Source organism: Oreochromis niloticus, linkage group LG12 (genome assembly GCF_001858045.2).
Source record: "Oreochromis niloticus isolate F11D_XX linkage group LG12, O_niloticus_UMD_NMBU, whole genome shotgun sequence".
Classification (NCBI taxonomy): Eukaryota; Metazoa; Chordata; class Actinopteri; order Cichliformes; family Cichlidae; genus Oreochromis; species Oreochromis niloticus.
Genome location: NC_031977.2, coordinates 32,548,191 through 32,685,278, shown reverse-complemented (window position 1 = coordinate 32,685,278; position 137,088 = coordinate 32,548,191). Strand labels below are relative to the sequence as shown.

At 39.8% G+C, this 137,088-nt stretch overlaps 8 protein-coding genes and 3 long non-coding RNA genes across 15 annotated transcripts in view; 5 read left to right on the top strand and 6 right to left on the bottom strand.

Annotated features, from left to right (window-relative positions):
- Window positions 1–20,898: 20,898 nt before the first annotated feature.
- On the bottom strand, window positions 20,899–29,124 carry LOC102076794 (natterin-3). Its single transcript, XR_003213306.1, has 7 exons — window positions 29,048–29,124; window positions 27,365–28,949; window positions 27,149–27,206; window positions 26,869–27,066; window positions 23,451–23,508; window positions 23,099–23,177; window positions 20,899–22,484 (listed from the first exon to the last, which is right to left on the bottom strand). It is a non-coding gene; the product is annotated as a natterin-3 (long non-coding RNA).
- A 21,072-nt stretch (window positions 29,125–50,196) lies between these two features.
- Window positions 50,197–51,652, bottom strand: LOC112848325 (uncharacterized). Of its 2 annotated transcripts, none has more exons than XR_003222415.1 (2): window positions 50,719–51,652; window positions 50,197–50,662 (listed from the first exon to the last, which is right to left on the bottom strand). It is a non-coding gene; the product is annotated as an uncharacterized LOC112848325 (long non-coding RNA). The 2 variants fall into 2 exon arrangements; XR_003222416.1 differs by having other exon boundaries at window positions 50,197–50,634.
- Window positions 51,653–54,528: 2,876 nt separating this feature from the next.
- Window positions 54,529–58,460, top strand: LOC100699724 (natterin-3-like). Its single transcript, XM_003460177.4, has 4 exons — window positions 54,529–54,554; window positions 54,935–55,075; window positions 55,367–55,457; window positions 57,185–58,460. Exons 3-4 carry the CDS (start codon window positions 55,367–55,369, stop codon window positions 58,258–58,260), a joined length of 1,167 nt encoding a protein of 388 aa, XP_003460225.2. The 5' UTR covers window positions 54,529–54,554; window positions 54,935–55,075; the 3' UTR covers window positions 58,261–58,460.
- Window positions 58,461–66,789: 8,329 nt separating this feature from the next.
- LOC112848328 (natterin-3-like) lies at window positions 66,790–71,968 on the top strand. Its single transcript, XM_025912006.1, has 2 exons — window positions 66,790–67,336; window positions 70,890–71,968. The coding sequence occupies exons 1-2, from the start codon at window positions 67,246–67,248 to the stop codon at window positions 71,966–71,968; spliced, it is 1,170 nt and encodes a 389-aa protein (XP_025767791.1). The 5' UTR covers window positions 66,790–67,245.
- An 8,844-nt stretch (window positions 71,969–80,812) lies between these two features.
- LOC112848301 (uncharacterized) lies at window positions 80,813–91,160 on the bottom strand. 2 transcript variants are annotated; one of them, XR_003222351.1, is made up of 3 exons: window positions 91,105–91,160; window positions 83,270–83,403; window positions 80,813–83,082 (listed from the first exon to the last, which is right to left on the bottom strand). It is a non-coding gene; the product is annotated as an uncharacterized LOC112848301 (long non-coding RNA). The 2 variants fall into 2 exon arrangements; XR_003222350.1 differs by having other exon boundaries at window positions 83,270–83,454; window positions 91,105–91,148.
- Window positions 91,161–99,703: 8,543 nt separating this feature from the next.
- LOC102078153 (uncharacterized) lies at window positions 99,704–101,515 on the top strand. Its single transcript, XM_025896824.1, has 3 exons — window positions 99,704–100,123; window positions 100,363–100,498; window positions 100,581–101,515. The coding sequence occupies exons 1-3, from the start codon at window positions 99,852–99,854 to the stop codon at window positions 101,331–101,333; spliced, it is 1,161 nt and encodes a 386-aa protein (XP_025752609.1). The 5' UTR covers window positions 99,704–99,851; the 3' UTR covers window positions 101,334–101,515.
- Window positions 101,516–101,898: 383 nt separating this feature from the next.
- On the bottom strand, window positions 101,899–103,798 carry LOC109204540 (uncharacterized). Its single transcript, XM_025896825.1, has 3 exons — window positions 103,738–103,798; window positions 103,586–103,665; window positions 101,899–103,043 (listed from the first exon to the last, which is right to left on the bottom strand). The coding sequence occupies exons 1-3, from the start codon at window positions 103,738–103,740 to the stop codon at window positions 102,080–102,082; spliced, it is 1,047 nt and encodes a 348-aa protein (XP_025752610.1). The 5' UTR covers window positions 103,741–103,798; the 3' UTR covers window positions 101,899–102,079.
- Window positions 103,799–110,377: 6,579 nt separating this feature from the next.
- On the top strand, window positions 110,378–111,334 carry LOC100699185 (natterin-4-like). The gene has a single exon (XM_003460175.2). It carries the CDS (start codon window positions 110,378–110,380, stop codon window positions 111,332–111,334), a length of 957 nt encoding a protein of 318 aa, XP_003460223.2.
- A 2,682-nt stretch (window positions 111,335–114,016) lies between these two features.
- LOC100690731 (natterin-3) lies at window positions 114,017–119,616 on the bottom strand. 2 transcript variants are annotated; one of them, XM_019366198.2, is made up of 4 exons: window positions 119,531–119,616; window positions 116,528–116,731; window positions 115,578–115,671; window positions 114,017–115,292 (listed from the first exon to the last, which is right to left on the bottom strand). In XM_019366198.2, the coding sequence occupies exons 3-4, from the start codon at window positions 115,669–115,671 to the stop codon at window positions 114,205–114,207; spliced, it is 1,182 nt and encodes a 393-aa protein (XP_019221743.1). In that variant the 5' UTR covers window positions 116,528–116,731; window positions 119,531–119,616; the 3' UTR covers window positions 114,017–114,204. The 2 variants fall into 2 exon arrangements, with proteins under 2 accessions (XP_019221743.1, XP_013126388.2); XM_013270934.3 differs by lacking the exon at window positions 119,531–119,616 and adding an exon at window positions 117,516–117,612.
- Window positions 117,492–120,017, top strand: LOC109204646 (natterin-3). Of its 2 annotated transcripts, XM_019366196.2 has the most exons (3): window positions 117,529–117,574; window positions 117,816–117,893; window positions 118,569–120,017. In XM_019366196.2, exons 1-3 carry the CDS (start codon window positions 117,565–117,567, stop codon window positions 119,732–119,734), a joined length of 1,254 nt encoding a protein of 417 aa, XP_019221741.1. In that variant the 5' UTR covers window positions 117,529–117,564; the 3' UTR covers window positions 119,735–120,017. The 2 variants fall into 2 exon arrangements, with proteins under 2 accessions (XP_019221742.1, XP_019221741.1); XM_019366197.2 differs by lacking the exon at window positions 117,816–117,893 and having other exon boundaries at window positions 117,492–117,574.
- A 12,090-nt stretch (window positions 120,018–132,107) lies between these two features.
- Window positions 132,108–137,088, bottom strand: part of LOC109204647 (granzyme K-like) — a 9,269-nt gene continuing 4,288 nt past the window's right edge. The window contains exons 3-5 of the mRNA XM_019366200.1: window positions 133,546–133,681; window positions 132,824–133,093; window positions 132,108–132,717 (exon numbers count right to left, since the gene is read on the bottom strand). Of these exons, the coding sequence (XP_019221745.1) occupies window positions 132,565–132,717; window positions 132,824–133,093; window positions 133,546–133,681 (559 nt within the window). The 3' untranslated portion in view covers window positions 132,108–132,564. The remainder of the gene's footprint in view (window positions 132,718–132,823; window positions 133,094–133,545; window positions 133,682–137,088) is intronic.

Sequence of the window (137,088 nt, the reverse complement as noted above, 5' to 3'; positions counted from 1 at the left end):
ATGGGTGGGACATACAGCGGCAGGCTGCTTTCCCATTGGCCAAAGCATACTGGGACCTGTGCATTTCGATTGGTTGGGCAGGCTGTCCATCTCTCCTCATATCTATCACTCCTTAAAGTGGTACCCTCATTTTATGTGGGTTACATTTAGGTGGCCAGGTCTGTCCAGCATCCTCCCCTGCTACCTGATCCAACTCACCACCCGGTTGTGATCAGTTGACAGCTCAACCCCTCTCTTCACCCAAGTGTCCAGAACATATGGCCGCAGGTCTGGCGATACGATTACAAAATTGATCATGGACCTGAGCCCCAAGGTGTTCTGATCCCATGTGCACATATGTGCACTCTTATGTTCAAACATGGAGCTTATTATAAACAAAGAAGTCTAACAACAAAATTTTTCAAGCTTCTCTGAATGACAGGAACATCAGAAAGAAGGAACACGAGAAGCTGGAGAAATACCAAGGCCTCAGAGAAGAGCTCGAGAAGATGTGGAGCGTGAAGGTAACAGTGGTCCCAGTGGTAACTGGAGCACTGAGTTCCTTCCTCAGATGGAGGAGTTTAAGTATCTCTGGGTCTTGTTCACGATTGGTGGGAGAATGGAGCGGGATATCCACAGACGGTGTCTGCATACAGGGAAGGAGTGGAAAAACTTTCATCATGGTGGAGCCAAAACAATCTGGTCCTCAACACCAGAAAAACCAAATAAATGAAAACTGACTTCGGAGGAAACAACTATGACCCTTAGCCCATATAAATTAATGGGGACTGTGTGGAGAGGGTCTCTGGCTTAAAGCTCCTGGGCCTGCACCTGGGTGACAGCTATGATCAAGAAGGCACAGCAGCGACTCCACTTCCTGAGAGTCCTGAAGAACAACACCAAGGAACTGTTAGTGTCCTTCTACAGGCGCTCTATTGAAAGTACCTTGATATACTGTATCCCAGTTTTTGCCAGCAATACTGGTCAGGAAAAAACATCACTCCAGAAGGTCATCAATAAAGTACAGCGCATCATCGGCTGTGCTCTCCCTTCCCTGGAGGAGCTGTACAGGTCTCGCTGCCACAGGAAAGCCTGCAGAATCCTGAAGCACACCCTGCACATCACCTGTTCCAGATGTTACCCTCAGGAAAGCGATATAGGACAATTAAGGCCAAAACAAACAGACTGAGAGACAGCTCATACACCAGGGCTGTTGCACTAGGGGGATAAATCACTGTGAAAATACAAACTTAACTGTGCAATATTTTCTTTTTAAATGTGCAACATTCTTCTTCTTCTTTTAACTCAGTGGTTCCCAAACTTTCTTGCTAGCCCCCTTTGTTTTACAAAAATATCTTTGCGTCCCACCCTCCAAAACATCCTCCAACGACACGCAGTGGAGGAGCGGGGGGTGGGGGTTGGGAGGTGGGGGGGTGGCTTACTGGGCTTAAGCCCGGGTTGTTCTTTCAGAAGGGGTCTTTTGGAGTGTAATTTTTTCATAGTTAGATGCCTGGCTGACAACTGTATAAAACAAAAAACTACAAACAACATTCGAAGCACATAGTGCACACTGTGGGAATTTATGACTGTGCGTAAATCCCCCCCTAATATTTGTATGATCCGAGCTCAGCGACTGAGTGTAAATCTGATGGTTTATCACAAAAGATTAATATCAAACTGATATCAAACTGATCACTTCCATCCCACTTTGGATGGAGCAGCTCTCATTTCTAGAAATATGGACCAATTTATTAAACCCCCCAAAATATGACTATCCAGAGTTGGGATCAGGAAGCAGAGTTGCAGTCTTACACGCCTCTCTGCAGCTTCTCTCCTCCTGCTACCCCCCCAAAATCCCATCTCCACTGAGACTGTGTCAGCTCCCAAACAGACAAAAAACAAACTAAAAACCAGCAACAAACAACTTAAACATAAAATATCACAAAGAAAGAACAATACAGAATCCACATCTGAACCAAAGAGTAAAACAGTGAAATGTGGATTTGTTATGGCTGTGGCCATAAGACTCTTTGCAGGTCCATCCCCTAATGAAGAGTAGTGAGCAGCTGATTGGACCGTGGAACACGTGACCACGTTCAAAAAGATGCTCTGACAGCTCCCGCAAGACAGAAAGAGAGAAGCGAGCGAGCAAGCAGTTTGACAGCCGACGCGGTCCTGGCCCTGGTTTCCAGCCTATACTTTTGCTGTGTGTTTGTGTGAGCGTGTGCTGTAAGAGCCGCTCTTCTTTTCTCTGCGCTGGTGGTGAGCTGGAGTCTGAATCTAAAACCTGTGACCCGCTGATGGGCGACTCTGAGGCGATTCTGTCTACTAGCCCATCAGTGACATCTCAACTGCCTTTGGGAGTTAACAAGAAGGATTTCGTTCTGGCACAGCACAGTGACCCGTGGGTTGCTTTTCAGCTGCCAACTCTAGTGACCAGTATCCCCGTGTTTATAGTGTTGAGGATGATGTGTTAATGCGTACCTGGTATCCGCCTGCAGCTGGTGATCTGGGCTGGAATGTGTCTAAGCAGGTTCTGGTTCTAAATCAGTTGTTAAGGCGTTGGTGAACTTCTTTTCTACTTTCGGGTTACCAAAAGCTGTCCAAACCGACAAAGGCTCTAATTTCATGTCTAGGATTTTTGCTCAAGTTTTGCAATCACTTGGTATTAAACATCAGAAATCCAGTGCCTATCATCCAGAGTCTCAAGGTGCACTTGAGCGGTTTCACCAGACCTTGAAATCTATGATGCGGAAATTTTGCCTTGAGTCTGGGAAGGAATGGGATGAGGGGTTGCCACTGCTTCTTTTAGCGGTGAGGGAAAGCGTGCAGGAATCGCTGGGATTTAGCCCTGCTGAGCTGGTGTTCGGTCACACAGTGCGTGGCCCGTTGCGACTGCTCAAGGAGAATTTCCTGTCCGACACAGATGCTCCTAAGGGAAAGATGAAGAGGAAGTTTGATAAGAAAGCTGTGCAAAGGAAATTTGAGGTTGGTGATAAAGTTTTAACCCTTCTACCGGTCCCTGGTTCTTCTCTCCAGGCAAAGTTCAGTGGTCCGTATACAGTGCAGGTGAAATTGAGTGACATGGATTATGTCATAGACACCCCAGAGCGAAGGAAAAAGTGTTGTGTGTGTCATATTAATATGATGAAGCCCTACTTTGTTAGTGGTGTGTCAACAGTTGCGACTGTGGGGGTGCCAGGTTCCGAAGCCCGGTATGACCCCGTAAATGATGATTTAGTTTTCGGTTGTGCGAAGGGCTGCGCACGTCTTAGAAACTCTGAAATCCTAAGTGATCTAAGGTCACATTTAACTGATTTAGATGATGATGTTTGAGATGACGTGTGTCAGTTGATTGAGAATCATCCTAATCTTTTCTCTGACACTCCTTCCTGTACCACTGTGCTGGAGCATGATATCGATGTGGGGGACCATCCTCCAATCAAACAGCATGCCTACCGGGTGAATCCCACTAAATGTGCTCTTTTCCAGACAGAAGTTTCGTATCTGTTGGACAATTGTCTTGCTGTTCCTAGCTCTAGTGCGTGGAGTTCCCCGTGTCTCCTAGTGCCTAAAGCGGATAAGACCCCACGGTTTTGTACAGATTTTCGGAAGGTGAACAGCGTGACCAAACCTGACTCCTATCCTCTTCCCAGAATGGAAGATTGTGTCGATAGGGTTGGTTCTGCGAAGTTTGTCACTAAGCTGGACTTGTTAAAGGGCTATTGGCAAGTTCCTCTAACATCACGTGTAGCCAAAATCTCTGCTTTTGTCACTCCTGACCATTTTCTGCAGTACACTGTCATGCCTTTCGGGTTGCACAACGCCCCCGCCATATTCCAATGACTCATGAATATTGTGCTGGGAAGCGTTCGCAAGTGTGAAGTGTACCTAGATGATATTGTCGTCTACCCAGACACCTGGTCAGAACATATGGAAACACTCACTGACGTGTTCCATCGCTTGGGGCATCCCTCAACCTCGCCAAGTGTGGTTTTGGTAAAGCCACGGTGACATATTTGGGGAAACAGGTGGGTCAGGGCCAAGTGCGCCCTATCTTGGCCAAAATCCAGGCCATACTGGACTTTCCTGCCCCTCGTACTAGGCGTGAGCTCCGCCGTTTTCTCGGCATGGTGGGCTACTACCGGGGTTTCTGTCGAAATTTCGCGGAAGTGGTTGCACCCCTGACTAGCCTCACTAGTGTGTTGAAACCTTTTGTGTGGTCCTCTGTGTGTCAGAGTGTGTTCCTGGCTGTTAAAACTCTCCTGTGCAGTGTGCCAGTGCTGGCTGCCCCTGATTTTGCACACCCTTTTAAATTAGAGGTAGATGCCAGTGCAAACGGAGCAGGTCCCGTATTGCTACAGGAAGACCAAAATGGTGTGGATTACCCAATCGTCTATTTCTCAAAGAAATTCAATGTCCATCAGCGAAGGTACAGCACGATTGAAAAAGAGGCCCTTCCTCTGCTGTTCGCATTGCAGCATTTTGAGGTGTACGTCGGTTCCAGCCCCTCGTCTGTGATCGTCTATACCAACCACAATCCCCTGGTGTTCCTAATGCGTATGCAGAACTCGAACCAAAGGCTTATGAGATGGTCTCTCCTGGTGCAAGATTTCAATTTGGACATCCGCCATAAAAAGGGGACAGAGAATGTGTTGGCGGATGCACTGTCCCGTACCTTCTTTTAAACGTAAATGTCAAAACATCTACAAAAGAGATGTCTTTAATTTTGGGAAGGGGGGGTGTTACGGCTGTGGCCATATGAACACTGTGTGGGCTGTTTTGTTCTGTCTCTCTACTGTGCTTAAGACTCTTTGCAGGTCCATCCCCTAATGAAGAGTAGTGAGCAGCTGATTGGCCCGTGGAACACGTGACCACGTTCAAAAAGCTGCTCTGATAGCTCCCGCAAGAGAGAGAGAGAGAGAAGCGAGCGAGAAAGCAGTTTGACATAGTGGTGGGCGGATCGATCCAAATATCGATAGTATCGATCCCAAGTCGGGATCGGTATCGGATCGATACTGGCCTGGTTAGATCGATTCTTTACTTTGAGTTCTGCTTGCTTGCTACGCTGTGCTTTCGGCAAAAACGAAACAGTCAGGTCGCTGGATTCGCCGCTCCTGTGACAGCGGACAGCAGCCACACTTTGCTCCCCCCCCCCCCTCTTATGTTTCGGTGTTGCGCTGACACGTCACGTGACTTAGACACTTTGGGGTTGTTAAGTTGTTTACATATTAATAATATATATTGTTTTTGTTGTTGAGAATTTTAATTGTCATTTTTGTATTATAGTTTATCAACAGTATTTGTTTTAATTTGTTTACTGGTTTGCGTGCACTTAAGATTTAGAAAAAAAAAAAAAAAAAAAAAAAAGATCGCCACCACGGCAGACCCGATGGCATTTTCATGCTTCGCGCATCATTTATTCTTACAATAATCCCACGGTTGCTGTAATAGTACATTCAACGGCTGCAGCTCTCCCGCTGGCAGCCGTACACATCACCACCACCAAACCTGCAGCGGCATCGCAGAACACGCCCTGCCACATACCCCTTGCCAGCTTCACCCCACCCCACGAGCAGGCGAAATCGGCCCGGACCGTCGGCGCCCCATTCCCCGGCCCAGCGACGGGGAAGTGTCCACTCTGGCGGTCGCCCGCGCCTCCAGTGGAAGCCCGGGAGCTGGCCTGATGGCCACCCATATGGCAAGCAGAGGCGGCGGAGCAGGAGTGGAAGTGAGCCGGGGCTCAGAGGCAGCTGGGCAGACGGCCGAAGCGGACAGCATGCCGCCCTCAGGCAGGACCCCTGCGCACCTCGACCTCCATCTCCAGCTTGGCAGGTCCCGCTGGCGCGCCAGCCTCCGGCTCACCCCGAGCCGCGCGCTGTCCACAGTGATCACACGGTTGCTGTAACAGTAGCCTACATTAAACGGCTGCAGCCTTCCTGCTGCCAGTTATACACATCAACACCAAAAACAACAACAGCACAAGCAGCGCACAGGTTTTAAGCCGGTGAGGCATGATTGTAGATGCAATGAAGGTGAGTCCATCTCACTTGCAGCAGCATCGCAGACGGCTGCCACAATAATAAAGCATTTTTTATTTAATTATAAATTAATTATTTCTCCTAATTATGTCCCGGATTTTAAGTAATTAATAATACAAAAGGAAAAATCACAAAAAACACTTAAGGTCATGAAAATTAATTGCGATTTAGCAATTCAATGAGGCATCCACCTTGTTTATTGAAAAGTATTGGTATCGGTATTGGTATCGGCGATACTGGCCCGTATTTACTTGGTATTGGATCGATACCAAAATATGCAGTATCGCACACCACTAGTTTGACAGCCGACGCGGTCCTGGCCCTGGTTTCCTGCCTATACTTTTGCTGTGTGTTTGTGTGAGCGTGTTCTGTGAGAGCCGCTCTTAGTGTATTGTCATTTGTTTGTTTTATTTCTTTCTTAGGGTTTAGTTAGTTTTCTCTGGTGGGACTTTGTTGGTTTTGTTTATTATTTTGGCCTGGGTTCACCCTGGAGCTATGCTTCATTACCTTCAATAAAATCACCTTTTTTATTCACAACTCGTTTTGGATGTTTGGCTTGGGAACCAGGGCGGGTATTTGTCTCTCTCTTCTCCCACCTTTATGTGCGTCCCTACACGCCTAGACTAGGGGCGTAACAGGATTATTAAATATTAGGTCTCGCTCCTCCAAGTCTCTGTTAGTACATGACTTAATAATTGATCAACAAATCGATTTACTCTGCCTTACAGAAACCCGGTTGCAGCCGGATGATTATGTTAGTTTAAATGAATCAACACCCCCGAGTCATTCTAACTACCAGAAATCTCGAAGCACAGGCCGAGGGGGCGATGTGGCAGCAATTTTTCACACCAGCCTATTAATTAACGAAAGACCAAGACAGACTTTTAATTCATTTGAAAGCCTGATGCTTAGCCTCGTCCACCCCAGCTGTAAAACTCAGAAACCAGTCTTACTTGTTATCATCTATCGTCCACCTGGGCCTTACACAGAGTTTCTCTCTGATTTCTCAGACTTTTTATCTGATTTAGTGCTCAGCTCAGATAAAATAATTATTGTGGGTGATTTTAACATCCATGTAGATGCTAAAAATGACAGCCTCAACATCGCATTTAATCTGTTATTAGACACAATTGGCTTCTCTCAAAATGTAAAAGAACCCACCCACCACTTTAATCACACTCTAGATCTTGTTTTAACCCTTTAAGACCTACCATAGAACCAAGTCCGCAAGAGCTTATATTATATTTTTACATGCTGTAGTGCCAATTTTGGGAGCATTTCAAGTTGATATACATCAATACAACCATTACAGCCCAAATTTTAATAATATGTATGCATTAAGTGCATAGTAATTACATAAATTGCAAAAAAGTGCAATAAACTACAAAAAAATTTAAAATCGTTTTTGTTTTTTTAACATATATTTCTAGTTAGAGAAATTTAAGAGGCTTATCCCTCAAAACTGTAAATACAAAAAAGTTGCACAAACTAGTTTCCCACCACAGGAAATTTATTTGAAGTGTCTTCATAGTTTTACTTTTGAAATACACCAATTTTTATATACTGCAGGAAAAACGAAAATAAATATTATAGTGCAAATTTGCAAAAAAGCAGCATATGCATCAAAATAAACCATTTCCAGCAGTGCAATTTGAGTTCTAAGCATCCCAGAAACGACACAGAAAGTCATAAAGTCAAAGATAACTTTTAAAAACACCAGTATAGGCTCTGAGGCCCTGACAGTAAAAAAAAACTACATTTCCGCGAAATGACGTCACTTCCGGTTTCGGTCAGGTAATGGCGGACATGCGAAAGTTCGCGCTGACGTCTATTCCAACGTAGGAAGTGTTATGAACAGCTGATCGGATCGGCAAAGCGTGTTTCTGGAGTATTATGTTTTTGTTGCTGCAAGCGCTTTTTATGCAGTTTTTGCAAAGCTATATGTGGAAGAAAACCGTGACCTAGGACAAGCTGATGGCATAAGATGTAAGTACAACTTATCCGGTTTCATATGCAAAAAAAATTATTGCGCTAGCTTACGTGGTTGCAGTGATACAGGGATTTAAAAATAGATACGCAAATTGTAGCGGGGGCGCTACGCTCGGCTCTAAAGGGTTAACATATGGCATAGAAACTGAACATTTAACAGTGTTTCCTGAAAACCCTCTGCTGTCTGATCATTTCCTGATAACATTCACATTTACAATAATTGATTACACAGCAGTGGAGAGTAGACTTTATCACAGTAGATGTCTTTCTGAAAGTGCTGTAACTAAGTTTAAGAATATAATCCACCCACTGTTATCATCTTCAATGCCCTGTACCAACATAGAGCAGAGCAGCTATCTGAACGCTACTCCAACAGAGGTCGATTATCTTGTTAATAATTTTACCTCCTCACTACGTACGACTCTGGATACTGTAGCTCCTGTGAAAACTAAGGTCTCAAATCAGAAGTACCTGACTCCGTGGTATAATTCTCAAACACGTAGCCTAAAGCAGATGACTCGTAAGCTGGAGAGGAAATGGCGTGTCACAAATTTAGAGGATTCATGTATTTCTAAATTCCTTTGGAAAGACAAACCCCCACGTATCAGCTTAAAAACATTACAAAGGACCAAGGATAAAGGAGGATTAGATCTGCCTAACTTTAATCACTATTTTTTAGCCAACAGGCTTCAGTTCATCTCTAGATGGTTTAAACACAGCTTCTTAGATGAGCCATGGCTAGATGTAGAACAGGCACTATGTAATAATCTAGAAATATCAGACCTACTATTTATCAGCTCAAACATCAAAAGGCATGAATGCTTTAAAAGCATCAACATCAGCTCTTCTCTGACAGCATGGTGGGAGTTTCTAAAAATGACAGCGTCCTCATTAATCCCATGCAAACGTACACCTATCTGGAATAACCCTGACATATTACAAAACAATAATATGAATGCACTTTAGAACAACACGCAGCAACACTACACATGAGCGGGAGGAGGGAGGTATGGGGTCTTCACACACCCCCGTTCTCTACTAGCCATCGGGGCGGGGGCTGGGAGGAGGTGTTGGCTGTCCGATTGGCCTCCCTGCTGCTGCGGAGCCTGGGGCGGTCTGCTTGCCTCCACCCCGGGGGAAAGGGTCACATCTCTTGGGTCTGGGTGCCGTTTCCCCCTCTGGGGGCGAGGGTACCTGGACCCGGGGCATAGAGTATGTTTGGGGAGTATGATTGTGTGTACATGTCCATGTATGTCTATCCCTACGTTGAGTGAGTGCTGAGTGTTTGTATATGTGTGCATGAGGGTGGGAAAGCATGTTTATGTCTGTGTGTGCCTGTTTGTCTGTGTCTATATGTCAGGTCGGGTCTTAGACTCCACCTCCCTGGGTACTCCCAGGCCCTCCAAGTGTGGAGGCCTATCTTCCCTCACCACACTCCCTGCCGGTAACTGATGCCCTCAGGGGTTGGTGCATTGGTGGTTCTTGGTGTCCGGGGCTGGGCGCTCAGGTATGCACCAGCTCACTCCCGGTGGCTACTTGGCGGGGCCTGGTGCCTGTCGCTCGGTCAGGCCTCTTCCGGGGCAAAGGGGGCCCTCGGGCCTCCGGCCTCGGGGCCTGCAACTCGGTTCACTCTGGCACAGCTGGCTGCCGGCAGAGCCGGCGGGCACGTCAGTGCAGCCCCCTCTGGCTTCTGCTCCGTGGCTACTGGGTGACCCCCTCGTCTGGGGATCTCCTCAGCCCTTCCCAGGAGGGTGGCACGGATGCCCCTCCGGTGGTACTCCTTGGGCTCTCGCACTCTGGGGCCTCTGGATGTCTGGAGCCTGGATCTCCTCCATGCCTGCTTCATGCCCTGGGGGACGGGGCTATGGGCCTCCACACCCTCTAGCAGACCGTTACATGGGGAAACCTTTTGTATACAAGCGCGTTGATCCACACAGGTGTGCACACGGGTGTTCACTGTTCGTAGACATAAACTACACCTTTCTTAGCTGCTACTTCAAAGCACATTGTGCGCTGTCTGTCCTGCGTGCTGCACAACAACTTTCAATATTTAGTATTCACTGTTCACACTTAGCTAGATTAACGTGATGGTGTTGTGTTTAGTATGTTGCTTTGTTTTTGTTTGGTTTTTTTTGCTTGTCTTCTCTTCTTTTTCTCTCAACAGGTGATCCAGGAGATTTTTTTTTTCTTTCTCTTTGTCTTTGTAAGTGCCCTTTCTCACTGTCCCTTTTCCCTTCTGTTTTTCTTTTCCTTCCTCTCTTTCTTTCTCCCTTTCCTATCCCCCAGTCATGTCTGTCCCATCTGTAACAACTGAAAATAAAATAAATAATAACAACAAAGTTTGATCAAATGAACCAATACGGCAATGCCATGATGATCCATTTGGCAAAATAAATCCATTTGGTATCCTTGTTGGTCTTCAGACAACAATTCTGACGGCTAAAGAACCAAATGGGACAGACAAAAAAAAAACAACCAAAAAAAAAAAACAAATTTAGAGGATCATCATTTAGCCTGGAGAAATAGTTTGCTTCTTCACAAATAAAATTTTTATCATTAGAGAAAAAATTACCAATAATCATCCCACAGATGTAATATTATCTACAGCTACTTTTAGTACCATCAATGTTAAGTTAGACTCTTTTTCTCCAATTGATCTTTCTGAGTTAACTTCAATAATTAATTCCTCCAAACCATCAACGTGTCTTTTAGACCCCATTCCTACAAAACTGCTCAAAGAAGTCCTGCCATTAATTAATTCTTCAATCTTAAATATGATCAACCTATCTCTAATAATCGGCTATGTACCACAGGCCTTCAAGCTGGCTGTAGTTAAACCTTTACTCAAAAAGCCATCTCTAGACCCAGCTGTCTTAGCTAATTATAGGCCAATCTCCAACCTTCCTTTCATATCAAACATCCTTGAAAGAGTAGTTGTCAAACAGCTAACAGATCATCTGCAGAGGAATGGCTTATTTGAAGAGTTTCAGTCAGGTTTCAGAGCTCATCACAGCACAGAAACAGCTTTAGTGAAGGTTACAAATGATCTTCTTATGGCCTCTGACAGTGGACTCATCTCTGTGCTTGTCCTGCTAGACCTTAGTGCTGCGTTTGATACTGTTGACCATAATATCCTATTAGAGCGATTAGAACATGCTGTAGGTATTACAGGTACTGCACTGCAGTGGTTTGTATCATATCTATCTAATAGACTCCAGTTTGTACATGTAAATGGAGAGTCCTCTTCACCCACTAAGGTCAATTATGGAGTTCCACAGGGCTCAGTGCTAGGACCAATTCTATTTACATTATACATGCTTCCCCTAGGCAGCATCATTAGAAGACATAGCATAAATTTTCACTGCTATGCAGATGACACGCAGCTCTATCTATCCATGAAGCCAGGTAACACACACCAATGAGTTAAACTGCAGGAATGTCTTAAAGACATAAAGACGTGGATGGCCGTTAACTTTCTGCTTCTTAATTCAGATAAAACTGAGGTTATTGTACTCGGCCCTGAAAATCTTAGAAATATGGTATCTAACCAGATTCTTACTCTGGATGGCATTACCTTGGCCTCCAGTAATGCTGTGAGGAACCTTGGAGTCATTTTTGACCAGGGCATGTCCTTCAACGCACATATTAAACAAATATGTAAGACTGCTTTCTTCCATTTGCGCAACATCTCTAAAATTAGAAATATCCTGTCTCAGAGTGATGCTGAAAAACTAGTTCATGCCTTCATTACTTCCAGGCTGGACTACTGTAATTCACTATTATCAGGATGTCCTAAAAACTCACTGAAAAGCCTTCAGCTGATCCAAAATGCTGCAGCAAGAGTCCTGACAGGGACTAGAAAGAGAGAGCATATTTCTCCTGTTTTGGCTTCCCTTCATTGGCTTCCTGTTAAATCCAGAATTGAATTCAAAATCCTGCTCCTCACATACAAGGTCTTAAATAATCAGGCCCCATCTTATCTTAATGACCTTGTAGTACCATATCACCCTATTAGAGCACTTCGCTCTCACACTGCAGGCCTACTTGTTGTTCCTAGAGTATTTAAAAGTAGAATGGGAGGCAGAGCCTTCAGTTTTCAGGCCCCTCTTCTGTGGAACCAGCTTCAGTTTGGATTCGGGAGACAGACACTATCTCTACTTTTAAGATTAGGCTTCAAACTTTCCTTTTTGCTAAAGCATATAGTTAGGGCTGGACCAGGTGACCCTGAATCCTCCCTTAGTTATGCTGCAATAGACGTAGACTGCCGGGGATTCCCATGATGCATTGAGTTTTTCCTTTCCAGTCACCTTTCTCACTCACTATGTGTTAATAGACCTCTCTGCATTGAATCATATCTGTTATTAATCTCTGTCTCTCTTCCACAGCATGTCTTTATCCTGTTTTCCTTCTTTCACCCCAACCGGTCGCAACAGATGGCCGCCCCTCCCTGAGCCTGGTTCTGCCGGAGGTTTCTTCCTGTTAAAAGGGAGTTTTTCCTTCCCACTGTCGCCAAAGTGCTTGCTCATAGGGGGTCATATGATTGTTGGGTTTTTCTTTGTATTTATTATTGTGCGATCTACTGTACAATATAAAGCGCCTTGAGGCGACTTTTGTTGTGATTTGGCGCTATATAAATAAAATTGAATTGAATTGAATTTTAGCAACAAGACTAAAAACAGGCATTTCTGAAATAATTAGCCCAACACAATCAGGATTTCTCAAAGGACGTTTGATCCAAAATAATATCCGCTTGGTTTTGGACCTTATCGATTACAATTACCTAATTAAGGATGATGGTTTTATGTTGTTCTTGGACTTCCATAAAGCATTTGATTCTATCGAACACACTTTTATTATTAAGACATTTAAACATTTTGGGTTTGGAGATGCATTTCTGGATATGATCACTATGTTATACACTGATATTAATAGTTGTGTTTCTCTTTCAGAAGGCACATGTCCCAGGTTCAGGGTGGAGAGAGGTATCAGGCAGGGCTGTAGCATCTCACCTCTTTTATTCATTGTAGCCACTAAACTACTTGCTATTACTGTCATAAATTCAAACATCAAAGGATTAGACATAAATAACCACAAATTAATAATAAGTCAGCTTGCCGATGATACAACAATCTTTCTAAAAAATAAAGAACAAATTCCATTGGGCTTAGATACAATAAAGATCTTTTCTGATGCTTCTGGCCTACGCCTGAACCTGGACAAATGTGAACTCATGAGTATCCACAATTGTTCTTACTCTTCTTTGTACAATATACCCGTCAAAAATGAAATCAAATATCTTGGAATTTGGCTAACTAAATGCATTGCTGATAGTGAAGAAAAGAATATTCAGAATACAATTGATAAATGCAAAAAAACTCTAAACCATTGACTACTGAGAGATTTAACGTTGTTCGGCAGGATAATGTTAACCAAGGTTGAATCTTTGTCCAGATTAATCTATCCAGCTTATTCCCTAGCCATCCCACCAAGGATTATAAAAGACATCAATAAGGTGAATTTTAATTTCATATGGAAAAATAAACATCATTATATCAGTAACAGGGACTTGATAAAAGACTATGAAGAGGGGGGTTTAAAAGCAATCGATTTTGAAATAATGAATGGCATGTTAAAGATTAATTGGCTCCGATCTTTCTAAAAAAATGATAATGAGATCTGGTTCTTGATACCATCTCTTATTTTCAACAAAGTTGGGGGGATCCAATTCCTTTTAGTATGTGATTTTGAAATTTCTAAACTGCCCATGAAACTCTCCAAATTTCATCAACAAGTTTTGTTAAATTGGAAATTAATGTTTAAACATAACTTTAGTCCCCACAACGTTCCATTGTGGAATAATAGGGTGATATTGAATCGGGGGAAATCTGTGTTTGTGGAAGAATGGATGACAAAACAAATTTGGTGTGTAACACATACAGGGAGTGCAGAATTATTAGGCAAGTTGTATTTCTGATGAATAATTTTATTATTGAACAACAACCATGTTCTCAATGAACCCAAAAAACTCATTAATATCAAAGCTGAATGTTTTTGGAAGTAGTTTTTAGTTTGTTTTTAGTTTTAGCTATTTTAGGGGGATATCTGTGTGTGCAGGTGACTATTACTGTGCATAATTATTAGGCAACTTAACAAAAAACAAATATATACCCATTTCAATTATTTATTTTTACCAGTGAAACCAATATAACATCTCCACATTCACAAATATACATTTCTGACATTCAAAAACAAAACAAAAACAAATCAGCGACCAATATAGCCACCTTTCTTTGCAAGGACACTCAAAAGCCTGCCGTCCATGGATTCTGTCAGTGTTTTGGTCTGTTCACCATCAACATTGCGTGCAGCAGCAACCACAGCCTCCCAGACACTGTTCAGAGAGGTGTACTGTTTTCCCTCCTTTTAAATCTCACATTTGATGATGGACCACAGGTTCTCAATGGGGTTCAGATCAGGTGAACAAGGAGGCCATGTCATTAGTTTTTCTTCTTTTATACCCTTTCTTGCCAGCCACGCTGTGGAGTACTTGGACGCGTGTGATGGAGCATTGTCCTGCATGAAAATCATGTTTTTCTTGAAGGATGCAGACTTCTTCCTGTACCACTGCTTGAAGAAGGTGTCTTCCAGAAACTGGCAGTAGGACTGGGAGTTGAGCTCGACTCCATCCTCAACCCGAAAAGGCCCCACAAGCTCATCTTTGATGATACCAGCCCAAACCAGTACTCCACCTCCACCTTGCTGGCGTCCGAGTCGGACTGGAGCTCTCTGCCCTTTACCAATCCAGCCACGGGCCCATCCATCTGGCCCATCAAGACTCACTCTCATTTCATCAGTCCATAAAACCTTAGAAAAATCAGTCTTGAGATATTTCTTGGCCCAGTCTTGACGTTTCAGCTTGTGTGTCTTGTTCAGTGGTGGTCGTCTTTCAGCCTTTCTTACCTTGGCCATGTCTCTGAGTATTGCACACCTTGTGCTTTTGGGCACTCCAGTGATGTTGCAGCTCTGAAATATGGCCAAACTGGTGGCAAGTGGCATCTTGGCAGCTGCACGCTTGACTTTTCTCAGTTCATGGGCAGTTATTTTGCGCCTTGGTTTTTCCACACGCTTCTTGCCACCCTGTTGACTATTTTGAATGAAACGCTTGATTGTTCGATGATCACGCTTCAGAAGCTTTGCAATTTTAAGACTGCTGCATCCCTCTGCAAGATATCTCACTATTTTTGACTTTTCTGAGCCTGTCAAGTCCTTCTTTTGACCCATTTTGCCAAAGGAAAGGAAGTTGCCTAATAATTATGCACACCTGATATAGGGTGTTGATGTCATTAGACCACACCCCTTCTCATTACAGAGATGCACATCACCTAATATGCTTAATTGGTAGTAGGCTTTCGAGCCTATACAGCTTGGAGTAAGACAACATGCATGAAGAGGATGATGTGGACAAAATACTCATTTGCCTAATAATTCTGCACTCCCTGTAATTAGGCGCCATTCTTCTTATTTTATGGCGCTGTTGTTCAATCGGGGAACGCTCTCTGTTGTGGAGAAAAGCATGAATTTGTTTGTATACGGATTATCCATTGTTTAAATGTCCCGGTAGTCCAAAAGGAGGCAGAGCTGTTGAGAAATGCTAGGAGCTAACTGGGCGCTAACCGTATCATTCAAACATATTGAATATCTTTTTTTTTTTTAAATGAACTTTATTTAGAACAATAACAATCTCAAAGAGACAAGCGACATATTGAATCATTCAGAACAGAGTCACACCTCCTTTTTCTTTTCTCCCAATCAGAGGAAAACACATCACTCCCACAGTGCAGCTGGTACACCACAATGAAATCGACAATGACTGAAAGTAAACATACATACATACATACATATGCACATACATATGCAAACATACACATTTATACACACACGTCTACATAATAATAATATAAAAAATGAATAACCAGTACAAAAATTAAATAAATAAATAAATAACAATAAAAAAGAATGAAAAATAATGAACAGAAATAAAGGAGACAAGGGGGACCATAAAATCTCTAAAAGTGAGATTCCATAAACAAGACACATAACTTAAATAAGGGGCTAAGAAAAATCAAACTCTTCTAAAAATCTATGCAATTTGATTGCTTGGGGCTTATTTATTAGCTTAAGAGATTTACCGAACAGGGAGAGTTCGTTTTTAAGAGCAGGCCATGAAGGGGGGGATTTAGCATGTCGGCATTTATGAATGTAATACTTTGTTATAATAATGAGATTGTTAACTAAAAACTCACTATTTTTGTCCTTAAGGATTACTCCAATTTGAATATTTTGAAAAGACCAAAAAATCAATCAGAGATTTCCATAAATTCTGGACTGTCTCACACCCATAAAACATGTGCTCTGTTGTTTCCGAAGTTGTTTTACAAATATAACAGTTGTCTAACGCAAATTTAAATCTGTCTCTCATAAATTCATTGGAGGGGTAAATATTTTTTGTAGTTTTAAAATGGACTTCTTTAAATTTGGGAGGAATTGGAAATTTTAAATATTTGGTTCTGATCAACGAGATCTCAGATTTGTAATAATCTTTAAAGATGAGTGAATGTTTTGTCCTCCCTGGATATAAGATGTTAACCAAATGCCTCCTCAAAAACTGGTTATTGCATTTTCCATTAACCAAGTCAAGACCATCTAATTTAATTTTATGTAAATTTGGAGTCGGTATATTTGAAAAATTGTTCTTTATCGTATTGACAAGGACTATTGGAATATTCTGTGAAACCTTTTTATAGAGGTCGAACGAGCAACTCATGTCATATTTCTCATTAAACCTGTTTAATTCAAGTATATCTCCATTTTCATCCATTATACAGGGAGTGCAGAATTATTAGGCAAATGAGTATTTTGTCCACATCATCCTCTTCATGCATGTTGTCTTACTCCAAGCTGTATAGGCTCGAAAGCCTACTACCAATTAAGCATATTAGGTGATGTGCATCTCTGTAATGAGAAGGGGTGTGGTCTAATGACATCAACACCCTATATCAGGTGTGCATAATTATTAGGCAACTTCCTTTCCTTTGGCAAAATGGGTCAAAAGAAGGACTTGACAGGCTCAGAAAAGTCAAAAATAGTGAGATATCTTGCAGAGGGATGCAGCAGTCTTAAAATTGCAAAGCTTCTGAAGCGTGATCATCGAACAATCAAGCGTTTCATTCAAAATAGTCAACAGGGTGGCAAGAAGCGTGTGGAAAAACCAAGGCGCAAAATAACTGCCCATGAACTGAGAAAAGTCAAGCGTGCAGCTGCCAAGATGCCACTTGCCACCAGTTTGGCCATATTTCAGAGCTGCAACATCACTGGAGTGCCCAAAAGCACAAGGTGTGCAATACTCAGAGACATGGCCAAGGTAAGAAAGGCTGAAAGACGACCACCACTGAACAAGACACACAAGCTGAAACGTCAAGACTGGGCCAAGAAATATCTCAAGACTGATTTTTCTAAGGTTTTATGGACTGATGAAATGAGAGTGAGTCTTGATGGGCCAGATGGATGGGCCCGTGGCTGGATTGGTAAAGGGCAGAGAGCTCCAGTCCGACTCGGACGCCAGCAAGGTGGAGGTGGAGTACTGGTTTGGGCTGGTATCATCAAAGATGAGCTTGTGGGGCCTTTTCGGGTTGAGGATGGAGTCGAGCTCAACTCCCAGTCCTACTGCCAGTTTCTGGAAGACACCTTCTTCAAGCAGTGTTACAGGAAGAAGTCTGCATCCTTCAAGAAAATCATGATTTTCATGCAGGACAATGCTCCATCACACGCGTCCAAGTACTCCACAGCGTGGCTGGCAAGAAAGGGTATAAAAGAAGAAAAACTAATGACATGGCCTCCTTGTTCACCTGATCTGAACCCCATTGAGAACCTGTGGTCCATCATCAAATGTGAGATTTACAAGGAGGGAAAACAGTACACCTCTCTGAACAGTGTCTGGGAGGCTGTGGTTGCTGCTGCACGCAATGTTGATGGTGAACAGACCAAAACACTGACAGAATCCATGGATGGCAGGCTTTTGAGTGTCCTTGCAAAGAAAGGTGGCTATATTGGTCGCTGATTTGTTTTTGTTTTGTTTTTGAATGTCAGAAATGTATATTTGTGAATGTGGAGATGTTATATTGGTTTCACTGGTAAAAATAAATAATTGAAATGGGTATATATTTGTTTTTTGCTAAGTTGCCTAATAATTATGCACAGTAATAGTCACCTGCACACACAGATATCCCCCTAAAATAGCTAAAACTAAAAACAAACTAAAAACTACTTCCAAAAACATTCAGCTTTGATATTAATGAGTTTTTTGGGTTCATTGAGAACATGGTTGTTGTTCAATAATAAAATTATTCATCAGAAATACAACTTGCCTAATAATTCTGCACTCCCTGTACAGAGTTAATAATACAGACTTTGTAATATGTAGGGATGGGTATCGTTTAGGTTTTATCCGATACCGGTGCCAAACCGGTACTTTTGAAACGGTGCCGGTGCTTAAACGGTGCTCAAACCGGTGCTTAAAGAATGGGGAACACAAAATTGGTCCAAAAACCTCTCATGTTTAGCTGTTTTTTTGTAAAAAGATAACAATGTTAGCCTTTTCTGCAGCTATAGGGCATATATGGTCTCACTCTTGGCTGGAAGCAGTGCTTAAACAATGGGAAAAACACAAACTTTGTCCAAAAACCTCTCATGTTTAACTGTTTTCCACTTTTTCTTTGGTCATTTTAGCCTTTTTGGCCAGGGTGAAGGGAGTATCTGCCATCAAACAAGAAGACAGCCACATGTAACTACGAAGGTGTTTGCAAGTTCACCTTACATGCATTAATGTAATAATGTGGTTAGCGTACTCAACGTTAATTACACACGAACAACATGAAGCTACTCACGCAGGGAAGAACGGCTGCTGCTGCCATCATCATCCTCATCATTTCTGCTACACTGGCAGGGCTAGGGGCCAGCACTCTCCTCTTCGGGTTTTTGGGGGATGTTGCTAACTCCGGGTCCGATAACAGGCACCACACCCGCAGTAGATGTGCTCAGTGTGAGGTCTCGCAGCAAGCTATCAAACACGGCGCATTTCTCGGCTTTAAAAAAAACGCTATGCGTCGCCTTTTGACCGCTTCACCTTGGGCATTTTTAATCTGTAGCTCTGCTCTAAAAGAACGTACGTACCTGGGCCCGCCTACTATGTAAAATGATAAAATGATTGGCTAGAATTGGCTCAGGAAAAAAAAAAAAGCACCAAAATGTGCGCTGCTTTTCGGTCTGGTTACTACCGTTTATGCCAGAACCGGTGCCTTCATGGCACCGGACACCGGTACCCATCCCTAGTAATATGTCATGTGAACATTCATCAGCCAGATGAAGTGTTTACTGACAATTGACAGTGGTAGCGGACATCATCATCACTATTCCAATCAATCCTCTTCACACAGACAAGTATAAACACACTCGACTATCACTAAATCAAATTTAACACACGTTTGTAATGACGCTAATTCAGTTTACAATAGTGTTCATTTGCTCGGTCAGCAGGTGGCAGTATCCTCGTACACTGGGGAGTAAACTGCCATTAAACGAACAGAAGAAGAAGAAAACCCCTGCACATGCACGGTACGGTCCGACTTTGCACGTGCGGAGTAAGGATCGGGGAATCCTGATCCGTAACTATTTTTATTTTTCGTTTTTGTCTACATTATATTGAAATGTTTCATTATTGGAAACATTTTAAGAGATGCTTATTATTCTTAACATCTTAACAGATACTCTGACCCATAACTATCCTAAAACACTTCGACCGGAAGTAGACACATTTAGCGCATGCGGGGTACCGATCGGGATTCCAGTACGGATTGGGTAGTGACAGAGGGAATGAGACACAGAAGGAGAGCACAGCTGGGAGTAATCAGGCTGGACGAGATAAGGGAAGCAAAACTAGAATCACTGACATGAGACACAGACCTTCAGGGTAAAACAGGAAACACACTTACTGAACTCTAGACATGTAAACTTAACAGCAACTGAGGAGACAGAACATAGGAACCTGAAACAAGGTACAGAAAAGCACAGTAGACACAACATGGACATAACAACACCACAGGGATAGAGTAAAACAAAACACAGGAATACAGGACCTCTTACAAAATAAAATAGGAAACATAATGAAATGCAGACATGACTACATGAACTTGACAACATAAGAAACAGATATGAAACACATGAAGGGCAAGGGAGACTTAACAGGGGTTGAAAACACAAGGGGAAACTAATAAGCAAATGAACTTAGATAACCTAAAGATCTTAAGCGTACCATAAATATCAAAATAAACTCAAAATGCTGGGTCAAAAGACCCAGGATCGTGACAGTCTGACAGCGTTTGTGTAGGTAAAGTGAATGCTTTGACATGAATTGAGCTGCGGTTTGGGGAAGGCCTTGAAGGGGACTGGCGACGGCTCCCGGGCCTGGCAGATCCCCGTGTACTAAATAGAAAGGAAGAAGTTAAAGAATTGAGAACAGGGAGAGAGGGAGGGTGGGGCACGTAAACGAGAACAAGCTTGCAGAACTGGGGGAACCTATATAGATGACAACCGTAAGGAGCATGTTAGGAGGAGTGGTCCTGCTCCTGAAATTCCAATACATAATCTCCAGTTAAAAAGTCAGAAGAGTTGTGGTAAATGCTTTTGGTAGGTAATACTGTTGAAGTTTAAAATGTGATCAACATCTCAATATTATTGAAGCAGTTTAGCTACAAAAACAGAAGCAGCTTCTCTAAACTTTTTTTTATTTATTTATTTAAATTTTGAATAATGAAAGAAGTTGAAGGACAGGAAACACACTTTTCGTGGACATTTATATTTCATTTTGGGTTAAACATGCAATATTAAGTTTTACTTTACAGTTTAATAAATCAATTAAGCATCATTTTTATTTCTATAGCACATTTAAAAGCAACAAAATTGACCAAAGTGGTTCACAATTACTTATGAACAAGAGACAACAGAAAATTAAGACATGAGATGAGTGAATGTCAATATATTTAACATGAAATACATAACATAACGCAAGCCTGAGGGAATTTAAACTGTACTTAAATTAAAAGCCAACATTGAAAAGGGAGTTTTAAGACGCGATTTGAAAGGCTGTATAGACTCTGAAGTACAAACATCGATTGCCAAGTTATTCAGAGACTATGTGCTGCAAAAGCAAAGGCCCAATCACCTCTATGCTTCAATCAAGATCTCAGCTGTACGAAGAACATCTGGCGATACATCTCTCTCTCTCTCTCTCTCTATCTATCTATATCTACGATTACAATTGTGTTATTATGTCTTTTATGGGCAAGGCTGTGCAGAACTTAGGTGAGTACACCTTTCTACCACAGCACGGACCTCTCCAACCTGGAGGCCGTGGTATGTTCCTGAGATGTGTAATTTTTTAACCCTAAACTTCTTGTATATTCGGGAGAGAAGAGCAGTGAAAGGCATGTTTACATTGTACTTGTAAGCCAGCATTTTGACAATGCAGAAGTGGTTTGGTGGGATGGAGACCTGAACTTTAGCAGAGTGGTTTACCGGTTCTGTTTTAGTCGGCACTCCTGTAAAGTCCAATATGCTGTCAGTTGTGCTAACCTCAATCGCTCCATTTACTATGTTAGGGATTCCTGTCTGGAAAGTCTTCCTGGAACTAAACAATGGGGAGAGCGCCAAGATCCCACCGTTTATCATCTAAAACTGTCTGTGAAAGAGTAATTGTCTTTGTCACTGGATTGCATCCATTGTTAGAAATGGGATCAACCCTTATGATCGATGGAGGATACCGGATGATTTTAGCATCATTAGTTTTATACGTGACATGAGAGATGAGCTCATTGTCAATATCCCTATTGATGGTCAGCACCTCATAGTATGGAGTACTGTGTTCTGTACCTCTAAGAAGAAAATAAAACAACCCACGACTAGGATGCACTTTACCTAGACCAAAAAACCAAGTTTTTCCAATATAAAACTCATCACTAGAACATGTTCTAAATACATGTTCGTACACTGAACCATTGGAACCTTCCTTCCAGTCCAGGCTCTCAAAGTTGTTTTCATTCACAAGAATATCAAATGAGCCTGAACGTTGCTCTTTGCCGTCAATCGGATAGTGGCAAAAATCTCCCAAGCTACTGCTGTAGAAACCAGCTTCGCATCCATATTTGCAGACATAAACAGCATGGTCCAAGTAGTTGTAAGCTCCCACTGCTCCTTCAGGGAGAGAACCATTCCAGGTCTGCCATTTCACGAACTTATTTTCAAACGTCTGCCTTTTCTGTTTTGTCCTTCTGGGAAACAGAAGCTGTTGATATACTGATGTGTTAACTGAGATGTCTGTCATTTCAGGAATTTTGTCCTCCTGATCTTGATTCAAAGAGGTCACTGTACGAAAGAAAACAAAAACATTTACAAAAAATCATCATATGCATGTGTGAAAACATGAAGTTTCAGATTTTTGCTCTTTTTTATGTTTACAAGGTCGACACAAGCTTGACTTGAGTATGATATGCTCTCCTAGTATTTCAAATTAATGTTAAAGGTCACCTTTTTTTTTTTTTTTTTTTTTTTAGAATTTCTTCTGACTGACAAACTGTATCTGACATATTTCTAATCATGTTTCCAAAACCTGAAAACTATTTCCTTTTTAAAATGTTTAATATGAAGTGGACCATAGATTTAAAGAATTATTTCCCCCCCGGTTATTTGGTGACATTTTTAAATAAGGTAATTCAGATTTAAGCAGGAGATCAGTGCTGTAAGGTAAATTGATGGTCTAAGGACGAATTTGTAGTGCTCGGTGTGTTGCAGCCTTTAGACTGACATATCCTGGTCTTTAGCTGTTTGATTAGTGCTTATTGCTACTGAGCACATAGTGTACAGTGGGTTTATCTGAGCATTTAATCTCAAAGTAGTTTTAGAGCTAGTATCACAAAAGTGAATCCCACTTCCTTGTTTCATTCATTCACTTCTGTAAATTCATGCCAGTTACATTTTACCATGTCTGCCGTCTGAGGGCTTCTTCACGATGTCCTGAGGACTGGCTGAGGAGAGAGCCAGCAGCAACAGCAATGACAGCTTTAATAAAAAAGAAATGTTGTTTAATTGCAAACAGTTTATATTGCAGTCATTAACCAGCTGGCCACCACTGTTTACCCTAAACACAGAGGCTGCACAAGAAACATGAAACTCAAACTTATAGTAAAACCTGAAAACTAAAATTCCTTAGAAATGAAATATTAAATTATCTGCAGCAATAAGTGAAAAATCTGCTTTGTTTTGCATTGTTATATTTAAGTTAAAGTTTCAAACCCTGGTTCAACATTTACAGTAAAGTAAAAAGTTACTCACCATCATTAGTATAAGTTGCTAAGTCTGTCTAGGTCTGATGTGTGGCTGGTTTATATATCTGAAACTGCAGACCAATATGTTTATTTTGGACTCTGACCAATCAACGGGTGGATGAAAGTACAGATCAATAACATGCTACAGTTTGTGTGTTTATGCTTTTGTCACATTGCATTTATTACCTTTCCCAATGAATGTTCACATTTTTGACATACATGATGATTATTTCCATTTTTACAGTGACGACAATAAATAATATTGTGTCGATGATCGCTAGTGACACAGCTATGTTAGCATAACATAAACACAGTGAAGCTGAAGGATGAATGCTAACTTTTTTCCACTCAATAAAAGTTAACGTGACACATGCTGTAAACAGACCAAACTTCAGTGAATAGAGTAACTGCGAGAGAATCCAGTGCGCCTAATGGACCGAAAAATATGTTACATAAACTTAAGGGCTTAAAGGCAGCCGTGTTTCTGGACGTTAGAGTTCAATGTTGTACTTGTGCATCCAGTTATGAACAATGTTTACTGGTGACGGTTGTCTGAAGCTACCCTTTACACATACAGTCCTGATCACAGGTTTGACTGCTTGAAAAATGGCAAAAAAATCATACTTTGAATGGTTGGATCTCAACAAGGTTCCAAGTTGAGCTTCAACATGTAACAATAAGAAATGACAGTGAGACAAAACCTTACTTGATCATGCAATTTACTGAAAACAAACTGCAACAGGCTGTTTTACAGCTGATCAAAAATTTAGGACCACACCACCAAAAAAACTGTAAACCCCGACAAAGCAGAAATCAACGTTCCAAACATGAACTCAGTAATGAGCAGCTCCACCATTATTGTTGATCACTTCAAAAATTAATTGTGGCATGCTTGATGCAAGAGTTTCCATGAGGGGAGTGGGACATTTCTAACAAGTGGTGAAGACAGCCACAAGAAGGGCATCTACTGTGTGGAACTGTTGTGCATTTTTTAAACTTTCCTTGTCATCCATCCCCAAAGGTTCTCAATCTGATTTAGATCAGGGGAACACGCAGGACCAAAAGAGTGACGTTATTCTCCTGGAAGAAGTCTGTTGTCCTGTGGTCATTGTGTACTGTATCATTGTCCTGTTGAGAAACCCAGTTGTTACCACACAGACGAGGGCCCTCAGTCATGAAGGATGCTCTCTGCAACATTTGAACATAGCCTGAGCCTTTGCCATCAGAACGTTATGATAGTGTGACTATCTAGCAGAACATGACAATGAATCCACATTTTTGCACAGATTTGGCCTTTTTGAGACATGTGGTCTTAAACTTTGTTTTGTTTTCAGTAAATTGCATGCTCAAAAATGTTTTGTCTGACTACCATTTCTTCTTGTTTCATGATGAAGCTCTACGTGGAAACTTGTTAACATCCAACTATGGAAAATATTATTTTTTGTCATTTTTCAAGTGGTCAGAAACTTTTGATCAGGACTAGGGATGGATATCGAAAACCGGTTCTTGTTGAGAACCGGTTCCCACTGTTTCAATTCCTTGGAATTGTTTGCCATTTTTGCAAACGAATCCCTTATCGATTCCAGTCGCCCCGAATAACGTCACCACGTTGCGGAGCGTCATTTACCTGGCAGGAAACATGGTGGCTCAAACGCTCAAAAGTTTGATTATACTTTACGAGAACGGATGACAACAGGGCAACTTGAAGTCCTTGCAAAGTAGATATTTAATTTAAGGGAGGAAACACTACAAATATGCAAAAACATTTGCTCACAAAACACGCGATAACGTGTTTTTAATTCTGCTCCGGACTCGTGAATCTCAACCCAGCAGCAGCGGCAACGTTTGCACGTCCTCTCCCGTTAATGTGGCAGGTAAATAATCAACTAACAGTGAATATTATGTTAGCGCGATCTGCCTTATTACAAAACCTGCCATTACTGTGCGCTGCATTTAGGTGACCATGATGAGAGACAGACAGAGTCTGGCTGGCTCAGATGCTGGCAGTTCTCGCTGCAGTCTACCGGTAGCGTCTCCTTTCAGGCCAGGATAGACGAATGTCACCGAGCAGTGACTAAGTTTGTGGTCAAAGGCTTGCACCCATTTGCCACAGCAGATGCCCCCGATTTTCGGTAAGTGAATGTGTTTAATTGTAGGCAGGGACATTACTGGATATTCTTGTGTAATTGCTACAGAATAATTTATGTTATACTTTGTTATTGCTACAGAAGAATATTTATTTTGTTATTTTACATTTACAATTTTTTTTCCTGGGGACCCTGTGACACCCCATTGAAGAGCCGTAGGCTGTGGATCTCTTAAGATCTCACTGTTGGGTTTGTAAGGCCATGTTACTCCTAAATTTCTATCTTGTTCAAAAAGAAGATATAAAACAAAGTTCTAAGCTAATCGACCTTAGTGTTCTCCTTTTTTAAAAAAGAATCGATAAGAGAATCGATAAAGAATCGAATCGTTAAACAGAATCGAAAATGGAATCAGAATCGTGAAAATCTTATAAATACCCATCCCTAATCAGGACTGTATTAAAAAGCTCAGAAAAACCCCAACAGTAAAAGGGTTTAGCAGTGGAAAAATGAACCTTGTTATCTGCCATTGGCGCACCAATTACAGATTACGATGCGCATATGCAACATTTGTGTGGTAAGAGTGGTAAATGCAGTTCAGTGTTTCTGGTCTGTCTCCTGTCAGATAGTGTGCTTTACAAATTAACATTACACTGGGTTGATAGCTACATTAATTGAGTGCAACATCTTATGCCCACTTGTTGGAGTTTATAACATTTTTTAAACTGCATTGTGCTTGCTCATTTGTATGTGTGGGTGTGCGTGTGTTTGTGAGCGTGTGTGCGCCTGATCTTTGAACTATTGTGTCAGCCTTTTCCCGCTCTCTCTTCTGTTCCCGGCATTTGCCGTTTTGTTTGTTTGCATTGATTTCGTCATTTTGATCTCTTGTTGTTGACCATTTGCCAAGTAGCAAAGGGTTTCAGACTTTTATTTACTTACTTGGGTCCTCATCTTTCATCAGTCACATCATCATCAGTCACAATGTGAAAGTAGTGAAAAACATGAACAAAAAATGAATGTTGCAGCAGATATCAAGACTCAGACAAGCCAACATGTTTCTAGTGACCAATTACTATGCAATGTGAGCCTCAGAGTGGTACCCACTGTGGTCTTCTGCTGCACCCAAGCATCATAAACTGTATCTGTCTTGAGAACCTTAATGGTTTTTCCTCTGATCACATGTTTGTTTCTGGTTCTGTATATGCAATTTTATTGAACATCTAATTGAATTTCATGTGCTTATGGTCAGCCTAGAGACTGATAATACAGTGGCAAAATGAAATGTATTAAGATTACTTTGTGGCTCAAAATGCACAGGTTAAGCAAGTGGCGTCAACTTACATTAGTAGATTGGTTCTGTACAGCTCAGTTTGATCTCTTGTTGGCCGGACCAGCAAAAAAGTTGCATAATAGTCTGCCGTCTAAGGAGCTTGGAAAGAAAAGCGTCTTGACTTCTTTAGGTTGCTTGAAGACGCTTCGCCTCTCATCCAAGAAGCTCCACATGTTATGGGGATCTGAACTTTAAGAATATTTGACCGACTCCACAGTAAAATGTATAAAATGAAAGCATGAGTAACTGCAAAATACAACCATATATACACATAGAATATTGCAGCCTTACCTTTAGGGCATGGAAAAAAGCCTCACCACAGATGCCCAGCTTCTTAGGTGGTACTGTGCTGGAAGGGAAAAGCATTGGAAGGGCTCTGAACACAGCTGCTGCATGTTCCACTGGTTTGGAAAAAATTAAAAAAAGATGGGGCAACACCATTAAGCATTGCAAATAATGTAATCTGCAAAGCATAAACGTAGACAAATCAAGATACTGTAGCATTACCTCCATCCAAAGTTTTTGGCAGCTTCATAACTTTCTTCATAACACCATAAAACTGCATCTTCGAGTAGAAGATTTCCCATCTATCCTTCATCTCAGAATGTATTTCGAGTTGGATGGTTGAATAATTCTCCGCAGCTCATCAAGGACCTGAAAAATACATACAGAAACCCAACTAAGATAGATCTGTCTAGTTCTGTATCTGGTCTTGACAATAAGTGATAACAATTTAAACATGAGGGCCAGTATTTAAGAAATTTGAAAATCATATCAAAATGTCCCCAAAGGAATAACAGGATGGGTAAAAGAAATAAGTGCTGCTTACATGATCCAGTTCTCTGAAACAAGGATATGCCTCTAGTATCTTCATTGCTCTGTCCTGCTCCTTTATAGCATCAGAGTTAATGAATTGTCTTCTAGACTCAAACTGCAGGTTCAGCAGGTGTTTAACAGCAGCTTTGTTTGGTTTTTTGGTCTTGTATATTTCTTGGAGTGTAAATCATTTATTGCCACGGTAAGGCTTTATATATCTGTTATTGGTGCAAAACAATAAAACAAAAATACCAAAATATATCTGTAAATTAGATAAACAAATTAACTAACCACCTATCCTCAAATTGTTCATTCGTCCTGTCAAGTTGTCACTATTAAATGGAACGCAAAGTTTGCAAGATAAACAGTGAAGTAGTTGGATTCCATTGTTAGGTGAATTTTTAAGAAAACAAAAAAGTATCCTCCAAACCACATATACACTCAGGGTGTATTAAGAGGGTGTATTATATTAAACTTACATTCTTCATCACTGCCATCCTGGTGGTGGATTTCAGCAGCTTGGCCAAGCGAGTTTGCAGATGGAGTAGCATTTGATTTGGCTATCTCCTCTGCTACAATAAAACTTGCTTTCACAACACCTTCACTTTGTGATTTTGCTCTGGTGACAAACGTCTGCTGAAATGTCAGATTCTTCTTTAGCTCTTCTACCTTCTGTAGTTTCTGCATTTTGGTTTTTCAGCTTATGTTTTGACTCGTAGTGCTGTCTTAAATGAAATCCCTTAATTACAGCCACATTAGCTCCACAAATAAGATACGGGTTTACCAGCAAAGTTTGTAAACATATATTCAGTCTACCGCCGCCGGTGCTGAGAGGCTCCGTTTTCAGAATCAACTTTTCTCGTCGCCATTGTGAGGGACTAGCTAACCAAAGTCTGACTTGATTGACGCGTGAATGTTCCCAGGTAGTCTAGCGTTCGGAAAGGAGGCTGCAGCGCTGCATTATGGGATCTGTATTTTGTGTGTTATTAGCACCTTATACCGCCGGGCCATGCATAACAATAATAATAAATCTATATAAAATGATCTCGCGGGCCGGATATAAATGTACGCCGGGCCGGATGTGGCCCGCGGGCCTTGACTTTGACACATGTGGTTTAGGCAAAAATGTTAATAATAAATAATGAGAAAAAAACCATAAATAAAATAATTATTCTAATTTTGTATGAGCACAAACCTGTGAAAGACGAGGTTTCTCTCTTGCAGTCAATACAAGAGCTGTTGCTTGTCTGGTAAGAACATCGTGGGAGGAGTCATCCTTCAGAAAAGAGAAATATATACAGGAGTCTAATAAACTGGTAAAATGTTTTATCAAAAGAAGTTATTATTGTTATTGTTCAGTAGTGATTGACTTACCATAGACTGGGATGATGCTACTCCATCTGCAAACTCGCTTGGACAAGCTGCTGAAATCCACCACCAGGATGGCAGTGATGAAGAATGTAAGTATAATATAATACACCCTCTTAATACACCTGTCAGGAGATTTCCTGTATTGCAACTCAGGTCAGAATAAAAACGCTCAGACAGGTTTAACGTGTACACGGGTGAGACTCAGGGAGACTCGCGCCCAGTGCAATAGTTGTCAGCCTTTTATTATTCATAGCATTCTCAGAGACGTACAGGAAGAGATAAAATAGAACTGTGCTGCGTGCAGGCTTCCTGTTGAGTCTGCACTTCCCCATTTAACTAACTGAAGCCATTCATTTGACAAACCAAATAAACAAATTGGTACTCTCTTTGTGGCCAGACACGTGGCAGCACTTCTGATATAAATTTGTTTGTATTTAACAAAATAAAAATGCTGACATTTTTTTGACTGTTAGTGAAAATGGTTTTCTTTACAAATACCTCTCTTACTGAACTAACACAGCCAATCCCACAACATATTTGTGTTCTCTGCTCATATCGCCTTCATATTAAATATTTGTTTGCTTTTTAATAACTAATTTTAACACTACACTCAACAACAAACAAATCCTCCCTAACAAAAAAACTTTAAGGGCCAAATTGCATTATATTTCTTCACGTCAATATAGGGGTGAAAGTAGGGGTGACTTGGGCCGCAAGTGGCCCCCTGGGCAGGGGCGGATCTAGAAGGGTGGCATGGGGTGGCAAGTGCCACCCTAAAATGATCCCTTGCCACCCCAAGTGCCACCCCAGTTTTGCATATGACAGTGTTGTTTATTAAAATAAGGTAGCATTAACAGTTTGAGCGTAGTTACAGTCAACAGTGAAAATAAACGCTAAAACTGAATATACTGCATAGTGTTCCCCCCCTCCACCGTTAACAAATGGTTCAGCCCATAGCAGGACCGGCTTTTTTCTTGTTTTCAGTAGCAAGCGATGCTTATGATTGTGCCAGAGCACATTTTGAACAACACCATGGGAATTTCAGATTTCACACAGGTGGTTGGATGTTACACTCTGGAAATGGAAGAAAGGTGAGTGTTATTAACCCTCTGTGGTCCACCTACACGCTGCACCTCCAAATCACATGACTGATTTAAGCTGACATAGCAACAAGCTGCAGCCACGCTGAGTCTCTATTTCAACCCACATTGAAAGTTCGGACTTCAAAGTTTTTACATTTTAATTACAGGCCAGTAAATCCAGAGTTATGATAATGTATATAAGCTATGCTTTTTTCTAAATACTGTTGTCACGTTTTTTTTTATGTGTGTGTGTTTTTTAATTGTTTTCAGCACGAAAACAGTAAAGAAAGAAAAAAAAAGCCACCTCTTTCCTATGGGTGGAAAAATGTACCATGTCGACCAATTTTTAAAAAAGTCAACACGTGGGATGTGGTTGTTTTGAAGGGGAGGGGAAAGTTTGGGGAATGACGGTAATGGCAGCGAGACAGAGCGAGTGTGTGTGTGTGTGTGTGTGAGAGAGAGAGAGAGAGAGCGCTTTTACATGTGGGAGATTTGTGACATTTAGTGTGGAGTGTATAGTTAGTGTGTTGTGTTGTCCTATGTAGTTGTTCTGTTGTGTAGTCATTGTTTTGTGTGTCAGTGAGGGCACTAATGAATGTCACTAAGGCACATTGCAGTGTAAACACTGTCACTAAGTAGAAAACCAGCGGAGTGATACACCTCCTGCTGTAAGGCCTGCAGGTTTGTCCCTGTGCTGTTCTCCTCTGTCTTTTGGTGGAAAAACTTTTTTTTTTACTGGCACACATCATTTGTGGGGCATCTTATTGCAACACCTGATTGTTCTCTCATTTTAGTTTTAGTAATATTTTTAAATGGTTATATAAAATGAAAAAAAAAACGGCAGGTGTATTGGCTGCATTTTTAGATAAATAGTTGTATATGTTTACAAAATGTACAATTTATATTTTCATTTCAAGGTATAAACATTTACCCAACATGTCTGTTGTTTTTTCTACAGTAAGCAAGTTACTTGTGTGATTTCAGATCAGTAGTACTAATGCAGTATGTCAGTGAAAAAACAACTAAATTCAGTTGAGCTGAAAAGAATGATACCAAACAAGGCAAGGAGAAAAAATCAAATGAAACAATTTGAGGGGGAAATACAAACGTAAAATCAAAAGGGGTCAAAAATTGCTGGTTGTATTTCAGACCTCAGTGGGTTAATCCAACAAATCATGAAAAATTGGTTCTAAATTTTTGTTCATGACAGTGCAGATTTCTGACATTTTGTGTAATTTAAGCTGTAACAATGTGATTGTTTTCTAACAAAAAACAGTGTGAAACTTAAGTTAGACGTGTGTTTGTAAATGAACCGCCCCATGTTGTGTAGCTTTCTGGATTTTATACTTATTGAGATACATGTTTATTTATTTTACAGGCTATAGAGTACATAAGATCAAAACTCGCATGTTTCATGTAACTAAAGTGTGTAATTATGTGGGCTACAGACAGTAATTAAGTTATAGACTATATTTATATGAAAAACATGTATACTTACTGCATTTGAATTATTTTAACCATATATAACCACCTGCATATGTGTTTGAAAGAAAAAAAGGCTATGATTTTGCCACCCCATTTGAGTTCTTTGCCACCCTCATGCCACCCTAAGAAAATTTCTCTAGATCCGCCCCTGCCCCTGGGCCGTGAGTTTGAGACCCCCGGTCCACAGGGTCACACATACAGAGAATTCAAACAGTAGTAGAAAATACCTGGACACTGCAAAAACTTAAAGCGATGTGGGAGGGAACAAAGGGAAGCAACTGAGTACATTCACTGAATTATCATCAATTACAAAGCAGAAAAAATCGTAACGGGAGCATGCAACTTAACAAGAATACAAAAAGAGCAGAGATTATAAAATTAATCAGGAAATGACTTCAAACTTCCTGAGAGCAAAGGCTCTGTTACAAATCTGTCTCATACAATGCGATGCAAAAGTTTGGGGAACCTTGTTAATAGTCATTATTTTCCTGTATAAATTATTGGTTGTTACAATAAAAAAAATGTCAGTTAAATATATCCTATAGGAGACACACACAGTGATATTTGAGACGTGAAATGAAGTTTATTGGATTTACAGAAAGTGTGCAATAATTGTTTAAACAAAATCAGGCAGGTGCATAAATTTGGGCACCACAAAAAGAGAAATGAAATCAATATTTAGTAGATCCGCCTTTTGCAGAAATTACAGCCTCTAAACGCTTCCTGTAGCTTCCAATGAGAGTCTGGATTGTGGTTGAAGGTATTTTGGACCATTCCTCTTTACAAAACATCTCTAGTTTATTCAGGTTTGATGGCTTCCGAGCATGGACAGCTGTCTTTAACTCACACCACAGATTTTCAATAATATTCAGGTCTGGGGACTGAGATGGCCATTCCAGAACGTTGTACTTGTTCCTCTGCATGAATGCCTTAGTGGATTTTGAGCAGTGTTTCGGGTCGTTGTCTTGTTGAAAGAGCCAGCCCCGGCGCAGCTTCAGCTTTGTCACTGATTCCTGGTCTCCAGAATCTGCTGATACTGAGTGGAATCCATGTGTCCCTCAAGCTTGACAAGATTCCCAGTCCCTGCACTGGCCACACAGCCCCACAGCATGATGGAACCACCACCATATTTTACTGTAGGTAGCAGGTGTTTTTCTTGGAATGCTGTGTTCTTTTTCCTCCATGCATAACGCCCTTTATTATGCCCAAATAACTCAATTTTAGTTTCATCAGTCCACAGCACCTTATTCCAGAATGAAGCTGGCTTGTCCAAATGTGCTTTAGCATACCTCAAGCGGCTCTGTTTGTGCTGTGGGCGGAGAAAAGGCTTCCTCTGCATCACTCTCGCATACAGCATCTCCTTGTGTAAAGTGCGCCGAATGGTTGAACGATGCACAGTGACTCCATCTGCTGCAAGATGATGTTGTAGGTCTGTGGTGCTGGTCTGTGGGTTGACTCTGACTGTTCTCACCATTCGTCGCTTCTGTCTCTCCAAGATTTTTCTTGGTCTGCCACTTCGAGCCTTAACTTGAACTGAGCCTGTGGTCTTCCATTTTCTCGATATGTTCCTAACTGTGGAAACAGACGGCTTAAATCTCTGAGACAGCTTTCTGTATCCTTCCCATAAACCATGATGGTGAACAATCTTTGTCTTCAGGTCATTTGAGAGTTGTTTTGAGACCCCATGTTGCTACTTTTCAGAGAAAATTAAAAGAGTTGGGAAACTTACAATTGACCCTCTTAAATACTCTTTCGCATTATTGGATTCACCTGTGTATGTAGGTCAGGGGTCACTGAGCCTACCAAGCCAATTTGAGTTCCAATAATTAGTTGTAAAGGTTTTGGAATCAATAAAATGACAACAGTGCCCAAACTTAAGCACCTGCCTGATTTTGTTTAAACAATTATTGCACACTTTCTGTAAATCCAATAAACTTCATTTCACTTCTCAAATATCACTGTAACTCTTTCTTGATGGCCATCAGGAAGTTTTTTGTGAAGTACAGAAGTAAATATTTTTCTGTTATACTTTTCAGCCATTCCACTGGTGAAGGTATAAACTGCAGATCTATGTAGTCACTGATCCAGATTAAAATGCTGCAGAATCTGTTGTGATGAATCTGAGGCACGCATTCATGCTACCCAGAGCATGATTCAGGTCTTTGGTAATGTCTGATCTTTGCTGTTGTGCCACTAAGAGATTAACAATTGTGCTTTTAAGCAAAATATCTAATGTCGTTGGCCGTTTCTCAATTCTCAAGTACGCGAGTACGTACTCGCGTTCTCGGTGAGTATGTACCCGCCGAGAACGCAAGCACGGACTCGCGATATGTACAATTGGAACACCTGCATACGTGATGATGTCACAGGTCCGGAGTTTTTACTGCCGTCCCCTCTTAATTTAACTGTGAGTAACATGTTATGAAGCTTAACTTTGATCACAGCCAAACCGGTTTACTCAGGAACAAATAAAACACTGAAATAAACCAAACATTAACATTTAGAAGTGATCTAAGTGACTTATATATCATATTTAACCTCAGTAGTGAAACCTCTATTAATAAAAATAGTGTACATGTACATACGTGTACATACCTTAATAAAAACAAGCAGGTGAGATGTTAGAACGCTTTTATTTCTATTCTAGTGGACACTCAATACTATAGACAGCTGCTGGGGTTTCTTTAACCTGAGTAGTGAGAAGACCGCGAGCGGGGGGGGGGGGGGTTGAAAACGATGTGCCGGGAGTCCGCTGTTGAGGTTTGGACGAAATGCATTCTGGGATATTTAGCTGTACCAAGTCCACACCGATGCATGCTCGATAAAACGGGCGGAGCGAGAACACATCCGGGACTTTTTCGCGTTCTCGGCTTGATGCGTACTTCAAATTGGAACAGTACTTGGTCTCCGACTGATGACGTATCACGAGTACACGAGAACGCAAGTACGCACAAGTACGCATATTGAGAAACGCCCAATATGTCAATAGTTGCCATATTTAGTGGCACCATCATGTCAAACTGTCATGATAGGCTGTGTGGCAGGCAGGAATGGTGGACCCAAAATGCAGGACTCTCAAAGATGGGACGCAGCTTTTATTGCTGGAAAAACTCTTGATAAATAAACTCACAAAAAAACAAAACAAAACTCTGAACAAAGGTATGAAGGACTGAATCGGAACTGAGAAACTAAACAGGAACATGAGACAAAACACACAGGATATAGAGAGTAAGACATGACAGAGGGCAAAGGAAAACACAGGGCTAAAATACACAATGGAGTAATCAGGGAATTGGAGACAGGAGGGAAACACAGCTGGGAGAAATTAGACCTAATGAGACGGGGGGGAAGCAACACTGAGCACACTGACATAAGACATGAACCTCCCAAAGACACAGACTTGACACTGAGAGACAGACTGAAAGAATATAACACATGAAACAAGGGGAAGACTGACTTAAACTAGAAACCAGAACTACAAATAACATCAAGAGAACAAAACCAAGAATAACCAATAATCAGGAAATAGAATTTAAACACAAAACACTGGGTAACACCCAGGACCATGACACAAACATGTTTTTATCAAGACATACTTGCAAAAATAAAGATTTTGCAGTTTAAGTTGATGGGACAAAATGTTTTAGTTCTGTGTGTTCAGCGCTAAGGTATCTCCTGGGGTTGTTTAGCTCAGCACACACATGGGAAACTGTTAGTGTCATCAAAATGCATGATTTAAACACTGCATTATTAAACATACCAGCACACAGATGTGCTTCTACTGTGTAGAAAAATGTGCATGACATCATATAAAATCACACTGATGGTTTCACTTTTACATTATTGCCAAGCCAGATACTACAGGAAGTCAGGACAAAGCCTTATCTTTATCCTCTTGATTCCTCTCAGTCTTTTATTACTGCACTATGATTTATTAGTGGGCATGACAACATTAACGTTTGTTTACATTAAATCTGATGAGTTAAGGTCCACAATCTCAACAACAGCAACAGACGAAGCAAGTGCAACATACCCAGGATATTTTTCCGTTATCTGAAGTTGGTTATTAACAAATAAACACAGGGTTTTCAGATGTAGGTAGCAGCACATTCACATGAAAGGGTTGGTGGTGACATGTACAGGTGTACTGACAGCACAGCAACTGATTTTTACAAAGACAAAGGTTAAACATAGAATAATCCTCACTGAATGTCAGATTAAAGCAGTGGTTCCCAAACTTTTTTTGCCAGGCCCCCCTTTGTTTTACAAGAAAAATGTTCGCGCCCCCTGTTAAGGTTCAAAAGTTGGAGAAAAGAGTACAGAGGTTCTCAACCTCAAATGATGACACTGGTCCAGAAGGTATGATCAAAGCGAAGATTTATTGTTTACACGCGTGGAGTTCAACACTGAGCAACGTCAGCGATTGAACTGAACTTAAAATAATTAGACAAAGGTTTTATAGGGTTGGGGGTGATACTGCTCCCCCCCCCTCTCAGACACAATACAGCATACGTCAACTCAAAACCACAAAATGTTCCTGCTAACTTTAACATAGTTTAAAGAACATTACGTCTCATCTCCATCCCGGTGTCGCCCCACGTACGCCTTCTTATCTCAACATCAGTTGCACTTCCTCTAAGTACTTCGGCACAATTCTGCAATTGCAGCAAAAACCCATCTTCACTTCTTACTTACCAAAATAGATCTATTATGGTGTGTATGTGTGTGTCTGCAGTGTATGCTATGTATGTGTCATGACCTCTCCTGCACTCCGGCTCACCTCACACCCCTCGTCCTAGCCAGACATAAGGCCTGTGCTCGTGCACAGCTGAACTATGAGTGACTTTTGGCCTAAATGTCACACTCAAATGATGATACTCAAACCATGAAGGAAACTTACTCAAACTGAACATAAATGAAACTTAAGACTTACTCAAAAGGATATAAGTGATAAATGATACAAACTTAACTCTTAGCTCTAAAGAATATAAGGATATAAGGATATAACTCCAGGCATATGTCATGTAAGCAGGTGTGTTGCAATTCCTTTCAGAGCTCCTGTCCTCCTCACCGTGTATTGGCTGATCATAACGCCCGCCAAGAGTTTCTGACCTTCACTTGACCAGGAGCCACAGCTCTTTAATAAGCTCAAATGCAATCATGTATAAAAGATTAAAATCATTTTCATAACACAGGTTTTCCTTCTCAGATCTGCCAATATGTTTGCTCCTCCTAATATAGTCTAAAAGCAACCCCAAGCAAAACAATTTGAACTTTCCCCTATCAGTGATCCCTCTAACTAAGTGTGTGTGTGTGTCTCGTCTGTCTGTGGGTGCACAGAGTGTGCATCTGCTCTCTGAACAGTTTCACTTCTGCAAAAGCATGGCTTGCAGACGCATTTCCTGTCAGCCTGCAGTCAGCTTCTCACCCACTGAAGACTTCAGTATAAGAATACAAAAACATTCAAAAACCTTTAAATTATAAATTCAACTCCACAATTTGAAGTGGTTATAACAACCTGTAATAAAGACTAATATAATACCCATATATTTGAACATCTGAATGCCTCTGAATGCAACATCACTATTAACATGAAATGGTAATGATGATTATAAAAATAGCAGCAAATAATAGCAATAAAATATTTCTCCTCTCGATACTCCCTCTCTTGTGGTGGCCCTCGAAGAGGGTCACCACACACTTATAACATTACTCTGACCCTCTCTAGAAATGCCAGCTCCCCCTAAGAACACTCCATGGGTAAAGTCAGGTTCTTCCTTGGTCCCTCTCTCGTGGAAATCTTCTCCTGTAAAGGATAGAAAACACTTTCTCCCTACTACGGCTCTAACTTACTCTGTTCCTCAAGTGCTCTCTTTATTCAAACCTGATTCAACCTAATATTACTCAAAACATGAACCTAATTGCGTATTCGTATTCGTAACATTACTCAGCCTTTGTAAAACTCTCAATGCACTGCTTGCACGTCTCTGCAGGCTTCCTGTTGGTTCCTTATCTGATCACCAACATCCTATGCACAAAACTGTCGCTGCTGCTGCAGGTGCCTCTCGTCTAAAGTCCCCTATTAAAAGCTGAACTCTAACTGTATTTTAAAAACTCACATTTCCTGTGTTTAACCTGTTTTAATATATCATTTTATTTCATTTTGCTGCTCTTAATGTAATGACTCATTCTAATTTATACTTTATCAGACTTAACCAAAATATATAAGCTTTCTCCCCTTTTGCTTCTGTCTTAAACAAAAACTTGGTCACTTCAACAAGTATTTGTTATTCTGTACCTGCTTTTTATGTAATAAGACTAATTTAGAGCTGCATGTGTTATCTCAATATTTTACATGTCACACAGTTTAGTTACAACCAAACTCCTATTCAGTTCCTCTTGTCTGTCACTTGTTACAGGGCCAGCTCAAATTCAGTTAAAAGCTAAATGAATTTCAGGCCCTAGGCCTCACCTATGTTTAAACCATATGTGTTTGTAAGCGTGAATGCTGTTTATCCTTCTGTTGCTCCAAGTCCCCTACACTATATCGACTGAGACATAACGCTCATCGAAGCTTATGACCTTAACTGGACCGAACATCAACTCTGTTAATGAGCACGATTGCAATGTGTAAGAAAAAATCATTTCTACATATATAATCTCCAATATTATTCATTTGAGTCAGCGAGACTTTTAACATCCTCATAAAAGCTCTCCTCTACCCTAGAAACAAATCTATCCACTATCTGTTTCTAAAGCCTACATTATAACAACTTTATTCTAAATATCAAAAAGAGATCCCACATTTTCTTCTCATAAAATGTTCACTATTTTCCCCAAAGCATATCCTTTATTCCCACAGTTTCCCTCTAAATTTGGTGTACAACTTCTGATTAACACCAGCAATTTATCTTCTAAACCGAGTTCAGATCATTTTACTCCTTTCTTTAAAAATAACATTCTCTGCCCCAGTTTTACCATATCTAAATTATCAAACAACCCCAATAGTTATAAAATCATACTAAAACCCATTTTAAATTAAACAAATTAAACCTTAAATCCCTCTCTTTTTTGACACATCTCATGTGGCAAAAAACTCAAAAATGCTCCACCCAAGCTTAACAAATTAAAAGGAAAAAAGGTTAGTCATATCATTTCTCCAAACACTTCAGCCATCTTCCTCTCCGGTATTTTGCTCCAGCCCTGAAAACCTGTGTTTAAGGAACAAAATCAATTAAATTATTATGTCAAATCTTCTCCAAATCGTTGCTCCATGCAAAGTCTGGATCCTTGGAACTTCCTGGAAACAAAACCTGTGCTTTACATTTCATACTCTCCCTCTATGACCCAGTCTATGTCATAACAAAAAATAAACTTAAACAGAACAGTTATTAATCATGTGTTACCTCAGTTAATGGTAACTTGAATTTCATCAAACAATGTTTCCCTTTTAGCATTTAGCATTCTCCCAACAATATAATGTAATCCCCTAATCTAACCCCAGTAAATAATTTTCTCAAAGCAAACATCAGCATCCCCAAATTTAAGTCTCCCACTTGTCCTTTCATTTATTTCCCCCCTTGGTCCAATCACTCGCATTCACTCACTTGCATTCACACATGATATTTTTGCTGATCTGCAGCCTTCTGCGCACGTCAGATGCTCCACATCAGCAAAATGAGCTCAATCATTTGTTTTATTTCGTATTCCTTTTTAGGAAAATCGTTCTCTATACTTTTGACTGGATTGAGTCGCTACAATCCTTTTTTAAACCGAGACTCGCCGCCAATCAGTCTCCCCCTCAGCCAATTATAATCCATAAAGCCCACCTGATTTTCGTACTTGGTAATTTTGTCAGCGCCGTCCGTTCACTCTCTTCCAGGCCTGCTTAGAACAAAAATGAAAAAAGAGAGCTGATTATTAGCTCATCAAAGTACAAAACAAAATCACCTGACAGGTTTTTCCTGAGTGCACTACTACAAAATTTCTCCGGGCCCCTCTCAGACATATCCATGTCTTAATCAAACTCCCTCTCTTGAAATAAAACAACAGCCTCCAAAATCAGAAACAATCTCAAAGTTCACCCTTTCAACACACCGAAAACCTCGTCAAAAGATCAAAGACCGTTTGCACAATGTCTCCCTTCCTCACTTTGCCATGTTTTCATTCAGCATAAAATATAAACCGATTTCAACAACGTGTCATCACTAAATTATAAATTTCCTGTCCAAATCTGCGCCTCTGAACAGACCTGAGCACCGTAATCAAATATCCTGATACTTTACCATTATATATTTCGCCAAATAATCTTCAACAGCCACCGCTCTCTCGTGAACTGAAAGCCTCCGAGACACAGACACAGGAAGTGTCTTTGTCACTCACTCACTCCAGCTAATTTGCATAGACACAGCTCAACAGCCAACTTGACAAGAGAAATACATGTTTAAACCTTATCACATTATTGAATTATTTTCATTTTCTTTCTATACTAATCACTGGTTTTGATCACTCAGTACGAGAGCACTCCTGAGTCACTCTTATAAACACTAATCACTTCTCTTTTGTTTTTTCCATAACTCACTCCCTTGTCATACAGCTTCGTTTGAGTTATTCCACAACAACTCTATTTTATCCAAGTGTGTTTTAAGTGTATTTTCTTCAACATTCACACCATTTTAACCCTCATGAAATTAGCAGGCTGATTTAATTACATATGTTTGTGTTCTTAGCCAAGTTTTAATCACTATCTCTATGCATTAAGCTTTGATTAGACAAGCTTCATGAGCTTGTCTTTGTAAGGTTAATGCATTTTCTGTTTGTGTGTGGTATTTTGCATCTATGGCTTCGCAGTCTCCCAGACTCCTTCCCAATTCTCCAGTTAAGCAGTCAGTTTTCTTTTCCCCGAATTACTAACCCACATTTTTGATTTCCCACCTTGAATAAAAGCACTCCTGGTCTTCAGCCAGGTGTTAGGGCTTGCTTCTCAGGTTCCTGGACACATCATGCTGTGAACAATTCAACCAGAAACTTGCCTTAACTTATCCATTGATGTTAACCTCTAACTTTCTTCCGACTGCTGGATCTGGAGAGTTGGTCCGGGTCTGCTTTACTCCTGAAAATAACAAAACTAAGACATTTTCATTATTATCATCATTGCTTAAACGACCCACTTCTCTCTCTTTCCTGCCACAAATATCAGTTATGTCATGTTTGTGTCATGAATATGAATGTAAGCGTTTTCGTCATCGTTGCATTTCATGCTAATTGAGTGTAAGCTGCTTTCTTCATTGCAGGGCAGGTGATCATCTTAATTAAGTGTAAGCTGCATCTTCATTGCATCCTATATTGTGCTAATCATTGCATTTTTATGTATTCATATTTAATTTATGCATCTTTTCACTGAGCTTTAAATTCAAACTATCTCACTTCTGCTCCATTTCAAAAATAATCTCACATGTAACAATTTGTATATGTGTGTTTTCTATTCGTGTTTACCTCTTTTAAACGTGATATGGTGGACATCACTAAACACTTATGAGTTCCCGCTTCAATTTTCATTCCAATTATATCCTATATTCTCGCAGTCCAACTCGTCCAGGTTCATCTCTCACTGGTCCTCTTTCATTCACAGTGTCCTGTTCGAGCTTCAAAGCTCCAGCAAACACAGTCTCAACTCAGCTGTTGTCTTCTTCTCTGTTTCTTTACAGTCTTTTCTTTTAAGTTAAGTCCCACCATGGCAAAATATCACATTCAGTGCCTTCAGTCTTATTTTCATTTGTTCTGTTTTCTTCTCCATTCATCCTTTCAGTCTTCTCTTCCAAGATTGCTCCAAGCATAGCAAATATGACACTCAATGTCCAGTGCTCTTCCACAATTCTTTATCCCACTGTTCAACTGCCCAGCCTGTATTTTCACAGTACATGTTGTTTTACTCTTACATGCTGCTGCTGGTCGTCAGTCGTCATCAGTGTTAATGGATCAGTGGCACTGTCGTTTGCCTGCTGTATTCAAGTCCACGATGTTCTGTCGGTCTTCATCAGGCGATTGACTGGCCTTTAAGCTTCTTCTCAGGGTCAAGGACAAAGTGAGAGATCAAGCTGCACAATTTCGAGCCAAAGCCTGGCTTATTTTCTCCCAATTCTATTAATCTATTGTTCTACTAAGGTTCAATGTTGAGAGAAGTCCACCTGTATTGGCACACTAAAGCATATAATTAGTATCATATTCATTTCTTCTTCTTAACGGCTTCATTTGCTTCATGTGCCTAGAAGTAACTCATCTGTCTCTCTGTGTTCTCTCTGTACACACTCAGTTCCTTTTATGGGCATGCAGAGTTCCTGTCCCCGACACACACACACATACTTCCTGTTTCTGCAGGCAACAGGCAGACTCTGTCTCCCTTTAAATTTCACAGTCTACAAACAATCAGTAATTCTACTAAATCTTGATCCAAAAACAATACACTTTCATTTCATTCACACACATTTAACTAGAGCTCTTTCAAACATCAGGACAATTAACACTCCTTCACACACAGGACCATTCTTTAGGTCAGTTTTATAGCATCAGTCACCCAATAATCTCTTAACTGGGTTTACCAAGTGTATATACTTATGTGTTTTCAATCGGAAAAAATAAACTCAACCTGTCATAACATCACTCATGCATTTCTTGAATTAAAAGCACTTTCAAACTTTAAAACATCCTACTTTTCATCACAAAAGAAATATATTTCATACACACTTTTAAATGTTCTAACCTCTTTCAGACGCCATAACTCGTCTCACACACACTGCCTTTTCTCTCTCAAACTTCCATTTTCCACTCACTCAGACAAATCATGCAGAGTCACTCAAATCAAATACTGACAGCATTCACACGGTTAAAATCACTCGAAATACGCTTTCATACGAGTATTTTGGACATGCCTTCCATAATCAGAAAGAGCAAGTCAAAAAGGAAAAAAGAAAAAGAAAAACTGAAACCTCTCATCGTCCTCACAGCTTCTCACCACACACACATAACTGAAAAAATAAAACACACCAGCATTTATGGCTTAAGATATATACATCTATCAAAATTCAGTCATTTTCTATACATCCACACTAATATATTCATACTGTATTTATACTCTCGTAATAAGCAAAACCAGCCTCTTAATTACAGGCATTTAACAATATTGGCAAACAATAGTTATAAAGCTCAATACTCTCGAAACTGAAACCACCCTCTCTGCGCGTCACCGCTCCTCATTTGCATTTACACACACCATCAGTGCACATCCGGCTGTGCATTGGTGACACAGAAACTGATCTTACTCATAGATCTCATATTTTATATTACAGACGTCTTTAATTACAACTGCACAGATTTTTTTTTAGGCCTTGTCGCTCCTACCAATTTCAATAAATTTACCATAACCGACTCGAACGGGCAAACCCCAGGTTTTTTGCGACCAATTCATCAGACCAGACTCAAACTGCTCTGTCCAGATTTTCTAAACCTAACTTAATTTACAGGTAGCCAAAAAAGCGCAAGAATAGGGGACTTGAACCCCTAGCAATTTTGGAGGTTCCCAAGTTCTCCCCCGCTGTCGACGGTACTATCCCTACTCGCCGGTAGGTCAAGGGTCAGCGTCCTGCCCAGGCGCAAGCGTTACCAAGGAGAAAAGTGCGCTTCTTAACAGACGCCGCTGTCGTCCTAGAAAAATTTAGAGTAATTTGAAACAACAATCTACACCCAAAACAGGATTAAGATTAAGGACAACCCTCAACAGTTTTGGAGATTCCCAAGTCCTCCTCGAATGTTGCCCGAAACTATCCCTAGTCATCGCTAGGTGAAGGATAGATTTCTCTATCCAGCAGGGAGCGTCACCTCCGAGAAAGTTCTTAAGGGTTGCATAACCAATGGGACTTGAACCCACAAAATGACCAAATTCCCTATCACACTAAATTAGCAGCTCCAGCTGCTTTCTCTTTTCATTCCTTTATTCTCATTACTCAGTACTGTCACTTATACTTCATTATCATTACTTCAACCGGTAAACCTCATAAAAAACTTCAGCAAAATCAAAACAGACATTCACCAGTAATTTTCAGTGAGTAGACTTCAATTTTGTCATATCCAATCTAGCACATTTTGGAAACTTCAACAGGTATGTGCCTTACCTTTGTTTAAGCCGACTTGTCTCTCACTTCAGACCACTGACTCGTATCTGTCCACCTGACCACCTCGGACCCTGTCCAGCACCTCCAATGGTCTTTCTCTCTCTCCAACCACCGGAACGAGCCCCCAAATGTTAAGGTTCAAAAGTTGGAGAAAAGAGTACAGAGGTTCTCAACCTCAAATGATGACACTGGTCCAGAAGGTATGATCAAAGCGAAGATTTATTGTTTACACGCGTGGAGTTCAACACTGAGCAACGTCAGCGATTGAACTGAACTTAAAATAATTAGACAAAGGTTTTATAGGGTTGGGGGTGATACTGCTCCCCCCCCTCTCAGACACAATACAGCATACGTCAACTCAAAACCACAAAATGTTCCTGCTAACTTTAACATAGTTTAAAGAACATTACGTCTCATCTCCATCCCGGTGTCGCCCCACGTACGCCTTCTTATCTCAACATCAGTTGCACTTCCTCTAAGTACTTCGGCACAATTCTGCAATTGCAGCAAAAACCCATCTTCACTTCTTACTTACCAAAATAGATCTATTATGGTGTGTATGTGTGTGTCTGCAGTGTATGCTATGTATGTGTCATGACCTCTCCTGCACTCCGGCTCACCTCACACCCCTCGTCCTAGCCAGACATAAGGCCTGTGCTCGTGCACAGCTGAACTATGAGTGACTTTTGGCCTAAATGTCACACTCAAATGATGATACTCAAACCATGAAGGAAACTTACTCAAACTGAACATAAATGAAACTTAAGACTTACTCAAAAGGATATAAGTGATAAATGATACAAACTTAACTCTTAGCTCTAAAGAATATAAGGATATAAGGATATAACTCCAGGCATATGTCATGTAAGCAGGTGTGTTGCAATTCCTTTCAGAGCTCCTGTCCTCCTCACCGTGTATTGGCTGATCATAACGCCCGCCAAGAGTTTCTGACCTTCACTTGACCAGGAGCCACAGCTCTTCAATAAGCTCAAATGCAATCATGTATAAAAGATTAAAATCATTTTCATAACACAGGTTTTCCTTCTCAGATCTGCCAATATGTTTGCTCCTCCTAATATAGTCTAAAAGCAACCCCAAGCAAAACAATTTGAACTTTCCCCTATCAGTGATCCCTCTAACTAAGTGTGTGTGTGTGTCTCGTCTGTCTGTGGGTGCACAGAGTGTGCATCTGCTCTCTGAACAGTTTCACTTCTGCAAAAGCATGGCTTGCAGACGCATTTCCTGTCAGCCTGCAGTCAGCTTCTCACCCACTGAAGACTTCAGTATAAGAATACAAAAACATTCAAAAACCTTTAAATTATAAATTCAACTCCACAATTTGAAGTGGTTATAACAACCTGTAATAAAGACTAATATAATACCCATATATTTGAACATCTGAATGCCTCTGAATGCAACATCACTATTAACATGAAATGGTAATGATGATTATAAAAATAGCAGCAAATAATAGCAATAAAATATTTCTCCTCTCGATACCCCCCACCACCTAACCTAACACCCTCTCCCCCCCCCACCGCACAAACACATCCTCCAAACACACACACCCATATTTTGCTCCATTGCGGTTTAATCACACCTCAAACATTTAGTAAACAATTAAGCAAATACAAGTAAACGGCAATAAATTACAGGTAGTAATAAAATATACTACTAACTCTTTTACGCTACGTCCACACCTATACGGGTATTTTTGAAAACGCAGCTGTTTCTATGCGTTTGGGTCTTTCGTCAACACGTAAACGGCGTTGCGATTCACCGAAAACGGAGATTATTTAAAACTCCTTTTCTGCGTTTATGTGTGGACGAGGATTACAGAGTTCGTCACACAACGACAAAGGTATGTGCCTCTGACAGGGGATTTCTTTAAATCACCCTGCCGTTCTTTCTTTAGCCAAGACTCCTGAGTTTAGAAAACACACAAACACTGCAGAAGTTTTTCCTCGCGAGGGGCAGTCACGTACACAGGATCTGCGTCTATTGACTGTCCGCGTCCTTTATTTATACTTTTCTGTGTGAGTGTGTGTGTGTGTGTATGTGTGTGTACAAAGGTAACAACGTCATTTAGAGCCGCGGGTTTTTCCCCTTCACTACATTTGCATGTTCTTCTAATAGAGCTGAGTCTTCACTTCTCTGTTCTCTGAAGACAGGAAGCGGTTAGTAGCTGCACACAAGTTACTAGGTGAAAAGTCACTTAGACATGTCCTTAATAATAAGATAAAGAGATACATTTCATATAGCTGATCATATACAATATTCTCTTAACATTCCCTCCTGTTGATCACGAAGTGAAATGTACAATTCATCAGTGAGTAACTACTTGTCTTTCACATTCTCAGTTACTACATCATTAGTTACACTTCATCTTCATCTGAAAAATAGGAAAAGAAGTCTTCATGATCTTCATAGATTTCAGTACATCTGTGTATGCTGTGAATGATAAACTTATCATCTGTGAAATTACAGCTTTAAACAAAGAATAACATAAGTAAAGAAAAGCAAAATAAAATCAAGAAAAATTCAATGATGATCAACAGTCTCTTTAAAACTTGTTAAAGTTCAGGGCTTCTTCCTGGATCAGGATGTTGATGATGTTGTTGTTGTTGTTGTTGTGCACTTTACAAAAGTCACTCTGAAGGTGGTCGGAAATCAGAATTAGTGCACCTGTCTCAGGTTGTTTCCCATATATGGTTGTGTTAATATGCTCGGCATGTGCGAGCAAACATAACAGTCTTTCTCTGTGGTCTTGTTAAACACATATCTGTATCAAGCATTTTCCATCCAAGGATGGATGTGATCTTGTGTCATGTCCATTAGGTATAAGTTGTCGTACGTCCATCTTCTCTGTCTGCCTCGTGGCTCAGCTGCTGTTGGCATCGGCTGGGGTCCTGTAAGGGTGAGCTTTGTAGTCAAGGTAACCACCAGGGTTCCCCTTCACACCTACACCTGGCTGCCTAAAGTTGATCGGATAGAGATTGGAGTGCGGGCTTACCCTACGGGGGCCCCAAGAACGCACTTACCACCCTCACCCCCGAAACAACCAAGCGTAGGCGCTTCCTCCTCGGTGTCGGGGCTTCTCGGGACCTCAACCTTTTGCAGTGGCTCTGATGTATCCAAGATGGTCTCTCTGCAATTTTACAGGCTGTGGGTGTTGTCAATAACACTTGGTTTCAACCTGCAAGAGACTGGAGAGTCTTACGGCAGTTTATTGTTCAAAACAATATCCTTATTTTCTAGTAGTTTTGCCATCCATTCTGCCAGAGTTGTTTCTCTGACGGATTTTTCTAAAGGTTCACTTGTCACTGAGATTGCATCTGCTTTTTACACTGGATAAATCTATAATCACTAGAGTATAAAAGTGTGTATTAAGGACCTGGACTATCCCCCCCCCCCGAGGACACACGGGTCACCCCATGTGTCACTAATGCTGCTGTTCTGCACAGGGACTTGGGGAATATCGGTTTACCTTCACAAGTCATCAAATCATATTATAGTTGTTATTATATTCGTGCTCCACACTTTAACCATTTCTTCTGTTCTGTAGTTGGTGCGGCTTTCTGTTCATCTTTAAGTACATCAAGTGGTATTTACATAGAGGATGCAGACATTAATGTGTCTACAGTTTGTTGTGCGGCTAACTTAGCTACTTGATCTGCAAAGTTATTGCCTTTAATTATTTCTGATTTATCTTTCTGATGTGCAGCACATTTACACAATGCTAGCTGTTTTGGCAATATAATCACTATATAATCACTTCTAATAGTGTCTTTAGAAGATCTCCATGTTGTGCTGGGTTTCCAGTAGATTTAATCATTCCTCTATGCTGCCAAATGCAAAATGATGTACTGCTAAAAAAAACAAAACAAAAAAAACATACTGACATTCTGTGCGTCTCTCTGTCTGCTTCTTAGACACAGTCAGCTCCTAATATGGGCATGTAGTTCCTGTTCTAAGTCAAAGGTTTTGGGTTCACACGATTTCCTGTCACAGACACACACATTTCCTGTTTTTGCATTAGTTAGTTTTTGCAGACTAATCGAACTCTTTTTCTAACTTTCCATATAGCAACAATAAGTGTCCAGCATTTGGGAGTTGTCTCACATGTGTGAGATAAGACAAAGTTGCTTATTATTCTTTTTTTTTTTTTTTTTAAATTGAAGTCACTGCGTGAGGTACTTAGATGATCAGAGTGTGCCCTAAAACAATGTCAGCTGACTTTTTTACTGCTTCTGCTGCGGCTGCACAGGCCTGCACGTCCATCTACGTGTAAGTAGAAAGGCTTATCATAATCAGACAAAGCCAAAACTGTATTTGTCTGTAATGCCTGTTTCAAGTTACTGAATGCTTCTTCTGCTTTCTTCTTTGTAGATACAACACTACATTTTGACTTAGGGCATGTTAGGCTATTCCTTTTTTTCCAAAGAATTCATACATCTTACATATTTCAAACTTTCAAGTTAGGAAAAAACTTTGCATTGCTTACAGCTCATAACTCATAGCTCTAAAACTCGTCATTGTTAAATCATGTGCCTAATCATTATATGTCACTGTGATCCACAAGTATGATCACAAATTTGTTTTCCAAACTTACAAAACAAACAAACAAAACAAAAACAAATTGCCTATGGCACCAAGGCTTTGCGTTCATATTAATTGAGTGTAAGCTGCTTTCTTCATTGCAAGTATTTGTTACAATAAGGTTTAATTCATGCATCTTATCACTGAGTTCTAAATTCAAACTATCTCACTTCTAATTCATTTCAATAATAATCTCACATGTAACAATTTGTGTATGTGTGTTTTCATTTTGTATTTTCAATCAGAAAAATAAACTCAACCTCTCATACCATCACTCATGGATTTCTTGAATTAAAAGCACTTTCAAACTTTAAAACATCCTACTTTACATCCCAAAAGAAATATATTTCATGCACACTTTTAAATGTTCTAACCTCTTTCAGACGCCATAAATCGTCTCACACACACTGCCTTTTCTCTCAAACTCCCCCCTTTTTCAGTCACTCAGACAAATCACGCAGAGTCACTTGAATCAAATACTGACAGCATTCACACGGTTAAAATCACTCAAAATACGCTTTCATACGAGTATCTTAGACATGCCTTCCATAATCAGAAAGAGCAAGTCAAAAAGGAAAGAAAAAACTGAAACCTCTCATCATCCTCACAGCTTCTCACCACACACACATAACTAAAAATAAAACACACCAGCCTTTATGGCTCAAGATATATACATCTATCAAAATTCAGTCAATTACTATACATCCACACTAGTATATTCAAACTGTATTCATACTCTCGTAATGCAAAACCAGCCTCTTAATTACAGGCATTTAGCAAAATTTTCAAACAATAGTTATAAAGCTCAATAAGACTCTACGCCGAAAGCAACACTCTGCATGCGCGTCACCGCTCCTCATTTGCATTCTCACACACACCGTCTAAAAATAGAATCAGCAGCCAGTGCACTGTTGTGTTGTCTCAAACCTGTAGCTTTAGCTGTTGTATTCAGGGCTTGACCTATTATTTGTTAGTATAGGTTTTCATCTCAACAAAGTCTCATCCAGGATGACAGGTGTACAAACAGGTCAAGTGTCTCTATGCACTTGATTAGATTTGGTATTTTCCTTATTTTCTTCATCTCATATATCATTGTACTGAGTTTGAGCAAACCTTAAGCTTGAATCAGACTACTTTTAACAATCTTCCACCTCACATCATAACTGACTGAGGTGCCTCTTCTTATTTAATATTATGTCATTATTAATGTTATCATTATATTGTTTTTCCTTTATTATAACAGCTATAGTATATTACAATACACTACTTTACTACTAATATACAACAGTATATTAGTTTATATTTTATTATGTATCCATCACGGGTTTGTGTGAATCTGCAGCTTCACACCTTCCCAAGCTGGAGACATTTGCTTTTCCTTGGCTGACCAATGACACAGCCTTAATATACCTTATGCATCTCTCTTTTTTATTTGATATCTTTTCGTGTGAATTATCTGGTTTCATGCATGGTTGTCTTCCCAATTTGTTTCATTTGTACCAATTTACAGGTTGTTATCCTTCCCATTATCTCCTATTATCATGTTGAATACACTAGATAAGCTCTACTTTAATTTAAGTTAACCTTAATTTAACCTTTTGTTTATTCCACTTCATTCCTCTTTCCATGCTTTAAAATACAACTCTTGTGTATGCTTTGATTTCTTTTTAGCATCCTTTTCAGTATTTATTTCTGCTTGGAGGGTTTCTTATAATTTAGTTATACATTATATACATTTTTCCTCCCACTTGGGACAGTTAGGTGTTCTTTGGATTTCTCCATCTATATGTACTAATTTGTCCGGCGCCTGGACATTTTCTCTCTAACCACTGTTCGTCAACAGTGAGTTTTGTGGGCTGATTCCCCATTATCACAGAACTGCAAAGCTTTCTCTGGTACTAAACTCGGGGGTGGTTGCTGACACGCCCTTCTACCTTTCCCCTTTATCACCAGTACTTGAGCTTTTGCAGGATACACAAAGAAAACAATAAAAACAAACAATGGAAGTAGTTCAGCAGCTTATTGTGCTGTAAAATCAACTTACTTCCAAACACATACACACATATACATACACACAAATAGACATTTGCGCGCTAATTTGTCACGAAGTAATTCCGGCTACTTCTGAAACCAGTCTAAATATAATTTATTACGAGGTAATTCCGGCTACCTCTAAAACCAGCCTAAATTTAGTTCCTTCCGGCGAACTCAACCTATTTCACGTGTTTTTTCTTCAGACCCTTGCGGCGGGTTAGACCTATTTAGACCCTTGCGGCGGGTTAGACCTATTTAGACCCTTGCGGCGGGTTAGACCTATTTAGACCCTTGCGGCGGGTTAGACCTATGCGCTTTTCTTTTGTGCACCCGTGCAGTGGGTCAGCCTAATGCGCTATTAATCCTTGCGGCGGATAAGACCTATGCGCTTCTCTTTTGTGCACCCGTGCAGTGGGTCAGCCTAATGCGCTATTAATCCTTGCGGCGGATAAGACCTATGCGCTTCTCTTTTGTGCACCCGTGCAGTGGGTCAGCCTAATGCGCTATTAATCCTTGCGGCGGATAAGACCTATGCGCTTCTCTTCTAAACCCTTCCGGCGGTTTAAAACCAAAAAGTGTTTTCTCACCCTCAGTCGTCTTTTGCTGGTTGTTCAGGTCATCTGGATCCCAACGTCGTGGACCAGTACTATTACACCGGCCTGGACCCGAATTTGTCTTACGTCCCAGGTCTTTCACCTCTACCTGGAGAGGGCTGTCGACAGACTTCGGTGCTGGTTTACCCACGGCGTCAGGATGCAGAAGTCAGACCTTATTGGAGTCACAGAAACGAGTCTGCTGTTTCCATCTCTAGGTTCGAAGGACCAATTTAAATGACAGGGGATTTCTTTAAATCACCCTGCCGTTCTTTCTTTAGCCAAGACTCCTGAGTTTAGAAAACACACAAACACTGCAGAAGTTTTTCCTTGCGAGGGGCAGTCACGTACACAGGATCTGCGTCTATTGACTGTCCGCGTCCTTTATTTATACTTTTCTGTGTGAGTGTGTGTGTGTGTGTATGTGTGTGTACAAAGGTAACAACGTCATTTAGAGCCGCGGGTTTTTCCCCTTCACTACATTTGCATGTTCTTCTAATAGAGCTGAGTCTTCACTTCTCTGTTCTCTGAAGACAGGAAGCGGTTAGTAGCTGCACACAAGTTACTAGGTGAAAAGTCACTTAGACATGTCCTTAATAATAAGATAAAGAGATACATTTCATATAGCTGATCATATACAATATTCTCTTAACAGCCTCTTTTCACGTCACGCTGTGCGCCACGTTGTTGTTTACATGAGATGAATTGCAGAATGGCAGATAACTCAGATTAACAGTAACAGTATTTTGTCTCTTACACGCTTACATATACACACGCAGTTACTGTCCCTCCATTTAGAAAGGCAGAGGCGTCACAGTGTGATTATTTTACGTGTAGTTGTTTTTTTTCCTGTGTAATAATATTCAACATTGCTATCAATACATTTTTCAAAAAATGCCTCTCTGTGCAAAATGGGTTCAAAAACAAAAACAGCTGTGGGATACTGTTTGTCTGTGATTTGAACCGGGGGAACAAATTACGGCAGGATCAGCCTGATATTATTTGTATCTCGCTGTAACTTTACTGCATAAAGAGCTAACATGTCCAAAATGTCAGGAGTAGTTAGTCATTACAAGAAGTGTTTGTGAACTAAAAATCAAGAATGTGGGATACCGTTTGTCCGTGATTTGGAGAGCCCAGCACGTGCTGGGAAAACTAATTTTGCAGGGGAGACCTACCTTGGCACTTGTGCAGGTGAAGCCAAAGGGAAGATATGCTTCACCATATTTTCTAGTCTTTGGCTTGGAAGGAAGTTGGTTTGGAAACACATTTGGCGATGCTTCATCTCCTGCTTTGCGTTTGTGTGGGAGCCCCGTGCTAGCAGTGTCCAAGCCTTCTTTTTTTCTTTTTTCTTTTCTTTTAATACCGCCCCCCCCCCCCCCCCCCCCCCCCGCAATGGGGCGGGCCCCACACTTTGGGAACCTCTGGATTAAAGGAAGTTTGCTGTGTAGTAGTACAGTGTTAAAAGCACTTTATGAATGTATGTATGCTTTAAATGTTTTGGTCAGTAAGACTAGAAAAGAGCTACTTCATCAATAAAGTTTAACCTATTTTAAGCAATGAGGGGAAAGTCAGTGAAAATGCCTTATGCATCACTGAACAGATTTCTGAGTTTTGTTAGTCACAGGAGAATCTGATGGGTTATAATCGTTTTTCAAATATATTAAGGTTAGGTGGTGTGTGTAAAATATAGTTTTTTATTTTTTTAACATCTCCTGTGGTATATAAAATATATAACATATTTCATATGTAGGCTTTGTCTAAATGTAAATGTTTAAGATCAGTAAGTACAAATAGGCAACATATTTTAGGCTTTCATATAATATTCTTATATAACAATAAAAATAGTTCGCACTCAACAGGAAATAAACAGGATTAGTTGGTCCTAAGATTCCTTATTTATTAATGATGCCTAAATACAGACCTTAATAGCTGGTAATAAACCTCAGACTCTGTTGCTATTGGTGTCCACGTGATTGTGCAGGAATGATGAAGCTGTGGTGTTTCTGAACATAAATATAGAAGCTGTGGCAGCGTAATGTCTCAGGTTGTGAAAATCTGTCCGTTCACAATGAAACTGACACAGATTAGGAGGATGCAATAAAGACTTTCTTTCAACATTGCCGTTATCTGTGTGTACAACCCAAAGAGAAAACAAAACCAAAGGTTTGACTTAAAGTCTGATAAGAACGGACTGATAAACAGAGTTTAATGGGAGACTTTCTCTTTGACTAAAGAATGAATGGTGTTTGTTGTTTTTCTCAGAATCACTTATAACATGTGCTCTGTGCTCCACATCAGACATATGAGATTTCACTTTGAATCAAATGTAAACTAAATAAAAAGTCTGACTACTGAAGCTGCAACAATTTTGTATTATGTAATGATGTAAAAATAATCTAGATAAAATGAACACAAAAGGATTAAGATAAACTATGACAATGGACATAATGTTTATGTTTATTTATTAGTTTTTGGTAGCACTAATTATCTTTATCCTTGTGAACACACGGCATGATGACCTTCGGGAAGTTTCATGTTGAGTGTGGAGGCAGGAAGAAGATTAAGGCTACGTCCACACTAATGCGTTTTCGTTTGAAAACGCATCTTTTTCGCTCATGGAAAACGCATACATTTGAAAAGAAACTTTCTAAAACGATGACGCATATTATTCATATGACGCAGTCATGTGACCAATTAAACTAAGATATTTATACACCAGTTGTTTGATTTCTGTCAAATTTGACAGTCCTATTAAATATTAATATCAGTTTGTACATGCTTCAGATAGCTGTACTTCAAATTCTTTAAGTCTCACTCGCTTTTGCAACTTTGTACTTTTGTGTTACTCACAGCAACAACTCCGCCTCATTGTTAGTCCATTTAAAAAAACTCGGTGCTTTTACTCGACATTTTGCTGCGACGTTTCAAAGAGTCGGAAAGTAAATAAGTGGCAGACAGAAGTGAGGCAGGTCGAATCTTCTTGCGTTTCACTCCTGCGCTGTACTGGAACATAAGCCTTTTAGTCCGTTTCAATGTGGATGCGCAACTCCGTGAAAACATCTGAAAACGATAGTGTGGACGCGGAGCGTTTTCAGACAAAAATGCCGTTTTCAAATCTATCCGGGCTAGTGTGGACATAGCCTAAGACCCACCGGTGTTCTGAGAAACCATCCTACTCTGACAAATCGTCCTACCCATATTATAATTTGACGGTGACTTGTGACTAAACCCTAACCCTAACCAGAACCCTAACCATAACCATAACCTTAAGAAGTATTCTGGATGGGTAAGTGAAAACGAAGTTAATCCGGCGTTGGTGTTGTAATATTTGTGTATGTAAATGTCACCTAAATATTTCTCTTTGTTGGGTAAATATTGTTACAGCTTATAAAATAATCCTACAGGAGGCCACGTGTGTTTTTATATGACTGGACCAGATTAAGATCAGGGCCGAGACAAAGTCCAGGTTTGTAGGGTGTTTTTCAGTGACTCAGCCACATGGTATCCACACTATCTACTGCATGAAGGGATGGACGCTGCTGTGATAGTGAGTAGCTCTTATTGTGTTCAAATTCAAGTTTTGCATCAGATTATGCATATAAAATAATATTATTAAATATTAATATGATTGGTAGTATGGTGTAGTTCAATTGCGTGTTTTGGGGATTGTGTGAGAACATTAAAATACATTCGTAAGTGTAAAAAACATTTTAAAATTCACCTTTTAAATATTTATGATATTAACAAACAACAAGACACTAAACAGAGAATCATAGAACTTTAATAATCATGTATGTACAATACAGAGAAGATATTTCAAGTGAAAATAATCAAATGTCAAAAAGAGGAAATATAAAGTTTGAATGATTTTTTGGTGTATCACGGTAGAATGACTCTTTTGTTAATCGTGTTCCTGTGACTGTCCAGCACAAGATGGTGTGAAGTATTGTCCAGTACTGACTGTAACCGTGACAACATGCTCCTTCCTGAAACCTCTGAAGAATAGAGAGAGAGAAAAAAAAGACAAGCAGCAAGAGAGAGATCACAGCAAAGACGTAAAAGGAAAAGGTAAATGTATAAAGTGAATCTTTTAAAAAAAATTCTGATTTAAAACTTACAATTGGTGAATACAAGGCTTTGCATTTCTGAGGAAATGGAAACAAATAAGGTGGCATTTTGAAAAAATGTGTTTGCAAATGTAAAACTTCATTAATTAAATATTTAACAGTATACTGAAGAGTTTTTTTTTCCAAAGTGAAATATTTTAATAGAGCTAACCTGAGCACTGAGGTCCAGATTTTTTTTAATGTAGTTTTAAACTGCTGGTAACTAAGACTGATTTTGTTCTATCATATTCAGATGTATCTATGGGTGTTGTTGCTGTTGACTCTGTGGGTTCTGTCCTCAGCGAGTCTTCATGACATTGATAACTCCATAGAGCAGAGAAATGGTAAAAAAAAACTGCTGTTCTATTAATTTTACATTTCATTCCTTAAATGTCTGAAAAATGAAATGTCTTATAAACCAAAAGACATCACATCAAAACTATTTTAAAAGGATTTATAATAAACGGAAGCCCATCTCCTTCATATATGTTCAAGACTTTAGGTCTTAAATAAGACCTCAGAAATACAACATCCAGTCTATTAATAAAGATGAAAGGGTGATCAATAAACTGAAATATATTACCAGAATAATAAAACTAGAGATGGCACGATACCACTTTTTTATGTCCGATACCGATACCGATATCATAAATTTGGATATCTGCCGATACCGATATGAATCCGATATTGTGTTTTTTAATCAATAAAACTGTTTTTTTTAATATCTTGCTGCATTTTGTATAAGTTCATACTCAAGTTTAAATAAACAACAACACTAAAGCTATTCTGTTATACCTGTGTGTAAAAAATACACTGCACACAAAATATTTCATAGTTCAGCAACACTGATCAATTTAATAAACCTTACCTAACTTAAAACCTAACTTAAACCTACTCCATCCTCCCTATTCTGGTATTTTAAAGAGTACTTAGCAGAAATATTAAGCAACCTAACTAATAGGGTTGCAAACTCCCAGCAAAAAAAAAAAAAAAATAGGGAACCACCCACCCTCCACCTCATGATGCTTAATCGATGTAATAAACTTTAATTTGATGCAGGGTGAAAAAAAATGCACAGAAACAAATTATTTTTCAAGAATAATTAAATAGATTCAACATCTTTCTTCAACAGAATTGCAGAATTCACAGACGGTACCTTCCCAAAGGAAAAAGTACTATAGCTTACTAGGGTATATAGACTTAAGAGTTACTATATATAGTAATGGACTTCTATACATTTTACATCAGAGTAAAACTTTGGGTGTAAGATTCAGATAATTATTTATTAAAAGCTACATATTTTAAATGAGAATAAGAAAGAAAAGTATGTCTTTGTGCCCCCTTTTCCCTGTTCATGCCCTATCGGCCCCCCCTGGCTGCACTTTGCTAGATCCGCCCCTGCACAGTTACCAGCCGTCAGCTACGTAGAAAAGGATCCTGGTGTAGAAAGTAATATTAAATAAATTCTAACAACAGCTTATCAAGCTTAAACGTGCTGCTGTTGTTCAGCCGCTGGTTTCCTCTTTCTGGTGAGAAGTGGGCCAAAAACAAAGAAGAGAGACGGACTCGCGACAGAAAAGCCGATCAGCTGATCGTTAAGCAGTTTCACGATTGAAGTAGCGGCAGGAAGGTGAGGGAGAGAGAGAGAGGCAGTCGCTCCATATATCGGTTGTTAAGCTTAACATGGGAATGCTTTACAAACATTCAGAGATGAACTTACACACTTGCTTTACTTCTCTCTGGGATAACTTCCTCGGAGATGAAATGCTGGTTTGGTAGCGAGGCTACAAATACACACAGCCGCTCTATCACATGAGGCATACTGCTGCAAGTGCTACGGTTATGAGCCGAGTTACGCCGTGTCGCAAGTTTTGTGAGATGCTTTTTTGATATTTAATGGATCGGATTACATTTTTTATTTTTCGCCGATATCCGATCCAGTAATTTAGGTCAGTATCGGACCGATACCGATACGTAATATCGGATCGGTCCATCTCTAAATAAAACCAAGCAGGGAGCTCAATGTTTTTGTCTTTCTCCTTTTCTTTCTTTTCTTCACTGGTGAACTCAGATGCAACTTGGATTCCTGGGAAATCGGCTAACAGATCGATGCTAACAGACCAACCTCTTAGTGTTACTAAGTTCAGACAGAGGAGGCCAGTTCATTCTTCTTCCTTTAAGACTACCATTGACACCAACCTGGAGTGGATCACCTTTAAACATGCTATTCCCAACACTGCAGTCTCAATTTACAACAGAAATTTTCATCGCACTGATTATGTCTGCAAATACAAGTGTGACACAGGCTTTTATACCCCCAAAGAGGGTCCTTATTGTTTCTTTGCTCGCAAAAACAGAGTATACAGAGGATTTCCTTTTGAGCTACTGGTCAACAGAGACAACTTTGAGATTCTGGAGTGGAAGGATAATTCGTCTGGTAAGGTGCCCAAGAATTCAGTCTCGACCTGTCCAGGCGAACAAATATATGTAGGAATGAACAAATATGGACTTGGGAATGTGTCCACTAAAGAAAAGGCCTTCTACCTGCCCTGGAAGGGTAAAGTATATACGTACACATCCTACAAGGTCCTGACCACCAATGAAAATATAGTCAGCCAACAGATTGATGATGTCAGGTACAACATTGACAACGCTAAAATTCTCCAATATCCTCCTGAGGTCATGCGTCAAACAACCATCAGCAACTATGAATGTCAACCAGTAGTGAAAACAAGTTCCATCTCAAAGACAAGTCAGGTGGAGCGCAGGTGGGACACTACTTCTTCTGTTGCAGTTACTGTTACTACAAGCATTGAAGCTGGTATCCCTGACGTCTTTTCTGCAAGTATTGAGATCAGCACGGAGGTGTCGTTTGGATTGACTATAGGAACTACTGTGACAGAGAGCGTCACTGATACTGTGTCTGTGGAGGTCACTGTGCTACCAAACCAATCCTGTGTCATTAATATGCTCCGGTACAAATACAAAGTCAACATCCCATTCACAGGACGCCTCAGACGCACTTACGGTAATGGGAACATCCGAATAACATCCATTACTGGGAAATATAATGGCATTCAGGTGGGAGAAGTCCGGGCTGTGGTGAATCGATGTGAACCTCTGGATGGATCTAAGCCTTGTCCATGAAATCAACAAACCTCAGTATGATGTCTGGTGATGTCTAATGTGTTTTTAGCCATCAAACTCCTCTTCTTGTTGAATTTGAATGAAATTATTTTAGCTGTTTACGGTAGAAGAATGTCATTAAACAGAAAATGAATACAATTATACAATGTTATGTTTATCACTTATTTATGATAATATGTATTAGCGGAAAATGAAAAGTGTTACTGACTGTCAACTTAACTGACCTTAAAATGTCAGTTTCAATAAAACTGTGTCTAAACTAATAAATCTAGTAGTAAACTAGTCTTAGAAATGTTTTAGTATAAAAATAAATTTTCAGTTTAACTTTTTAAATGTGATCTTTAATCATATGTACACTGATAGTGATAGCAGTGATGATGATGATGTAGGTGGTGGTGACGTAGATGACGTCTTGCCTATGACGTCTGTATCATATAAAACTCACTGTATGTATTCTATTGATGTTTTTTTGCTATTCATTTTTAATGTTTCTTGATTTTAATGTTAATATAAAGCACTTTGAAGTGTGTCGTACATAAAAATGTGCTACATAAATAAACCTGCCTTGCCTCAAAGGTATATTTCCATATAAATGTTGTGGACTTCAGTGTTATGAGTAACATAGTAAATAAGAAAAAGATTTTTATTTAAATACCGCTTTTCACAGATAAAAATCAGAAAGTGCTTCACAATACAAAGAATGAAAATACAACATATAACAACGTAAAACAATAAAATACAAACTAAAAACAACAAATTAATTGAAAGCTTGTCTATATAAAAATGTCTTCAGCTGCTTTTGAAAATAATCAGTGGAGTCAGTACAGCGTATAAACAGTGGAAGGGAATTCCACAACTGCGGTGTCACGGTCTGGAAGGCCTGATCACCACGAGTTTTAAATCGAGTGCGTGGGGCCACCAGCAGACTCTGACCTGATGACCTTAGAGCTCGGGAAGATGAATCCGTTTTCAGCATGTCAGCTATATATGGAAGCCCGTTTCCGCCACTAACACACAAAAAAAAAAATATCCATAACTCAAAATTTTGAGTTACCTTTCTCGAAATTTCCACCTATTAACTAATTTTGAGTTATTGACTCAAACTTTTGAGAAAAGTAACTTGAAATTTTGAGTTAGCTCTGCCAATCAGTAATCAGAAGGATATGGCGCAGAGGAATGCGCACTCAAAACTGGATTGCAAAAACTTGGCGCTTTCTAGAGTACGTTTGCTTATATTAACGCCATGTGATTCAGTTAATGACACAAGGATGTCATCATTTTTGAAGCCACGCTGAAAATAATCAGCAATTTGTGCATTCATGACTGGCTGTAATACTAATAGCTTAGCTGTAGCATTTGTAGCTGAGGGCTTCAGCTTCTGGGTAACAAGGAAATGACGTCATTCACGTAGATTACTGATTGGCAGAGCTAACTCGAAATTTCGAGTTATGGATACTGTTTTTTTTTAGTGGCGGGAACAAGCTTCCATAGGTATATACTGGGAAGTTAAAAGTTAGAACTAAAATTTTAAAATGAAACCTCAGTAACCTCATCAGTATTTAATTCACCTACAAACTTAACAAATTGTCTCAACAAATTAAAAGGTACAATTTCTAAACATTTTACATAAATGTAGTATATTAGATCTGTCTTGGTGTCTTAGAACATGAGACATGCTCTTGAGAGAGTTTAGTATTGCCAGATGCACAGTGTTCTGATGAGACAAAAGGCACAGCACATCAACAGCAGCAGCACATAAACCTCCCCGTAACATGAAGCATGGTATGGGCATGTGTCAGTGGCTCACAGCCTCTTGCAATGAAAAATTTGGTATAATTGTAATTAAGGACTTAAATGGTCATGTATTTTTAAGAAAGATCTAGTCAGTGTTTTTGCCTTAACACAGATAAGGCAAGATATTGATAAATCATATTGTAGAATAAATTATTCAAAACTCTTCCATACTTACTGATGGCTACTGACTATACTGATTAGGGATGGGTACGGCACCGGTTCTGACATAAACGGTAGTAACCAGACCGAAAAGCAGCGCACATTTCGGTGCTTTATTTCGGTGCTTTTTTTTTCCTGAGCCAATTCTAGCCAATCATTTTACGTTTCCGAGGATAGTAGGCGGGGCCAGGTACGTACGTTCTTTTAGAGCAGAGCTACAGATTAAAAATGCCGAAGGCAAAGCGATCAAAAGTCTGGCTGTACTTCACAGCAAAAGATGCAAACTCAGCAGCCTGCAACAAGTGCTTTAAGCTGATACTGTGATACTGTGCAAAGGAGGTAACACCTCAAATCTGATGAAACACCTGGCAACGCATAGCGTTTTTTTTTTTAAAGCCGAGAAATGCGCCGTGTTTGATAGCTTGCTGCTAGACCTCACACCGAGCACATCTACTGCGGGTGTGGTGCCTGTTATCGGACCCGGAGTTAGCAACATCCCCCAAAAACCCGAAGAGTAGAGTCCTGGCCCCTAGCCCTGCCAGCATAGCAGAAATGATGACGGATGATGATGGCAGCAGCAGCCGTTCTTCTCTGCGTGAGTAGCTTCATGTTGTTCGTGTGCAATTAACGTTGAGTACGCTAACCACATTATTACATTAATGCATGTAAGGTGAACTAGCAAACACCGTCGTAGTTACATGCGGCTGTCTTCTTGTTTGATGGCAGATACTCCCTTCACCCTGGCCAAAAAGGCTAAAATGACCAAAGAAAAAGTGGAAAATAGTTAAACATGAGAGGTTTTTGGACAAAGTTTGTGTTTTTTCCATTGTTTAAGCACTGCTTCCAGCCAAGAGTGAGACCATATATGCCCTATAGCTGCAGAAAAGGCTAACGTTATCTTTTTACAAAAAAACAGCTAAACATGAAAGGTTTTTGGATCAATTTTGTGTTCCCCATTCTTTAAGCACCGGTTTGAGCACCGTTTAAGCACCGGCACCGTTTCAAAAGTACCGGTTTGGCACCGGTATCGGATAAAACCTAAACGATACCCATCCCTAATACTGATGGAGTTTGTAGAATCTAAAAAAATAAGTCCATTTACCTGTACCTTTACCTGTGCTTAAGACATGTGCCATCATGGTCCTGAGTAACTTTGACCCAGCTTTCTTAGTTTTTTGTGTTTTTGTTAGTTTATTCTATGGTTTCTGGGTTGTTCTTGTTCTTGTGCCGTGGTTCCGTTCGTGTTTTATTCTGTTATGTTTGCCATGTTTCCATGTCTCCCTCGTGCTCCTCAGTGTTCTCTTCCCTCTCCAGTTTGCGTCTCTGTATTTCCTGCTTTATTGTGAAGGTCCGTGTCTTATGTCAGTGTTTCTAGTTTTGTTTCCCCTTGTCTCGTTATGTCCAATTAATCGCAGCCGTGTCTCCCTCCTGTCTCCCATTCCCTGATTGCCCTGTGTGTATTTAAGCCCTTTTCTTGTGTGCGTTGCTGGTTTGTCTGTTCTTTCCCTGCATCATTCTGTGTTATTACCCCGTGTCGCCCTGCATCGCCATTTAAGGTTTCAGCTTTGTTTTGTTAGTTTTTTCCAGTTTAGGTTTGGTCTGGGAAAAGGAGTTTTTGGACTTGTTGTATTTTCACCTTTTCAGTGAGTTTTACACTGTGTAGGAATCAGGGAGGAATCGCCACAGGAGCCACAGTGCCTGGGATTTGTTGATAATCATGTTTTATCCCTTCACTGTAAATAAAGTTCACTGCTCTTCACCATCAGAGTCCTGCCTTTTGGGTCCTACTTCTCCGCAACTCCATGGTCTACCATCGCAGTCCCTGATGTTTGCATGTCATTTGCATAACACAAAAGCTTCTAATTAACAACCAGTAATTCTTAAAGACCCAGTCATCAGTGTCATCATGTAGCTGCTGTGGTGAGCAATTGATGAGGTTTCAGTGCCATCTGCTGCATTAAATGAAAATGCCCAACAAGAAAACCAGGTACAAGAACAGTTTTCACAAACGTTTGTGAAAAATCAAAAATTGATTTAAACAGTTTATTCTTGGTAAGTCCACATGTAATTATTTATTACTACATGCGCAGGGACAAGGGAGAGATTGTGGCTCTTTTTTTACTTTATCAAGTTACCTTTACTTTTAATTTTGAGGCCAAAGTTTCTTTTGTGTTACTTTTGATATTTTAGGCTTCTGATAGGTGATTTTATTTTGAGTCTGATTTAAAGCTAAGAGGGTCACAGTTTTTCGTGATTTTGTCTAAAGGTAAATGTATAAGATCACCAAGTACAAATAGGCACCACATTTTAGGCTTTTATATAAAATTCTTATATAACAATAAAAATTGTTTGCAATCAACAGGAAATAAACAGGAATAAAATTGGTCCCAAGATTCCTTATTTATTACTGATACTAAATACAGACATTAGAAACCTTTAACAAACTTCAGACTCTGGTACTATTGGCAAGGTTATTATCGTTAACGAAAACTAACGAAATAACGAAAACTAGAAGTGAAAAAACATTTTCGTTAACGGAAATAAAAATAAAAACAAAAAAAGCAAAACTAACTAAAACTGTAATGAGTGTTCACAAAACTAACTAAAATTAACTGAATTTATTGCAAAAATGTGTTTAGTTTTCGTTGATGTGTGCGTGTCATACAATAGTCAAGGGTGAAAAAGAAGTTTAGTTTCCAGGTTTTTTTCTTGCTGTGTCTCATTATGCCAGCAGGTGGCAAGTACGTTAGTCGCGTCGTCTGTGTTGCTGCTCCGTCCACGCGCAGAATCATGTCAGGAAAAGTCTGGAGAAAGCGCCAGCTTCCAATTTGGGATTACTTTGAATATGACTGTGTTTTGGATAAAGCAAGTGTCTTGTAGTGGAAAGAGACAAATTATGAGGGACATTTCTAAAGGGAAAAAAAATCCCACAAACCTTAAAGTGCACTTGAAAAGCTCACACAAGAAGGCTAACCTAGTTTACCTGGAGAAGGTAAGGGGCACGCCCAACCCTCATCCCCAGAAACAGAAGCTAACCCCAGGCAAGGCAGCGTGATGCATCCCGAGACAACAGGACTGGGATATCTACATAACTGTGTGAGTCAATTGCCTTAACACCCGGTGCTGCAAGAGTTAATAGTCTCATTGGGGCCAAGATATACATTTTATAGTTGCCTGGTATCAGTGGTTGTTCATCTGCCTTTATTTATTTATTTATTTAAAGAACCCATAGGTGGGAATGTGAGTTGTCTGTCTCTGCATGTTAGCCCTGCGACAGACAGGCGACCTGTCCAGGGTGCAGGGTATGGTAGCTGGAATAGCAACATACCCAAGGATAAGCAGAAGAGAATGACTGATATGATGAAACTGGGATTTTGTTACACTTTATTGCAAACACAACTAAAACTATAACTGAAACTAATCAAAACTAAACTGAAACTAAGGATTTTCCAAAAAATAAAAACTAAACTAAACTAGCAAACAATTGGTAAAAACTAATTAAAACTAATATAAAATTGAAAATCTGAAGTCAAAACGAAATAAAAAAAAAAAAAACTAATGAAAATTGCAAAACTATTAAAACCCTGACTATTGGTGTTCATGTGATGATGCTGTGGTGTTTCTGAACATACTAGATTTAGAAGCTGTAGCAGCGTAATGTCTCAGGTTGTGAAAATCTGTCCGTTCACAATGAAACTGACACAGATTAGGAGGATGCAATAAAGACTTTCTTTCAACATTGCCGTTATCTGTGTGTACAACCGAAAGAGAAAACAAAACCAAAGGTTTGGCATAAAGTCTGATAAGAACAGACTGATAAACAGAGTTTAATGGGAGACTTTCTCATTGTTTAAAGAATGAATGGTGTTTGTTGTTTTCTCAGAATCACTTATAACATGTGCTCTGTGCTCCACATCAGACATATGAGATTTCACTTTGAATTAAATGTAAATAAATAATAAGTCTGACTATTGAAGCTGCAACAGATTTTGTATTATGTAATGATGTCAAAATAATCTAGACATAATAAATAGTTGGTGGGAAAAGGATAAAGATAAACTATTGTGTATATTGACATTATGTTTATCTATTAGTTTGATATTTTTGGTAGCACTAATTATCTATATCTTCATGAACACACTGCATGATGACCATCAAGAAGTTTTATGATGAGTGTGGAGGTAAGAAGAAGACTAAGATCCATCGGGATTTAGATCTTCTTCTTTTGACTGTATTCTCTGGGCGGTCACCAGATCTGCCTCCATCTCACATTATCATCTGTCACAGCAACCCTGCATGTCTTCCTTCACTACATCCATAAAATGTTCAGCCACATTTTTTTTAGGTAAGTTGTAGTTCCTGGTAACAATACCATGATTTGATTATTGAGAAGTGAGAAGAAAAGCAGAAACCATAAAACATTAGATAAACAAACAACAGAGAGATGAGATGTGGGCATGTAAAAGGTAAACACAGGGCTTAAAGCAATAAAATAGGATCAGAAAGTCAAGGCTTGCTGAAAGATTAATAATGCACAATATGACGTTTGTATAGTTTACAGAATGTAAAAGACATTTGTTAGAGCAATAAAACCATATTCTATGTATTTGTGTATGTAAATGTCACCTAAATATTTCTCTTTGTTGGGTAAATATTGTTACAGCTTATAAAATAATCCTACAGGAGGCCACGTGTGTTTTTATATGATTGGACCAGATTAAGATCAGGGCCGAGACAAAGTCCAGGTTTGTAGAGTGGTTTTCAGTGACTCAGCCACATGGTATCCACACTATATAAAAACCCTACTGAAGGTAGGTTATCAAGATGCATGAAGGGATGGACGCTGCTGTGATAGTGAGTAGCTCTTATTGTGTTCAAATTCAAGTTTTGCATCAGATTATGCATATAAAATAATGTTATGAAATATTAATATGATTTGTAATATGGTGAAGTTCTATTGCGTGTTTTGGGAATTGTGTGATAACATTGAAAGAGTAAGATTGGTTCTCCTCAGTCCCCTCTGTGAATTTATTCCTATACTTCCTCAGATTTCTTCAATTTGTCCACGCTAACATACGTTTAATCTCATCTGTCTCATTGTACTACAGAAAAAGGTAGGTACTTTTATACATTAGTAATTGTGAAAAAAAATTTCCTGAAAACATTTCAAAATTCACCTTTTAAATATTTATGATACCAACAAACAACAAGACACTGAGAATCTGAATACTTTATTAATCATAGGGGCAAATATTATGTTCAGCATAGACAAGATATTTCAAGTGAAAATAAACTAGATGTCAAAAGAGGAATTATAAAGTTTGAATGATTTTTTGGTGTGTCATGGTCAAATGAGTCTTTTGTTAATCGTGTTCCTGTGGCTATCCAGCACAAGATGGAGAGGATATGAAGGATTGTCCAGTACTGACTGTAACCGTGACAACATGCTACTTCCTGAAACTTCTGAAGAATAGAGAGAGATTGATTGATTGATTTTATTGATTAGCATACAGAATACAAAATAAAGATTACCAAAAAGCAAAAAATCATGAGACAAGGCTAATCAAAAGGTATTGGCTGAAGCATTTGCTTATTATGCCAACCCTTTTAACAAAAAATCTTCTGCATGCAGCTCCTGTACACAGGGCTCGAAGCAAAGAATAAAACAAAGCAAAAACAAACAAACAAACAAACAAACAAAAACAAAAAATTTCCACCTTAGATAATTACATCAAAGCAAAACAATCAAGAGTTTCAGAATTATTATTTTTGCTCTTTTCATTCTTGATTAATATATTTTTCTAATACTCTATTTTTAAACATGTTTTTAAACAAGGAAAATTAATTACACCTTTTTAAATCACTGTCATAACTATACCACAGGTTAACTCCTCTAACAGAAACACATCTTTGCTTTATGTTTCTCCTTATCTTGTTTGTTTTAAAGACATCTGTTCCCCTTAAGTCATATTGACTCTCTCTGACTTTAAACAGCTTCTGAATACTGCGGCAAAGCAAGTTATTTTGTGCTTTATACATTATCTGTGCCATTTTATATTCGACTAAATCATAAAATCTTAGGGTATTCAGATTAATAAACAAAATGTTAGTTGGTTCTATATAGTTTGATTGATTTATAATTCTTATAGCTCTTTTTTGTAACTTGAAAATAGGAAGAGTATTTGTTTTATATGCATTACCCCATATCCCCAGACAATAAGTCATATATGGAAGCAACAGAGAACAATAAAGTGTGTATAATGATTTTTTGTTCAGGACATGCTTTGTTTTGTAGAGAATAGCAATGGTCTTTGACATTTTTGTTGTCACACGATTTATATGAGACTTCCAGCTCAGCTTATCATCCATTATCACTCCAAGAAATTTATTTTCATACACTCTTTCAATTTCAATTCCATTAACCCTGATTTTAGATACATTTTTCATTTGTCTAGTGCCAAAAATAATCAATTTTGTTTTCTTTATATTTAATGATAACTTATTTACATCAAACCAGTTTTTTTAATATATTTAACTCCTTTTCCACTGTAGTCAGAAGCTGTTCTAGGTCTTTACCTGAGCAATACAGAGTGGTATCATCAGCAAACAATACACATTTTAACAGTTTGGAAACACTACATATGTCATTTATATATAATATGAATAATTTAGGGCCCAGCACAGAGCCCTGAGGAACGCCACAAGATACCTTCAACTGATTAGATTTTACATTATTGATTTCAACATATTGATATCTGTCATCCAGGTAACTTTTCATCCAGAGAGAGAGAGGAGCAAGTGAATACAAGGCTTTGCATTTCTGAGGAAATGGAAACAAATAAGGTGGCATTTTGAAAAAATGTGTTTGCAAATGGAAAACTTCATTCATTAAATATTTAACAGTATACTGAAAAGTTTTTTTTCCAAAGTGAAATGTTTTAATAGAGCTAACCTGAGCACTGAGGTCCAGATTTTTTAAATGTAGTTTTAAACTGCTGGTAACTAAGACTGATTTTGTCCTGTCATATTCAGATGTATCCATCGGTGTTGTTGCTGTTGGCTCTGCAGGTTCTGACCTCAGCGAGTCTTCATGACATTGATAACTCCATAGAGCAGAGAAATGGTAAACAATAACTTCTGTTCTATTAATTTTACATTTCATTCCTTAAATGTCTGAAAAATGAAATGTCTTATAAACCAAAAAAAAATAAAAAATCACATCAAAACTCTTTTAAAAGAGCATTTATAGTAAAAAGAAGCACATATCCTTCATATATGTTCACTTTAGGTCTTAAATAAGACCTCAGATATACAACATCCACTCTATTAACAATATGCCTTCACCTGTGCAAGATATGCTAATATTTGCAAGAATATATGTATTGTTATGATGTTTAATAAAAAAAAATCCCCTCTCGTCCTGTCTATCCTTCAAGCTCGGGTCCTCTACCAGAGGCCTGGGAGCTTGAGGGTCCTGCGCGGTATCTTAGCTGTTCCTAGGACTGCGCTCTTCTGGACAGAGATCTCCAATGTTGTTCCTGGGATCTGCTGGAGCCACTCGCTTAGCTTGGGAGTCACCGCACCTAGTGCTCCGATTACCACTGGGACCAGCACCCCTACATCCAGCACCACTACGTCCAGTTGGGTAGCCACCACCATTTTGTCCGTCTCTATCTGGAAGTCCCACAGGATCTTAGCTTGGTCATTCTCCACCACCCTTGGAGGCGTCTTCCATTTCAACCTCAGGACTTCCAGGCCATACTCGGCACAGTTGTTTCTGTATACTATGCCGGCCACTTGGTTATGGCGTTCTATGTATGCCCTGCCTGCTAGCATCTTGCACCCTGCTGTTAGGTGCGGGATTGTCTCAGGGGCATCTTTACACAGTCTGCACCTGGGGTCTTGCCTGGTGTGATAGACCCCAGCCTCTATGGATCTTGTGCTCAGTGCTTGTTCTTGTGCTGCCATGATTAGTGCCTCTGTGCTGTCTTTCAGTCCAGCTTTGTCTAGCCACTGGTAGGATTTCTGGATATCAGCCACCTCCTCTAGTGCACAGGCAGTGCACAGGTTGGTCAGCCTACTCCTGCAGTCTCGGCTTACTGCTCGGTCTACCAGTAGCTGGTGTTTTGCACCTCTGGTATTCTTGCCCATCCCTTTCTGTGCCCCGCTCATGTATTGACCCATGTGCATGTTCATCTTAGCCGCTATGATGCCTGACAGGAGCTTCCATGTGGTACTGAGACAGGTTATTGGCCGGTAGTTGGATGGCCTTGAGTATCAGGACTGTCTGGCCTTCGGTTAGCCATTCTGGATGTCTCTCGTCAACTAGCAGCTGGTTCATTTGTGCTGCCAGACGCTTGTGGAGTGCATTCAGCTTCTTCAGTCAGTAGACGTGTACCATGTTGGGGCCTGGTGCTGTCCAGCTCTTCATACTGGCAACCCTTTCTTGGATGTCTGCACTGTGATGGTTACTAGGCCCTGTTCGGGGAGGTTGCTGTGGTCTGCTCTCAGATCCACTAGCCACTGAGCATTGCTTTTATGGGTTGCATCTTTCTCCCATATGCTCTTCCATTATTGCTCCACCTCCAGCCTTGGTGGTGCTGTTCTCATATTGTTTCCCTGAGAGTACACCTTGGATGGTTCTGTCGAGAACAGCTGGTTTATTCTCATGCCTTCGATCTCTCTGGTGTACCTCTTCAAGCGGCTGGCCAAGGCTGTGAGTCTTTGCTTGGCAGTTTCCAAGGCCTCAGGTATGGACAGCTTGCTGTATTTCTTAGGCACCTTCTTTGTCACACCATTCTGCAGCTCCGATAGTTGGCTAACCTCCCTCTGTGCTACCTTGATCTTAGTCTCCTTCTCCATGGAGGGTAGGTAGGTATCATCTGTAGTGCTGTATTCACATCATCTAGTAGATCTTCTGAAGGTACTTCACATAGTCTTGATAACTGGCTACGGGCGATCCAGGTTTCAAGCTTCACTGTATATATACATATATATATTAGGGGTGAGACTCGATTAAAAACAATTAATCTAATTTAATTACAGGCTTTGTAATTAATTAATCTTGATTAATTGCATTTAATTGCACAAGAAAATTTGCCCCAGAGCGCAAATGTTTTTTGGGTTGTTTTTTTTCATTTAAAAGGGATAGTGGGCGACAGAATCAACTAATAGACATGGACATGAATATTGTAAACTCAAGCTCTTTTAATTTCTGAAGAGAAAAAAGCATTTAAACTGCATTTCAATTCAAAACAGAGAAACAAAAAAAATATCCCTGGCCAAATTGGGCAGACTTAAAAATAAACTGCTATTTTAAGTACTTTAAGTACATTTTCAAAATGATATTCTCTTTATATGATGTAAACATAAATTGCAGTTTTTCTTCTTAAAAAAATAGGCAGAAACATAAAGGGTTATTTGAGCCCGTCTCTTTCAGCCAGTTACTTAAACAAACTAGCCTGTTCACATTTTTAGAGCTCGAGGCAGGTCTCCTTTTTGTTACTATGTGACCTGCAAGTGAGAACGATCTCTCACCTGGGACAGAAGTGGCAGGATTAATCAAATACTTGTGGGCCAGGACAGACAGCTGTGGGTGGGTCCCTGCTTGACTGGACCACCACTACAGCGGGCAGTCTGTCTTGCTGATGGTGGATTCTGCTCTGTATAAACTCAGGGCTTCCTCATCTGAATCAGAGTCTGAAGACAATGAAGAGAGGAGGAGGCTCTTTGTCTTTGCTGGCATCTTTACACTGTTCCTGCAGCAGAGCCTCAAGGCTGGTCCAAACCTCTTCTTGCTCTCCCCTTGCAAGACACTAAAATCTTAAAGTGTGGGTCAAGCACAGTAGCTATCTTGAGGGTTGAGTGTAGCTACACGTTGGGATAGGTCCTTTGTGAAGGCAGTCTTAAATTTCACCATGTAGTTTGAGTCATCATTGGAGACCTCCATGGTGTGATGCAGTGGCAGAATGGAGGTAAAACCACTGAACATGAGCCATATGTCTCACGTCCAAGAAGCTCAGTCACAAACCTGTAGTAGACAGTTCAAGAAAGGATTTATTAATCTACACAATAACTGTCAAGTATAGAGCTTTTTGAAGAAACAGTAACAATAAGTTAGTTTTATTTACCTGCATGGCTCAAAGACAGTCACCAGCTTTTGAAGTTTTATCAGCTTTATTTTTTTCAAATGAATTAATCGCATTTAACACGTTAAATTCTCACCCCCAATATATATATATATATTTTAAGACGGTAAGACAAAGATTGAGAGGAAGGACAATTTAAATGCACGAGGTGAAGGGAGGCATGGGACAATGAGACACAGGTAGGAAGATTAAGGCCACCAATTCAGACACAAGAGAAAATAACTAACAAAAAAGCTAAACAGAGAACTGAAAACTCACACTGAACAGCAAACACTGGGTAACAGTAGATCAGTAAATCAAAATACAGAAAAAAAGAACACAAGGAACTAACTCAGATAACAAACTCCATCACACCGAACTGGAACTTACATATAACATATGATGGAGGAATATCTCAGGAGTTAGCAACCTAAAGACGAAAGGGTGATCAATAAACTGAAATATATTACCAGAATGATAAAAACCAAGCCACGAGCTCAATGTTTTTTTCTTTCTCCTTTTCTTTCTTTTCTTCACTGGTGAACTCAGATGCAACTGGGAGTCCTGGGAAATCGGCTAACAGATCGATGCTAACAGACCAACCTCTTCTTAGTGTTACTAAGTTCAGACAGAGGAGGCCAGTTCATTCTTCTTCCTTTAAGACTACCATTGACACCAACCTGGAGTGGATCACCTTTAAACGTTCTATTATCAACACTGCTGTCTCAATTTACAACAGAAATTTTGATCGCACTGATTATGTCTGCAAATACAAGTGTGACACAGGCTTTTATACCCCCAAAGAGGGTCCTTATTGTTTCTTTGCTCGCAAAAACAGATTTCACAGAGTATATCCCTTTGAGTTACTCGTCAACAGAGACAACTTTGAGATCCTGGAGTGGAAGGATAATTCGTCTGGTAAGGTGCCAAAGAATTCAGTCTCGACCTGTCCAGGGGAACAAATATATGTAGGAATGAACAAATATGGACTTGGGAATGTGTCCACTAAAGAAAAGGCCTTCTACCTGCCCTGGAAGGGTAAAGTATATACGTACACATCCTACAAGGTCCTGACCACCAATGAAAATATAGTCAGCCAACAGATTGACGATGTCAGGTACAACATTGACAACGCTAAAATTCTCCAATATCCTCCTGAGGCCATGCGTCAAACAACCATCAGCAACTATGAATGTCAACCAGTAGTGAAAACAAGTTCCATCTCAAAGACGTCTGAGGTGGAGCACAGGTGGGACACTACTTCTTCTGTTACAGTTACTGTTAATACAAGCATTACAATTGGTATCCCTACTGTCTTCAAAAAAGAAATTCACATCAGCACTGAGGTGTCGTTTGCATTCACCCAAGGAACAACTATGACAGAGAGCTTTACTGATACTGTATCTGTGGAGGTCACTGTGCCACCAAACCAATCCTGTGTCATTAATATGCTCCGGTACAAATACAAAGTCGACATCCCATTCACAGGACGCCTCAGACGCACTTACGGTAATGGGAACATCCGAATAACATCCATTACTGGGAAATATAATGGCATTCAGGTGGGAGAAGTCCGGGCTGTGGTGAATCGATGTGAACCTCTGGGTGGATCTAAGCCTTGTCCATGAAATCAACAAACCTCAGTATGATGTCTGGTGATGTCTAATGTGTTTTTAGCCATCAAACTCCTCTTCTTGTTGAATTTGAATGAAATTATTCTAGCTGCATTACAGTAGAAGAATGTCATTAAACAGAAAATGGATACAAGTATACAATCTTATATTTAGCACTTAATTATGATAATATGTATTAGCAGATAATGAAGTGTCACTGAATGTCAACTTAACTGACCTTAAAATGTCAGTTTCAATAAAACTGTGTCTAAACTAGTAAATCTAGTAGTAAACTAGTCTTAGAAATGTTTTATTATAAAAATAAATTTTCAGGTTAACTTTTTAAATGTGATCTTTAATCATATGTACACTGATAGTGATAGCAGTGATGATGATGATGTAGGTGGTGGTGACGTAGATGACGTCTTGCCTATGACGTCTGTATCATATAAAACTCACTGTATGTATTCTATTGATGTTTTTTTGCTATTCATTTTTAATGTTTCTTGATTTTAATGTTAATATAAAGCACTTTGAAGTGTGTCGTACATAAAAATGTGCTACATAAATAAACCTGCCTTGCCTCAAAGGTATATTTCCATATAAATGTTGTGGACTTCAGTGTTATGAGTAACATAGTAAATAAGAAAAAGATTTTTATTTAAATACCGCTTTTCACAGATAAAAATCAGAAAGTGCTTCACAATACAAAGAATGAAAATACAACATATAACAACGTAAAACAATAAAATACAAACTAAAAACAACAAATTAATTGAAAGCTTGTCTATATAAAAATGTCTTCAGCTGCTTTTGAAAATAATCAGTGGAGTCAGTACAGCGTATAAACAGTGGAAGGGAATTCCACAACTGCGGTGTCACGGTCTGGAAGGCCTGATCACCACGAGTTTTAAATCGAGTGCGTGGGGCCACCAGCAGACTCTGACCTGATGACCTTAGAGCTCGGGAAGATGAATCCGTTTTCAGCATGTCAGATATATATATAAATGGAAGCCTGTTTCCACCACTAAAAAAAAAAAAAAAAAGTATTCATAACTTGAAATTTCCACCTTTCTCGAAATTTCCACCTATTAACTCAAAATTTTGACTTATTAACTCAAACTTTTGAGAAAAGTAACTTGAAATTTTGACTTAGCTCTGCCAATCAGTAATCAGAAGGATATGGCGCAGAGGAATGCGCACTCAAAACTGGATGGCAAAAAATTGGCGCTTTCTATAGTACGTTTGCTGATAGTAACGCCATGTGATTCAGTTAATGACACAAGGATGTCATCATTTTTGAAGCCACGCTGAAAATCCGCACTGTCCTGCGCGGACCAACTGTGTCGGGTGATGGAGCACCTCTTCAACCTGAGCCTGAGGCTGGGACGAGTCCCACAGCTCTGGAAAACCTCCTGTGTTGTACCAGTGCCAAAGACTTCACGCCCCAAGGACCTCAACAGCTACAGCCCGGTGGCTCTGACATCCCACCTGATGAAGACCCTGGAGCGGCTGGTCCTGGCTTAGCTTCGGCACCTGGTGAGCTCATCACTGGACCCACTTCAGTTTGCCTACCAGTCCGGCATTGGAGCGGATGATGCCGTCATTCACCTTCTACATCGTTCCCTCGCTCACTTGGAGACCGCTGGGAGCACTGTGAGAATCATGTTCTTTGATTTCTCCAGTGCCTTCAACACTATTCTTCCCAAGGTCTTGAAGGACAAGCTGGAGAACTCTGGAGTGGACCATCACCTCACTACCTGGATTTTGGACTACCTCACCGACCGACCACAGTATGTGAGGACTCAGGGCTGTGTGTCGGACAGGGTCGTCTGCAGTACGGGGGCCCCACAGGGAACGGTTCTGGCTCCGTTCCTCTTCACCATCTACACTGCAGACTTCTCCCACAACTCCACCCAGTGCTTCCTGCAGATGCTCTCTGATGACTCTGCAATAGTCGGCCTCATCACTGATGGGGACGACAAGGAGTACAGAGGACTGACTCAAGACTTTGTGGACTGGTGCCAGCTGAACTACCTCCAGCCAGTAAAACCAAGGAGCTGGTGGTAGACTTCCGCAGGCACAAGCATCCTCCACTGCAACCACTGAACATCCAAGGTATGGACATTGAGGCTGTGGACAGCTACAGGTACCTTGGTGTTCATCTGAACAACAAACTGGACTGGACTCATAACTCAGACGCCCTCTACAGGAAAGGGCAGAGCAGGCTGTACCTGCTGCGGAGACTCAGGTCGTTTGGAGTGGAGGGCCCACTCCTGAAGACCTTCTATGACTCTGTGGTGGCCTCAGCCATCTTTTATGGTGTGGTCTGCTGGGGGGGCAGCATCTCTGCTGGGGACAGGAAGAGACTGAACAGGCTGATCCGAAGGGCCAGCTCTGTTCTAGGATGCCCTCTGGACCCAGTGGAGGTGGTGAGTGACAGGAGAATGGTGGCTAAGCTGTCATCCCTGATGGACAACATCTCCCACCCCATGCAGGAGACTGTGACAGCACTGAGCAGCTCCTTCAGTGGCAGGCTGCGGCACCCACGGTGTGGGATGGAGAGACTTCGCAGGTCTTTCCTCCCCACTGCTGTCAGACTCCACAACAAAGACTTCAACTGATCAAACACACACATCCACACATGTGCAATAACACTAAGTGCAATACTCTTTTCTGGAAAAGTTGTATTTTTACTCAGTTGTATAAAGCATTTGCATTTGTCCTGATTCGAGATATTGAGAACCAAACCAAAATACCAGAGGCCCAGAAGGATGCAATCAAACAGATGAGTTTATTGAACACACGCGTGGGAAGAAGCACACAGCATCACAACTGCGGGGTTCTTCTCCCAAAATACACAGAGAAAGGTTTTTATAACGTTGGGGTTTGACACCCCCTCTTGCGTTCTATAACATATTTTTGTATTTCTAAGAACATCATTTGCATCTTGTACAGACAATAATCAATTTTTAGAACTAAAGTCAGACACAGAAGTTCCTCTTTCTAGCATCTTCTTTCCAAATATGGTGATGCAGCGCTCTAGAGTGCGACCAATTTGGTCGCAAATGCGACCAAATTTTTCAGTGGTGCGACTAAAAAAAAATATTTTCGGGTAACAAAAAAAAAAAAAAAATCTCTGCAACTCTCCGTGTGGTCAACAACAGACACACATTATGCCCCTATCATGGACTAAACCAATCAGAGATAGTCAGGGGCGGGTCCTCTCTGATTGGCCGTGGTCCAGTTGAAAGTGCAGGTGGAAGAGAGAGGTGAGTAGCTTGAATAAAGCGATATCAATTCATTAACGGATTCCACACAAAGACGTAAACACAGAGCGGACCCGACGCATCAGAATCAGCTTTGTCTTTCTCGGCTTTCTCACCCCACGGCCCGAACACGGACACGCTGTCGGAGCTTAGCGATTCTGATGCGTCGGGTCCGCGCTGTGTTTACGTCTTTTTTGCGCTAGATTCTGAGCTGCAGGTTTTGTCTCTCCAACCAAAATTCGCTGAGCCAGCAGCAAAAGAAGCAGCAAAATACGCTTCACATTTGATCAATGTCGTCATGAATGCCCTCTGACTTTTGCTGTTTTGCTTCCACCACGATAAAAATCACACTTCATGCACAGCTCTCTCTCTCTCTCTCTGTGTACTTCAAGAACAGTTTCCCGTCTCAAATCTCTGTTTTCTGCATTATCCATTCGCTTATTACCCACCAGTCTACTGTTGTTTACAGCGCTGTCGGCCGCTGTCTTTTTCTTTTCTTTTTCTTTTTTTCACTTAAATGACCTCGGACAAGAAAGCCTAATTTCAATACTGAAGAAATTTAAACTTCTTAAAATTATGCAAAATTGCAGAATATTGCAGAATATTTTTAAGGTTATCTGCTATAAAAAGCCAGACCAGGAAAATCTCCTTCATGTTTTTCTGTGTTTTATTCTCAGTTACTTTGACACAAAGGCATCTGCTGTGATGTTCACAATTCTGATGAAGTCTCACATGTATCAGTACTGATAAATGATCAGAATTATAATATTTCTGACTGTCTGAGGCTAAATTGAATCGAATCAGGACTTTGAGAACCAGAATCGAATGGATTATAGAACTCAGTGATGATACCCAGCCCTAGTGAGCAGCCTAGGCCCGAAAGAAGTGGATGTAGCTGTGGGTAATAAGAAAAGATGAAAAGAACGATTGATAACTTTTGTGTTAAGTTAAGGACTGATCCGTCTGAAATTCATAGCCAGCTCTGACACGGTGCCATCAATCTTTGAATGCTGAAAAAACAGCAGTGTATCCAGAAAACACATTATATGCTGCAATAAATGCACTGCCCGTGTCCCCTCTCCCCACTGCCTTTCAGCAGCAGGCAGCAGCAAACAGGTCGTCAGAGGAGCCAAGATGATGATTAAGTTAAACATTTTCTACAATATTGACAAAGCAATTTAAGCACAAGTTTGTTAGTTAATAACTTAGAAATGAATATTGTCTGTATGGACTTCCCCCCCAAAGAAAGTACACATGTAAAACTGCGGTGTTAAGCGATGCGGTTGAAAAATTTGAGTGCGCCTAACTTTTGTGTCGGTACACCTAAATTTTTAAAGTTAGACGTACCGGTGCACCCATGTCAAAAAGTTAGTCTAGAGCCCTGTGATGATCTCAGACCCTGGAGATCCCCGTAGACTTGTCCTCCTGTTGACCCATCTCCTATCATCTGTTGCTAAGCAAACTCAAATGTAACAGGTTGCACAAGAAGCTGAAGTTTATTGTTTATTCTGTGGTTTCTAGGTTGTTCAGTTTAGTTTATTGGATTCCCTCTTGTGTCTCTGCCCTTTTTGTCTCCCTATGTGTCTGTGTTTATATTGTGGTGTGAGTTCTTGTGCCGTGGTTCCGTTCGTGTTTTATTCTGTTATGTTTGCCATGTTTCCATGTCTCCCTCATGCTCCTCAGTGTTCTCTTCCCTCTCCAGTTTGCGTCTCTGTATTTCCTGCTTTATTGTGAAGGTCCGTGTCTTATGTCAGTGTTTCTAGTTTTGTTTCCCCTTGTCTCGTTATGTCCAATTAATCGCAGCCGTGTCTCCCTCCTGTCTCCCATTCCCTGATTGCCCTGTGTGTATTTAAGCCCTTTTCTTGTGTGCGTTGCTGGTTTGTCTGTTCTTTCCCTGCATCATTCTGTGTTATTACCCCGTGTCGCCCTGCATCGCCATTTAAGGTTTCAGCTTTGTTTTGTTAGTTTTTTCCAGTTTAGGTTTGGTCTGGGAAAAGGAGTTTTTGGACTTGTTGTATTTTCACCTTTTCAGTGAGTTTTACACTGTGTAGGAATCAGGGAGGAATCGCCACAGGAGCCACAGTGCCTGGGATTTGTTGATAATCATGTTTTATCCCTTCACTGTAAATAAAGTTCACTGCTCTTCACCATCAGAGTCCTGCCTTTTGGGTCCTACTTCTCCGCAACTCCATGGTCTACCATCGCAGTCCCTGATGTTTGCATGTCATTTGCATAACACAAAAGCTTCTAATTAACAACCAGTAATTCTTAAAGACCCAGTCATCAGTGTCATCATGTAGCTGCTGTGGTGAGCAGTTGATGAGGTTTCAGTGCCATCTGCTGCATTAAATGAAAATGCCCAACAAGAAAACCAGGTACAAGAACAGTTTTCACAAACGTTTGTGAAAAATCAAAAATTGATTTAAACAGTTTATTCTTGGTAAGTCCACATGTAATTATTTATTACTACATGCGCAGGGACAAGGGAGAGATTGTGGCTCTTTTTTTACTTTATCAAGTTACCTTTACTTTTAATTTTGAGGCCAAAGTTTCTTTTGTGTTACTTTTGATATTTTAGGCTTCTGATAGGTGATTTTATTTTGAGTCTGATTTAAAGCTAAGAGGGTCACAGTTTTTCGTGATTTTGTCTAAAGGTAAATGTATAAGATCACCAAGTACAAATAGGCACCACATTTTAGGCTTTTATATAAAATTCTTATATAACAATAAAAATTGTTTGCAATCAACAGGAAATAAACAGGAATAAAATTGGTCCCAAGATTCCTTATTTATTACTGATACTAAATACAGACATTAGAAACCTTTAACAAACTTCAGACTCTGGTACTATTGGCAAGGTTATTATCGTTAACGAAAACTAACGAAATAACGAAAACTAGAAGTGAAAAAACATTTTCGTTAACGGAAATAAAAATAAAAACAAAAAAAGCAAAACTAACTAAAACTGTAATGAGTGTTCACAAAACTAACTAAAATTAACTGAATTTATTGCAAAAATGTGTTTAGTTTTCGTTGATGTGTGCGTGTCATACAATAGTCAAGGGTGAAAAAGAAGTTTAGTTTCCAGGTTTTTTTCTTGCTGTGTCTCATTATGCCAGCAGGTGGCAAGTACGTTAGTCGCGTCGTCTGTGTTGCTGCTCCGTCCACGCGCAGAATCATGTCAGGAAAAGTCTGGAGAAAGCGCCAGCTTCCAATTTGGGATTACTTTGAATATGACTGTGTTTTGGATAAAGCAAGTGTCTTGTAGTGGAAAGAGACAAATTATGAGGGACATTTCTAAAGGGAAAAAAAATCCCACAAACCTTAAAGTGCACTTGAAAAGCTCACACAAGAAGGCTAACCTAGTTTACCTGGAGAAGGTAAGGGGCACGCCCAACCCTCATCCCCAGAAACAGAAGCTAACCCCAGGCAAGGCAGCGTGATGCATCCCGAGACAACAGGACTGGGATATCTACATAACTGTGTGAGTCAATTGCCTTAACACCCGGTGCTGCAAGAGTTAATAGTCTCATTGGGGCCAAGATATACATTTTATAGTTGCCTGGTATCAGTGGTTGTTCATCTGCCTTTATTTATTTATTTATTTATTTAAAGAACCCATAGGTGGGAATGTGAGTTGTCTGTCTCTGCGTGTTAGCCCTGCGACAGACAGGCGACCTGTCCAGGGTGCAGGGTATGGTAGCTGGAATAGCAACATACCCAAGGATAAGCAGAAGAGAATGACTGATATGATGAAACTGGGATTTTGTTACACTTTATTGCAAACACAACTAAAACTATAACTGAAACTAATCAAAACTAAACTGAAACTAAGGATTTTCCAAAAAATAAAAACTAAACTAAACTAGCAAACAATTGGTAAAAACTAATTAAAACTAATATAAAATTGAAAATCTGAAGTCAAAACGAAATAAAAAAAAAAAACTAATGAAAATTGCAAAACTATTAAAACCCTGACTATTGGTGTTCATGTGATGATGCTGTGGTGTTTCTGAACATACTAGATTTAGAAGCTGTAGCAGCGTAATGTCTCAGGTTGTGAAAATCTGTCCGTTCACAATGAAACTGACACAGATTAGGAGGATGCAATAAAGACTTTCTTTCAACATTGCCGTTATCTGTGTGTACAACCGAAAGAGAAAACAAAACCAAAGGTTTGGCATAAAGTCTGATAAGAACAGACTGATAAACAGAGTTTAATGGGAGACTTTCTCATTGTTTAAAGAATGAATGGTGTTTGTTGTTTTCTCAGAATCACTTATAACATGTGCTCTGTGCTCCACATCAGACATATGAGATTTCACTTTGAATTAAATGTAAATAAATAATAAGTCTGACTATTGAAGCTGCAACAGATTTTGTATTATGTAATGATGTCAAAATAATCTAGACATAATAAATAGTTGGTGGGAAAAGGATAAAGATAAACTATTGTGTATATTGACATTATGTTTATCTATTAGTTTGATATTTTTGGTAGCACTAATTATCTATATCTTCATGAACACACTGCATGATGACCATCAAGAAGTTTTATGATGAGTGTGGAGGTAAGAAGAAGACTAAGATCCATCGGGATTTAGATCTTCTTCTTTTGACTGTATTCTCTGGGCGGTCACCAGATCTGCCTCCATCTCACATTATCATCTGTCACAGCAACCCTGCATGTCTTCCTTCACTACATCCATAAAATGTTCAGCCACATTTTTTTTAGGTAAGTTGTAGTTCCTGGTAACAATACCATGATTTGATTATTGAGAAGTGAGAAGAAAAGCAGAAACCATAAAACATTAGATAAACAAACAACAGAGAGATGAGATGTGGGCATGTAAAAGGTAAACACAGGGCTTAAAGCAATAAAATAGGATCAGAAAGTCAAGGCTTGCTGAAAGATTAATAATGCACAATATGACGTTTGTATAGTTTACAGAATGTAAAAGACATTTGTTAGAGCAATAAAACCATATTCTATGTATTTGTGTATGTAAATGTCACCTAAATATTTCTCTTTGTTGGGTAAATATTGTTACAGCTTATAAAATAATCCTACAGGAGGCCACGTGTGTTTTTATATGATTGGACCAGATTAAGATCAGGGCCGAGACAAAGTCCAGGTTTGTAGAGTGTTTCAGTGACTCAGCCACATGTATCCACACTATATAAAACCACTGAAGGTAGGTTATCAAGATGCATGAAGGGATGGACGCTGCTGTGATAGTGAGTAGCTCTTATTGTGTTCAAATTCAAGTTTTGCATCAGATTATGCATATAAAATAATGTTATGAAATATTAATATGATTTGTAATATGGTGAAGTTCTATTGCGTGTTTTGGGGATTGTGTGATAACATTAAAAGAGTAAGATTGGTTCTCCTCAGTCCCCTCTGTGAATTTATTCCTATACTTCCTCAGATTTCTTCAATTTGTCCACGCTAACATATGTTTAATCTCATCTGTCTCATTTTACTACAGAAAAAGAGAGCTACTTTTATACATTAGTAATTGTGAAAAAATTTTTTCCTGAAAACATTTCAAAATTCACCTTTTAAATATTTATGATACCAGCAAACAACAAGACACTGAGAATCAGAATACTTTAATAATCACAGGGGCAAATATTATGTTCAGCATAGACAAGATATTTCAAGTGAAAATAATCCAGGTGTCAAAAGAGGAATTATAAAGTTTGAATGATTTTTTGGTGTGTCCTGGTCGAATAGGGTTGCCAACTCCCTGAAAAATAAATAAGGGACACCTCGTGGCCAGAGCCGGGTAACCCAGTTGTCTTCACCCTTCCCAGTGTGGTGAATTTTGTAGCTCTTTTTTTTGTGTGTGTGTGAAATTAGTTTTTTAACCATTTGACTTGAATTTGATTTAAGTAGATGCATATTCTTTGTGATATGACCATATAGGAAACAAATGATCATTTAGCCATTTATTTTTAGCTCAAAATGACAACATTAACACAATAAAACAGAACTCTTTCTTAAACAGAAGCCTGTCATGCTTAACTTTTGAGAATATAAGTAAATCTTTCTTTAAAAGAACTCTGTCCTGCTTAACTTAAAATTATATAAATGAATAGAAAACAATAAAACGAAAAACATTCTTGTAACTGTGCACATATAGTGCATTTAGTGCAATTGGCTTCAGTTGAGGCATTATTTCAGCTTTTCTAATGCTAATCAGCTGCTGCCGTTTGTAAACCCGCTTGTTCCCATGATTACGCATCATAACTCATCATCATTATTCATCTATGTATTACTTTTATGTATTAGTCATCTATTTGTTGTAATCATCTATCCTTGCCGTTGTTTATTACACAAAATATATTATCACACTTCTGGCCACATAGCGCTGATATTCACTGCACATGCCCATATTAACCTTAACCAGAGGGTTTAAAAAAAACAAACCAGTGTTTACATACCATATCTGCTTCTGCCGTGGCCTGGTGGACAAAAAAATTGGTTAAGGGTTCCCCGAGCTTTCACGCCCCTCATGTTCTTCATGTGCCCACCATTAGAAGCATGTTGCTTGAGGTCAGTCAGTCCACCATGGCCTATGGAAAAAGTGTGCCGGCACACAGTGCAGTGCGCTTTATAGGTGTTATCGTGCACTTTTTCCAGCCAGGTGTTTTACTTTTCCCATTCCTCCCTGTACTTTTGCAGCCTTTTTTTCTTTCTCTGAGGGGAACAAACATTGCTGGTCTAATGCTGGGCTTACACTGTGCGATTTTTGGCCCATTTTGAACCAATTTTTGAGTCGTGCGACCGTTTTGGTGATCGGCCCGATTTTGGCCTTCATCATGCATCGTGCAGTATACGTGGGGCAACGAGAAGCGATTAACACCTCATGACCAGCCCCGATCATCAATCACTTGTGAGGATGTCACCGCAGCCGCTCACACTGCTCACGCGCAAACACGTAAACGGCGGTGAAAAAGACGGAGCAGCACGGCTGTGCAGCGTGTGATCTGGACACAAGCGATGGAGGCACAACTTGTAGAACTTTGGAAAGCTCATCCGAGCCTTTTTGATGTGGCATCACAAAATTATCACGACCACAACAACCGTGAAAATAGTTGGATTTACATTGCTGCTCAATCACAGCTGCCTGATCAATATCTTTCTTTAGCAATTTAGTGCGTGTCTGTGTGAGTGAAAGACACAGAGGGAGAGCGAGCGACAGAATTTCTGTTATAACCTTCATTTTATGGAGGCACAGTGTGAGCACTCAGGTCGCATCAGAGCATCGGGCGGTATAGTGTGAGACCCTGCATCGTGACCTACCAACTTATAACTCCTGCGAGTCAATCGTGCAGTTTGAAAATCGCACAGTGTATGCCCAGCTTTAGGTGTACTGTCGTCCGAGACTTGCACCGCAGTGTCTGCGTTTGTTTCCCTGTTGGCCATGCTTCTTGTTGTGGTCATCTGTTGTCTTCCGGTATTTTCTCCGTAAGCAACCTTTCCTCGACCAATGAGATAAGCGGTAATCTGAATTGTCATACTCGAATTGTCATAAGTGTGCTGTCAGCTCATTGGTCACAAAGCAGGAGAGGGGCTGGGAATTATGTTTTCAAACAAAGCTTTAATTCCATTAACATTTATAGACTACTTTTGAGTCTCACTGTATTACGGGACAAAGTGCGTCCCTTATTAGCTCAATACGGGACGTGTACTTTTGTTTCTAAATACGGGACGATTCCGTTTTTTAAGGGAACCCTATGGTCGAATGAGTCTTTTGTTAATCGTGTTCCTGTGGCTGTCCAGCACAGGATGGTGCGAAGGATTGTACAGTACTGACTGTAACCGTGACAACATGCTCCTTCCTGAAACTTCTGAAGAATAGAGAGAGAGAAAGAAACAAGTGAATACAAGGCTTTGCATTTCTGAGGAAATGGAAACAAATAAGGTGGCATTTTGAAAAAATGTGTTTGCAAATGGAAAACTTCATTCATTAAATATTTAACAGTATACTGAAAAGTTGTTTTTTTCTTCAAGCTGAAATGTTTTAATAGAGCTAACCTGAGCAGTGAGGTCCAGATTTTTTAAATGTAGTTTTAAACTGCTGGTAACTAAGACTGATTTTGTCCTGTCATATTCAGATGTATCCATCGGTGTTGTTGCTGTTGGCTCTGCAGGTTCTGTCCTCAGCGAGTCTTCATGACATTGATAACACCATAGAGCAGAGAAATGGTAAACAAAAATTTCTGTTCTATTAATTTTAAATTCCATTCCTTAAATGTCTGAAAGATGAAATGTCTTATAGACCAAAAAACATCACATCAAAACTCTTTTAAAAGAGGATTTATAGTAAAAAGAAGCCCATATCCTTCATACATGTTCTCTTTAGGTCTTAAGACCTCAGATATACAACATCCACTCTATTAACAATATGCCCTTCACTTGTGTAACATATGTTAGTATTTGCAAGAATATATGTATTATCATGTGTAATAAAAAAAAAAATCCCCTCTCGCCCTGTCTATCCTTCAAGCTCAGGTCCTCTACCAGAGGCCTGGGAGCTTGAGGGTCCTGGACAGTACCTTAGCTGTTCCTAGGACTGCGCTCTTCTGGACAGAGATCTCCAATGTTGTTCCTGGGATCTGCTGGAGCCACTCGCCTAGCTTGGGAGTCACTGTACCTAGTGCTCTGATTACCACTGGGACCACTGTTACCTTCACCCTCCACATCTTCTCAAACTCTTCTCTGAGCCCTTGGTATTTCTCAAGCTTCTTGTGTTCCTTCTTCCAGATGTTGCTGTCATTCGGAACTGCTACATGTATCACGCCGTCTTCTTCTGTTTGTCTAGCACCACTACGGTTGGGTAGCCACCACCAGTTTGTCCGTCTGTATCTGGAAGTCCCACAGGATCTTAGCTCGGTCATTCTCCACCACCCTTGGGGGCGTCTTCCATTTCGACCTCAGGACTTCCAGGCCATACTCGGCACAGATGTTTCTGTATACTATGCTGGCCACTTGGTTATGGCGTTCCATGTATGCCCTGCCTGCTAGCATCTTGCACCCTGCTGTTAGGTGTGGGATTGTCTCAGGGGTATCTTTACATAGCCTGCACCTGAGGTCTTGCCTGGTGTGGTAGACCCCAGCCTTCTGCAGTCTCGGCTGACTGCTCGGTCTACCAGTAGCTGGTGTTTTGCGCCTCTGGTATTCTTGCCCATCCCTTTCTGTGCCCCGCTCATGTATTGACCCATGTGCCTGTTCATCTTAGCCGCTATGATGCCTGACAGGAGCTTCCATGTGGTACTGAGACAGGTTATTGGCCGGTAGTTGGATGGCCTTGAGTATCAGGACTGTCCGGCCTTCGGTTAGCCATTCTGGATGTCTCTCGTCAACTAGCAGCTGGTTCATTTGTGCTGCCAGACGCTTGTGGAGTGCATTCAGCTTCTTCAGTCAGTAGACGTGTACCATGTTGGGGCCTGGTGCTGTCCAGCTCTTCATACTGGCAACCCTTTCTTGGATGTCTGCACTGTGATGGTTACTAGGCCCTGTTCGGGGAGGTTGCTGTGGTCTGCTCTCAGATCCACTAGCCACTGAGCATTGCTTTTATGGGTTGCATCTTTCTCCCATATGCTCTTCCATTATTGCTCCACCTCCAGCCTTGGTGGTGCTGTTCTCATATTGTTCCCCTGAGAGTACACCTTGGATGGTTCTGTCGAGAACAGCTGGTTTATTTTCCTGCTTTCGATCTCTCTGGTGTACCTCTTCAAGCGACTGGCCAAGGCTGTGAGTCTTTGCTTGGCAGTTTCCAAGGCACCAGGTATGGACAGCTTGCTGTACTTCTTAGGCACCTTCTTTGTCACACCATTCTGCAGCTCCGATAGTTGGCTAACCTCCCCCTGTGCTACCTTGATCTTAGCCTCTAGTCTTTCTCCATGGAGGGTAGGTAGGTATCGTCTGTAGTGTAGTCCAGGTTTCAAGCTTTGCTGTATATATATATATATATATATATATATATATACCATGCATGGAGGGTTTCACCCCAAGTCCAGCACCCTGAGGCTGTATGCTAAGCGGAAGGAAGGGGGCCGGGGACTGGTGAGTGTCAGCACCACAGTCCAGGATGAGACAAGAAACATCCACGAATACATCACGAAGATGGCCCCAACTGACAGCGTGCTCAGTGAATACCTCAGGCAGCAGAAACCCAAGAAAGAGGAGGAAGGCGAGGAACCATCATGGAAGGACAGGCCCCTGCACGGTATGTACCACCGGCAGATAGAGGAGGTGGCTGATATCCAGAAATCCTACCAGTGGCTGGACAAAGCTGGACTGAAAGACAGCACAGAGGCACTAATCATGGCAGCACAAGAACAAGCTCTGAGTACAAGATCCATAGAGGCTGGGGTCTATCACACCAGGCAAGACCCCAGGTGCAGACTGTGTAAAGATGCCCCTGAGACAATCCCGCACCTAACAGCAGGGTGCAAGATGCTAGCAGGCAAGGCATACATGGAGCGCCATAACCAAGTGGCTGGCATAGTGTACAGGAACATCTGTGCCGAGTATAACCTGGAAGTCCCGAGGTCAAAATGGGAGATGCCCCCAAGGGTGGTGGAGAATGACCGAGCTAAGATCCTGTGGGACTTCCAGATGCAGACGGACAAAATGGTGGTGGCTAACCAACCGGACATAGTGGTGGTAGACAAACAGAAGAAGACGGCTGTAGTGATCGATGTAGCGGTTCCGAATGACAGCAATATCAGGAAGAAGGAACACGAGAAGCTGGAGAAATACCAAGGGCTCAGAGAAGAGCTCGAGAGGATGTGGAGGGTGAAGGTGACGGTGGTCCCCGTGGTAATCGGAGCACTAGGTGCGGTGACTCCCAAGCTAGGCGAGTGGCTCCAGCAGATCCCGGGAACAACATCGGAGATCTCTGTCCAGAAGAGCGCAGTCCTGGGAACAGCTAAGATACTGCGCAGGACCCTCAAGCTCCCAGGCCTCTGGTAGAGGACCCGAGCTTGAAGGATAAACCGCCCGCAGGGGCGTGCTGGGTGTTTTTGTGTGTATATATATATATATGTGGACCTGATATGTTTAATATGCTGCTGAGAATATAACCCAGAAAAAGCGTATAGTATAGCTTTTATTTTGGAAAGAGCCATTTCTCTGTAATAAACTCTCTTTTCCAAAGATGAGTGATTCCTAGATCAGATAGATTTATTTTATTTTTTAATTATTTTGTTGTTTCAGCAACATTAAATTTAAAAACCGTACTTTTGAGTTAAAATATATATTTATAATTTTAATAAATCCATCCATCCATTCGCTTCCGCTTATCCTTTTCAGGGTCGCGGGGGGCGCTGGAGCCTATCCCAGCTGTCATAGGGCGAGAGGCGGGGTACACCCTGGACAGGTCGCCAGTCTGTCGCAGGGCCAACACACAGGGACAGACAACCATTCACACTCACATTCACACCTAGTGACAATTTCGATTATCCAATTAACCTATCCCCACAAGCTGCATGTCTTTTTCAATTTTAATATATGACAAATTAAAAAGGCATGAGCATTTTTTTGTATCGAAAAAATATCGAACCGTGACACCAAAGTATCGAACCGAACCGAACGGTGAATTTTGTGTATCGTTGCACCCCTATTATATATATATTCAGACAGTAAGACAAAGATTGAGAGGAAGGACAATTTAAATGCACGAGGTAAAGGGAGACATGGGACAATGAGACACAGGTAGGAAGATTAAGGCCACCAATTCAGACACAAGAGAAAATAACTAACAAAAAAGCTAAACAGAGAACTGAAAACTCACACTGAACAGCAAACACTGGGTAACAGTAGATCAGTAAATCAAAATACAGAAAAAAAGAACACAAGGAACTAACTCAGATAACAAACTCCATCACACCGAACTGGAACTTACATATAACATATGATGGAGGAATATCTCAGGAGTTAGCAACCTAAAGACGAAAGGGTGATCAATAAACTGAAATATATTACCAGAATGATAAAAACCAAGCCACGAGCTCAATGTTTTTTTCTTTCTCCTTTTCTTTCTTTTCTTCACTGGTGAACTCAGATGCAACTGGGAGTCCTGGGAAATCGGCTAACAGATCGATGCTAACAGACCAACCTCTTCTTAGTGTTACTAAGTTCAGACAGAGGAGGCCAGTTCATTCTTCTTCCTTTAAGACTACCATTGACACCAACCTGGAGTGGATCACCTTTAAACGTTCTATTATCAACACTGCTGTCTCAATTTACAACAGAAATTTTGATCGCACTGATTATGTCTGCAAATACAAGTGTGACACAGGCTTTTATACCCCCAAAGAGGGTCCTTATTGTTTCTTTGCTCGCAAAAACAGATTTCACAGAGTATATCCCTTTGAGTTACTCGTCAACAGAGACAACTTTGAGATCCTGGAGTGGAAGGATAATTCGTCTGGTAAGGTGCCCAAGAATTCAGTCTCGACCTGTCCAGGGGAACAAATATATGTAGGAATGAACAAATATGGACTTGGGAATGTGTCCACTAAAGAAAAGGCCTTCTACCTGCCCTGGAAGGGTAAAGTATATACGTACACATCCTACAAGGTCCTGACCACCAATGAAAATATAGTCAGCCAACAGATTGACGATGTCAGGTACAACATTGACAACACTAAAATTCTCCATTATCCTCCTGAGGTCATGCGTCAAACAACCATCAGCAACTATGAATGTCAACCAGTAGTGAAAACAAGTTCCATCTCAAAGACGTCTGAGGTGGAGCACAGGTGGGACACTTATTCTTCTGTTGCAGTTACTGTTAGTACAAGCATTAAAATTGGTATCCCTACTGTCTTCGAAAAAAAAATTGAGATCAGCACTGAGGTGTCGTTTGCATTCACCCAAGGAACAACTATGACAGAGAGCTTTACTGATACTGTATCTGTGGAGGTCACTGTGCCACCAAACCAATCCTGTGTCATTAATATGCTCCGGTACAAATACAAAGTCGACATCCCATTCACAGGACGCCTCAGACGCACTTACGGTAATGGGAACATCCGAATAACATCCATTACTGGGAAATATAATGGCATTCAGGTGGGAGAAGTCCGGGCTGTGGTGAATCGATGTGAACCTCTGGATGGATCTAAGCCTTGTCCATGAAATCAACAAACCTCAGTATGATGTCTGGTGATGTCTAATGTGTTTTTAGCCATCAAACTCCTCTTCTTGTTGAATTTGAATGAAATTATTCTAGCTGCATTACAGTAGAAGAATGTAATTAAACAGAAAATGGATACAAGTATACAATCTTATATTTAGCACTTAATTATGATAATATGTATTAGCAGATAATGAAGTGTCACTGAATGTCAACTTAACTGACCTTAAAATGTCAGTTTCAATAAAACTGTGTCTAAACTAATAAATCTAGTAGTAAACTAGTCTTAGAATTTTTTATTATAAAAATAAATTTTCAGTTTAACTTTTTAAATGTGATCTTTAATCATATGTACACTGATAGTGATAGCAGTGATGATGATGATGTGGGTGGTGGTGACGCAGATGATGTATTTGCCTATGACGTCTGTATCATATAAAACTCACTGTATGTATTCTATTGATGGTTTTTTGCTATTCATTTTTAATGTTCCTTGATTTTAATGTTAATATAAAGCACTTTGACATGTCTCAAACATAAAATTGTGCTACATAAATAAACCTGCCTTGCCTCAAAGGTATATTTCCATATAAATGTTGTGGACTTCAGTGTTATGAGTAATATCGGTATTTAATTCAACTACAAACTTTTCTGATGGAGATTGAAGAAGCTAAAAAAACAAGAACATTTACCTGTACCCTTGCCTGTGCTTAAAGGCACTGTTATTACGGAAAATCTGAACAACAGTAAATCAATTTAAGTTCTGTTGTTGTGATTTGTCACTAAAGAAATAAAATAGAATCTAAGTGAATTTTTGATGCTGTCCATTTGCAGGAAAATTATAAATAATCATATATAATGAATATATGAAGTAACACGAAGTATTTCAGTGTAAGCCTTGACTGTTTTGGAAAAACAGTAAAACAGTCTCACTTTTACATCTTCAACGACATTTACATTTACATTACAAAAGCTTTTCATTAATGTAGCTGCTGTGGTGAGCAGTTAATGATGTTTCAGTGCCATCTGCTGGATTAACTGAAAATACTCAAGAAGGAAACCAGGTATAAGAAAAGTTTTCATAATTTTTTGTGAAGAATCAAAAACTGATGTAGTGATCACACCACTGAAAGCTTTTTCTTGGTAAGTCGCCATGTAATTATTTATTAGTACTGAGCACATGGCCAAGGGAGAGAGTGTGGCTCTTCATTTACTTTGTCACATTACCTTTTCCTTTAATTTTGAGGCCACAGTTTCTTTTGTGTCATGTTTGATACTTTAGGCTTCTGATAGGTAATTTTATTTTGAGTCTGATTTAAAGCTAAGAGGGTCACAGTGTTTCATGAATGACCAATTTCTTGAATATGACATCAAATACCACAGTCCAGCAAAGAAAAAAATTATCATCATAATTATTCTTGCAGCTTCATAAAAACTAAGCAGGTAGAGCAAAGTTCCCAATTTGTATGTGTTCAAACATCAGTCCGGGTATTTAATAAAATTTAATTATTTTATAAAATAAAATTTAATTTCATTGTTTTTATACAGCCTAAAATCACAACAACTGTTACCTCAACGCGATTTATATTGTAAGGTAAAAACCCTAAAATAATACAAAAGAGAAAACCCTGACAATTACATATTCCCTTTAAGCAAGCACTTTGGTGACAGTGAGATGGAAAAACTCCCATTTAACAGGACTTAAAGTTTAAAACATAATCAATATTATAATATTATTGAAGTACTTTGTTTAAAAAAAGCAGTTTTTTAAATTTATTTATTTAAATTATAACAGAACATTTGGTGCATTTTTATTTCTTTTGGGAATAAATTTGGAATATTAAGTTTTTCTTTACAGATTAACTTGTATATACACATGATTACAACTCTGTTATTATGTCTTTTGTGGGCAAGGCTGTGCAGAAGTTAGGTGAGCACACCTTTCTACCACAGCACGGACCTCTAATTCAGATTTAAGCAGGAGATCAGCAATTCCGGTGCCTCAAGGTAAATTGATGATCCAAGGGCGAATTTGTAGTGTTCAGTGTGTTGCAGCCTTTAGACTGACGTATCCTGGTCTTTAACCCTTTAAGACCTACCATAGAACCAAGTCCGCCAGAGCTTATATTATATTTTTACATGCTGTAGTGCCATTTTTGGGAGCATTTCAAGTTGATAAACATCAATACAACCATTATAGCCCAAATTTTAATAATATGTATGTATTAAGTGCATAGTAATTACATAAATTGCTAAAAAAGTGCAATAAACTACAAAAAAACTGACAATCGTTTTTGTTTTTTTAACATATATTTCTAGTTTAAATTTAGAGAGAGAAATTTAAGAGGCTTATGCCTCAAAACTGTAAATACAAAAAAGTTGCACAAAATAGTTTCCCACCAAAGGAAATTTATTTTGAGTGTCTTCATAGTTTTATTTTTGAAATAATAAAAATATAAAACACCAATTTTTATATACTGCAGGAAAAACGAAAATAAATATTATAATGAAAATTTGCAAAAAAAACAGCATGTGCATCAAAATAAACTATTTCCAGCAGTGCAATTTGACTTCTAAGCATCCCAGAAACAATACAGAAAGTCATAAAGTCAAACATATCTTCAGCAATAAGTGAACAGTCTGCTTGTTTTGCAGTTTTATATTTAGATTAATTACATTTTCAAAACCTGTTTCAACATTTACTGTGAAGTAAAAAGTTACTCACCATCATAAGTGTAAGTTGCTAAGTCTGTCTAGGTCTGACGTGTGTCTGACTGCAGACCAATATCTTATTTTGGACTCTGACCAATCAACAGGTGGGTGAAAGCAGAGATCAATAACATGTTACAGTGTGTTTGTGCTTGTGTCACGTTGCATTTATTACATTTCCCAATATGTCTGTGAAGGTTCTCAGTCATTCAGGTCATTGTAGTCTAAGGAGCTTGGAAAGAAAAGCGTCTGGACTTCTTCAAGTTGCTTCAAGACGTTTCAGCTCTCATCCGAGAAGCTTCTTCAGTTCTAAGGTCAAATGGTGGAGAGTCCCAGATTTAAGCCCTATTGGAGTGTCCCCCAAGAAGGATGCCCACTCACATTTGGGCCTTTTGACCTCAGGAAATCACATGATAGGGTGGGGCTAGGTTTTACAGCGGGTTCACCCGAAACCTTGGCTGATTGTGACCTACACCCGTTTTCACACCTTGTCTCGTGTGATTAGGTAGAGGATCAACAGGGGGTTCATGTCCCTCTTAGGGGGACACTCTCATAGGGCTTTAATGGGACTCTCCACCATTTGACCTTAGAACTGAAGAAGCTTCAAGCCAGACACTTTTCTTTTCAAGCTCCTTAGACTACCTTTCCCAGTGAGTGTTCACATTTTTGACATACATGAGGAGGTGACTGCTGGTCTTCGCTGGATCGTTGTCTACCACGCGTCAGTGAGAGTCAAGCTACAGCTCAAGATAAGTCAAGTGTCTTTTGTGAATATCGTACTCATTCCTGTTTCCTTATCTACAGACCCCTGGATTACCTTTCCCGTGTGAATCTGTGTGTCAAGTGTGAAGAAAGGAACTGCAGTCGTGTATGTGGAGAGTTGGAGAGCGAGTGATTCCCCCCTTGGATTTCCCTGGAGCCCCGTCCCTCATATTGTTGTATATAGCACTGCCCTGCACTCTCTGTATATACACCTGGTGAACTCTGTAAATAAATCCTTGTGTTCAGCTGATTCAGGAGTCCTGCATTTGAGTCCCCTGCATTGAACCTTAACAAAAACAACTTGATGATTGCAAATCCTGGTCTAAAATCTACATCATCTACCATTAATGGTGACTTCACAGATAAGCAAGTTACCTGAGTTAGCTGAACAAGCGGAACTGTGAGCTGATAACAATCAAATGATCCCTGATGATCATTTCCAAAAGGACTTTAAAACTCTGACAGGTCAGTTTTTCACTTCAGCTCAGGCCATCTTACATAACCTGAGGGCTTGAAGGCAGCTGGTTTGTAAAAGTGTTAGAGTTCAGTGTGGTATTTGTGCATTCGGTGATCAACTATGTTCACTTATGATGGTTGTCTGAAGTTACCTGTTACACATATTAAACAGCTCAGAAAAACACCGACTCTAAAGGGGTTTAACGAGAGAATAATGGAGCTCGCTATCTGCCATTAATCCACCAATTACAGATTCTGGTACGCTCAGTTATTTGTGCTGTAAAAGAGGTAAATACACTCCAGTGTTTCTGGTAACATTAGTGTAGGATGATAGCTACATTAATTGAGTGCAACATTAAACTCTCCACTCCTCATGTCCCCTTTTTGGGGTTAATAACATTTTTTAAACTGCATTGTTTGTGCCTATCTGTGTGTGTGTGTGTGTCTGTGTGTGTGTCTGTGTGTGTGTGTGCCTGATCCTTGGACTATTGTGTAAGCCTTTTTCCTCTCTCTCTTCTGTTCCCTGTATTTGCTATTTTGCCTGTTTACATTGGTTTCATCATTTGATCTCTTTTTGTTGACCTTTTGCCAAGTAGCAAAGATTTGAGTTTCAGGCTTTCATTTACTAACGTGGGTCCTCGTCTCCCGTCAGTCAACCATCAGTCACAATGAGGTGAAAAAACCTGAACAATGAATTAATGTTGGAGCAGAAATCAAGACTCAGATAAGGCAACATTTTTCCAGTCACCCAGTACTATGCAATGTCTCAGTTTCCTGTTCTTAAATAGCAAGCGTGACACCCAGTGTGGTCATCTGCTGCAGCCCACCTGCTTCAAGTTTTGACATGTGTTCAGAGATGCTCTTCTGCAAACCTTGGCTGTAACAAACAGTTATTCAGTTACTGATGCTTTCCTATCAACTAGAAGCTGTCTGATCATTGTCATTTTTGCCAAATGCTGCTCACTGCCCTTTACACATGAATTTATTTTTCATTTCAAATGACAGATTTTATCTGTCTTTTTGAGTGCAATAGTTTCTTACTCTCATCACGCACGTTTGCTATTGTTTCCAGAAGCCCTGGTCTTGTATATGCAATTTTATTTAGCATCCAATTGAATTTGCATGTGATCATGATCAGCCTAGAGGCTAATAATATGGTGACAAAAGGAAATGTATTAAGACCACTCTGTCGTTATAATGCACAGGTTAAATAAGTGGTGTCAAAATTACTTTAGCTGAACAGTTACAGCTCAGTTTGATCTCTGGTTGGCCGAACCAGTAGAAAGGTTACATAATAACCTGCCTTTCTTTTTCCTGTAAAGTGGGACACAGACTAATGAAGTCCAAATAAGCTTTCAAATTACATTTTTAATGTGCATGTGACTGAACGGCCACAGTTCGTCAGACTGAAGGACTGCCTCTCCGACACTGTCATCAGCAGCACCGGAGCTCCACAGGGAACAGTGCTCTCTCCAGTCCTGTTTACCCTGTACACTTCTGACTTCTGTTACAACACGGAGTCATGCCACATGCAGAAGTTTTCGGACGACACTGCAATTGTGGGCTGTATCAGGGACGGGCAGGAGGAGGAATACAGGAGCCTGGTGGAGGACTTTGTGCAATGGTGCAGACTCAACCACCTACAACTCAACACTGCTAAGACCAAGGAAATGGTGGTGGATTTCAGGAAGTCTAAGCATGCCCTGCTGCCAGTCACCATCGAGGGGGTCAATGTGGAGGTGGTGAACACATACAAGTACCTGGGAATACATCTAGACGATAAACTGGACTGGTCAGCCAACACTGCAGCAATCTACAAGAAGGGGCAGAGCAGGCTGTACTTCCTGAGGAGGCTGCGGTCCTTCAATGTCTGCAGCAAGCTCCTCAGGATGTTTTACCAGTCTGTTGTTGCCAGCGTCCTCTTCTATGCTGTGGCATGCTGGGGAGGAAGCACTAAGAAGAGGGATGCTGGGCGACTAGACAGGCTGGTAAGGAAAGCTGGCTCTGTTGTGGGAGCTGAACTGGAGTGTATCACTTCAGTATCAGACAAAAGGACTATGAACAAGATACTCAACATCCTGGACAATGACTGTCATCCACTTCACACCACTATCATACAGCAGAAGAGCTTGATCAGCTGGAGACTGCGCTCCCTGACATGCGCAACAGACAGACTCAGGAAGTCATTTGTACCCAGGGCCATACAACTTTACAATGCTTCACTTAAGGGAAAAGGAGAGTTGGTCTTCTCTGCATAGTCTATCTGCACCGCCACCCTCTAATACATTCACAGGACTTATCTGCCCATATTGTGTATTGTACCTTATCCCTGCACTGCTGCTAGAACTCTTATACTACTATGTTTACTTGCACTAATGCTATTACTCTTATACTAGCCTACTGTTATTCTGTTTTATCTTATTTGCCAATATATTTATACTTGAACTGTTATATTACCATGCGTACACTTTATTCTGTTTTATCTTATTTGCCCATATATTTATACTAGAACTGTTATATTACCATGTTTACATTTTTTTATTGTTGACCAATGATTGTATCTGACTTGCACTGATGCCATAATTCTTATACTACTGCTGGTTAGTTTTTATATTATTTGCCCATATATTTATATTAGAACTGTTAAATTACTGTGCTTACATTTTATTGTACATGTTGACATATGCACACATTTACTGTTGGTCACTAGATTTTAACCTTGCACTGTTGCACCATTGCATTATTATCCTGACACACACCTCAAACAGGACTGCATCCCCAGTACATTATACGCTTTGCTACTGTTGATTTAGATTGATTTAGATTTAGATTGATTTAGATTTAGTAATGTTGTTTTGTTGATTGTTGTGTATCATCCTGGTACATTGTAGTGAATGCTGTGTGTGTGGTGTTCTTAAGCTGCTGGAACCTTGAATTTCCCCTTGGGGATTAATAAAGTATCTATCTATCTATCTATCTTAAAAACACAAATAAGCACAACAACCACATGCATTACAGATAATGGAAACAGAAAACCTACAAACCTTAGTTTTGTAGTTTTTGGAACAAAAGCAAATATGTGTATTTATTATTTATTATTCAAACCTCCATACTATTTTTTCTGGTGATGTTCACATTAAATCGCTGCATTCGAAATCCAACTTGATATTAAACAGCAAAGGCAAAAGTACTCATTATGCAAAATGTCAGATTATACAGTCAGTGTCCATTACGTACTCCATTACAGTTATTGGTCCATAAATGTTTACGTTCTAAAGTTGAAGCTTTAGCTGTTTTCGGAGACAGAGACAGAGACAGAATGCACTTTCACTGAATTTGAGAGAAGAGAAGTCAATAATTTCAGTTCAGTAGGTAAAAGCATAAATCAATGAGATGTTGAAGGAGTTTATCTTTGAGCTTATGTTGTGGTTTTGGATAGATTGACCACTTTAACTATAATTTTACGTCTTTAAATATTTTTTCAGTGCTGTAACCACATAATTTAGGTTTGACAGCATTTCAGCAGGTAATAGCAGATGGCATGAGCATAAACTGAGCCTGCGATGTTGATGGAGATCCAGTAAAATTCAGATAAATTATCCTCTATAAACATTAATACAAATTGTAAACCACTTTTGATCCCATGAGATGGCGGTTAAAGCCGTGTATGGTGAAGCGAGATCGATCAACTGTAGACCAGACAACAAACGATGGAGGCCCAGAAAAGTACAATCAAACGATGAGTTTATTGACAACGGAGAACAACCGTCAGCATATGTCTTATTTGCTCTGACAAAAATACACTGAGTTCTGGTTTTATAGCATAGAGGATCACACCCCCACATACACGTCAATACAGGTCAAAAATACATTATGTCCAGTCATTGTTTACAGACAAGGGTACATCTTGTACATCTCTAATAACTATAAACAGACATATAACTTCTCTTTTTGATAACACCTTCCTTTTAAGGTAATAACTTCAAGCTTCAGGGCCTCTAAGGGCTAATAATGGACCCTTGTCCTCAATCACTAAGTAGACTGAATTGGCGCAGGTCTCAAATAAGAAGCAGAAGACACTTGGGCCTTCGCTCAGGCCTGCTACTAGATTTATGTGTATTGTAAGCATGCATGGAATTAACCTGCTATGTTCTCATCTTCCCTCAACATGTATCACCTGGACACTCTCACCAGTGAAGCTTAAAACCCTCTTGGATGGAACATCAACTCTAAACAAGCACAGATATGCAATGTGTATAAAATGAACTAAACCTGTGAATAGAATGAATGTGATGACAAACATATTCAATGCAATATGAACCCTGTAAACAATATTACTGATAAAATAATACTCTAAAACATGTTATTAATACATTTATCATAAGGCAGATTATATGGCAGCAATAAAAGAATCTCTAAATCCCAACAATGGGTTTAACCGCCCATACACGGCCATACATTAATGGCATTAATGGCCCTCAGGTCATGTGCCATCCTGTTTTCCTGTCCCGTGTTTTTCCACTGGCAAAATAGGTGTGTTCCAAGATGAGTGTGAAGGCTCAAGCACACCTACTTTCCATAGGCCTTCAATGGTTTCTGCAATCCCTTCCTCAGCTTCCGGCTTGTGTCTGTACTGTGGTCTGTTAATTGGCGCCTCTGACTTCAGCTGAAACAGGACAGGCGAACAGGTAGCGAGGCCAACATCAGTGGGCCCCGTAGACCACAGAGTGTCAGGCAGTTGTGAAAGCGCGGCGACTGCATCAGGGTGGTCAGTTTTCTCCCAGCCATGTGATCTTGAGATTTCCTGGTGTTCTAGAACCACCGCGTCGTTAGACAGACAGGTGATTCGGTACGTTTTGCACTTTGGCACGTACCATACATTTGGAATCTGAGTGCTTTGCCACCAAGCGTTATCCAGCGCCCGCTTGACCATTGGTCCCATTTCTCTTGCCTGATGACCTACATGGACCGCCAACGTGAGATGAGGGGCTGACTCTGATCCCATCTCGTACCAAGGCAGTTGTTCGTCCGTCAATTTCACAGCCGCTGCTACTCCTTCCGGTCCGACATAGATATTGTGGCAACGCACGTTCCAAATTTGACCTTCAAGGTCAGATTGAAAGTTTTCTCGGTACATGTCATCATCGTCACTGTCATAAAAAAGAGTGACGTGGTAAGGATCGCGCGGCGGGGTGTAGACGGCCAGGCTCATTATCCAGGGTTTCCACAGCTGATATTGTCTGAGAATCCCGTCTTCTACTAGCCTTCCCCAGTAAATGTCGGCTGTAGCTTGTCCAGAGGTTTGCACCAGGTATTGGTTCTTTGAATGTGTCCCCAGGCACGGGAACTCTTTTCCTCCTGGAAGAGTAACGGTAAGTCCATCTGCAGAACACATGATAGTTTCACGAGCAGATCCCTGCCCATGAGATTTACAGGCACTTGTGGGGACACCACGTATCGGTGTTTCAAAGTCAGTGCTGGATCAGTTAGTGGCAGAGTCATAGGAACCCCGGAAAAACCCACCACACTCACAGTGTGGTTGGAGAGTGTTGCACTGTTTGGTGTGGCTCTCAGTGTTGAGTAAGTTGCTCCAGTGTCCACCAGGAAGGTCAGTTGTGTTCCTTCCATGACAGCATGGGAAGATCCATGCTGACGGTGTGGAGTAATTATCTCCCCACGCGTGTGTTCAAATACAATCATTGTGTTGACCCAACCCTTCTGGACTATTCTGGTTTTGTACTCTTCCTCAATATTTGAATCCGTAACAAAATGTAAATATTTAAACAACATTTATATATCTTAACATTTAGATATCTTGACCTCAACTTTCTTAATGTAGGTCCCATGGAGTAAAAGAAATACTGTTGTAATTTTGTAAATCAAAGGAAGCAAAAGAGATATTTTCTGAAACATTTTGGAGATTCATGTCAGAGAATACATTTCTGAATAAATTTTGGTCAAAATTTTAGTTTTCTTTATTTTGTAACTGAAGAAGTCATTATGGATTCCTGGTACAAACAGGTATATTATATGCTTTATTTCTCTGATGCTTCAAATGGCATTAGCAGAGCATAAGCTTATAAATGCATATGTATGTAGGACAGAGAGTCAGCAGGAGGCAGCAACTGACTAGAAAACTCCAGCTTCTTGTCAGAAATGAATTTTCTTCCCTCATACGCATGTGTTTATGCTTCCTGACTATAATATCTGTAAATATTCAAAGATTTTGTGTGTAAGTAAGTAACTAAGTAAAACTTTATTTATATAGCACCTTTATAGATAAAAGATCACAAAGTGCTTCACACATGGATAAGAAAATATAAAACAAAACAGACAACAGTTAACAAAATGCACTTCTAAAAAGATGTTTTTAGTTGTTTTTTTAAAAGAAGCTACTGAGTCCAGAGATCTTAAGCTCAGTGGGAGTGAGTTCCACAGTCTGGGAGCCACAGTGACAAAAGTTCTGTCTCCCTTAGTTCTCAGCCTTCTATGATGAATGACAAGTAGACCCTCATTACATGACCTACGAGACCTGCTGGGGACAAAAGGCTGTAGAAGTTCAGTGATGTAGGCAGCAGCTTGTCCATGAAGAGTTCTATAAGTCAGTACCAGAATCTTGAAATGGACTCTGAATTCGCTTGTGCAGTTTCATGTAAATGGTTTAAGTTTTCTATCCATTGTTCATATAATGCTATTTATATACACAACTGTCATATTTATATTGTCCTACAGTATGACAGAGTAGTACGGTGGCCTCTAGAGACAAAGCACGTACAAACTCCAAAACACAACGGAAGTGCTCCAGGACGCTAGGGGCAGTGTTGAGCTTTTTTTTTAACCTAGTGACTACACAAGCCAGGTAGTACCAATGACTGGAATTGGTGTGTGCTACTAACAGGTAAATGAACATTATTTTAAATTATTTGAATATATATGAATGTGGTTGTTCTATCTTTGCAGGTGTTTTCCGCCGGTATCTAACTCCATGGCTGTATCCAGCCGCATTTTAAGGCCGATTGCGTCACAGCGACACGATGAAGGCTGTCCCATTTGACCCTGTGCACAAGAAAATGCTAACTTCCTGGTTTGAGACCGGATGTGGGGTTGTACATTTCCGGTAGCTTTATTTTCCCGTCAGTCGCTACTGCGGAGGTGGACTTCAAAATGATGTCTAACAAACAGAAACGGAAAGATCACTTTAAATTACAAAGAGCAGAAGGTGGGACCGGTCACCATTGCTGTGTCCCGCTGTGTACTGCTGGGGGGAGATTTAACAAGATGTTAAGTTTCCACTCTGTTCCCAAAGATTCTGAATTGCGAGCACAATGGCTGATAAAAATCAGAAGGGACGGCTTCACAGTTACAACCAGGTTTAGAGTGTGTAGTCGGCATTTTGAGACAGGAGAGATCTTCGTGTCTTCCTCTGGTAAGCGTTGTCTTCAGCCGAAAGCTGTTCCCTCCTTATTCCACTGGAATAATTTTTCAAAAAAGACGGAGCGACCCGGAGTTTGGGAGCGCCGACCTCGACCTGTTGATACCGTGGCTATGGCAACCGTAGATTACAACACAGAGGATGAAAACGACGTGTCTGATATGCCCATTACTGGTTGTACTGAGTCTGCTCCAGCCTCCATTCCCCTGATTGAAGACCACGACTATGCAGCAAGTCCTTTGATTGTGGTAGACCGCATTAAATATGAAACTATGTCACGGGAGATTGAGGAGCTTAGACGGCAGCTTGAGTCGTATCATTTGACGCAGGGATTTGGACTGCAGCGATTTGCCACATCACCTGAGGACATTCGGTACTATACAAGGTAAGAAATCCTGAAGTTTTCAACTAGTGACCCATGACCTTAATAATATTACCACACAAATGTGCATTTTAACACAAGGCTGGAGTTGGTTTTCGTTTCTATCCTCATCATTTTAAAAATATTAATGTAACTTACCTCTGATATGTATTAAATTGACCAATAGAAAGTTGTAATGTCATCTGAAATTTAGCAATAGCTGCAGATAAAAAACTATATTAACATCCACCATTTAAATGCAGATTTCCGTCATATGAGCATTTGATGGCCTTTTGGAATCTAATCCAAGAGGCAACAAGCAGGATGGTGAGGGTCACCAGTGGTCAGAAGAGCCTTTCCACCAGCACATCCACCGAGAGCCCTGTAAACAGACCAACTGTAAGTTCTACACAATTACTACCTGCTTGATCTGTGTGTGTTGCACATTTTTGTGACTGCAGCAATTTTTTTTCTCTTCCAGAAATTGTTGCCAATTGATGAGCTCTTCTTGTTCCTGAATTATCTGGCAACCGGCTGTACGCAAAGGGAGCTTTGTCACAAGTTTAACATCCACAGAGCTATAGTGAGTAGAATACTTGTGTCATGGTCCAACTTTTTGTACACTTTGCTTGGATCTGTCTCCATCTGGATGGCACCTGGCAGAGTGAGAGCAAACTGCCCCGCGGATTTTAGTGGGACTTATAAAAATACCCAGGTCATTCTGGACTGTACTGAAATGAGATGCCAAACACCCTCCTCCCTTCTGCTCCAGAGCGAGGTATTTTCAACTTACAAGTCGCACTCCACTTTCAAAGCGCTTATTGGCATGTCCCCCCATGGAGCATTGACATTTGTCTCAGCACTTTTTGAAGGCTCCATCAGTGACAAGGAGATTTTCCGGCACTCTGGCATCACCTCCCTCCTGACACCTGAGATGGATATAATGGTGGACAAAGGGTTTCTGGTAGATGAGCTAGTGCCTGGGAAAGTCCATCGCCCAGCCTTTTTGTCCAAGCAAGCTCAAATGTCAGAGTTGGATGTCCTTAGAACCCAGTCCATTGCACGTCTGAGGGTCCACGTGGAGAGGCTCATCAGGAGGGTTAAAGAAAACAAACTTTTTGACACTGTCATCCCTCTCTCCATTTCTGGGAGTATAAACCAAATGTTTACTGTTGCATGTCTCTTCACAAATTATCAATACGGACCACTGGTCAAAAAATGGGTGGTTGATTAAAAGTTTGAAATGTGTGTAGTGTAGTGTATTTAGTGGGAGAAGTAGCCAGTTTTGGGAGAATACTTTACAATTGTATTTAGTTACTGAATACTTAATTCTTGCCTTTAAATGTATTTTGTAGCACATTCCATTACTTTGTCTAGTCAGAATACTGTATTCTGAATACTTTGAATATCTTTAGAATATTGTTATTATTTTAAATTCATGTATTTAGTTACTCTCCAAGAACTTAAGTAGCAAATTTTGTTACTTAAGTAAAATTGATCAACAGCTAACACACCCTCTTTCCTGGATAAAGTTAAATAATAAATCACTTGATGTTTTACTGTTACTCTGCAAATAAAACTGCCTTACTTTAACCGCATTGTCTATTGCACTGTTCTGTGTGCTTCTTATTGACTGCAATAGATTTTCTAAAGCTACTAAATACTGTTTCTCTGGAATTCTGAAATTCTGAAAATAAAAAACACAGATTTCAAATTATCAACTTTATTTAACATACTTTGAGTTTTACAACAGTAAGGATATCAGATTCCTTTCTACCAAAAAACCCCCCCATGTTTTGAACACAAACACTGCTGATATTAATACTAACACAAAACTCGTCTGTGTGAACTCTTCACCAAACCTACTTTTATTAACAGCTTTCTATTTTGATCAAAACAAAACAACAAGCAAATAATACAATGGCCCTTGCCCACCATGTAAGTTTATGACATTAAAGTCAGGAATGACAAGCTGCCCATTTATGACACTGCAAGGTATTTGTCCATGTACACGTGGAAATAGAACATATCTATCTTAGGCTTCATTGTCTCCATCAAACCCTCATCCCTCTGTATTCTTTGTATGAAGACATCTTCTTGAGTGGAGACTACAAAATCACACCAACTCATACCTGTAGTTAGCAGCTGGCCCTGAACTTGCCAATAATAGGCATGTGTTGGTTTAAGCTGCAATGTCCCTCTGCTGACCTTGAGGTAAGGTGCATCTACATAACTTTTAATGTTTGGACATTTCATTTCTACTAGGCCAAACGGAGGTTGCTCCAAGGGGTCAAAAATGATACCATCGGGTGATGCACCAATCCACGGTGCATCTGGGTGCACCACAAATCCACATTTGTAGTGGTTCACTCGTTTTATCTGACAGTATTCCCAGATCGCATCTGCCTCTAACTCTAAACCCCTCTTCATAGGGCCTGTCTGGTGAGTACCTTTTAAGATGCGTTCAGCCAGCAGCTCTTCAGAGGGTTTGCTCACATGACAGATCTCTCTAAAACGAGATGCAGTCACTCGTGGTCTCCGTACATTATACCAATCGGCACACTCACTCTGCTCTCGCGTAGCACATTCTATGCTCTGGGACATTTCCAGCGTCACCTCCAGACTTTTCATGTGCAGCTGTTGCTTCCTGGAACAGACAAACATGCACTCTGATGGTTTCAGTCTGTAGTCCTGCAGTGGCAATGATGGTGGAGGTGAAGCATTATGAAGAGTCTGCGCTTTCTCTTTGGATGGTTGCTGATAAGAAAGTGGACTTCCTTGTTGCACCTTGCCAAAACTTGACTCCACAAGTGGGATATCGTCACTTATTCCCATGGTACAAATCATCGGCCGGTCAGCATCAGAGAAAGTTTGGTACACTTCAGATACCCGCAGAACCGAGAGGTCAGGAAGGTCCCCGTAAAGGCCTTTGTACAGTTTGCTCCTGGATGTTACAGAAAACACACACACACAAACATTTTAAATTTAAGGGAAATCTACTACAATTACAGGTACAATAATAGCAATGTATGTATGTATGTATGTGTGTATATATATATATATATACACACACACACACACACACACACACACATATTTTACAAATGAACATTATGACTAATGATTAGAGGTTTGAAATTCGAAAAACACTTCCTGAATGATATGTAACAAAAAAGCATAATAATTTTAAACAGATTTTCAGTTTTCAGCTTAGAATTCAGATAGAATATCATGATGTCATAGTGCCACTGGGGGACAAGAAGTCAATTTTCTTATTCATTACAGTTGCCATGGCAGATCAAAACTTTAAATTTATAAATACTGAAACAAGTCATTTTTATTAGTTGCTAGGCCCTAAAACTCACTATATTACCACTAGAATCTGCTTTTTAACAATAATTAGTTTCCCCCCATTATGTATTAAATATTATTGCCCTAACGAATGTTGTGATGATATCTGAAACCTCATCAGTAGCAAGCACTTACCGCACTCCCTCTGTGGTCTTTCTTGTTTTGGGTTTGGCTGAGAGCACAGCCATCTTCTCAACAGGGCCAGGCTTTATCCCCTATTACAATATGGAAAAAATTAATTATAAAATATAAAGTTACATTAAAAATATTGCGATGATTGCACTCACCATAACTCTGGGCTTATGCCACTGTTGTTCACCTTCAGTGCAGCTCAATATCGGGGGAACGACTTGGCCTTTCAACTGCGAATAGTGTGCAGATTGAAACAGAAGAGCAACACAATGGTTGCACAGAGCTTTTCCAGCCTTGCACGTGCAGGAGAAGTGCAGCAGTTGCACAGGCAGCGAATCTTTTAGGACCACCTACAAAGTACAATATTTCAATGTACTTAATGTCATCACTTAATATCCTTAGAAAGTATTATCCATGTTTGCCCGATGCATTTTTTTCTGAACACCTCCCTGATATGACAGCCTGACATGACCCTATGATACATTATGCACTATATACACTAAACACAATTTCACACTGTCTCTTTTTCATGATCATACGCTGAGTTTGTGAGATTTCTCTGTTTTCCTCATAGACCTGAAGCACTCTGCCCTGACCACCACCTCTCCTGAGCCCTGATCTTTGTCAGACACTGTAGAAAAAAAACAATATCAGTAAAGTTAGTAATAGAATAACGTGTTAGTTGGTAAGTATAAGCATATAAACTGTAATAGAAACATATATAGACCCTTGAAGCAGACATTCTCATAAAAAAAATCAAATAATTGTTGTTTACATCACTCAATGCAAGCAGAACTGCATTATTAGTATTTCCGAAGGATATGTTGTGACTTACCTTCAAAATTATACAGATACTGACAAATATAAAATTTGAATCCCTTTTCTCTTTTGTTCTGAGGCGCGGGGGAAGAAATATCGACAAGTCGATGAACATCATTTACAGTTATATTGGGTAAATGACCAAGACATCTAGAGAAATGTAAATCGCCGCTTAATTCATTCATTTGGTTAACTTGTTTTGGACCGTAAACAAGGCGCGAAAAGGACACCGGAAATAAAGCTCCCCACAGGAGTTTCCGCACCGGAAGTAGCATATGCTAACGTGCACATAGTCAATTCAAAGGCTGCTCGAAATGCAGCGGCCGAAGAGTAAACTTTTAAAAGTAAGTACTGAATATTATGTCACTTATTTATTTGCAAATGTTTAATAATGAAGAACATTAAAACATTACTGTTGGTCACATGTCGGCAAAGTTATGTGACATTAGCGATGTTTGTACTAACTTGGTTTTAAAGCCTTTACTTTCAAATATACGCCGTTCAATAGTCGGCCTTAATCTTACAGAGATGTGATGATTTTATGGATAATTAAAGTCAGTCATATATCCACAAACACTACAAGCTGAAAGTCAGTGATGCTGCTCGGTTTGCAGTCCTGAATATGACGGCACAAGCAGGATTCACTGCACTGTTAATGTTAGCTATGTTATATTGCTGCCTCTGTTTGGTGGTGTCGAGCCAAACGGACTTTAACGTGTGTTTGAACGAGCTGACGGTTCACTCGTTAAGCTGAAAGAAAGATGCTTTAATCACAGGAGTCACACGTGTGTCCACTGGACCATCTGGGAACTCTTCTTGTTTAGCACTCATAATAACACAAACACTAAATCCTCCTTCTCTTGTGCTGTTTTGTAGCAGTGTGTACACCTGAGACTGTCACCTGTCTGTCTGTCCTGCACTCTCTCTCTGTTTCTTTCTCTCTGATTGTGTAATAAAAGTATGAACATGTATTTATAAGTTACACTTGTGTTTGAATCCTGCAGCTGATCACACATTTGATTTCCATGTGTGACAACTGCAAGTGTCCAGAGTGAGGACAGACTGAGGGACCCACTGCTGCACATCATCTGTGAGGCTTTGCACTAGAGCAGGGCGATATGACCAAAAATATTTATCACGATATACATTTGAAAATTTGCGATAACGATATAACTGACGATATAATTGATACTAGACAAAATACTTTACAACTCCACAACTTTATTAGTGCAAAAAACCCCATCAATGTATTTTCACTTAAACAAGCAGCTATTTTTTATGTGCATTAAAGTTATATAAAAATGTAACAGTGCAAATTCCTTGCTGACAGTTTAACCAAAAGGCATTTCCAGTGGAAATTGGCCGACACATCCTCAGCATAACCATGTATAATATCCACAAAACTTAAAAAGAGGTTATACACACACAATACGGTAATATTATGTTGAAGCACAGTACGTATCACTCCGCGAGGCTCCTGCCTACGATAGTCGTAATGCTCTGACAATCCATCAAGCGGTGCAGCTTCGTAGCTTAGCAAAGTCCTACTGAAACATCTGACAGATTTTCGGGCGCCGTGTACCACATAAAATCGTTTCGAGGTCAGTAAACACAACCAGAATTCATACATAAGGCACACGGGATTATAAGGGGCACTGTCGATTTTCAGAAAAATCAAAGGATTGATTTTAAGTGTGCCGTATTTTCCAAACAACACGGTAATAACGATGGCCCGCTAGCATGCGCTACCAAAAACAGTGCTTTGTTGTGTATCTGACGGACGAAAGCTAAACCAGTTCCACACCACTGAAGTTGCAGCATTTTTACAAACCAGTTCTGGTTCATCAGTTTCATTTAACGATCCACTTTAGCTCTTCTCATTCTGCGTTGCCGCCATGTGCATATGTAAACAAAGGCACTGCGCATGCGCGTTTTACCCATATTCTATCGCGATATTTCATTTTCCTATCGTTGCCCAAAATTACACCGGTATTACCGTGAACGGTATGATATAGCCCAGCCCTACTTTGCACCCCTGATGATCCACCAGGACAAACTCAGCAGTGTGTGAGGAAGAGGAGGAGGAAGAGCCAGCAGCAGCTGACAGATGGAGAGAATAGACAGACTGTTCCCTGTTTGTGAAGGACTGCTAGAAAAGTTTAAAATAAGTAGTTGTCTGTCCTGAATCAGTCTTATTAGGTAATGTTCAAATAATGTTATCATTCCAGTGTTTTCAGTGTGGGAGAAAGTACTCAGGGCCTTCAAGTTACACACTATGAAAGGCAGCAACAAGTTTAATATTCAGAAACCTAAAGTATGTATCAGCAGCAGAATGGAGCTAAAGATAAATGTTTGTTTCAGTTCTATGAAGCTTTGAGTATTTTGGATTAGTAGTACTGCTGTGTTTGTTGCATCATATTGCTGTAATTGTTTATATGCTTTATATATTCTGAGGTAAGTTGATCTATAGTGTTACATCATATTCTATAAGGATGTTATGTGTTTGTTTACTTTCTGCCCAGTTTGACCCATTTAGCAGAAGTCGGCCTGTTTAAGGCTCTGTTATCTATTCTGTATGACTTAACGCAGTTATGACATGGTCTGATTTTATCACCCAATAAAGGAATATTTAATATATCAGTCTACTCTTCATTCTATCAGAAACAGTTATCACAGCTCATACATTTGCTTTTTACACATATATGTAAGCATTGAGCCAAATTTAGAAATGCCAACATATTAACAGAACAGTACCTGTCTGTGATATATAATACATCTCTTTATATACAGTTTCTTGTCTTTGAGTGAAGATTTAAGGTGATAGGAAATATAAATAACTGCAACTTGAATCTTTACTGAAGCTCAGTATTTGACATAGAGTTCAAGCTTATTGCTGTAATATATCATAATAATCTAATAATAAATATAATATTGTCCATATTATATTTACATTACCAAAGTGAGATGACTTTAGTCTCGTGAACAATATTAGCTAATTATTGTTATTGGCTAATCTTAAAATGACTGTTCAGTACAGAAATGAAGCCCAACAATCATGTTTTTACAGTCCCGTGGTCTCAGCCTCAGATACTTATCAAATCACACAAAGCTCATATAAAAACAAATAGATGAACAAAAACAATTTTCTCCTTCATTTCTGTCAAACAATGCTGTATGTATTCTGTTACTCATCAACACTGCACTTAGACTGTCCCTACAAAGGATCAGCGAGCTAGTCCAGTGGCAAATGCATTAGTGAAGCATTGGTTTCATTTATTTTGGTCTCCAAGTCACAATTTTGAAGACATTTGGATAAGAGCCCTGTGTACAGCGGATTTTTTGATGGGTTGCTGGGAGTAAAATTGTTGATGATATCACTCTTAAAGATTGGGTATAGAAACATCATCAGTCTTTGACTGCTGAAAATGAGTTTGTACAGTGATGGCTAGAAGTGAAAAAGGGCTCAGAGAGATTTCACTTCAATTTTCTTTTATTTATATAGCACCAAATGATAACAAAAGTGGAGATATGACAAGCAAGACATGCTGTGGAAGAAAGCCAGAGACTGATAATAACTCATAATTAAATGCAGAGGGGTATATAAACATATAGTGAGTGTAAAGGGAAACTCTACTGTGTGGGAGTAGAGTTTAGTTCTGGGGACCAAGAACACAGGGAGGAAAATATGACCTGTTTGGCTGGAGTGTCTCAAAGGTCAACAAGAAAGGTGGCTCAACAAAATTCAAACTTCTACAATCCAGTATGAATTAGAAAAAAAAATAAATTCAAACCCATTCTCTTTCCAGCTCGTTAGCAGGTCACCGATGCACTTTGAAGGGAAAGCTTGGAACCAGTGCCACCATGTTTGTTCAATTTTATTGAAGCAGGAAACATTTTTAGTAATGAAATAATGTGGAATGTTCAACCACCTACTTCCTTTACACTTTTACCCTGTTGTAGTTCCTCGTTACTTTGAATTAACAATTGTTTGTCAGAGATGAAAATGCCAAATATGCACAAGGAACTAAATATGCATATGTCTTCAATAGCACTGAACAGAACAAAGTGCAACTGCCAGGTCGTCAGGCAGGTATAAATAGTCATACCAGCTTCTAGACAAAAAAGAAAAAAGCTCTTTATTTTATTTAATGAAAGCACAGTACTGTTAATCTGCTCAAAGAGGTCCTACCATTAAGTAACATCAACCTTAAATATTATCAGCTTCTTTCTATTAATGGTCTTCAAACCACAGGCCTTCCAGCTGGCAGTAATTAAACCATGACACAAAGCGCCATGACTTAATCCAGCTGTTTTAACAAATTACTGGACAATCTCCCACCTTCCTTTTATCTCAAAATTTTGAACCATTTGTCATTAATAATCTTTGGCTCTCTTCTTGCTCTGTTGCTGTAATAAAATCATATGGTCAACAGTACTGAACATTGCACTAAGGCTTACCAGGAAAAGCATAGTGATGAGTCCACTGTCAGAGGCCTTTAGATCATTTGTTCTTCACTCATGTTTTTTCACACACTACGTGTTTATACACCACTTTGCATTTAATCAATTGATTGGAGTATTTTTTTTCTATTTTCCTCCCTTCATTATTAACTGGTCATGGCAGAGGGCTGCTCCTCCCTGACCCTGGTTGTGCTGGAGATTTCTTTCTGTTAAAATTACTTTTATCCTTACGGCTGTCACAAAGTGCAGGCTCACAAGAGGTCATCTGATTTTGATGGTTTTCTCTGAATTCTTGTAGGGTCTTTGTCAACCTTTTTTTTTTTTTTTTTTTAAATCTTGTTATTTGGTTCTATATAATTAAAACTGAATACAAATTGAATGTTGTGCTGTGCCAAGGACCTAACAGGAAAAGCAGTGACATACAGGAAGTTCCAATTAAAAAGAAAAATCACCAACATTTTTTTTTATCGTCCACTGGTCCAGTTGGACCAGTGGAAGATAAAATGAAAGAATCCCCAAAGGGGCTCAGCCACATTCCAGCTACAATATATAAACCTGCAGCAGACTGAAGGTGTATCATGCTTTGCAGATTGGTGCAATGGTGAGTACGACTTAATGCCTTTTCTCTCTTCATCTTAAATTTTAATTATCAATTTATTTTTTGCTTTCCTTGTAGTGCTCACATACAAATGATTAAATGGTTTATTTCATTCATGTGCTGTGCCTTGAAACATCAAAAATACTCTGTGAAAGATGTGTTCTGATGTGCTTTCTGAGAAACTCACTGATTTGAGTCAGTCCAAACTTTTGACACAGTGTCTTAATCACTTACAATTTAGTGACTTAAGGTTTTTTATACAGTGCAGAGAACTGATAAATATTTTTGCTGTTTTTTTCATATCCAGATGAATCTGTCAGTGTTGCTGCTGCTGGCCTTGCCAGTTTTTTCCTCAGCTAGTCTTCATGATACTGAAAATACCATAGACGTGAGATGCGGTAAGCACAAAATTACAGCTCAAATTTGTGACCTTTATCAAAGCGTTAACTTATTACATTTTAATGTTTGCTTATTACCATTTAAAACCAAAAAGCAGGAACAACATTTAACATTGCAGGCCTTGAATCATATCACAGTACGGAAAATGTAAAAATGATGAAAAATTAGGGTCCTTGGGAAAATTTGTTTGGGATATACTGTTTCACAGTACCCCAAACCTAAGTACATAAAAAGAAGCATTTTAATTTAATAGAGGATACAGTTTTAAGAACAGATTTTAAAACCCCTTGAGATGTATTTGTTTTATGCAATATTTAGTTACTTAATTAAAATGGAATTTTTGATCTCTGTTTTGTGTTAAAAATGTTTGTTTGTCTCCCTCTTCTTTTTTTATGCACCAATGAACAGATTTAAATGATTGTCCTGAAGCAACAATGGACACATCAATGTTAAGAGTGGAAAATGCTTCTATGCTTTTAAGACAGAAAAAGCAGATTCAGTCTTCTGCTGGAGAAAGAATGGTGGTTTTGGAGTGGGTGGCCTTCGGAAACTCTCTCCCCAGTGATGCGGTCTCAATTTACAATGATTATGTTGGTCGCACTGATTATATCTGCAAATACGGTTGTGACACTGGCTTTTATACCCCTGGCAAGGGTCCTTATTGTTATTATCCCTCCAATGACAAAGAACACAAAGGCACCCCCTTTGATATACTAGTTAACAAAGACAACTTTGAGCTTCTGGAGTGGAAAGATGATTCATATGGTTCAGTGCCTCAGGATTCAGTCTGTCCCTGCTCCAATATATGTGTAGGCAGGGATAAATATGGACTTGGCAAAGTGGACATTAAAAATGAGGCTTTCTTCTTGCCTTATAATGGTTATGAATATTGGTACAAATATTATCAGGTCCTGACCACCAGTGACAATATAGTCAGTGAGCACATCGATGATGTCCAGTACGATCTGCAAAACTACAAAATCTCCAACTTAGGGATTTTGACCATGACAGAATCAACCATCAAAAACTATGATTGTAATCCAGCACAGAAAACAGATACCCTCACAGCAACATATCAAGTAGAGAAGACCTGGGAAACCACTTCTTCTGTTTCGTTGGGTGTTGAAACAACCATCACTGCTGGCATCCCTGAAATTATGGGCACAAGTGTTAAGATTAGCGTGGATGTGACATTCAAGTTCACTAAGAGAACAACTGTCACAGAGAGCATAAGCGATTCTTCTACCTTGACTTACACTGTGCCACCAAACCGCTCCTGCAAAGTTCTAATGAAGGGGCAAAAAGCCAAGCTCAACATCCCATTCACAGCACGTGTCAGCCGCACCTATGGTGATGAAAAGAAGACCACAACCACAACAACCATCAAAGGAGTGTATAATGACGTTCAAATGATAAATATTGAGACTGCGTTGGACCAATGTAAAATTTTAGATGAATCTAAAAAATGTCCATAAAATCTAAAAAGCTGAATAAAATGACCAGTTATATTCTATACTTTAAAAAAAAAAAAATCAAAATTGCTTTTTTTTTCTTAAAGGTCCTTGGCCTTGTACAATTTGATAACATAAAAACATACTATTTTGTTTATTCAATTCAGTTCAATTCAATTCAATTTTATTTATATAGCGCCAAATCACAACAAAAGTCGCCTCAAGGCGCTTTATATTGTACAGTAGATAGCACAATAATAAATACAGAGAAAAGCCCAACAATCATATGACCCCCTATGAGCAAGCACTTTGGCGACAGTGGGAAGGAAAAACCTCAAACATGTTTTATATGTTTCCATAAGATCTTGCCTGTTTGTTGTCAGCCCCACTGCATGTTTGCTGAGGAGGCAAAGTTTTGCTTCATGTTTTAAAGTGCTTTAGTTTTAGTTTTTTAATCTCACATTAAATATCAAATTTTAAAACTTGGGCAAGTGCAAAATATTTGAAAGTTTGCACTGATTTTTGTGTCAATCAATAAAAACTGATTTTTAACTTAGTTATATACTATCAATCGCATACTTTAATCCTATTCTTTGTATATCCCTTATTTTTAAACAGACTTGATTGATTTATATTAGCATGGAATGATTTGCATTAGTGAACATGAGACTTTAAAATGTTAAATGAACTTACATGTGCTGCATAACATTTTGCTTGTTTGCTTATTATGCAAATAAACACATGTAATTGAATACATTATTTTGCATATCAAAAGTCTTTTCTTTCAAATGTCTATTAATTAATGACTACTGATTGAATTCCACTGAATCTTTTATATAAAATAACAGAAAGAGAGAATTTAAAGCTTACTTCTAACTTGCATAAACATATAATATGGAAGGACTGACTTGCTTTTGGCAGAAATCAACAAGTCAGTAAAGCTTTCATTGAGCACAGACTATTTGTGAATTACGCCCAGTGGTTTGTGGACAGACAAAAGGCACTCTTTGTTGGGTCTGTGTTTAGCAGGCCCACTAGTTCAGAGACTCATCTCCCATGAAGAAAGCAAGACAAACAGCTTAACCGGTTTTAACTTGCTAGCAAGGGGAGCCTGGTCAGCAGCACTTCTGCCCTCGACCTCAGACGACTCCAAAGAACCAGTCTCCCCTGCAGCCTTTTATTCTGTGACACACAGTTTCACAAACACCCATTGTAAAACCCCGCTGTGGTGGGCCATAAAACTAAGGCACGATACCACTTTTTTATGTCCGATACCGATACCGATATCATAAATTTGGATATCTGCCGATACCGATATGAATCCGATATAGTGTGTTTTTTAATCAATAAAACTGTTTTTTTAATATCTTGCTGCATTTTGTATAAGTTCATACTCAAGTTTAAATAAACAACAACACTAAAGCTATTCTGTTATACCTGTATGTAAAAAATACACTGCACCCAAAATATTTCATAGTTCAGGAATACTGATCAATCTAATAAACTTAAACCTGCTCCATCCTCCCTATTCTGGTATTTTAAAGAGTACTTAGCAGAAATATTAAGCAACCTAACTAATAGGGTTGCAAACTCCCAGCAAAAAAAAATAGGGAACCACCCCCCACCCTCCACCTCATGATGCTTAATCGATGTACTCAACTTTAATTTGATGCAGGGTGAAAAAAAATGCACAGAAATAAATTATTTTTCAAGAATAATTAAATAGATTCAACATCCTTCTTCAACAGAATTGCAGACTGCACAGATGGTATCTTCCCAAAGGAAAATGTACTATAGCTTACTAGGGTATATTAGACTTAACAGTTACTATATACAGTAATGGACTTCTATACATTTTACATCAGATTAAAACTTTGGGTGTAAGATTCAGATAATTATTTATTAAAAGCTAGACATTTTAAATGAGAATAAGAAAGAAAAGTATGTCTTTGTGCCCCCTTTTCCCTGTTAATGCCCTGTTGGCCCCCCTGGCTAAACTTTGCTAGATCCGCCCCTGCACAGTTACCAGCCGTCAGCTACGTAGAAAAGGATCCTGGTGTAGAAAGTAATATTAAATAAATTCTAACAACAGCTTATCAAGGTTAAACGTGCTGCTGTTGTTCAGCCGCTGGTTTCCTCTTTCTGGTGCAAAGTGGGCCAAAAACAAAGAAGAGAGACAGACTCGCAACAGAAAAGCCGATCAGCTGATCATTAATCAGTTTCATGATTGAATTAGCAGCAGGAGAGGGAGGGAGAGAGAATGAGAGGCAGTCGCTCCATATATCGGTTGTTAAGCTTAACGCGGGAATGCTTTACAAACATTCAGAGATGAACTTACACACTTGCTTTACTTCTCTCTGGGATAACTTCCTCGGAGATGAAATGCTGGTTTGGTAGCGAGGCTACAAATACACAGAGCTGCTCTATCACATGACGCATACTGCTCCGACGTGCTACGGTTATGAGCCGAGTTACGCGTGTAGCAAGTTTTGTGAGGTGCTTTTTTGATATTTAATGGATCGGATTACATTTTTTATTTCTCGCCGATATCCGATCCAGTAATTTAGGTCAGTATCGGACCGATACCGATACGTAATATCGGATCGGTCCATCTCTAGTACATATCTGGCCTTAATTGCCCAGATACCCTTTTTTGTATGTTCTGGTGATAGATTTTAATGAGCTAAATCAACATCATGCAGAAGACAGATTTAAAAAATGCCATATAGCTTTATTTTTGAATAAACTCATACACTTGCCCACATGAAAGATATTTTTCATTTACCAACAAAGATATGAGTGGTATTTTTTATTGTGACTTATCATTTGCTTCCATTATCACAATCACCAGATAAGATCAGAAAAATATGATTTAGTGTATCTTCTCCCAGGTTTTAGGGGCAAGGCTTGGCATCTATGACAGGTTCGCAGCGGTCCACCACTGCCCGGACTTCTCCGATCTGGACTCCGTCGTACGTCCCGGTGATGGTGGTCCACTGGGTTTCTCCGTTGCGGTAGGTTCGGCTGAGGCGAGCCGTGTAAGGGATATCAGCTTTGATCTTGCGACCCACCATGCGGACTTTGCAGGTGTGGTTTGGTGGGACTGTGAGTTCCACAGACACGGAGTGGCTGAGCGTCTCGATTATGGTGGTTCCCCTGGAGAACTGCAGCGTCTTCTCAGCACCAAGCTCAATGCCCCCAGAGCCGATGAAGGGGATTTCGGCTGTGATGCTGCCCGTGACACCAAGCATTGTGGCTCGTCCGATGTTCCAGGTAGTCTCCACCTCTGAGGTCTTTGTGATGGTGACTGTCTTCACCACTGTCTGGCACTCATTGTTGGTGATACCAGAGATACGCATGGTCTCAGGAGGATACTGGAAGATGGTGACCTCATCAATGCCGTACTTAACATCAGAGATGTGCTGGGTGTAGATGTCCCTGTTGATGGCAAGGACCTGGTAGTTCTTATACCAGTACTCATCACCTTCCCAGGGCAGGAAGAAAGCCTCAAACTGAGGAACAACCTTCCCGAGACCGTACTTGTTCTTCCCAACATAGATGTCAACTCCTGCACAGGTCCTCACCGAATGTTGTGGCAGTGAACCGTAGGAGCCTTCCTTCCATTCCAGGAATTCAAAGTTGTCCTTGTTAGCCAGGATCTCAAACTCAGGGGCGTAATACTCACGGTCACCATAGGGGTAGCAGCAGTAAGGTCCCAGGCTAGGGTTATAAAAGCCAGCCTCACACTTGTACTTGCAGACATAATCAATGCGCTCGGTATAGCCATTGTAGATGGAAACGGCTCCATTGGGCAGAGATCCATCCCAGATCAGCCACTGCAGGTTGACATTATCGCCAAAGAGGAAGGAGGAAGGCAGATCCTGTTGCTGCTCCAGGTCAGCAGGATTTAGAGGACCCAACACCTTTCTGTTACCAGTTGGTTCAGGGACCCGGCCCTCCAGCTCTGGTTTCAGTAAGGACACTATATAAGAGAGACAAAGAAAAGAAAAAATGCCATAAAACAGAAGAGATAAGTGTCAAACATCAACAACAATTCAGGCAACAATCTTTTATCTTTAATTTTTTCTTTTTTTTTCTAGCTACAAAATATGCAAAATATTCAGAAACTAAGTTTTTGTGGGCGATCTTTGGATGTTGAACGCAACACACTTCAGGTTTACTTCAGTTTAAGTGTTACTATGGGTGTAACACAAAGCTGTTATCCATATCTCTATACAATATGTCATAAAATGTATGATATGCTTACCTTTTCTGAGTTGTATGCTCTTCTTCACAATGTCCTGCAGACTGGCTGAGGACAGAGCCAGCAGGGCCGACAGCAACAACACAGACAGCTTCATCTGAGGGTGAAACACAAAACCTCTAAACTTAACACGCTTATGTTACCTTTTTACAAAGTAAATCTCACACATCAGAATATATTATTCCACCAATCCAGCTATCCAAATGACAAATGAGCTCAAATATTTTCTGGCGTAATATTTTACAGTTTCAAATATTATTTCTTTCTTTCAGTTAGTTTCAGTTGTTACAATATTTATCTTCACCAGTGTCAAACACCTTAAACCACAAAGAACTAAATTTACAGCCGTTTATTTTTGACTTTACTCTGAAAGGTTAGAATCCAACATAGTTAATTCTATTTGCACTGAAAACCCCCAAAATACAAAACAAATAAACATCTGTGCCACCACAATAATGCTTTATATTTAGTTTATTTTCTAAGTTACATGTTTGGGTCTATTGGGTCTATTTATTCTACCCCCCCCCCCCCCCCCCCCCCCACCGACCCAAAAGAGACAGTATTTATGACAGTAGTACGCATCAGTGAAACAAAACAAAGACAAATTTAAAGCATTATAAATATGTATTTGAATTATATTTTCATTATTTTTTAAAAACAATCATGTTATTATTTCCACTATCGATCAGGTGGAAGTTATGAACACACATATAGCATATAAAATAACTTTAAATTTGATGACTTATTGCCTTAAAATGGTAATAAAGCATTTCTTAAAACCACACTATATATTAAAATAGTAGAGTTCCTCTTGCCACATCTGATAAGGTTCTTATTTGACACACATTTATAAAATAAAAAGAAATATCCCACTTTATAAGAAAATTAACATCTGAATATGTCAGATTATTGTCATTTGAAATTTGAGCATGAATGTGCTGAACAGCACTCACCCTTACTGTCGCTCTCCGGTGAGTCCACCTTGGGTCACCTCCAGGTTTATATAGCTGATTTATGGCTGAATCATAAAGCAGACTCTGCACTTTCACTGTGTCTGGAAACTGACTTTGAGCAATAAACTGGTCAAAGAAAACTACTGGTTTTGTTGGGATCGTTGTCAGATTAGGATGAAATTCCTTTTCACGAATGTGTGATCTCTTCATCCGTGTAACCAGGACAAAAAGAGAACATAATTATTAATATACACATTAATATACATAACACATAAGATGTGTTTTCATAGTCGACAATGTCGTAGAAGTCTTCTTTTGCATTTAAGTCACCATAAATCATTCAAATGAAACAAAAGCGTGAGGATTTTTCCTTATTAGACTTCTTTGTGCCTCTTCTCTGCCACCTGTCCAATCAGTTCACCAGATATTACTCCAGGAAATAGCATCGCCATTCCTATATTACTTAAACCTTAGTAAACATACGTCAGGTGAGCGTGGGAGCCAGTAAATTGTTTTAGCGCCTCGATCCTTCAGGAACTGCCTGCATCCTCGCCACATTTGCATTGACGTGCACCAGGAGGAACCTGAGACCTGCTGCACCAGTGTAGGGTCTAACAGCTGGTCTACACCTCATTTATTTAACATCAAGAGTGTTTAATGGCCAAGCATTAAACAAATTGGTAAAATAATTATTTAGGAATTTGTCTTCGACTTCCTATTAACTTTATTTCTCTACGACCGCATTAAGTATATTTTATTCCAACAGTGCTGCAGGAAAGAAAAAATCTGTAAAGGCAGGCACTATTCCCTCAGCTTTTTCACAAATCACACCAAAGGTGAAGTACTGATATCAAGCAGTAAACAAAAATATGTGTTTCATCACAGAAATATAACAGCAAAATATTTTCAGGAAACTCCCTCACATCCTATTTTTATCGCACTGGTCCCCTTATAAGAGAGTGGAAAGAAAAAGTAAGTTCACACATACTTAATCACACGGAAGTCACAGGGCAGTTGAAGCAAGCGAAAGCAGACTGATGATGGAAGGTGAGCACTGCTTATTGCCAATTTTAACAAACGCTACACATTTTTAAAACAGGTTGTAAACGTAAAGAGTTTTTGTTAAACACATGTTTAGCTCCTCTTTCAAAGGGAATTCCCCATCTTGAGACAGTTCAGACTCTTGACTCAGTGTCTTCATAGCTTTGCTGTTCAGAGCTTTTATTGATTTTATACACTCCTGATTATATGATTTTTCCCGTTTTCATATCCCACATACATTTGCCAGTGTTGATGCAGCTGATCCTGCTAATTCTGTCTTCAGCCAGTTCTCATGACATTGAGAACACTACACAGCAGAAAGACGGTAAGCACAAACTGTCAGCAGAAATTTGGTAAATTATATGCTTATAATCAAATGTCTGACAGCAAATGTGATACAGAGGCTAATAACTTAATTTCATACTGTTTCAAATGGGTTTAAAAGTAAAAGGTATAGTGTGCCAAACAGACATAGAGCACAGCGCCCAAGCAGTATATACTTTTATTATAAAACACAGCAGCAGAATATAAATATGATTCTGCCCCTTATTTGGAGCTGGGCCCAGCTCCTGGCTAATCTTGCAACCTCAGGAACGGAAATCCCCCTCCAAGAAAAGAGCAGAAAAACAACCCGTCCCTCCCTTCCTTCCTATATTGAGTTAGGTTCCCAACACATGTTGTCACAATCATATTTTAGGAAATATGTAGAAGTAAAATATCAAGGAAATATTATTTTTTCCTAATAGCATAACAAGGAAATACATAGAAATAAAATGATAATATATCATATTTATGCATTTTTTTCCTATTGATGCTGTATAATGATGCTATTATACATTGTATTTCGATATTAAAATGCAAAATGATGCAAATTAAAGTAATTAATTAAAAATCTCAAAATGTTTATACTGACACCTTTACTCTGGTGGTTTTGTGTCCCTGCATTTTAAAGTTTCATGCATGTCCTTTTCCTTTTTTCGTTATCCACTTTTATCCACAGGAACAGATTCCAGTGGCATCCCTCCAACTGCAGTGAACAGACTGATGCAAACAAATCTGCCACTTCTAAGTGTTCATAACTTCAGACAGAAGAGGCAAGTTCAGTCGTCCTCCGTTGTCCCTATCAATGGCACTAACCTGATGTGGGTGACCTGGAACAGCTCTCTTCCTAATCATTCCGTCTCACTTTACAATGGTGATACTGATCGAGTTGATTATATCTGTAAGTACAAGTGTGATGCTGGCTTCTATACGCCCAGCAAGGGTCCTTATTGCTACTATCCTAGTGCGATAGAAAACAGAGGTTTTCCATTTGAAATATTGGTTAACAAAGACAACTTTGAGATCCTGGAGTGGAAGGCTGATTCGTATGGTTCAGTACCGAAGAATTCAGTCTGGACCTGCTCAGGGAAGCAAATATATGTGGGCAAGAACCATTATGGACTGGGGAAGGTGTCCACTAAAGATAAGGTTTTCTACTTGCCTTATAATGATAAAGAATATTCATACAACAACTATGAGGTCCTGACCATCAATGAAAATGTCATCAGCCAGACGATCTACAATGTCAGATACAACAAGGATCATTCTAAAGTCTTCAAATTTCCTCCTGAGGTCATGCATGAAGCAACCATCAGCAACCATGAATGTTACCCAGTAGTGAAAACAGAGACTCTCTCAAAGACATATGAGGTGCAGCAGAGGTGGGACTTCACCTTTTCTATCATGTTTGGGGCTAAAACAACTATTACGGCTGGCATCCCCTCCATTGTGGAAGAAACTCTTGAAGTCAGCACAGAGGTGCAATTTCAGTTTACAACAGGAACCACTGTGACAGAGAGTATGACTGACACTGCCTCTGTGGAGCTTACTGTGCCACCAAACCACTCCTGTAAATTTTCCACTGTTCGGCGCAAAGAAAAAGTTGAGATGTCATTCACAGCACTCCTCAGGCGTACTTACGGTGATGGAGAGATCCACACAACGTCAATCACTGGGACATATGACAGCATTCAGGTTGGAAAAATCCAGGCTGTGGTGGATCGATGTGAACTTCTAGTAAAATTCAAGCCTTGTCCAGTCCAATGCAAATCCAGTGTGATGTCTGATGATGTAAACCTTGTTTTTCTTCTCTTTACATCATTTTCCTGTTCATACTGGATTTGAATCAGTATGCGGTGACCTCTGCTATTGTCCATTGGCGTTGAATAAGACTGAAACAGCAAATTATTAGATTAGTTTTAGTTTACATTTTACCAGCTTTTATGCAAACCTTTCTAATGACTGTAAACACCAATGAGATATATCATTCCTTCATGTTGGCTTCACTTTTTAGACCTGGAAATGACAATATTGTTTTACCATTTATTGTATGTTTATGACAGGAAACACACTCTTGATATTACCTGTTTTACAAACAATGTGGTTGTTGTTAAAGGTCAGTATAGAAGCTGCTACTAGAAATTCTCTGGTGCTGCTGACTTCAAGCCTGAAATCAAAATGACAGAAACCATAAGGTGGATCATGGTGCTGTGTACCTAAGATTTATAGAAAAATATTTTACTGCCACTAAAATCCAAAAAGAGTAATAATAATACAACAGGTGAAATGCAATATTGGTTAAAAAAGAAGAAAAGGACACCCCTTTTTTAATTTTAAGGTTTTACATAACTGGACATAATCTGGTCCTTAGTCTTAGAAACAGCAGAGGGAAATATTTTATTCAAGCCAACATGATCACAGGAAAGAGTTTAAAAAGACATTATTTTTATTTGTATATATTTTGTATATTATATATTATATTGTATATTATATATATTTGTATATTAGTTTTTTGTTCACTACTAACTTTGTGGCATTACCTAAATATATTATCTCCCCCCACTGGTAATGCAATTTGTGCGTGTCCATTTCACATTTTGTCGATATTGTTATCAGATTAAGATTAAATTCCTTCTCACGAATGTGTCACTTCTTCATCCATGTAACCAGGACAAAAAGAGAACATAATTATTAATATCTGTTACATTGGATGGGCCCCTGACAGATTTTAACCTGTAATCTTCATCAGATTATATATTCTATGCACCATTTCTGCTTAGTACAGACAAGAAATGACCAAAACAGGAACCAGCTTTTAACTCGCTCATTCAGTTTCTCTACTCAGTGACTGACGTAACCAAGATGATTGCTGCACTGCTGTTATGTAATAACTTTGGGAGAGAAAACAGTAAAACCAAAGCCTTCCAGTACTGAAGCCACTAAAAAAACTCACCTGTTTCTGTAAGTGAATGTGATTTAATTCAGTTTGATATTGCAGGTAAGTGTCAGGTTTCTTTTGCTGTAACTTTTGAAATAACAGCTTTTGCTTTAAAATAAACAACACAATAAGTAGAACAGTAATTGGGGAGTGACCAAGCCAAGTATTGTTGAGATTTTAAAAGCATTTCACATGAAGATAGGGGGCTCTTTATGAGGAGTAGTAAGAACTATAAATAAATTATGAAATGTATGACTGAAATAAGCAGTTTAAACACTGTTGCAATGTAAATCTCCTGCTAAGCAAACCAGCATTAAGACATCTGTATAGTGGCAGAGTAGAAAGATCACTCAACAGCTGGTTTTGCTGATCAGTTTTGATCAGTAAAACCAGTAAAAGTTTGTCTTTCAGACACCTGGCAATGTCTGAAAGACTAAAAAGGTAACTTAATCTTAGGAATCATCATTAATGAGTGCAGATAAAACGTAGAATAATAATCAGGATTCTTAACATATAACAGACTGATAGGGAAGTTTGCTGTATTTTCTAAACTTTTACTCTTTATCAGTAACTTTCAGTGTATCACATGCTTGGAAACTATGAGAAACATACATAGTAAAAACAAACCCATTCACTGCTTCTGAGTGAATGGGTTAAATGCAGAGAGGAATTTCCCTACGGGGATAAATAAAGTATATGTTAAATAGGAGCATGCAAGTCATTTTTTTTTATCACACATACATTTATTGATCCAAACTGAATGGACACTCAACCACAAACGTTTGAGTATCAAACCCACAACAATGGAGGTCCTGAAAGGAATGTATGAGAACGCTGCAGCTTTCTTGTCCATGAAGAACAGCTATAGTAATACAGGATATATGAGTTGTATATTGTGACTCTCTCTCATTAGCTGGCGATTACTGGGTCACAGTGTGTGATAAGCAAAGTGGTCTTTTAGCGCCATCTGCTGGATTTATCAGATATTCAAGTTCAGGCCTTTCAGGGGTTTATACTGTACCTACACTGGATTTTTAAATAAAGGTGACCATATCTGCTCCTTTATTTAATTTGTTTTGATATTTTTTAGTGTTTAATCCTGGCTAGATTATTATTTATAATGTGACCAACTGTATAAAGCTCCCCACACAGCTTTATATTTTCATATCTAGTATTTGTAAACACCCACCACTAATCTTATGCCAGGCAGTCTCTCCAGTGAAATGCACAATAAAGCTCTGGTATGTGAAACCCAAAGGAACCCTGCAGATGAGGACATATAGTTTTTAATATTGTGAAGTGTCCAGATGGGTCCAGATCTCTGCCTCACCCTGGTCCACATGAAGCTAGAAGCTACATTCAAGCTTCCATCATCATCTTCACCACCATCAGTGTCTAAACTCCAGGGGGGTCATGTCCTAACTTCTATTACCACTGGGATTATGTTCTGCTGTCATTAGTGTCTAATTGCCAGATAGCTTAATTAAATGCGAATCGGGCTCCACGGTGCCAAGCAGAGAGATTTGGGCCCACCAGAGGGCATCAGAGCTCAAGCCACCATCATGAAGTCTGTTTCTGATTGTTTGGTCAGAGACATTATTTAAACTGCTACAAAACAAGAATTGTCCAGTTTTCATATGATATGACCCGTGTGTATTCTAGGACAGGATGTTGACACATGTGCTAAGAAAGCTGAGATCCTTTAATTGGTACAAGAAATGTCTACGTTTATCTATTTGCCACTTGTGGTGAGGGCAATATAGACTGCAGAAATAAGGAACACATATAAGATCACAATGGGAAAATAAATCATGGTTAGATATCTATACTGAGATGGACTGGGTAACATCTCAGGAATGAACTGGTGGCATGTCGCTTGATGGAAATGAAAATGATCAACTTAAAGAGGGATGAATTCAGAGACTCTCCTTCACAGTAAAATGTAAAGCACATGCCATGTACGACATGTGCCCATATGAAGAACTGCCTCTGCCTCTCCACACCTGCTGCCTCTGATTAGAGATCACAATAGTAATTTTCTCTGTGCTCTCAAGAAAAAAATATCTATAACCACAGAAGATGTAAAATATATATTTCATAACACTGCACTGGACAAACCTTGATCAGTTGATTTCCTCTGTACAGTGCAGAAGAGCATCAGTCAGCAAGTCAAGGTGGTGAGATGGCTTCTTCTTCATTCTTCTGAGAAAGCACCACCGTCTCTCCACACCGTCACCATCTGTGAGCACAAACTGCTGCTGAGCCAGCATGTAGAAAATCACATACAGAGGTTAGGAATATCACTACTGTTAAACATTAGAGCTCAAGTTTGGATAATTCAATCTAAATACATCAAACTAGCTCTTAATTTCAGCAATCCAGTGAACAGACTGGAGATTAGAGGAGAGATGGTGTTATAGCCAGGATTTTACAATTATAGCCAATGAGATGTTGCATGGCGTAGCATCTACTCATTCTCAATGAATACAGTATGATATTGTTTTCAATTAACGTGTAAAAGTAACTTAGCAAAATATTCACATTTTTTTAAAAAAATATTGCAATTCTGAATGAACAAAATATTGAAAAAATTGTAATATTCTGCATTCTCTAATACAACAGAAAACATATTAATTATAAAAAATAATATTATATATTATAAATATATCGAAATATTCCCTGGTTACTCTTCCCCGGTAACAGCATTCCCAGACCACAGTCCTCTGTTTTCTTTAACCAGATCCTAATTCACTGGGCATAGTTGGCACAGGATTACAACAATGTGATCAAACGTACAGGGAGTGCAGAATTATTAGGCAAATGAGTATTTTGTCCACATCATCCTCTTCATGCATGTTGTCTTACTCCAAGCTGTATAGGCTCGAAAGCCTACTACCAATTAAGCATATTAGGTGATGTGCATCTCTGTAATGAGAAGGGGTGTGGTCTAATGACATCAACACCCTATATCAGGTGTGCATAATTATTAGGCAACTTCCTTTCCTTTGGCAAAATGGGTCAAAAGAAGGACTTGACAGGCTCAGAAAAGTCAAAAATAGTGAGATATCTTGCAGAGGGATGCAGCAGTCTTAAAATTGCAAAGCTTCTGAAGCGTGATCATCGAACAATCAAGAGTTTCATTCAAAATAGTCAACAGGGTGGCAAGAAGCGTGTGGAAAAACCAAGGCGCAAAATAACTGCCCATGAACTGAGAAAAGTCAAGCGTGCAGCTGCCAAGATGCCACTTGCCACCAGTTTGGCCATATTTCAGAGCTGCAACATCACTGGAGTGCCCAAAAGCACAAGGTGTGCAATACTCAGAGACATGGCCAAGGTAAGAAAGGCTGAAAGACGACCACCACTGAACAAGACACACAAGCTGAAACGTCAAGACTGGGCCAAGAAATATCTCAAGCCTGATTTTTCTAAGGTTTTATGGACTGATGAAATGAGAGTGAGTCTTGATGGGCCAGATGGATGGGCCCGTGGCTGGATTGGTAAAGGGCAGAGAGCTCCAGTCCGACTCAGACGCCAGCAAGGTGGAGGTGGAGTACTGGTTTGGGCTGGTATCATCAAAGATGAGCTTGTGGGGCCTTTTCGGGTTGAGGATGGAGTCAAGCTCAACTCCCAGTCCTACTGCCAGTTTCTGGAAGGCACCTTCTTCAAGCAGTGGTACAGGAAGAAGTCTGCATCCTTCAAGAAAAACATGATTTTCATGCAGGACAATGCTCCATCACACGTGTCCAAGTACTCCACAGCGTGGCTGGCAAGAAAGGGTATAAAAGAAGAAAAACTAATGACATGGCCTCCTTGTTCACCTGATCTGAACCCCATTGAGAACCTGTGGTCCATCATCAAATGTGAGATTTACAAGGAGGGAAAACAGTACACCTCTCTGAACAGTGTCTGGGAGGCTGTGGTTGCTGCTGCACGCAATGTTGATGGTGAACAGATCAAAACACTGACAGAATCCATGGATGGCAGGCTTTTGAGTGTCCTTGCAAAGAAAGGTGGCTATATTGGTCGCTGATTTGTTTTTGAATGTCAGAAATGTATATTTGTGAATGTGGAGATGTTATATTGGTTTCACTGGTAAAAAGAAATAATTGAAATGGGTATATATTTGTTTTTTGTTAAGTTGCCTAATAATTATGCACAGTAATAGTCACCTGCACACACAGATATCCCCCTAAAATAGCTAAAACTAAAAACAAACTAAAAACTACTTCCAAAAACATTCAACTTTGATATTAATGAGTTTTTTGGGTTCATTGAGAACATGGTTGTTGTTCAATAATAAAATTATTCCTCAAAAATACAACTTGCCTAATAATTCTGCACTCCCTGTAATAAATATGCCCCCAAAGGCCGCTAAGGTACTACCGGTAGAGGATGACAGCTATGTCAGTCTTAGCATGCTCAATGCTAACGCTAAACTTGTGAAGCATTGGAGGATAAACTCTGACACATGCTGAAGAACAAGCTGGGCCTGGACAATGACAGCATTCAAATTCAATGCACTCACAGAGTCGGTCCATACAAGGAGAATGGATGAGCCAGGCAGATTGTGGTCAGATTACAAAGATTTAAAGATAGACAACTAATCCTGTCGTCTGCCAGAAAGCTGAAAGGTACCAATCTTTACATCAATGAAGATTTCTCAGAGTCCATCAGCAAGAAGAGGAAAGAACTGTTACCACAGCTGAGAGCAGCCAGAGACAGAGGTGATATTGCTGTCCTGAAATAGGATAAATTAATTGTTAAACCCAGGTCCCAGAACGCTGGATTTAACTGTTAAATCCAGTCTAAAGTTTAGACTGACGTATCCTGGTCTTTAGCTGTTTGATTCGTGCTTATTGCTACTGAGCACATAGTGTACAGTGGGTTTATCTGAGCATTTAATCTTCAAGTGGTTTTAGAGCTAGTATCACAAAAGTGAATCTCACTTGACTCATGAGCAGTGTTGGTCAAGTTACTTGAAAAAAGTAATCAGTTACTAATTACTGATTACTTCCCCCAAAAAGTAATCCTGTTACTTTACTGATTACTTATTTTCAAAAGTAATTAATTACTTAGTTACTTAGTTAATTAGTTACTTTAAAAAAAACACAATTTACAACCTGAATAGGTGATAAAGCGATAGATCTTTCAGCCCAATTCTACTTTTTCTGCATAATCCATCATACAAAATGTAATCAAATGGAAACGTCTCTTTTTAAAACTTTAAATCTTTTAACTTTATGCATCAAGCAAAAACTAAATTATATGCAACATTCTCTGACTGGAAGAAATTTGTTTAACATTTAAAGCTATTTTCTGCACATTCCAGCACATAAAATAAAATATTTTTTTGTCTTTACACTCACTCTTTCAAATAGATGAAAGTAAAACAGCAGAAAATAAATAAAATCAAAGACTCAGCGGTCCTGTTGCTCTATTTTCACCTGTAAAGCAGGAGTGGGGTAGGCGGAGGTTTACCCTGGTGCAGGTGTGCCGCAGCGGTCAGTGGAAGAATCCGCGAGTTTCTCTGTGAGTTTCACATTACGTCGTAGGGCACTCGCTGCTTGCTTAGAAGTTTAGGGGGTTTTTTCGCTGTAAAAAGAAGTTTTCTTCCCACGCACAACGGACACTAATGCTTTTGTCACTTTTTACGGAATCAAACTCAAAATAAGGTCAGTACTTCCACGCTTTAAACGCTGCACGCTCATACTCTCTCCCGCACTCGATATTATCCATTGTTGATCTGCACACAGCTGTTGTCATGAACGTCGCACTCGCTTACGTCACTGTCATGAGACATTCTCGCAAAAAAATCACGGTTTTAGTAACGCAGTAACGCAGCGTTCCTACGGGAAAGTAACGGTAATCTAATTACTGTTTTTGCAATAGTAATCCCTTACATTACTCGTTACTTGAAAAAAGTAATCAGATTACAGTAACGCGTTACTGTAATCTGATTACAGTAACGCATTACTTGGGCAGTAACGCGTTACTTGTAATTAGATTAATTACAAGTAACGCGTTACTGCCCATCTCTGCTCATGAGGACACTTTTGCAAATTCATAATGCCAGTTACATTTTACCATTTCTGTCCTCTGAGTGCTTCTTCACAGTGCCCTGAGGACTGGCTGGGGACAGAGCCAGCAGCAATGACAGCTTTAATAAAAAAGAAATGCATTTTATTGCAAACAGTTTATATTGCAGTCATTAAACAGCTGACCACCACTGTTTACCCTAAACGCAGAGGCTGCACAAGAAACACGAAACTCAAACTTATGGTAAAATCTGAAAACTAAAATTCCTTAGAAATCAAATGTTAAATTATCTTCAGCAATAAGTGAACAGTCTGCTTGTTTTGCAGTTTTATGTTTAGATTAATTACATTTTCAAAACCTGTTTCAACATTTACTGTGAAGTAAAAAGTTACTCACCATCATCAGTGTAAGTTGCTAAGTCTGTCTAGGTCTGACGTGTGTCTGACTACAGACCAATATCTTATTTTGGACTCTGACCAATCAACAGGTGGGTGAAAGCAGAGATCAATAACATGTTACAGTGTGTTTGTGTCACGTTGCATTTATTACCTTTCCCAATATGTCTGTAAAGGTTCTCAGTCATTCAGGTCATCGTAGTCTAAGGAGCTTGGAAAGAAAAGCGTCTAGACTTCTTCAAGTTGCTTCAAGACATTTCAGCTCTCATCCGAGAAGCTTCTTCAGTTCTAGGGTCAAATGGTGGAGAGTCCCAGATTTAAGCCCTATTGGAGTGTCCCCCAAGAAGGATGCCCACTCACATTCTGGGCCTTTTGACCTCAGGAAATCACATGATAGGGTAGAGCTAGGTTTCACAGTGGGTTCACCCGAAACCTTGGCTGATTGTGACCTACACCCGTTTTCACACCTTGTCTCGTGTGATTAGGTAGAGGATCAACAGGAGGTTCATGTCCCTTTTAGGGGGACACTCTCATAGGGCTTAAATGGGACTCTCCACCATTTGACCTTAGAACTGAAGAAGCTTCAAGCCAGACACTTTTCTTTTCAAGCTCCTTAGACTACCTTTCCCAGTGAGTGTTCACATTTTTGACATACATGATGACTATTTACATTGTTAAAGTGGAGGACAGTGCAACGTTGCTTCCTTCCTTCCTCATTAACCACCACTTGTAATATTTCACACAGTATGCTTTTTGCAATTACATACATTTGTGCATTGTTGCCTTGTGATGCTGAAGTAAGTAAAAACAACTTGATGATTGCAAATCCTAGTCTAAAATCTACATATATCATCTACCATAAATGGTGACTTCACAGATAAGCAAGTTACCTGGGTTAGCTGAACAAGCGGAAGTGTGAGCTGATAACAATCAAATGATCCCTGATGTAACGTCCATGATTTTTTAAAAGGACTTTTAAATTCTGACAGGTCAGTTTTTCACTTCACCTCAGGCCATCTTACATAACCTGAGGGCTTGAAGGCAGCTGGTTTCTGGATGTTAGAGTTCAATGTGGTATTTGTGCATTCGGTGATGAACTATGTTCACTTATGATGGTTGTCTGAAGTTACCTGTTACACATATTAAACAGCTCAGAAAAACACAGACTCTAAAGGGGTTTAACGAGAGAGTAATGGAGCTCGCTATCTGCCATTAATCCACCAATTACAGATTCTGGTATGCTCAGTTATTTGTGCTGTAAAAGTGGTAAATACACTCCAGTGTTTCTGGTAACATTAGTGTAGGATGATAGCTACACACAAACATTGTGTGTTTGTGTGTGCGTGCGTGCATGCATGTGCCTGATCCTTGGACTATTGTGTAAGCCTTTTTCCTCTCTCTCTTCTGTTCCCTGTATTTGCTATTTTGTCTGTTTGCATTGGTTTCATCATTTGATCTCTTTTTGTTGACCTTTTGCCAAGTAGCAAAGATTTGAGTTTCAGACTTTCATTTACTAACGTGGGTCCTCGTCTCCCGTCAGTCAACCACTGGTGGAGGCAGCTACAGTTGTAGCCACAGCTGCCCTGGGGCGCACTGACAGAAGCGAGGCTGCCATATCGCGCCATCAGCCCCTCTGACCACCACCAGTAGGCCGTAGGTGAAGTGTCTTGCCCAAGGACACAACGACTGAGACTGTCCGAGCCGGGGCTCGAACCGGCAACCTTCCGATTACAAGACGATCTGCCAACTCTTGAGCCGCGAAACAAGAACAATTTGCTGGTACTTGTGGGGCGCGATGCCTGTTAACTCGCTGACGGAGTTAACAGGCATCGCGTCAATGCGGTCAAGTCCTTTTAACAAGATTACCGCTGACAGCACTAATTTTACTACTTCTATTTATTTGTCAATTCAATTCAATTTTATTTATATAGCAACAAATCACAACATCAGTCGCCTCAAGGTGCTTTATATTGTACAATAAATTTATTCATCACATAGCAACAAAAACAGAAAAAAATCATTGTTTTTGATCAAATTGACCAAATGAGTAAAAACAGTATCAACGTGCACCAGTCCATATTCACATGTGCATTTTTGATCACTCGTGGGCAGGATACATCATTTAGGCTCAATCAGTGTTTGGCAAGTTACTTTGATAAAGGAACTAGTTATAATTACTAGTTACTACTTCAAAAAAGTAACTGAGTTACAATATTATAAAAGTAACTAATTACTAGGAAAGATAACTTAAAAAAAAATGCTTGACCTTCTGAGGTCCTGCGTATAATTGCCCGTTTTTGACTACTTTTGATTTCACCTCTACTTTTCACTTTTAAAAACTATTTGTCGTGCCTTGTTCGTTACACACTCCAAACACACTAAACGTCACAAATCTCTCACATCTCAAAACTTGCTCTATCTCTCTCTCTCTCACTACCGTCACTCCTAAAATGTTCCCTCTTCCTAAACAACCAAATGTCATGTTGCCATTTTTGATTCGTCGACATGGTACATATTTCCACCAATAGGAAAGCGGTGTTTTTTCTTTTCCTTTCCTTCTTCTTGTTGGTTGCATGCAGAGAGTGCTTGCCAGCGCTGTCCTTAGAAAACAATGTTTTTACCGTTTGTAACCCTAATATAGTTTAAAGTCCGCACTTTTAACACAAAAATAGAGACACAGCATCTCGTTTCTATGTCATCTTAAGTTGATAATGTGATTGGTTTACCATGACTACTTTATTCTTCCTCAGCCAATGAGCAGCACTCATGTGATTTTTGACATGGATAAATTCTTGAACATGCTTCCTTGTTTGTTTATGTCTAAATTTAAGTGTTTGTGCTTGGAAACATCAAAACAAATATATTTTACGTATATTCTGTACTTTTCAATAAAGCGAGACACAGAAGTAAAAAAACGAATAATTTCTTTTACCTCTTTTGTTTATACGAGAACTCTTTCAAAATGCTGCTGTCGTGACCAATTTAGCCACCGTGAGGTTGAACTAGGGACTACTGCTCTAATGATTCATAAGCAACCCAACAAATTGATCCAGTTTCCAAGAACTGCTCCATAAATTATTTATTTGCATGTTTAATAATCCATCAATGCTGCAGTCAAGCCCGAGCAAAAGGAAGCTACTCCAAGGTGCTTTGCACTTATCAAGATGATTGACAGCGGTCAACAAGAAACACCCTCCCCTTACTCACCCAGTCTCCCTGCTGACACACCAGCGACCGAGTGAACACATTTCCTGCTCATTCAACACTTTCCAAATGACAACCATAAATCCAGGAATATACACGCAACAACATACACCACAAAGTGTGTAAAGTTTGCTGCAGCAGCTACAAAGTCTTTCTGTGGCATCAAAAATGAATATGTCACTGCTTTTGTTTTAGATTTCAAGTTCAGTGAAACAATAATTTGTTCATTTGTTTTCTTCTAAACATATTTATGAAAAGGTTTCCTGCAAAAGACAACTACATGTAACTGACATGCAGTTTTTATACTCCACCATTAGGTGGCGTTCTCTGCTATATTTTGGGGGCACTGTGTAAGTCCCACCAAATTCACAGCAATACTGGTAACAATGATAATTAATGATAACAATAATTATATAAAAAAAAATCTACCTAGGGAGGAAAACTGGCATTCAAGCAGTGGAATCAATGAACACATAAATTACTAATGTTACAGGCCCCACTATGATGGGCGCGTAGCCAGATTACAATCCTGTAAAACAGGAGAGAAAGTGAACACAGGAGACACGCTGCCGTTCGCCTGGTCAGTCTTGCCAGAATGGAAAATTTACGGCAGCTGTGCACCCGACTCAGTTCCCTTAGCACGCTGCTGCCCCCTACTGTCCAAAGTGTTATACACTCTCCTGGCAACAGGGAACTTGCATGACATTGTGGATTTAAATTACACCAATAAGCCAGCAAAATAAAACAAAGCATAATAATCTCCATATATCAAGACACTTAACTCACGATTGTGACCACATATCTGTGTGGATCACGCTAACACAAGAGTCGAGTGCTGCACTCTGTGCAGGACAGATTTCTTTCTTCTTCCACGCTCCTTTTTCCTCCTATTGAAAGGATGATTGGTTCAGTCTTGGTTAAACAACTTAAAGTAACAAGAATCATAACATATATGAGGTGATTGACTGAAGTATTTACTTCAAATAAAAGTCCTCTTACTTTCTGAGTAATGATATTTATAAACGGTGTGTTCATTTACAGAGACAACAGACACGAGGAAACTGTTGATCGAGTGCTGATATTGTTTCAAATGTTGTCAAATTATCATAAATAACCACGTGGAGGACACTGGGTGCAGACGTGTATATGACTGATACTTTCAGCCAATTTAGCATAAAGAAAGAAATGAATCAGGATTTGTGGAAGTAATCAATGACAAAAGACACAGTGTTGATGGAGGTGAATGTGTGAAGATCATGTCACTGAATCCTAAGGAAGAGGAGATCCTCAACATGTGAAGCTGTCAGTTGTGTATTTCTCATGTTCCTTTGTTTCCCGTAAGTGAATTTTCTCTGTGTTAATTTCTTCTGAAGAAAACCTTTGTACGAGAAAATCTACAGCTGATCAAAAGAGTAGAAACAAGCAGTGAAAATGTTTCTAACTGTAAAGTCATTATATTAACGATGCTACTTTGAGAGGAACAGTTTGAAACTGCAGTACAATCAAAGAAAAATAGAGCAAATGTGTATTTTTTATTCATGCCTCCAGCTTTATTAGAAAGTAGAAAAAGCAGCAAAAAAATATGTTTGTTTTTTTGGTTTTGAAGCAACAGAGTCATAGTGCGAAATGAGGGAAACAAGTTTTATTTGTCTTTTTCAACAATCCTGTCCACAGGCCTCATTTTCAGGTTCAGTTGGTTGTATATGAGCCGTTGAATCTGTTTGACAGTCTGAATAATCTCTCTGTTTTATTTTACATTCATGGGTTTTGAGTGTACATAAAAATAGCTTCTCCCTGGTTTTACTGCAGCTGCACTCATCTGCAACAACCAGGAGCACTCGTGTTTGGGAATTCTTTAAATTATTTGGAAGAATGATGATTAGATATAACCATGTTTCTGTCTGGTTTGTGTGGTGAAAGATGGTAAAATTTCATGTGGTGGACTAACCAAGTGCAGAATCTATTTTTTTTTAAAAAGTATAGCAAGCTGGCAGAAACAAAAAACTCATAAACTGTAAGAGGAACAGTAAAATGATAAACTGAATAACACTGACAGATATAACATCAAATCATGCTGCCTGATGTCTGTGGTTTCATGACATTTAGAAATAATTCATCGTAGTTTTGATCCAGGACAGCTGTCTCTCTGAGACAAACGAGTAGACTCCAGGTTTTTTAATGGTACCACAACCCTCTCCAAAAGAAGTGACTCCAACCAGCGCTCCATCGCACAGCAGCGGCCCTCCTGAATCCCCCTGCAGCAAGAACAAACACACAACAGTGTTTCTTTGACTCACAGGTGTTGAGCTGAATGAACATTTACCTCAAATGAGGAAAAATACATGGATTCTTCATACGTACTCGACAGGTATCAGCGACGTTTGTACCATCTGAACCAGCACATATCATGTCTTTGGTGATAACAGGGTCGTGGTTATAATAAACACAAGAGTTGCACGTCTGTCTGTCCACCACAGTCACATTGACAGACATGAGGACGTCTGATGTTTGGCTGTTTTCAGTTACTCCCCATCCAGCCACCAGACACATGCTGCCAGCTGCCGGGTCTCTCACAGTGTTGCCAAACTCGAGCCACTGCACTGTTCTGGTTTTCAACACCGGTTTGTTAAGCTGATAAAAAAAGTTAGGCTTGAATGACCACTCATTTATTTATAATATTTTGCTTGGAAAAATGCAATATGTGCAGTGATGTGTTGAAACATGTCTATACACACATGGAAATACATTTTAGAATTTAGTTAAGTAAGCAAAACCTGACTTGGCTGTAGGAGGTACAGCAGGTTATCTACGAATCGGATGGTTTGGTGTTTGATCCCTGGTCTTTCCTGTCTGCATGTCAGAAATCCTTTGGCAAATACTGAACCCCACGATGCTCTCCGATGCATAAGTTAGAGTGTGTGTGTGTCAGTGTTACACAGAAAGCACTTAAGCACAGAAAGATGTGTTTGGGTGAATAAGTCATGTTGTGTAACGCTCTGAGTGCCCAGGTAGAGTAGAAAGGTGCTAAATAAGAAGCAGTCCATTTACATCATTTGGTATCAGACCCTGATTTTTCACCTTACCTTCAGCAACATGAGGTCATTGTCGTGCTTTGCACAACAGTAGTCAGGATGAGGAAAACTTTTCTCAACGACTCGGAGTTGCTTGGAACTTTCGTTTTTTGTTATGGAGTGGGCTCCCAGCATCACCTGATAACTCCTGTAAAAGAAAAAAAAACAATCTGGTGATGAAAGTTTACATATTTAAAAGGTTAACAGGTCAGCAGCTTCTAAAACAATAATCATGCTTCCTTATTATTGTGTATTATTACATATGGCTGAGTTATGGCTGTTATTGAGCTTTAGGTGAATCTGCATGTTTTCTTCAAGCTGAATGAAGAAATTAAAATGTACATAAAATGTTTTAGATGAAGAAATGTACAAAATGTTTGATGTAGTGATGGTAAATTTGATCATTTTTACTGAATCGAGTTTTAATGAGTCACTCACCAAAGTGAATCGGGTTTTTTGAGTCATTTGATTCACTGAGTCAGTTGACCAGAGAGTGCAAAAAATGTACATTTTCACTCAAAGTTAATTTGTTTCTATTTTCATGTACATCCTACTGCTAAGATGAGTGATTCTAAAAGAAAACAACTATTTTATAGAGCAAAAAAAGAGCAAACATTTTTTCTAAAGGGAACGTACACTCCTCCGAATGCAGCCGACAAATGCGTCCTCCTTTTCCCCGAATTTGAATGATGGGTCGGGTGTGTCCCTCGTGGTCTACCATATCCCAGAATTCATAGCGCGGCCCAGCCAAACTCCAGTTTCCAACAATGGCGCCGCTACTAAGCTTTTAAAATTACTCTTACTAATGCACGGACTCGCAATATGTACAATTGGAACACCTGCGTACGTGATGATGTCACAGGTCTGGAGTTTTTACTGCCGTCCCCTCCTAATTTAACTGTGAGTAACATGTTATGAAGCTTAACTGTAATCACAGCCAAACCGGATTACTCAGGAACAGTGTTGGGACGCGTTACAGTAACTACGTTATTATTGTGGTAACGAGCACGGTAACTAGTTATTATGCCAAAACCAGGAACGCGTTACTCGTTACTGGGATTTAGATAGGCTCGTTACTCGTTACTTCGTGTGGTGGCATCGCGGAGCTTCCACAGATTCAATAACATTAGCAAGTGGTGGAAGCCAGCAGGTGGATGAAGGAAAAGGGAGGCAAGAGGAGAGACCCGAAGCGGCCGCCGGTCCGCGTGTCAGGTGAACTGAACTTCAGGTAAGAAGTTATGACCTGCAGTCTATCTGGGTCAGATATAAACCAAGTTTAGGTGGAGTTTATTTTCGGTATGCTGACATTTTCGTACTGCGTGCTAGCTAGCATGACGGAGTTTCTATACAGCTGTGTGGGTGCTATGTTACTGATGTTGAACTTTATTTTGTTCATACGGTTAATTATTAGAGTTGCCAACCGTCCCGTAAAAAACAGAATCGTCTCGTATTCAGAGAAAATATTACGCGTTTCGTACTGAGGTGAAAAGGAACAGTTTGTCCCGGACTTCAGCTACAATGAAAAAGACACAAAGCTGAAGCTGCACAGCTGCCTCTTCTCCTCTCATTTTCCCCCCTCCCTCTCCTGTTTCTACTTCAATCACGAAACTGATCAATGATCAGCTGATCGGCTTTTCTCTCTTGTTTGTTTATCGCCCACTTTGCGCCAGAAAGAGGAAACCAGCGGATGTCGCGTTAAACAACAGCAGCACGTTTAAGCTTGATCAGCTGTTGTTAGAATTTATTTAATATTAATTTCTAGTATCAGCTGATGTTTGCTGGAGCCACAGCTGTAAAGCTGCTGGTCATGATATCGGTTTGGTTATCTGGTGAGAGGGAAACATGAAGATGAAACCAGGAGATGTCCTTACTGAATCATCAGAGCTGAACAGGTGATGGAGAAACAGGTTTACCTTTTAGGTGACATGAATGAGTTGAAGGGAAGTTATGAGCTGTTTCTGAGAGACAAATAACACCAGGATCCTTTTCTACGTAGCTGACAGCTGGTAACTGTGCAGGGGCGGGTCTAGCAAAGTGTTGCCAGGGGGCCAGGTAGGGCATTAACAGGGGAAGGGGGGCACAAGGAAATACTTTACTTCATTATTCTCATTTAAAATGTCTCGCTTTTAAAAAAATAATTATCTGAGTCTTACAACAATCAATTGATAGATTGATACATATATACCATCAGAATAGTGTACATCACTGTCACAACAGTGTTTATTTTCATTCAAAGGCTTTATGATTTTTCCTATAATGGTGGGCCGGTCTCTAGTCAAAATGCCCGGGACGATTGTTTTGTCCCAGTCCAGCTCTGTATGCAGCTCATCTGCAGTCTGGTGTTACCTACATCTTCCTATTCAGAAGGCAGAATTTCCAAGTTCTGAGTACAATCAAAAGCACCACGACTGCAGTTTTTGTGTTGGATGTAAAAAGCAGGCTAGAATCATGCGGCGGTCAACGACGGTCCAGGCGTGGGATTTCTCTCGTGGAAATGTGCACATTATTTTTTCCTTTCTGTTGGTAGGTGGCACAGTGCACTTGTGGCAAGTAAGCAAGCTAGAAGACTGGCAATCTGACTGGGTATCCAGTTACAGAAGCAACACATTAACAAGAGAATTCTGAGTAAAACCAAAGTTACTTTCCCTAGTAACTAGTTACTTTGAAAGTAACGAGTAACTTGAAGTAACTGAGTTACTTTTTTAGAGAAGTAACTAGTAATGTAACTAAGTTACTAATTTAAAGTAACTTACCCAACACTGCTCAGGAACAAATAAAACACTGAAATAAACCAAACATTAACATTTAGAAGTGATCTAAGTGACTTATATATCATTTTTAACCTCAGTAGTGAAACCTCTATTAATAAAAATAGTGTACATGTACATACGTGTACATACCTTAATAAAAACAAGCAGGTGAGATGTTAGAACGCTTTTATTTCTATTCTAGTGGACACTCAATACTATAGACAGCTGCTGGGGTTTCTTTAACCTGAGTAGTGAGAAGACCGCGAGCGGGGGGTGGGGGGGGGGGGGGGGTTGAAAACGATGTGCCGGGAGTCCGCTGTTGAGTTTTGGACGAAATGCATTCTGGGATATATAGCTGTCCCAAGTCCACACCGATGCATGCTCGATAAAACGGGCGGATCGAGAACACATCCGGGACTTTTTCGCGTTCTCGGCTTGATGCGTACTTCGAATTGGAACAGTACTTGGTCTCCGACTGATGACGTATCACGAGTACACGAGAACGCAAGTACGCACAAGTACGCATATTGATAAACGCCCAATGTATTTGAATGACACGGTTAGCGCCTACTTAGCTCCTAGCATTTCTCAACAGCTGTGCCTCATTTTCGACTGCCTGGGACATTTAAACAATGGATAATCCATATACAAACAAATTCATGCTTTTCTCCTCTACAGAGAGCGTTCCCCGATTGAACAACAGCGCCGTAAAATAAGAAGAATGGCGCCAAATTACAGAGTTAATAATACAGACTTTGTAATATGTCACGTGAAGATTCATCAGCCAGATGAAGTGTTTACTGAC

Bases quoted from the DNA above. Each gene is read 5' to 3' on its own strand.
- LOC100699185 (XM_003460175.2), top strand. From the start codon at position 110,378: ATGGTGGTTTTGGAGTGGGTGGCCTTCGGAAACTCTCTCCCCAGTGAT.
- LOC112848328 (XM_025912006.1), top strand. From the start codon at position 67,246: ATGTATCCATCGGTGTTGTTGCTGTTGGCTCTGCAGGTTCTGACCTCA. The intron at 67,337-70,889 runs GTAAACAATAAC...TGGTGAACTCAG, and splicing joins CTCCATAGAGCAGAGAAATG to ATGCAACTGGGAGTCCTGGG.
- LOC109204646 (XM_019366196.2), top strand. The intron at 117,894-118,568 runs GTAAGCACAAAC...TTTTATCCACAG, and splicing joins CACTACACAGCAGAAAGACG to GAACAGATTCCAGTGGCATC.
- LOC102078153 (XM_025896824.1), top strand. From the start codon at position 99,852: ATGGCAACCGTAGATTACAACACAGAGGATGAAAACGACGTGTCTGAT. The intron at 100,124-100,362 runs GTAAGAAATCCT...ATTTAAATGCAG, and splicing joins GACATTCGGTACTATACAAG to ATTTCCGTCATATGAGCATT. The intron at 100,499-100,580 runs GTAAGTTCTACA...TTTCTCTTCCAG, and splicing joins GCCCTGTAAACAGACCAACT to AAATTGTTGCCAATTGATGA.
- LOC109204540 (XM_025896825.1), bottom strand. The intron at 103,044-103,585 runs GTAAGTGCTTGC...TGTAACATCCAG, and splicing joins AAGACCACAGAGGGAGTGCG to GAGCAAACTGTACAAAGGCC.
- LOC100690731 (XM_019366198.2), bottom strand. From the start codon at position 115,671: ATGAAGCTGTCTGTGTTGTTGCTGTCGGCCCTGCTGGCTCTGTCCTCA. The intron at 115,293-115,577 runs GTAAGCATATCA...TCTCTTATATAG, and splicing joins GAGCATACAACTCAGAAAAG to TGTCCTTACTGAAACCAGAG.
- LOC100699724 (XM_003460177.4), top strand. From the start codon at position 55,367: ATGTATCTATGGGTGTTGTTGCTGTTGACTCTGTGGGTTCTGTCCTCA. The intron at 55,458-57,184 runs GTAAAAAAAAAC...TGGTGAACTCAG, and splicing joins CTCCATAGAGCAGAGAAATG to ATGCAACTTGGATTCCTGGG.